The sequence below is a fragment of the Staurois parvus genome, unplaced genomic scaffold, assembly GCF_062004578.1.
Source record: "Staurois parvus isolate SC_StPar_1 unplaced genomic scaffold, SC_StPar_1.0 ptg000246l, whole genome shotgun sequence".
Taxonomy (NCBI): domain Eukaryota; kingdom Metazoa; phylum Chordata; class Amphibia; order Anura; family Ranidae; genus Staurois; species Staurois parvus.
In genome coordinates this window covers 162900-307078 of record NW_028318042.1, presented here as the reverse complement: position 1 = coordinate 307078, position 144179 = coordinate 162900, and the positions used below count along the sequence as shown (strand labels likewise).

Here is a 144179-nt window from a genome sequence, read left to right as displayed (position 1 = left end):
TTGTACAATGACGGCCGAGCGAGATCCCTATTATACAATGAAGGCAAACAGGGATCCCAATTGTACAATAACTGCCGAGCGGGAACCCTATTGTACAATGAAAGCCATTGCTGTGGTGTTCAGACAGGGTAGTGGTAGTCAAGCAAAGCAAAGTACCCAAGCAAAGCCTGGGGTTTGTTCCGTTACACCTATTGTACAATGAAAGCCGAGCAGGAACCCTATTGTACAATGACAGCCGAGCGGGAACCCTATTGTACAATGACGGCCGTGCGGGAACACTATTGTACAATGATGGCCGAGCGGGAACCCCATTGTAGAATGACAGCCGTGCGGGAACCCTATTGTACAGTGACGGCCGTGAGGGAACCCTATTGTACAGTGACGGTCGAGCGGAATCCCTATTGTACAGTGACAGCTGAGTGGGAACCCTATTGTACAATGACGTCTGAGCGGGATCCCTATTTTACAGTGACGGCCAAGCGGGATCCCTATTGTACAATGACAGCCATTGCTGTGTTGTCTGTTGTCGGTGTTCGGATAGGGTAGTGGTAGTCTAACAGAGGTACCTAAGCGCAGCCTGGGTTGGTTCCATTATACCTATTGTACAGTGTCGGCCGTGCGGGAACCCTGTTGTACAATGACGGTCGTGCGGAAACCCTATTGTAGAATGACGGCAAAGCGGAATCCCTATTGTAGAATGACAGAAAAGCGGGATTCCTATTGTAGAATGAAGGCCGAGCGGGATCCCTATTGCAAAAAGACGGCCGAGCGGGATCCCTATTGTAGAATGACAGCCGCGTGGGATCCCTATTGTAGAATGACGACTGAGCAGGATCCCTATTGTACAATGACGCCAAAGTGGGATCCCTATTGTACAGTGTCGGCCGTTCGGGAACCGTATTGTACAATGACGGCCGTGCGGGAACCCTATTGTACAATGACGGCCGTGCGGGAACCCTATTGTACAATGACGGCCGTGCGGGAACCCTATTGTACAATGACGTCCGTGCGGGATCCCTGTTGTACAATGACGGCCGAGCGAGATCCCTATTGTACAATGAAGGCAAACAGGGATCCCAATTGTACAATAACTGCCGAGCGGTAACCCTATTGTACAATGACAGCCATTGCTGTGGTGTTCAGACAGGGTAGTGGTAGTCAAGCAAAGCAAAGTACACAAGCAAAGCCTGGGGTTTGTTCCGTTACACCTATTGTACAATGAAAGCCGAACGGGATCCCTATTGTACAATGACGGTCGAGCGGGAACCCTATTGTATAATAACGACCGAGCGGGATCCCTATTGTACAATGACAGCCAAGCGGGATCCCTATTGTACAGTGACGGCTATACGGGAACCATATTGTACAGTGACGGCCGAGCGGGATCAATGTTGTACAATGACGGCCGTGCGGCAACCCTATTGTACAATGACGGCCGTGCTGGAACCCTATTGTACAATGACGTCCGTGCGGGATCCCTGTTGTACAATGACGGCCGTGCTGGAACCCTATTGTACAATGACGGCCGTGCTGGAACCCTATTGTACAATGACGTCCGTGCGGGATCCCTGTTGTACAATGACGGCCGAGCGAGATCCCTATTGTACAATGAAGGCAAACAGGGATCCCAATTGTACAATAACTGCTGAGCGGGAACCCTATTGTACAATGAAAGCCATTGCTGTGGTGTTCAGACAGGGTAGTGGTAGTCAAGCAAAGCAAAGTACCCAAGCAAAGCCTGGGGTTTGTTCCGTTACACCTATTGTACAATGACAGCCGAGCGGGATCCCTATTGTACAATGACGGCCGTGCGGGAACCCTATTGTACAATGATGGCCGAGCGGGAACCCTATTGTACAATGATGGCCGAGCGGGAACCCCATTGTAGAATGACAACCGTGCGGGAACCTTATTGTACAGTGACGGCCGTGCGGGAACCCTATTGTACAGTGACGGTCGTGCGGGATCCCTATTGTACAGTGACGGCCGAGCGGAATCCCTATTGTACAATGATAGCCGAGCGGGATCCATACTGTACAGTGACGGCCGAGCGGGATCCCTATTGTACAATGACGGCAGAGCGGGATCCCTATTGTACAGTGACGGCCAAGCGGGATCCCTATTGTACAATGACAGCCATTGCTGTGTTGTCTGTTGTCGGTGTTCGGATAGGGTAGTGGTAGTCTAACAGAGGTACCTAAGCGCAGCCTGGGTTGGTTCCATTATACCTATTGTACAGTGACGGCCGTGCGGGAACCCTGTTGTACAATGACGGCCATACGGGAACCCTATTGTAGAATGACAGAAAAGCGGGATTCCTATTGTAGAATGAAGGCCGAGCGGGATCCCTATTGTAAAAAGACGGCCGAGCGGGATCCCTATTGCAGAATGACAGCCGCGTGGATCCCTATTGTAGAATGATGACTGAGCAGGATCCCTATTGTACAATGACGCCAAAGTGGGATTCCTATTGTACAGTGTCGGCCGTTCGGGAACCGTATTGTACAATGACGGCAGTGCGGGAACCCTATTGTACAGTGACGGCCGTGCGGGAACCCTATTGTACAATGACGGCCGTGCGGGAACCCTATTGTACAATGACGGCCGTGCGGGAACCCTATTGTACAATGACGGCCGTGCGGGAACCCTTTTGTACAATGACGGCCGTGCGGGAACCCTTTTGTACAATGACGGCAAAGCGGGAACCCTATTGTACAATGAGGGCCGCGCGGGAACCCGTCATTGTACAATAGGGATCCCACTCGGCCCTCACTGTATAATAGGGTTCCCGCAGGGCCGTCACTGTACAACAGGGTTCCCGCTCGGTAGTCATTCTACAATAGGGTTCCCACTCGGCCGTCATTGTACAATAGGGTTCCCGCTCGGACGTCATTGTACAATAGGGTTCCCGCTCGGGCCGTCATTCTACAATAGGGTTCCCACTCGGCCGTTATTTTACAATAGGGTTCCCCTTCGGCTGTCATTATACAAAAGGCCGGGCGGGAAGGATTTAGGAATACCCCAATTTAAAAACAAATGTAGGACTTATGTATATATATGTGTGAAAGAGACCACAATAACAGCGCTCTTAAATTACAACTAAAATAAAAAAAATGAATGAAATAAATAAATATCTAGAAAATCCACAAGCACAAAATAAAATGAAAATTTGTGACACAAAAATTATATAAAAAATGATATAGTGAAAATCAAATAACTGATCCTAAAGCGCTGAGCAAACTCTTGGCGCTCTATAAATCCTGTATAATATTAATAACAAAGTCCATCAAATAAAGTCCATATACTGTACATATCATATGATCTTCCTTCAATGAAGATATGGAATCTTTCTTTCACACATAATCAATCCTCCACCAATGTGAATGATCCAGTGCTCAACACCCCATCAAAGTGCAAACTCACCAGATACGGGTGATAAACCAGCATATCTTATAGATCAATGGATGTGAGATAAATCAGCAGCATATCGTTAGTAATCATTCATCAGATGTTCTCAGTAATCTCCATCATATTGAGCATGAGCCACGTGTGAAGAAATAGAAAACATAGATTATAGATAAAAATAGATATAATAAATAGAACATACCTGTTCCAAGATGGCGACGGAGCAACATGCCATCAGAGGGCTCCGTCACCCCACTGCCTAATCCGCTGCCATCCGGGCGGCAACGGAGACTACGAGGGCCCCGACACACCTGCGGCCCCTAGTGAAGCATCCGGGAGGGGTCCTGAGCAGTTTTGGCCCCCTCCGAAATCGCGGCCTACTAAAACAGGCGAAGCCGCGGCCTCGATTTATTCGCGGGCCGAGTTGCGGCACCGCCGCCGAATCGCAGCGCCGCCGTTCCGTCCCTCGGCTCCTGACACTACCTCCCCTGCGGCACTCTCCCATGGAGGTCTCATCTGGTCCCATTCACCAAGACTGGGCGGTCACAAAGGTGGTGGTGTCGGCCTGCTCCTATCACCACTGAGCACCTTCCAGGTCCTCCCTAACCCCCCCTCCCTAACCTTCTCCTCCTTCGAGGCTCACTGCATCCGGCTCTTCTTACCCACCCCCCTAAGGATCGCAGTGATCTACAGGCCCCCCGGATCCATAGCCCGCTTCCTGGATGACTTCGCCGCCTGGCTTCCCTTCTTCCTCTCCTCTGAGCTACCGACCATCATCCTCAGGGACTTCAACATCCCCATCAACAACAACACCCCAGCTACCTCCCAACTCCTCCACCTAACCTCCTCCTTCGCGCTCACACAATACACTCAATCCTCCACCCACATCAATGGGAACACCCTGGACCTCGTCTTCTCCCACCTCTGTACCCTTAACCACTTCACTAACACCCCCTTCCCTCTCTCCGACCACCACCTCCTCACGTTCTCCATCTCCCCTTCCCCTAACTCCCCCCCCCCCAGTGCGCCAAACCATCACCAGCCGCAACCTTCGGAACCTGCACCCGGCCCCCCTCCACTCGGCTGCCGACCGCTTACACGACAGCATCCTTTCACTGTCATGTCCTGACCTAGCCACCACCGCGTACAACGACTCACTATCAGCTACCCTAGACTCTCTGGCACCCCTAACCACACGCAACATCAAACCCAGACCGCTACAACCATGGCAGAACGACCATACTAAATGCCTCAAACGTCGCAGTCGTGTGCTGGAGAGACTATGGCGCAAAACCAGGTCCCCTCATGCATTCTCCCTCTACAAATCTGCCTTCCTCACCTACACCTCCTCCCTCCACGCCACCTAGCAGGCCTACTTCGTTGACCTGATCAACACCCTCTCCACCTACCCTCGCCGACTCTTCTCCACCTTCAACTCCCTGCTCTCCCCCCCCCCTCCTCCACACAGTACCTCACTTACCGCCCACGAGATTGCCACTCATCTCCACAACAAGATTGACGCAATCCGCAAGGACATAGTCAACTTGCAATCTACCTCCCCATCTAGCCTCCCCCCTTCCATCACCCCCTCATCTCTCCCCTCCTCTGACCTCGCAACGGCACTGCCCACCACCACACCCAAGGCCCTGCCTACCGTAACCCCCCCATTACTGCACTCCTTCAGCCCTACTACCACTGAGGAAGTCACCAGAGTCTTCTCAGAAGCCCGCCTCACTACCTGCCCCCTGGACCCTATCCCCTCTCAACTCCTCCGGTCACCCCCCTCTTCCCTCATCCGCTCCCTTACCCACATCTTCAATCTCTCCCTCTCTACTGGCGTCTTCCCCTCCCCCCTAAAACATGCGCACATCACCCCCATACTCAAAAAGCCCTCCCTGGACCCCACTGACCTCAACAACCTCAGACCAATTTCCCTGCTGCCACTCACGTCCAAGCTCCTTGAGCGCTTGGTCTACGATCGTCTAAGCGCCCACCTAACTGACAGCAACCTCCTTGACCCACTACAGTCCGGCTTCCGTCCCCTACACTCCACCGAAACTGCCCTCCTCAAAATCACCAACGATCTACTAACCGCCAAAGCCAAAGGCGACTACTCTGTCCTCCTTCTCCTAGACCTCTCCGTGGCCTTTGACACAGTCGACCACCCCCTCCTCCTTAATAAACTACTCTCCCTTGGCATCAGAGACACCGCTCTCTCCTGGTTCTCATCCTATCTATCCCAACGCTCCTTCAGCGTTTCCTACAACGGTGCCACCTCCTCTTCCCTCCCCCTCTCTGTTGGGGTCTCCCAGGGCTCTGTCCTTGGACCCCTTCTCTTCTCCATCTACACCTCCTCCCTTGGCAAACTCATACACTCCCACGGCTTCAGCTACCACCTCTACGCTGATGATACTCAAATCTACCTATCCACCCCTCACCTCACCCCCACATTCTCCGCCCGCATCACTCACCTCCTAAACGACATCTCTGACTGGATGTCGCTCCATTTCCTCAAGCTCAACCTCTCCAAAACCGAGCTTCTCGTCTTTCCCCCTTCCCGCGCCCCCCCCCCATCCTTTCCATCACTACCAACAACACCACCATCAATCCTGTCCAGCAAGCCAAGGTCCTTAGCGTCATTCTGGACTCAAACCTTTCCTTTCAACCTCATGTCAAATCACTTACAAATACATGCAGGCTCCACCTCCGGAACATCGCCAAGATACGCTCCTTCCTTACCCCAGACACCACTAAACTACTCGTACACTCCCTGATTATCTCACGCCTTGACTACTGCAACTCCCTCCTCACCGACCTACCCCAGTGCAAACTCTCCCCGCTTCAGACCATCCTGAACTCAGCTGCCAGACTCATCCACCTCACCAGCAGCTCCACCTCTGCCTCCCCCCTCTGCCTCTCCCTCCACTGGCTCCCCATTGCCCAACGCATTAAATTCAAACTGCTCACTCTGACCTACAAGGCCATTCACAACACTGCCCCTAACTACCTCACCGACCTGATTCCCAGGTACCACCCTACCCGTACCCTTCGCTCTTCACAGGACCTCCTTCTATCTTGCTCCCTGGTCTCCTCCTCCCACGCACGACTGCAAGACTTCTCCAGGTCCTCCCCCATCCTCTGGAACTCACTACCCCAATCCATCAGACTGTCACCTTCCCTCCTCACCTTCAGGCGCTCCCTGAAAACCCACCTCTTCAGGGAAGCCTACCCCACCCTCACCTAACAGCCGCTGCCCTTCCCTCCTCCTACCACTCCATCCCCCACAGCCATTTCCTCCTGTACCTCTACCCCCTCCCTCCTAGATTGTAAGCTCGAAAGAGTAGGGCCCTCTTACCCCTTATGTGCTGTTTGATGTTACTGTACTGTTTCATGTATTGTCCCCCCCTCTATTGTACAGCGCTGAGCAAACCCTTTGGCGCTATATAAACTCGATAAATAAATAAATAAATAAAACTCTCTACAGTGTAAAAACGTTTCAGAAATTTTATTCCAACAAATTCCCAATTAAAACTGCACTCACATTAAGCAAATATAAAGCCTTTTAATTTAAAAATCGGTCCCAGCCTGCAGCGCTTAGTACACGGCTTCCAACACACACAGTGACGTCTCACCTGCCTGCAACAGATGACGCGATTGCAGTCATGTGGATCAGACACGTGATAATGGCGTACGTGATGACTTCACTGCTGGATCACCTGCTAACGCGTTTCGTCACACGACTTCGCCCGAGGGTGTGATTAGCAGTGGATTAAGCTAGCTCTTATAGAGCCACACAGTCTCCCACTGGTTGGCATAGATTTACATAGCAACACCTTCTGACAATTGAACACAGGATGACCCAAACTACGCTGATTGCCTCATTTAGACACCTTATCAGAGGAGAATATGAAACTACTCATTAGTGTATAGTAGCAGCTCCAATATAATCAACTATTCTAAATACTATATTCATGATGTGCGATGATATAGGCTTTAGGATACATTGATTCTATATCAATTTTTTTTTATCTATATTTTTCTAAATGTAGGACTTGGGTTTAGTGTTGTTTAGGATAGTCCTACACTTAAAAAAAAAATCCTCTAGTCAGAGGCATGACTAGAACATTTAGGGCCCCGGTGCAAGAAACCTTGAAGGGCCTCCCTGAACTCTGGCCAGGGCTCTTGCCACCAATACCGGGGCCCTTTACTTCCATCAAAGGGGTCCTTTATTACACATATCTTCCAAATATCAAACTTGCGAATGAAGGACACTTGAGGGAGGCAGAGGCAGATATTTTGTAGGTAAAAAATGTGCATTATTTATGTCCAAAGGAGCCTGGAAAGCATTGCACCAGGGATCAGTAGATGGCTGATGCCTTGCAGGTCTGCAGACCTGTCAGAATATCTGCTTGCCGTATGGGATGCATGGGGTGTACGGGATGTACTGGATGTAAGGGGTGTACGGGATGTAAGGGGTGTACGGGATGTAAGGGGTGTAGGGGATGTACGGGGTGTACAGGATGTACTGGGTGTACAGGATGTACGGGGTGTAAGGGTTGTAAGGGATGTAAGGGGTGTACGGGATGTACGGGGTGTACAGGATGTAAGGGGTGTACGGGATGTACTGGGTGTACAGGATGTACGGGGTGTAAGGGTTGTAAGGGATGTAAGGGGTGTAAGGGTTGTAAGGGATGTAAGGGGTGTACGGGATTTACGGGATGTACTGGATGAAAGGGGTGTAGTTCATTGAAAACTACAAACCAACAGCCACTAAGGCTGCCAGGACTTGCAGTTCATTCATGGAAGTCTGTGAATGAATAGCCCGGCCATGTGGGTGGAGCCCCACACAGCTGCGCTGTTTTCAAATTTTGCAGATATTAGGTGTGGGGGGGGCTGGCGATGCTGCAGCTCTGGGATCATGTGACATGATTTTGATTTTTTATCTCTTGCATATCGGCACCCCAGCTGTAGTTGTCAGATCTCGGCTCGGTGGGGGAAAGCAATCCCTTCCTTTAATTACTTGCTGCTCTGGGCAATTTTTTTAATTTTTCACATATGTGTAAATATCAGTATTTTTTGCTAGAAAACTCTCATTCATTATATACTTTCTGAAAGCAGAGGCCCTGGAGAATAAAGTGGTGGCTGTGACAATTTTTTTATGTCACATGATATTTGTGCAGCTTTTCATTTAACACAAATTTTCAGGAAAAAATATACACTAAAATGAATATTACTTGTTTTGTATGGGTTTGATGGTCAGCCGGGTGTTCACCAGCCATTTTATTTATGGTCATTTTGGAATCTCCTTTTATAGAGATACCGTATTTTCCGCTGTATAAGACGACTTTTTACCCCTTGAAAATCTTCTCAAAAGTCGGGGGTCGTCTTATACGCTGGTATACGGCATACTGACACTTTTTAGGCGGGTGGCGCGGTGCCGCCGCCGCACCCCCCCCTTCCAACGGAAGGGACACTAAGTACAGGGGTGGGCAGGGGCTGTTTCTTACCTGGCTCCGGTCCCACGACGATCCGGTCCAGGAAGCGCGGCTGCTCCTTCAGTTCGGCCACTGGATGTTCGTGCGGCTGCTCGGCTGCGCCTCCTCAGGAGCAGCAGGTAAGTGTTCAGTGTAGAGGTGCTGCTGCAACCACATATGCTGGCTGCAGCATCACCATACTAGAACAGGGTCAGCAAGTGTAATTGGTGTCAGTGGGAGGAATAGTGCCCCATCATTGGTGTCACTGATACCAATGATGGAGCACTATTCCTCCCACTGACACCAATGTTGGGGCACTAGTCCTCCCACTGACACCAACAATGGGGCACTATTCCTCCCCCCACTGACACCAATGATGGGGCACTATTCCCCCCCCCACTGACACCAATCATGGGGCACTATTCCACCCCCCACTGACACCAATGATGGGACACCATTCCTCCCACTGACACCAATGTTGGGACACCATTCCTCCCACTGACACCAATGATGGGGCACTATTCCTCCCACTGACACCAATGTTGGGACACCATTCCTCCCACTGACACCAATGATGGGGCACTATTCCTCCCACTGACACCAATGTTGGGACACTATTCCCCCCACTGATACTAATGATGGGGCACTATTTCTGCCACTAATACCAATGATGGGGCACTAGTCCTCCCACTGACACCGATGATGGGGCACTATTCCTCCCACTGACACCAATGATGGGGTACTATTTCTGCCACTAATACCAATGATGGGGCACTATTCCTCCCACTGATACTAATGATGGAGCACTATTTCTGCCACTAATACCAATGATGGGGCACTAGTCCTCCCACTGACACCGATGATGGGGCACTATTCCTCCCACTGACACCAATGATGGGGCACTAGTCCTCCCACTGACACCGATGATGGGGCACTAGTCCTCCCACTGGTGTGCATTGGAAGAGGGGTAGTCTTATACGGCGAGTATAGCCCAAACACTACATTTTAGCAGGAAAAGTAGGGGGTCGTCTTATACGCCGGCAAATACTGTATATTGGAATTTGTAAATTCACCCACATTTAATTTTTTATACATCCCCTATTGGTGCGGCTTCACTGACTCGAACGGGTGAGTTTGACTGGAGGTGCCACCTGTCAGCTCCACAAGCCGAGTTAAGTTTGCTGCGGCTGTGATGCAAAGTCTCGCAGCGACCACATTTGTACAATCTCCCTATGGCTGTATGATAGATTTTAGATGGCCATGAAAACCACGGCTTAATTGCCCGTTTTTGCCACAGCCCCCTTTCGTGGCTGCCTATGTGAAAGAGGCCTTGGGCTGAAGATACTACTTACCTGGCAGTAAGCAGATAAGGAATATGACTTCTCTGGCTGTTCTTGGCCCTTCAGAATACACTGGATTAAGAGGCTGAACAAGACAGCCAGGCAGCTAACCTTTTTACAATAACACCCCCCCCCCCCTTAGTTCTCAGACTATGCAAGAAGAAGTAGGAGGATTACACCAATGGTCAGAAAGTCCAAAGTGGTATTTTAACCACTTCCCGTCCGGCCGCTGTTTATAAACGGCAGGACGGGACACCTCTAGGAGCGGGTTGCCGTTTCTAAACGGCACCTTGTATCTGAGGCTCGTGCGCGACTCCTAGAGCGCGCACCCGCGAGCCCGATGATCGCCGAGTCCGACGGACACGGTGGATTACGTGACATGGTATGGGACCAATTAAATCGGTCCCATACCATGTGATCAGCTGTGTCCAATAAGGACACAGCTTAAGTGTAAACAAAAGCCGCATGGTGCTGCTTCCGCCTCCTTCTCCTCACACGGAGTTGTCTGTGAGAGGAGAAACAGCGAACAATAGGTAGTAGCTAACTGCCTTCCAGCTCAGTGACACCTGATCGCCCCTAAAGTGTCCCTGATCGCCCCTAAAGTGTCCCTGATCGCCCCAATAAGTGGCCCTGATCGCCCCAATAAGTGGCCCTGATCGCCCCAATAAGTGGCCCTGATTGCCCCCACAAGTGTCCCTGATCGCCCACAAGTGTCCCTGATCGCCCCTAAAGTGTCCCTGATCGCCCCTAAAGTGTCCCTGATCGCCCCTAAAGTGTCCCTGATTGCCCCTAAAGTGGCCCTGATCGCCCCAATAAGTGGCCCTGATTGCCCCCACAAGTGTCCCTGATTGCCCCCACAAGTGTCCCTGATCGCCCACAAGTGTCCCTGATTGCCCCAAGTGGCCCTGATCGACCAAAAGTGGCCTTGATTGCCCACAAGTGGTCCTGATTGCCAACAAGTGGCCCTGATCGCCCAACAAGTGGCCCAGCAGTGTCCCTGATTGTCAGTGTCCCTGATCGCCACATAGTGGCCCAGCAGTGTTCCTGATCGCCACAGTGTCCCTGATCGTCACAGTGTTCCTGATCGCCACACAAGTGGCCAAGCAGTGTCCCTGATCGCCGCAGTGGCCAAGCAGTGTCCCTGATTGCCACACAAGTGGCCCAGCAGTGTCCCTGATGCCGCAGTGGCCCAGCAGTGTCCCTGATCACCGCAGTGTCCCTGATTGCCGCACAAGTGGTCCAGCAGTGTTCCTGATTGCCACAGTGTCCCTGATTGCCGCACAAGTGGTCCAGCAGTGTCCCTGATCGCCGCAGTGGCCCAGCAGTGTCCCTGATTGCCGCAGTGGCCCAGCAGTGTCCCTGATTGCCGCAGTGGCCCAGCAGTGTCCCTGATTGCCGCAGTGGCCCAGCAGTGTCCCTGATTGCCGCAGTGGCCCAGCAGTGTCCCTGATCGCCACACAAGTGGCCCAGCAGTGTCCCTGATTGCCGCACAAGTGGCCCAGCAGTGTCCCTGATTGCCGCACAAGTGGCCCAGCAGTGTCCCTGATCACCGCAGTGGCCCAGCAGTGTCCCTGATCACCGAAGTGTCTCTGATTGCTGCACAAGTGTTCCAGCAGTGTCCCTGATCGCCGCAGTGTCCCTGATAGCCGCACAAGTGGTCCAGCAGTGTCCCTGATTGCCGCAGTGGCCCAGCAGTGTCCCTGATTGCCACACAAGTGGCCCAGCAGTGTCCCTGATTGCCGCACAAGTGGCCCAGCAGTGTCCCTGATTGCCGCACAAGTGGCCCAGCAGTGTCCCTGATCACCGCAGTGGCCCAGCAGTGTCCCTGATCACCGCAGTGTCCCTGATTGCCGCACAAGTGGTCCAGCAGTGTCCCTGATCGCCGCAGTGGCCCTGATTGCCGCAGTGGCCCAGCAGTGTCCCTGACCACCACACAAGTGGCCCAGCAGTGTCCCTGATCACCGCAGTGGCCCATCAGTGTCCCTGATTACCGCAGTGTCCCTGATTGCTGCACAAGTGGTCCAGCAGTGTCCCTGATCGCCGCAGTGTCCCTGATTGCCGCACAAGTGGTCCAGCAGTGTCCCTGATTGCCGCAGTGGCCCAGCAGTGTCCCTGATTGCCGCAGTGGCCCAGCAGTGTCCCTGATTGCCACACAAGTGGCCCAGCAGTGTCCCTGATTGCCGCACAAGTGGCCCAGCTTGTCCCTGATTGCCGCACAAGTGGTCCAGCAGTGTCCCTGATCACCGCAGTGGCCCAGCAGTGTCCCTGATCACCGCAGTGTCCCTGATTGCCGCACAAGTGGTCCAGCAGTGTCCCTGATCGCCGCAGTGGCCCTGATTACCGCAGTGGCCCAGCAGTGTCCCTGACCACCACACAAGTGGCCCAGCAGTGTCCCTGATCACCGCATTGGCCCAGCAGTGTTCCTGATCACCACACAAGTGGCCCAGCAGTGTCCCTGATCACCGCATTGGCCCAGCAGTGTTCCTGATCACCACACAATTGGCCCAGCAGTGTCCCTGATCCCCGCATTGGCCCAGCAGTGTTCATGATCACCACACAAGTGGCCCAGCAGTGTCCCTGATCGCCAGACAAGTGGTCCAGCAGTGCTCCTGATCACTGAAGTGTCCCTGATCACCGCAGTAGTCCAGCAGTGTTTCTGATTGCCACACAAGTGGCCAAGCAGTGTCCTGATCATCGCAGTGGCCCAGCAGTGGCCCTGATCGCCGCAGAAGTTGTCCAGCAGTGTCCCTGATCGCCGCAGTGTCCCAGCAGTGTCCCTGATCACCGCAGTGTCCCCGATTGCTGCACAAGTGGTCCAGCAGTGTCCCTGATCACCGCAGTATCCCTGATTGCCGCAGTGGCCCAGATCACCACACAAGTGGCCCAGCAGTGTCCCTGATCACAACACAAGTGGCCAGCAGTGTCCCTGATCACCGCAGTGTCCCTGATCACCGCAGTTGCCCAGCAGTGTTTCTGATCGCCACACAAGTGGCCCAGCAGTGTCCTGATCATCGCAGTGGCCCAGCAGTGTCCATGGTCGCCGCACAAGTGGTCCAGCAGTGTCCCTGATTGCTACAGTGTCCCTGATCGACACACAAGTGGCCCAGCAGTGTCCCTGATCACCGCAGTGGCCCAGCAGTGTCCCTGATCACCATGCAGTGTCCCTGATCACCATACAGTGGCCCAATCAGTGTCCCTGATCACCTTACAGTGTGCCTGTTCATAAAGTGTCCCTGATCTCTGCCACAACAGTGGATCCTGTTCACTGCCATCGTCTGTGAGGAGAGAGATCCAGTACAGCTAACTGTGAGTAATTTTCAGCCTTTGCACAGAGTTTACACACACTCAAAAAACATTGCCAGCCAGCTCACTGTATCTCTGATTTTTGCCCAACAGTGACTAGTGTGAACCAACTGCAGCCAGATATCTGTCCCTCACTGCAACACCATCATCCTGATCACTGCCATACCAGTGGGTCCTGATCAGTGTTAAAAATATGGCCAAAAGATCATATACAAGCCAAGAGGCATTTCAAATTCTGAGTATGACAGATGAGAGTGACGGAGAACTCTCACTGTCAAACTCTGATTCTGTATATGAACCAGTACACAGCAGCAGTTCACTCTCTGAATCAGAAGAAGGTGTTCCAACAAAAAGAATGAGGAACTCCAAGGAGCAGCAAGCAACCACCAGCAGCTCAATACGTTCTTCTGATATGGCTACTACCAGCACTGTAAGTGCAAGTTCTAGTATTCAGGTGTCACATCAGCCACCAAGGATTAGGGCCCATACTGCTGTCCCAGATGCTCTTTTAAACCCTGTGTGGCTACCTTCAGGATCAGGAGCACCTATAATTCCCCCATTCATAGCCCAACCAGGCATTCAGGCAGAAACCCAAAATTTTACAGCCATTGATTATTTCCATTTATTTTTCACTGAAGAGTTTTTGAATTCAGTTGTGCACCAATGCAATATTTTCACCCAGCAATTTATCACTCAAAATCCCAACTCCTGTTATGCTCGAACATTTGAGTGGAAATGCCTCACAGTTGAAGAATTTAAAGTGTTTCTTGGCCTTACATTTAATATGGGACTAAAAAAATAAAATGAACTGCATGCTTATTGGTCGACAAATCCCATTCAACACATGCCGCTGTTTTCTGCCACTATGTCCAGGACCCGCTATAAAACAATTATGCACTTTCTACATTTCAACGATAATTCCCTGTTCCCCCCCAGAGATCACCCCGAGTACGACAAACTTTATAAAATTTGTCCACTAATCAATTATTTCAACCAAAAATTTTCAGAAATATATTGTCCTGAAAAAAACATCTGTGTCGATGAATCCCTAATCCATTTCACTGGGAGGCTGATCATAAAACAGTACATTCCAAGTAAACGGGCCAGATACGGGGTGAAGATGAACAAACTCTGCGAAAGGGCCACAGGGTATGTGTACAAGTTCCGTATCTACGAGGGAAAGGACAGTCAGCTAGAGCCCCCTGAATGCCCAGCCTATATGGGGATTAGTGGAAAAATTGTCTGGGACCTGGTATACCCCCTCTTCAATCAGGGGTACCACCTTTACGTGGACAATTTCTACACAAGCCTGCCCCTTTTCCGCCACCTTTATCTCAAGGACACTGTAGCCTGTGGCACAGTTCGACCCAATCGGAAGGGATTTCCACAACAATTGGTTGCCACCAAGCTAAACAGGGGGGAGTCAGCTAGCTTGAGAAATGAAGAGATCCTGGCCCTTAAGTGGCGAGACAAACGGGATGTGTATGTCCTTTCATCTATCCATAACAGCAGCTCATTGGAAATTCAAGGAAGTCGCGGTCCCATCCGAAAACCCCAATGCATACACGAATACAACCTGTTCATGGGGGGAGTGGATTTAAATGATCAAATGTTACAGCCCTACATACCCAACAGAAGATCAATCTACTGGCATAAAAAAGTATCCTTCTACCTTTTCCATATGGCCCTGTACAATTCCTACATCGTTTTCCAGAAGTCCACACAAAGACCTGTCACCTTCTTACAATATCAGGAAGAGATTATCACATCCCTCATCTATCAAGTAAGACCCGTACCTGAACAAATTCGGTCTGATGCAGTGAGCCGATTGCATGAAAGACATTTCCCCAATATCGTCCCCCCTACCGAAACAGACCGCAATCCTCAAAAGAGATGTCGGGTATGCTCCAAACAGAGAATTCGATCTGACACCCGATACTACTGTCCCCAGTGTCCCTCAAAGCCTGGTCTCTGTATAGAAGAGTGCTTCCGTATCTACCATACCGCACTACATTATTAGTGAAGTACGGTGAAGATATATCTCTTTGTCCTCTGTTTGCTATTTCCCTGCCACGTTTCTGCCTGTTGCCTGAATTCATCTTCCTGCCTTCCATCTGAACTGACCTCGGCCTGTTTATTGACTATGCCTCTGCTTGCTGCCTGAACTGACCTCGGCATGTTAATGGACCATGCCTCTGCCTGCTGCATGAACTGACCTCGGCCTGTTAATCGACCATGCCTCTGCCTGCTGCCTGAACTGACCTCGGCCTGTTAATCGACCATGCCTCTGCCTGCTGCCTGAACTGACCTCGGCCTGTTAATCGACCATGCCTCTGCCTGCCTCCTGGACTGATCTTTTGCCCTCCCACTTTAGTAGTGGGATTCAAGACAACACAGGGGTCTCACATATGTGAGGGGATCCAGAGTAGTGTTTCCGAGCAGAGAAAACCTTTTTGTTTTCTTTGGGTTTTTTAATTCCCGGATCAGGGTCTGGAGACCAGAGGCTTCAAAGAGATTTGGGTGGGATGAAGCCTCTACCCCTTTGTCCAGTCTTACCTAACCAAGGCCCTAAGCTTAATGTTTCTGCCTGGACCAATCCTTTTACCACGTCTTTGCTTGCTGTCTGTATTGACTGTGGCCTTTTTATGGACCATGTTCCTGTCTTCTTCCTGGACCACTACTTTGCCTGTTTGCTCACCACGTCTATGCATGACACCGGTACTGACCCATCTGCACATCCCACTGGGGCTACCTTCCTGCAAGACACTGGTGCCACCCATCCTCTGCACTGAAACCACAGGTACTCTTTGGTTTATCTTTTGTTCACCTTCTTGGTGAATGAACATAGTGCTATGTGGACAGCCACGTACTAGTAGGTTAAGCTTTTAGGAACAGGCCGTAGGTGAAGCTACACTATGCTTTATTGATATATAATGTTTGCTAATTTTTGTGATAAACAGGTTGCAATGACCAGTAATCAGTCCAAACACTGAAAATGTCTTACACATGTGGTATCCCCATACTCAGGAAAAGTAGCAGAATGTGTTTAAAGTGTTATTCTAAGAATACCTATGCAGTGTGTTAGAAATATGTTATTATTGGTAACATTGCATTAAAAAAAAAATAACTACTTTTTTTCACATTTTCTAAAAATCTGTGTAAAAAATTAAGTCTTCAGAAGACTTTGCTGCTCCAGGACCTCCAAAATTGTGATACGTAGTCAATAAATTAGATGTGTAATTTTTGCCCTTAGTATGCCTAACGGTGCTTATTGCATGTGGGGCCCCTCCATTTGGTTAGGCTGTGAAAAAGTCTTGCATGTGTGGTATCGTTATACTCAGGAAGAGTTAGAGAATGTGTTTTGGGGTGTAATTTTAAGTATGCCTATGCAGTGTATTAGAAATATCTTCTATATTGACAACTTTGCGTAAAAAAAAATGCATTTTCATTTTCTTTTAACATATTCCAAAAACTTTTGGCAAAAAATGAAGTCTTCAGAAGACTCCCCATGCCTCTTAAAACATACCTTGGGGTATTTGCTTTCCAAAATGGGGTCATTTTGTGGATAATTCCATTGTCCTGATGCTCCAGGACCTCCAAAACGGCAATAGGTAGTCAAGAAATTAGATGTGCGATTTTTCCCCTTAGAACGCTAACAGGTGCTTATTGGATGTGGAACCCCTCTATGTGGCCAGACTGTGAAAAAGTCTCACACATTTGGTATCACCATATTCAGGAAGAGTTAGAGAATGTGTTTTGGGGTGTAATTTTAAGTATGCCTATGCAGTGTATTAGAAATATCTCATAGATTGACAACTTTGTGTAGAAAAAAATACATTTTCTTTTCGCATTTTCCAAAAACTTGTGGCAAAAAATGAAGTCTTCAGAAGACTCCGCATGCCTCTTAAAACATACCTTGGGGTGTTTGCTTTCCAAAATGGGGTCATTTTGTGGATAATTCCATTGTCCTGATGCTCCAGGACCTGCAAAACAGCAATAGGTAGTTAAGAAATTAGATGTGTGATTATTCCCCTTAGAACGCTAACAGGTGCTTATTGGATGTGGAACCCCTCTATGTGGCCAGACTGTGAATAAGTCTCACACATTTGGTATCGCCATATTCAGCAGGAGTTAAAGAATGCATTTTGAGGTATCATTTTAAGTATGCCTATGCTGTGTAATAGAAATATCTCATAGATTGACAACTTTGCGTAAAAAAAAATACATTTTCATTTTCTTTTCACATTTTCCAAAAACATGTGGCAAAAAATGAAGTCTTCAGAGGACTCACCATGCCTCTTAAAACATACCTTGAGGTGTTTTCTTTCGAAAATGGGGTCATTTTGTGGGTAATTCAATTGTCCTGGTGCTCCAGGACCTCCAAAACTGTGATAGACAGTCAAGAAATTAGATGTGTAATTTTTGCCCCTAGAACGCCTAAGGGTGCTTATTGGATGTGGGGCCCTTCTATGTGGTTAGGCTGTGAAAAAGTTTTACACATGTGGTATCGCCATACTCAGGATGAGTAGCAAAATGTGTTTTGGGGTGTAATTGCAAGTATGCCTATGCCGTGTGAGAGAAAGAACTTGTTAAATGACAACTTTGTTGGAAAAAAAAAAAGAATTTTTTTTACTTTCATCATTTCCTTAAAAAATTGGCAAAAAATGACAACTTCAAAAAACTCCCCATGCCTCTCATTAAATACCTCAGACTGTCTACTTTCCAAAAAGGGTTCGTTTGGGGGGGTATTTGTACTGTCCTGGCATTTTAGGGCCCCAAGAAATTATATAGGTAGTCCGTACATCAGGATTGATACATTTTCAAATATATCAAATATATATACCGTGGTCTGTGGACTCTATAACTTTCACAAAGACTAAATAATACACACTGATTTGGGTTATGTCTACCAACAAAATGTAGCACAATGGATTTTGGCCTAAATTTATGAAGAAAGTATATTTATTTGCAAAATTTAGTATCAAATACTAATAAAAACATGTTTTTTTCAAAATTTTAAGTCTTTTTTCATTTTTCTAGCAAAAAAAAAAAACCCCAGTGATGATTAAATACCACCAAATTAAAGCTCTATTTGTTTGAAAAAAATGATAATAATTTCATTTAGATACAGTGTTGTATGACTGAGTAATTGTCATTCACAATGTGAGAGCGCCGAAAGCTGAAAATTGGCCTGGACAGGAAGGGGGTAAAAGTGTCCGGACAGGAAGTGGTTAATAAAGAATAAATTCCATGAAAGCCGGTGTGTATCGGGGTGGGGGGGTCTGGATACCCCCTTTTATGAGGACTACAGCACAAGCAAAAAGTGCATATAAAAGTTCACATACGCCCTCCTAACCCTCTTGTATTGAACTGTATTGTTGCTGTATTGTCTCCCTTTATATTGTAAAGTGCTGAGCAAACTGTTGGCTATATAAATCTTGGCGTGGGCATGTATGGCTGCCAATGGAACTGCTTCTCTTGTATTTATTGATGATGTGACTGCTGACAGAAGCAGCCGGATGAATTCTGAAGTGTTTCGGGAATATTATCGGCTCATATTCAGCCAAATGCTTCACAACTCATCGGACGCTTCACAGTGCAGATGGACAATGACCCAAAGCAGACTGCAAAAGCAACCAAAGAGTTTTTGAAGGGAAAGAAGTGGAATGTTATGCAATGGCCAAGTCAATCACCTGACCTGAATCCGATTGAGCATTTCACTTGCTGAAGACAAAACTGAAGGGAAAATGCCCCAAGAACAAGCAGGAACTGAAGACAGTTGCAGTAGAGGCCTGGCAGAGCATCACCAGGGATGAAACCCAGCGTCTGGTGATGTCTATGCGTTCCACACTTCAGGCTGTAATTGACTGCAAAGGATTTGAAACCAAGTATTAAAAAGTGAAAGTTTGATTTATGATTATTCTGTCCCTTTACTTTTGGTTCCTTAACAAGTGGGAGGCACATATGCAAACTGTTGTAATTCCCACACCGTTCACCTGATTTGGACGTAAATACCCTAAAATTAAAGCTCACAGTGTGCAGTTAAAAAAAAACAACCGAACCGGATATCGTATGTACTCTCCAGCGCCTCAGGATATGCACAGCCAAAAGGGAAGCCAAGGGTACCAGGACAGTGACAACCAAAGGAAATGCTTCAGGGGTGCAGCCCTCCTCAGACGGGGAGATCAGCCACTGGATATAGAGAAATCAGGTGGCGCACACACCTAGTGCATTATCCAAGGGTTATTGTAAGGAGTGAAAAATAAAAACATACTCACAGACGAAGCATGTATCTAAAAAGCATAGAAAAAAGACGATGGCCACAACGGCAGGCAAGGTGTTCTCACTGTCAGTGCGGTCAAATGGATGACGCGTTTCGGGGACGAATCACTTTCCTAAGAGCTAATGACCAGCCTCTGATGCTGATGTGTAATGAATGGATAGTGGGAGACGAAATGCGTCAGCCATTTGACCGCACTGACAGTGAGAACACCTTGCCTGCCGTTGTGGCCATCGTCATTTCTCTATGCTTTTTAGATACATGCTTCGTCTGTGAGTATGTTTTTATTTTTCACTCCTTACAATAAACCTTCGATAATGCACTAGGTGTGTGCGCCACCTGATTTCTCTATATCCAGTCTGCAGTTAAAGCACATCTTGTTCATTTCAAATCCATTGTGGTGGTGTATAGAGCCAAAAATGTTAGAATTGTGTCGATGTCCCAATATTTATGGACCTGACTGTACATCTGTTACATAACATACTCTCTGATATGGACCACCTGGTGTATTCTAGCAGTCCACAGGACAGGATTCCCCAGGGCGCGGAGTCTAAGCCCCAGTCCGCTTGTTCACCAGAGCCCCTGATGGTGGGGATGGGCTTGGAGCAGACAGTGACCAGGTCGCGGCCCCTGAGTACACCCACCTGAGGTAGGGGAATCACCAGAGCTAATGACAGATAGAGAGCCTGACGTGAAGAGGCAAACAGGTCTGCAGAAAAGCAGCTAATCCGTGCGGGTCGGATGGATGGCTGAGCAATAGCATGGTCAAACGGGCCAGGTCGGTAACAGAGGGGTCAGCGTAGTACAAGGCAGCAGGAAGAAGAATAGTCAGGTCAATCGCCGGGGTCGGTACCAGTAGTTCAGATCAGGTAGGGATATCCAAAAGAGAGGTCGAACTTAGCCAGGGGTCAGAGCAAAAGAAGTCAGCAGGGGTCAGGTCCAGGCAGGTCAGCAACGAATCTCAAACAACGGCAATACAGGAACACAGGAACAAGATCAGACCATATGGCAACTTGTGTCTGTGCAGGGCTGGTTTAAGTAGACCGCCCTGCACCTGACAGGCGCAGCCTAGGTCCTAGTGCCTGCCCAACATCGTCATAGGCGACGGGTGCGCCTGGGTCCTAGTGCCCTGCTGCCTGCATGTCTTGACAGACACCTACGTATGTGCAGACCCATGCATCTCCATGGTCCCTGACACTCTCCCATACCGCCCATGGTGAGAGACAAAAGATCCTCCACAGTGTAGTAATTAGAGTAATAAAGTCTTTATGTTAAATAACAAATGCCCACTCACTTGTATAACATCACAAAATCGCATATAAACCTCATGCTTGGGTGTACTGCATGGCTTAGGGAAATTGGGTGTCCTAAGATGGCGTCCACGCCGGATGTGCATCACCACTTGCCGGAAGCTGCGTCACTGCGTACCAACGCGTTGCGTCACTGAAATCACTCAGGGTAAGTCATGTGATTTCAGTGACGCACTGAGGATATGTGTGTAGACACCATCACAAGTTTCACAAAGTTTTCACTCTGCATGGATGTTTTTTTGAAGCACAATTAATTTGGAAGATTTATGGACTATTAGAGACTTTATCTGTTACATATATATTTATTTATATACATTTTTTATTTATGATTACATTTTGTATTTAATAATTAGTTTGGTCACTGTATGGTATTTATATATTTTGCACAAGTCACTTTGTGTGTTATTTCCCCATTCTTAGGAGTTTCATGATATACCTACTTAAGTAGGAGGTGTTGGGGGGTTTATTGTTTCCCAATCATTTGTGTGGTATTGATGACACCTTATAGAGGCCGTGTAGATGACCTCAGGATGCACTTTGTGAGCACTTTAGTTACTATGTACACCATATACATCTATGATGATCTTATCACTAATTATTGTTTTGTGTGTGACAATTGCATGATTTATTGATTTGAATAATATTTATGTTTTTTTTTTAGCGCTGCACTATTTTATTATTTGATAATTATCAATCAGCTGCTGCACCTGCAGGGCTCTAATGAGGAAAGTGGCAGTGATTTCCCTTTGGGAGTATCTCACCAAAAATGACATTTTTGTTGCCGAGCATGCCCAATATCCGACTTGTATCTTAGTGCAGACTTCTGGGAAATCAGTCAACCAATCACACAAGCAGGAAATGACATTTGTGGGGGGCGCTCTGTACACCATCTGTGTGTAGAACACCTCCAGGCTGCCATGTTGTATATTACAGAAGATCACAGCGCTGATGACTGAACAGGAAAGGTCATTTCTAATAACATTCAATTACAATATGACTTGTGTCACAATTCTATACACTAGAGATTTTTATTTGCCAATTTTTTTCCCCACGAACTACAGAACACGCAGATTAAAAAAAATAAATCTGTATTTATTGAGTTACAAAGAGAACAAGAAAAAGGTTCAATATAGAGAGCACTTCGTGTAATCCAGAATACAACCACATATGTTCCAATACAGGCAGTAAATAAGGGGGGTGGTAAATACAGGCAGTAAACAAGGGGGGTGGTAAATACAGGCAGAAGAGAAGAGGGCGTTATATACAGGCAGTAAAGAGGGGGGGGGGTTATATACAGGCAGTAGAAAAGGGGAAGTTGTATATACAGGCAGTGGGAGGAGGGTGGTGGTATATACAGGCAGTAGAGAATGGGGGGTATTTACAAACAGTGGGGAAAGGGAGGTATAGATTGGCAGTAAAGAAGGGGGGGGGGTTATATAGAGGCTCAGTATATACTATAAATGCAAAGTGAGGGATAAGTGGTAAATTTTTTAAGGGGGGGAGGTAATATTTCGGTATATATGAGCGGTGGGAATGTATAAAGGAAGTGTGAGGTGTATATACAGGATCAGTGCTCAGTATACAGTGGGGGAGGGGTGTGGTGAATATACAGAGGAGGGGGGAGGGGTGAGGTGTATATACAGAGGGGGGAGGGGTTTGGTGTATATACAGAGGAGGAGGAGGGGTGCGGTGTATATACAGAGGAGGGGGGAGGGGTGCGGTGTATATACAGAGGAAGGGTAGGGGTGCGGTGTATATACAGAGAAGGGGGGAGGTGTATATACAGAGGGGGGGAGGGGTGAGGTGTATATACAGAGGAGGGGGGAGGTGTATATACAGAGGGGGGGAGGTGCATATAAAGAGGAGGGGGGAGGGGTGTGGTGTATATACAGAGGAGGGGGGAGGGGTGTGGTGTATATACAGAGGAGGGGGGAGGGGTGTGGTGTATATACAGAGGAGGGGGGAGGGGTGCGGTGTATATACAGAGAAGGGGGGAGGTGTATATACAGAGGGGGGGAGGGGTGAGGTGTATATACAGAGGAGGGGGGAGTTGTATATACAGAGGGGGGGAGGGGTTAGGTGTATATACAGAGGAGGGGTGAGGTGTATATACAGAGGAGGGGGGAGGGATGTGGTGTATATACAGAGGAGGGGTGTGGTGTATATACAGAGGGGGGGAGGGGTGAGGTGTATATACAGAGGGGGGTGTATACACGGCGGTGTCCGGGCTCAGTGATAATATATATACAGGGAGGGGGAGGAGGACTCACCGGGAAGTCTATGAAGGGATTGGCCGGCCGGGGGTGGCTCTCTCCTCCCGCTGGGCTCCGGCCTTCCTCCGTTCCATCTCCTCCCGCCCTCTGTATGCCTCGGCTGGTTGTCCGGACTACCAGGAAGTCGTTGGGGGGAGGAGCCGGACTATGTTTACCTTTCGGCCCTGCCTCCTGTCTCTGATTGGTTGCGGTCATGCTCCCCGGCAGACCCGCCTTCTAGGCGGTGCCCAGATTGTGCGAAAGGAAATTATGAAGGCAGAAACATCTGTAACTGTCCACCAATCAGCTTCATTCTTCCAAGTTTAAAGCTTAACTAAATCAGGTGAATAGTGTTGTGGGCTTTTGAATCATGTCAAAAATATGACTTTTATCAAGACATAATATTATATGGCAAACAGCTCAGCATAACCGGATGTTAAGAGTTAATTTTGTCTTGGTTGAACCACCAAGAATTCTAGTTAAAGAACTGGAGAGAATGGGGGAAGTAAGACTTTTCCAAGACAATGGGACTGTTAGAACTGTCAACAAGGACTATTTGTATATGGAGGTTGAGAAGAATGCACCTACAGAAAGTCAAACACATAGGACTTTGACTTGTAAACATTTCAACAATAATGAGACAGGAACTCAACTGGTTGAAAGCTTAACCAAAACCTGTAGAGTGTGATGAACCAACAGACCTCTGAAACTATTACTATATACTATTGTTCACCAAGGGTGAAAGCATTAACAGTTGTTTACCATGAGTCCAATACAAGGGCCAGGCAAATAGAGAATTTTTTTTCCCTACACAGAGGAAATGTTGATTCTGAAACAAAGGGGTGAAATTCAGGACATTTAAGTCTAAAAGTTCACTGTATATCATGACAAAAATATACTACAAAAACAGATTATAAATAAGATGTCATAGACTTTAAACACCACTAAATACTCAGCAATGGGAACTATATATCACTAACTTGAGTATTGAGATGATGGGAAGTAAGATGTATTATAAACTAGCATTAGTTACATGTCTTATCAGGAAACAAACAGGATGGTACTTCAAGGAGGAATAACCGAATATACACCTATATTCCATGGTCCCTATTTAGAATAATATAGGTATCACTGCTATATCTGGATAGAGCCGTATATTTTATTCCTGAAATTACCTGAAGATTCCACCCAAGGTATGAGTCATCTCAAATACTCACATTGTTCTGTGATACATGACCGCCACCTGGCGGGCAGGTGAGAAATAGCTTATGTACACACATTTCTCAACTAGCCAATCAGGAAGCCTGGTGGGAAGGTATCTTAGAACAATGGACTAGTGGATATAAAAGCCCATGTGCTTTAAGAAAAAAAAGGGACCCTCATAAAGACCTCATGGAAAGACCTGACATCTGAAGAAGATCTCTGCTGAAATAATTACTCTTCCATCTTTTCAAACTTCTTAAAACTTTAAACCTCTAAACTTATAACTTCCTACATTCTCCCCTATTGAATCTATCACTTGCCTATATATCAGTCTAAAGGCGTTCCACTGCCAGCTAAATCCACGGGAGAGTTGCCTAGTCTGACGTCCAGGTGTGGTGAGATGTTTATTTGATTTTGTATTAATTACTTTCTCTGTTGTGTAGAATCATAAAATTACCTTAGTGTATTACAACAATATTGGGTAGTTAGATATCTGTAGTCAGATACTGTGTTACTGTTAAAAAAAAATTGTTTATTGCCATATTATAAATTTTTCCATATTTCATAATTTATTGAATATTAATAACCAGAGTATCACATATCAAGGGCTTACTTCTTGCAATCCTATGGCCACGGCGTGCGAGAATATAACCTTTGAGATATTCGAAATTATTAATTATTAATAAATTTAATAAATCTCATATCATTTAAAATTTGTGATTGATGTAATTAGTTAGAGACATTATTAGTGTGTCTTACATTGGTAGGATATATTTTTGATTGTGTGTACCAATATTCATTTATCACCAGTCTTTTACGTTTTGTGTTAATATATATATAATTTTTGTACATAAATAAATTTTTATATTTATCTATTATAAGGCAAATTTTGTGTGTATGGTACGAAATCATATTGGCTAAAAGAATTCAAGGTATAATAATAAGTGGTGATCAAATTATCAAGGTGTCCAAATTATTGGTTTACTAAATATTTGCCGTATTTTAACGGCTGGAGGCACGGTAATATTTCATCTAAGGGAAAGGGACACGCCCTTTATAAATAATATATATCCTTACATAAACCACCACAACATAAATTTGGAGGCACTGCTGAGATTCATAGAAATCGTACCATAACACAAAACGCACTGGTGATTGTATATTTGTACACTTTATCAAACATATATTTTGTATCAAAATGGCATCCAGTAATCACGGATCCACCTCTTCCAAGCATAACGAGGAAAATATGGCGGCTCAAGGCATTGAGCAGGAAGTTATGAAGCCAGCTCGGAAAGCTGCCGGTGCTTGGCAGAAGTATGTTGAAAATGAAGTAATAAATTATCTCCGCAAGAGATTGAATTTGGGGGATAGTAATAATGAATTTGTGGATGAAGAGAAAGAGCAGGCCATGAGTACCTTTGAGGACCTGTTCAACCAAAAGGGCCAGGTTGTTGGGTTTTTAATAGCATTTGCTGGAGCAGAAAGTGATAGAAGCCGTGACAGACTTCTCCTAGAAGCTTGGCCCATGTTATGGTTCATGACCGCTGGAGCTGCCCAGCGGACCATGACTCTAAGGGAAGAGTTGTCAGAGGCCCGCCTCTTGTTAGAAAGCAAAAATCAGGACATTGAGTCTTTGAAAGGAAAGCTTGGTCATGCCGGTATTCGTTTAGACGAATCCGAGAAACATTATGATAGATTGGTCGGAGACTTTCGAAGTGCTCAGGACCTATATGAAAGAAACTTTCAGGAATTAAAACAACTTCAAAAGAAGTATCAGGACTTAAAAGATGAGGTGGAGTACTTCAGATCAGAGAGGTTATCTCCTGTCAAAATTAAAGTTCACCCAGGGGATAAGCATGACCAGTCAGAACTTACCTTGATAAAATCTGAGCAGAAAACTCTGGAGGAGCAGATTATAAGGTTGACGGCCCAAATAAATTCTGGGGTCCAAAGACGGACCAACCCAGTCAAGCCAGAGGCTGATGAGCGGAGATACCCGCATCACAGCGAAGTATCTGATAGTGAGTCAGGGTCAGAATATAGGTCACCTCCTAGGCTTTCAAGATACACTCCAGAGCGCTCTGAAGAAAAATATGAGGTTTCATATAGGCAGGAAGGGAAATCCCAGGGGTCATTCAGGAGATATGACACCCCAAAGGTTATTAAGTTCCTGAAGGACACTGTTCCTATGTTTTCTAAGAAAGGGTCCCTTGAGATCACCGAACACATGAGAACATATGAACAGACGTTAGAGATTCTGGGCATTAGAGATGACCACACCAAAATAGAATTGCTGCCATGGGTGTTTGAAGAGAAATACCGGCAATTCTTTGAGGCCTTGAGGGCCTATTCCAGTCAGTCCTGGAGAGAGGTTAAACATAAGTGCCACATGGAGTTTGGGCCTTATAAAACTGTAACCTCTGCCAAGGCTGCGGCCTACAATTTAAAGTGTGGTCCTCACCAAAGCCCTGCAGAATTTCTGGCTGTCCTCAGAAATGCCTATTTCCTGGCTGAAAAGGATCCCAATCCTAACCAGCCAGAATTCAAGACCCTATTCTATGAAGCATTACCTGCTTACATAAAATTGGGACTTGCAAAGGATTACAGAAAGGGATGCTCTCTTGATTGGTTGGTGAGAGAGAGTGACTATTTATTCTCGATCCAACAGTCCAGTGAGGGCGGGATAAAAAGAGAACCTAAAAATAGCCCCAAGATAGTAGCAGCCACTACCGTTTCCCCTCCAAATCCAAATTTGCAGGCAGAGAAGAAATCATATGCGGAAGTAGTCCGTGGGGGTAAAACCAATGGTTCCCCTAGATTTGTACCTCAAACCCAGCAAGTGAAGGAGGTCCATAACTTTGCACCCCAAAACCAGTGGGTGAGAAAGGATAGACAAAAGCCAGGGAACTACGGTAGTGGAAGTGAGAAGAATAAAAAGTATGGTAAGGGCCAGTATAGTGATGAGAATCAAAGGAGGCAATGGTATCCTCAGAGGTTCTATTATCCTCGCCAAAACCAACATGGGAATTTTTATGGGAACCCCAATTTCAACAGGCCCCATAATTACAATAAGAATCCCAATTTTAATAAAAACTCCGACTTCCAAAGATTTCCTCCACGCCAAGAACACCCTCAAGCTCAAAGGGGGGATACAGTACCCCAGGCTCCCTTTAATAACAGGGAGACCCCAAAACCTCAGAGAGAACAATGGCGTCGGGATCAGAGCAGTAGTTCTGACTCTGAGTCTCATTACCAGTCTCGTCCAAAATACAAGCGCAAGTATAGGAAAAGGGAGAATCAACAGAATGACTCCTCTGAGCGTATTGGACAAATCGAGGCACAGGTCAGCAAAATGGCTGAACAAATGGACAGGCTTGTCACTCAATTTCCATCCAATCCTTTTTTAGGAGCAGCTCCTGTGACCAACCAAGGGTCACAGAATTAACAGGCAACCAAGCCTTAAACCAACAGGGGAGGACACTGAGTCAAATGACAGGAGATGTGTGCCCCGTCCCTGACACGCCTACTAATAGAGAATCTAGTTCTCAGGCAAAGGGGGACCAGTTGTTGGTTATTAATGATTCTCCTGCTTTTCAGTGTCCATCTATTGCCCCTAATATAGTCGCGGCATCGGAAGTCGTCGGGATTGACAAGCCAGACGGAGCACCAACTTCTAGTTGTGCTTCTGTCTTGAGACAGTCCAAGAATCCCACCAGGGAGGATAAGGGTAATGTGTCCACCACATGCGGTGAGATAAGAGCTAGTCATAGGTTATTGAAGGGCCCACAGATCTTCAACCACACTAATTTCATGTGTGAGCTGACTGAATCTGATGGGAGATATTATGCCACAGTACAGGTGCAGGATGCCAGTGATCTTTCGATTGTCGGTTTAATAGACACTGGATCCCAAGCAACCATCATGTCACAGGAACATTTTGACAAAGTGGCGAATGTCATGCCCACCAAGCCGAGACTTAAAAGTTTTGACAGCTCATTGATTGGTGTAGGTGGAGACCCGTTACAAGTCATGGGTACCGCCTGGCTTAAACTGAAACTGGGTAATAAGGAACTGAGACACCCCATCATCATTGCCAGCATCTCCCAGCACCACATGATAATTGGGATGGACTTCCTAAAAAGGCTGAACACCATAGTTGACTGTGTGAACCAAGTGCTGTGGTCACAGGTAAATACCCCGATTAAATATGGGAAACTTAAAACTCCCCATTCCCGACAACACTGCCACCTGGTGGAAGAAAGGCCTGGATCATTAGAAATCCATTTCAGGAACAGCCAACTTCCTGATGTAACGGTTATCAAACCTGATGACCATAACCCTATCAGAAGAGATGAGGAACACATTTTTAGAATTCCCCAAGATAAAATCAAAGATATTTCCCTCCAAGATGACATCCTTACGATATCTTTTCATCAGGAGGATAAACCAAGAAAAGGGGGAGATCACACCCAATTCTTGACAGGTATTGAAAGGGTTAACAGCGACTTGTTTATCCCCATCCGGATAAATGGTCTTAATAGGTCAAAATATGCCAAACTAGATTTGAGACAGGAACACAGCTTTGTAAGCCATGGGTTGATAAAACACCTGACCGAAATGGAAATGATCCGTTTCTCCACACCTCAGCGTCATTGGATTTCAGACTCCCTTGATGACTCTGATGATCACAATTCAATGGCTAGGTGTCTCTTAAACGTCACTGTAGGAAACAAAACAGCCACCCATGTGTTCCTAGTCTTGGATAATCCCCAAACTAAAATTTATTTTGGCAACGATGTATTACATCGCTTTGCAATGCAAGTCGACCTAATTAATGACTGTTTATGGAGTCGACTAAAGGGGGACCCCGAAAAATACCAAAATCTGGACTTAGCTTTAAAATCCCAGCAACAGATGCCTTATGCTGTTGAAGTCCAGGTAGCCCAAAAGATTACAATTCCTAAGGGCATAAATAATTTCATACTCCCCATCCAAGTTAAAAAGGGACATAGACTGAAGGGGTCAGATGCATTAGTATGCCTCTCCCATAAAATGCAGGGGGAGGGACTGAACATTACACACACGCCCCTAGTCAACACACATCAATCCCCGATGTACATTTACGTACATAATCTGTCCAATCAGGACATCGTCTTACCCAAAGAGACCCTTATTGGTCTAGCGGTAGAGACTGAATATTATACCTTTGGGGTTACTAACCAGGTGATTGGACTCATCCCCGATGAATATTTGTCGGAGGAACAATTAATTGAACAAACATTCCATTCATTACCAGAGGGTATTTTCACCATAGAGTCCATTTATCCATTCGATTCTAAAGATGGCACCTGTCGAATCGAAGAGACATCAATTGTCTTTGATCACCCAATCAAAGAACAAGAGTACCCCAAAGAACCTGGATGGCAGGAGAACACACACACACATCACATACCCAATGACCTCACCACGAAACTTGAAGAGGCATATGAGATAGGTCAGCCGGAAAGCTTTCCTGGATTCAAGGAGTTAGTGGAAGAGATGGTGGCCCTCGCCGACGCGTGTGCCAGTGATCTCGACCGACAATTGCTCCGAGAGCTTCTCCTTGAATTCCAAGAAATCTTTGCCAAGGATTCTTACGATTGTGGGACTACTGACCTACACATCGCTAGGATCCAAACAGATCCAGATGCCCCACCAGTATTCGTAAGACAGTATAGGTTACCATTAGCTTCCTATGAATCTCTAGCTGAGATTATCAGGAAGTTACATGAAAGGGGTATAATTAGGCCCATCCACAGCTCCTACAACCACCCAATCCTGGGTATCTTAAAACCCAATGGACAATGGCGTCTGTGCGCTGACCTCCGTCAGCTAAACAAGCGTGTGTACATGTCAGGATGGCCTGTCCCATACATAGACCAATGTCTAGCCCAGCTCCAAGGATCCCAAGTTTTTACAGCCTTGGATTGTGCACAGGGGTATTGGACCATTAAGGTGAGCGAGGAAGACCAATACAAACTGGCCTTCAGTTTTGGGAATCGACAATATTGTTGGGTGAGAATGCCTTTCGGATTCATAAATTACGGACATGAATTTGCTGTGTTCATGCACAAGGCCATGCCAGACGCCTTCGAAAGGGGGACGTTGGCATATGTGGACGATATCCTGATCAAAAGTACTGATATGGCCAAACACATTACAGAACTTCGGCATGTCCTGGGCCAATTAAAAGCAGCAGGAGTTAAACTGTCCTTACAAAAAGCCCAGTGGTGTCGCACGAAGGTAAACTTCCTAGGCCATGAAGTTACTGCTGAAGGTTTGAACCCACAAAAGAAGAAAGTTGAGGCGGTTCTGAATTGTAAAGTCCCTATTAACCTTAAAGAATTGAGATCATTCCTAGGTATGGTAAACTACTCGCGTAAGTTTATTGATAATTACGCCGAGATAAGCAAGCCACTGCTTCACCTACTGAAGAAGGATGTCGAATGGTCGTGGGGTAAGAAACAGGAGGACGCCATGAAGGAGTTAAAAGAACGTCTTACACAAGCTCCGTGTCTCGGATATCCCGAAGGGGGTAAAAATTTCTATCTAGAGACAGGGTTTACGCAGGTAAGTATGAGTTCTGTTCTTTACCAGAAACGTGATGATGTCAGTAAGGTGATTGCCTATGCCAGTAAAACTTTGTCCCCGGTTGAAGTAAAGTTCAGTGACTGTGAAAAAGCTCTATTGTCCACCGTGTGGGCATTACAGAATTTCCGCAGTTACATTCAGGGAGAGAGAATCATTGTTGAAACGGCACACCAGCCTTTACAGTATTTAAAGAGTGAACGTATCAAGGGAGGAAATGTGTCTAATAGCCGCATCACTGCTTGGACTTTGTCTTTGCAAGGGTGGCCTCTTGAAATTCGGTACAAACAGAACAAGGAAAGTCCAGTAGCCCAGGGCCTAGCCGAGCTCCATGATTGTTCCGCAACTACGCCTGCTATGGAGAGCCCGGACACTGACTTTCTGGAAGAACAACTGTTCTCTCCCTACAAGGTTTACGATGAAGAATACTGTAAACAGCTGCCGTGTGTATATGTGGATGGTTGTGCTTTTCATCACAAGGATGGGGAACAGCTCCAACTAGTGGCAGGTATTGGAATCGTTTGGACCCAAGGTGTCACCCCAATTTCTGTGGGATACAAACTTGGACCAAAAAGCAGTCAGGTTGCTGAACTTACTGCAATCCTTAGAGCAGTTGAGATGGCTATAGAGTTCAACATTAAAGAGTGTGCCATCATAACCGATTCCAATTATGTCAGGAATAGTTTTGTGGAGTATTTCCCTAGGTGGAAGCGAAACAACATGAACAAGAGTAATCACAAACCCGTGAAACATGGTAAGCTCTTTTGTCACATCGATGAACTGGTAAGGTCCAATGATCTCACCCTGCACTTCAAGAAGACCAAAGGCCACTCCAAGGTTCTAGGTGCCGAGAAAGAAGGGAACGATCTGGCCGATTCTCTAGCCAAGGAAGGGGCAATCACCGGTGAACTGTTAGACATTGACCAATTTTTAGGTACCGTACAGATTGAAGCTGTCACCAGGCAACAGGCCAGAACAGCTGGTGATCCGAATGCATTACAGTGGAGTCACGATTCTCCTAGTGAGGATTTAATTACTGCCCAAAAAGAAGACCCAATAATTGGCTTGTTTTATAGTCATATAGAAGATCCCAACCAAAATCCCATAAATAAGGAAGTATATAGTGGGAAGGAGGATTTACGTATCTTAATGAAATCCAAATCCCAATTCTCTTTATACCAGGGATTGTTGATACGAACCTCAAAGGGTGGCGTACAACAATGGGTCGTCCCACTTAAATTTAGAGGTTTGATGCTACAGCATGCCCATGATGCTCCCACTTCCGGTCATCGTGGAGAGAAGATCACGTATGAGATCCTGCGGGATTATGCCTACTGGCCTCATATGTTGCGTGATGTGAAGGAGTACTGCCAAGGTTGCCTAATATGTCCCCAATTTCAACCTACCAAGCCAACTCACAGAGCACCTCTCCAGAAGAGGGGGATATGTATGCCTTGGTCAGACCTTCAGATGGATTTTATTGGGCCAGTAACAAAATCTTCACGAGGAAATCGGTATATGTTAACAGTTACATGTTTATTCACCAAGTATGTCGAATGTATACCAGCACCAAATAACAGCTCCGAGACATGTGCTGCACTGCTAATAAATCATGTATTTTCACGTTTTGGTTTACCTCAGAGGATAGAGTCTGATAGAGGATCGCACTTCACTAGCGAAGTGATGGCCAAATTGTGGAAAATTTTGGGGGTTAAAAGGAAATTGCATATCGCCTATCGGCCAGCCTCTAGTGGTGGTGTAGAACGATACAATCAGACCATCGTTAATGTCCTTAAGAAATTTGTTAAGGAAACAGGCAAAGATTGGGATGTCAAACTGCCACTGGTCATGATGGCGTTGAGGGCTACTCCGAATACAGTTACAAAAATGTCATCTTTTGAACTGATGACAGGTAGACGGATGGTACTGCCCCAGCACTTATTGTATCGCACTACAGATCAAAATTTGATCAATGCTACCACCACACACCAGTACATAGAGGATTTACGTAAACATCTGCAATATGCTTTTGCCTTTGCCCAGCGAAATTTGGAAAGAGCTGCAACTAGTGCTAAGACATACTATGATCTCAAAACCTCCAAGAAGGAATATGAGATTGGTGACAAGGTCTATCTATACAACTTTGCAAGAGACCAGATCAAGGAACGGAAATTCCTTCCATCTTGGAAAGGTCCGTTCTCTATCATTGATAAAATCTCTCCGGTCGCATATAAATTGCAGGTTACCCGGTATGGTGAAATCAGTGATAGATGGGTGCACATCAATCAATTACGTGCTTGCCATCCGAAGTCTCAATTGCAGTTGTTGGAAGACTGAACCCACCAATTCCTATCTGGAGATATTGAGATCATTATTAAATTTCCTTTAAACATATAATTCATCTTTTGCCTTACAGGATCCAGTAACATAATTTTATGTATATCCCATACTTAAACTGTTCATTTTAATAATTTAGAAAGGAAGGCCCAGACTATGACCAGACCGGCGATCGGAGGTGTCAATGACCGGACCCTAGAAGGAAGCTATAATGTCCTGTGGGAAAGGCCAGATGCCAGAGATCGATCCGGAGACGATAACCTGATGTCCCAGGCCACCAAGGGCCAGTCCAGAAGAAAAGACCCGCCTAGGAGACCGTCTAAGAGACCTGTCGTGCGGAGGACCCATGGACCCCAAGGTGGATGTGCCAGGCCAGGCCGGCCTCATCACAAGACCAGGATCGTCATCAGAAGTGTCCATCTAAAGACGCCGAGTCAAGTTGAGGACCAACCAGCATCACCGCTGCCATTTTATTATATAAAAAAAAAAAAAAAAAATTTTTTTATTATTTCATTCCCTTCACCGGAGAAAACGAACGATCACTCTAGCCAAAAGCCCCACTCATGTTTTCCGATACAGACACCCCTCTACGCGTGCCTATACCCCAAAAACAAAGGGGGATTTTGTTGTGGGCTTTTGAATCATGTCAAAAATATGACTTTTATCAAGACATAATATTATATGGCAAACAGCTCAGCATAACCGGATGTTAAGAGTTAATTTTGTCTTGGTTGAACCACCAAGAATTCTAGTTAAAGAACTGGAGAGAATGGGGGAAGTAAGACTTTTCCAAGACAATGGGACTGTTAGAACTGTCAACAAGGACTATTTGTATATGGAGGTTGAGAAGAATGCACCTACAGAAAGTCAAACACATAGGACTTTGACTTGTAAACATTTCAACAATAATGAGACAGGAACTCAACTGGTTGAAAGCTTAACCAAAACCTGTAGAGTGTGATGAACCAACAGACCTCTGAAACTATTACTATATACTATTGTTCACCAAGGGTGAAAGCATTAACAGTTGTTTACCATGAGTCCAATACAAGGGCCAGGCAAATAGAGAATTTTTTTTCCCTACACAGAGGAAATGTTGATTCTGAAACAAAGGGGTGAAATTCAGGACATTTAAGTCTAAAAGTTCACTGTATATCATGACAAAAATATACTACAAAAACAGATTATAAATAAGATGTCATAGACTTTAAACACCACTAAATACTCAGCAATGGGAACTATATATCACTAACTTGAGTATTGAGATGATGGGAAGTAAGATGTATTATAAACTAGCATTAGTTACATGTCTTATCAGGAAACAAACAGGATGGTACTTCAAGGAGGAATAACCGAATATACACCTATATTCCATGGTCCCTATTTAGAATAATATAGGTATCACTGCTATATCTGGATAGAGCCGTATATTTTATTCCTGAAATTACCTGAAGATTCCACCCAAGGTATGAGTCATCTCAAATACTCACATTGTTCTGTGATACATGACCGCCACCTGGCGGGCAGGTGAGAAATAGCTTATGTACACACATTTCTCAACTAGCCAATCAGGAAGCCTGGTGGGAAGGTATCTTAGAACAATGGACTAGTGGATATAAAAGCCCATGTGCTTTAAGAAAAAAAAGGGACCCTCATAAAGACCTCATGGAAAGACCTGACATCTGAAGAAGATCTCTGCTGAAATAATTACTCTTCCATCTTTTCAAACTTCTTAAAACTTTAAACCTCTAAACTTATAACTTCCTACATTCTCCCCTATTGAATCTATCACTTGCCTATATATCAGTCTAAAGGCGTTCCACTGCCAGCTAAATCCACGGGAGAGTTGCCTAGTCTGACCTCCAGGTGTGGTGAGATGTTTATTTGATTTTGTATTAATTACTTTCTCTGTTGTGTAGAATCATAAAATTACCTTAGTGTATTACAACAATATTGGGTAGTTAGATATCTGTAGTCAGATACTGTGTTACTGTTAAAAAAAAATTGTTTATTGCCATATTATAAATTTTTCCATATTTCATAATTTATTGAATATTAATAACCAGAGTATCACATATCAAGGGCTTACTTCTTGCAATCCTATGGCCACGGCGTGCGAGAATATAACCTTTGAGATATTCGAAATTATTAATTATTAATAAATTTAATAAATCTCATATCATTTAAAATTTGTGATTGATGTAATTAGTTAGAGACATTATTAGTGTGTCTTACATTGGTAGGATATATTTTTGATTGTGTGTACCAATATTCATTTATCACCAGTCTTTTACGTTTTGTGTTAATATATATATAATTTTTGTACATAAATAAATTTTTATATTTATCTATTATAAGGCAAATTTTGTGTGTATGGTACGAAATCATATTGGCTAAAAGAATTCAAGGTATAATAATAAGTGGTGATCAAATTATCAAGGTGTCCAAATTATTGGTTTACTAAATATTTGCCGTATTTTAACGGCTGGAGGCACGGTAATATTTCATCTAAGGGAAAGGGACACGCCCTTTATAAATAATATATATCCTTACATAAACCACCACAACAATAGAGAAGCTGATTGGTCGCAATGCACAGCCTCTCCTGTGTTGATAAATTCACCGCACTGTGATTGGCTGAGCGGAATAGAAGCTCAGTACATGTCCCTCCCCCAGCTTTAGTTCAGGTTCTCATCTATTCCGTGCTGGGGGGAGGGGCATAGGAGGTAATAGACCCCAATGTCTGTATAAAGAGGACCTGTCACCCGGCATCATATCACAGATCTATTTTCTGGATTCATATTTTTGTATGTGACACATGTATGGGACGTTATCAATGTTTATAAATGTTGTCAGGGTGGAGTGACTGAGAATCGTTTCAGTTTTGGGTTTTATATATTTTATCATCATCCCGACAATCCTGGTGTTAGAGGCACCGTATTGGTTTCTGGGGGGAATGGGCGGAGCTTGTATGTCCATATATGGTCATGTGACCAGGGTGGATTTGAAAGGTTTTTTAAAAAGTGGGTGGGGCTTGTATGCCCATATATGGTCATGACAGAGGAAGTGATGTCACAGTGAGCAGAGTCTGTAAATAGAAGTCAGCACAGCAGTCAGTCATTTCATTTGAGCGGTGCACAGGAGAGGACGTGGTTTCAGATTTCTCTGAGATTGGAGTTTCAATCTTTGGACTGAAGAGGACGTCATCATGAACGCCTGGAAGAGATTTTATCGTATTACCAACAAGTTGGATGAAATCATGGCAGCGTGCGAGGAGGCCAGAGAGAATATCTGTCTGAGGATTCGTAGAGTCGGCCAATGGTTTCTCCATTGTTTTCAGGGATTCGCGGAATTTGGAAAAACGGCTTGGAAATGCAGTAAGTGTTTATATGGATGTTGTACGGCGTAAGAGGAGGAGATTAGAGGAGGAGGGAGGAGCTTAGTGTTCGCTCCCAATGTTAGTTCTATTCAGACAGAAGAATCCTCTAATAATAGATCCCACACAGGACTTTAGTAATAATAAGAATCCTCCGAGACTAAAAACAACCATCTTGTGATAGGATTATCTTTAGTATTAGTAAGAATCCTCCATGCCAGGACCGAGGATTGCCATCCTGTGCGGGTCGCAGGATTGGTGCAAACCAGAGGGACAGACAGGAGGGAAGAAGGAAGAATCACTACTGGAGGCAGGATCCCCCAGGAGCAAAACAAAGCCAGTACTTCGGGTTAGTGTTAGGAGGAATATTCCTTGCCTTAAAAAACAGGAATCCTCTAGTAACAGAACCCACATAGGACTTTATAGAGGAATCCTCCTAGACTTAAAAAAAGATATCTAGAAAAAATAGCTGCAAGATTTAGCGGGACCTATTACCTGCATAGGATGTGCAGGGATGCTGGGAGGAAGTTGGAGAGCTCCAGGGGAAGGTGGAATCGGCTGGGGCAGAGGCTCCATGCCAGGACCTAGGATTGCCATCCCGGTGCGGGTCGCAGGAGAGGTGCAATCTAGAGGTTCAGATAGGAAGGAAGAAGGAAGAATCACTACTGGAGGCAGGAGCCCCCAGGAGGAAAACAAAGCCAGGACTTAGCATTTATATTCTTAGTCACTTGCCTACCGGGCACCTTTACCCCCTTCCTGCCCGGGACAGTTTTCAACTTTCAGAGCTGATGCACTTTGGTTGAATATTGTGCTGAACTTTGAATGAAGAGTCCTCAAACTATGGTAAATATCTATCTAAAAATTGATCAGTCTGATGTACTGACGGCTGATCTAATTTCTTGAGGACCAAAAACACCAGAACAGTATAAATACCCCAAAATGACTGCTTTTCAGAAAGAAGACAGTCTGAGGTATTTAGTAAGAGGCATGGCGAGTTTTCTGAAGTTTTTTGTAATAATTCACCAGTGCAGTACAGTGTCATCATATGACTGGCAAGGTGGTGATCAGGGACACTGACTGGTGACAGTTTTTTTTTTAGAATTGTTTAAAAAATCTTAATTAACGAATGGCGGCCCAATTCTTGGAGGGTGTCATATGACGTCCTCCCAGGATAATAGGGTTCCCGCTCGGCCGTCATTGTACAACAGGGATCCCGCTTTGCCGTCATTGTACAATAGGGATCCGGCTCAGCCATCATTGTACAATAGGGATCCTGCTCGGCCGTCATTGTATAATAGGGATCCCGCTCGACCGTCATTGTACAATAGGGATCCCGCTCGGCCGTCATTGTACAATAGGGATCCCGCACGGCCGTCATTGTACAATAGGGATCCCGCTTTGCCATCATTGTACAATAGGGATCCCGCACGGCTGTCATTGTACATTAGGATTCCCGCACGGCCGTCATTGTACAATAGGGATCCCGCTCGGCCTTCATTGTACAATAGGGATCCCGCTCGGCCTTCATTGTACAATAGGGATCCCGCTCGGCCTTCATTGTACAATAGGGATCCCGCTCGGCCTTCATTGTACAATAGGGATCCTGCTCGGCCGTCATTGTACAATAGGGATCCCGCTCGGCCGTCATTGTACAATAGGGATCCCGCTCGGCCGTCATTGTACAATAGGGATCCCGCTCGGCCGTCATTGTACAATAGGGATCCCGCTCGATCGTCATTGTACAATAGGGATCCCGCTCGATCGTCATTGTACAATAGGGATCCCGCTCGGCCGTCATTGTACAATAGGGATCCCGCTCGGCCTTCATTGTACAATAGGGATCCCGCTCGGCCTTCATTGTACAATAGGGATCCCGCTCGGCCTTCATTGTACAATAGGGATCCCGCTCGGCCGTCATTGTACAATAGGGATCCCGCTCGGCCGTCATTGTACAATAGGGATCCCGCTCGGCAGTCATTGTACAATAGGGATCCCGCTCGGCCGTCATTGTACAATAGGGATCCCGCTCGATCGTCATTGTACAATAGGGATCCCGCTCGGCCGTCATTGTACAATAGGGATCCCGCACGGCCGTCATTGTACAATAGGGATCCCGCTTTGCCATCATTGTACAATAGGGATCCCGCATGGCTGTCATTGTACATTAGGATTCCCGCACGGCCGTCATTGTACAATAGGGATCCCGCTCGGCCTTCATTGTACAATAGGGATCCCGCTCAGCCTTCATTGTACAATAGGGATCCCGCTCGGCCTTCATTGTACAATAGGGATCCCGCTCGGCCTTCATTGTACAATAGGGATCCCGCTCGGCCGTCATTGTACAATAGGGATCCCACTCGGCCGTCATTGTACAAGAGGGATCCCGCTCGGCCGTCATTGTACAAGAGGGATCCCGCTCGGCCGTCATTGTACAATAGGGATCCCGCACGGCCGTCATTGTACAATAGGGATCCCGCTTTGCCATCATTGTACAATAGGGATCCCGCACAGCCGTCATTGTACATTAGGGTTCCCGCACGGCCATCATTGTACAATAGGGATCCCGCACGACTGTCATTGTACAATAGGGTTCCCGCACGGCCGACTTTGTACAATTGGGATCCCGCACGACTGTCATTGTACAATAGGGTTCCCGCACGGCCGACTTTGTACAATAGGGATCCAGCTCGGCAGTCACTGTACAATAGGGTTCCCGCTCGGCCGTCACTGTACAATAGGGATCCCGCTCGTCCGTCACTGTACAATAGGGATCCTGCTTGGCCGTCACTGTACAATAGGGATCCAGTACGGCCGTCATTGTACAACAGGGATCCCGCACAGCCGTCATTGTACAATAGGGTTCCCGCACGGCCGTCATTGTACAATAGGGATCCGGCTCAGCCATCATTGTACAATAGGGATCCTGCTCGGCCGTAATTGTACAACAGGGTTCCCGCTCTTCTGACATTGTACAATAGGGCTCCCGCACGTACATCACTGTACAATAGGGTTCCTGTAAGGCCGTCATTGAACAATAGGGTTCCCGCTTAGCTGTCATTGTACAATAGGGATCCCGCTTGGCCATCATTGTACAATAGGGTTCCCGCACGGCCGTCATTGCACAACAGGGTTTCTGCAGGGCCGTCATTGTACAATAGGTATAATGGAACCAACCCAGGCTGCGCTGGGGTACTTCCGTTAGACTACCACTTCCCTATCCGAACACCGACAACAGACAACACAGCAATGGCTGTCACTGTACAATAGGGATCCCGCTTGACCGTCACTGTACAATAGGAATCCCGCTCAGACGTAATTGTACAATAGGGTTCCCGCTCGGTCGTCATTGTACAATAGGGATCCCGCACGACTGTCATTGTACAATAGGGATCCCGCACGACTGTCATTGTACAATAGGGTTCCCGCTCGGCCGTCATTGTACAATAGGGATCCCGCACGACTGTCATTGTACAATAGGGATCCCGCACGACTGTCATTGTACAATAGGGTTCCCGCACGGCCGTCACTGTACAATAGGGTTCCCGCTCAGCAGTCACTGTACAATAGGGTTCCCGATCGGCCGTCACTGTACAATAGGGATCCCGCTCGTCTGTCACTGTACAATAGGGATCCCGCACAGCCGTCATTGTACAATAGGGATCCCGCACGGCCGTCATTGTACAACAAGGATCTTCATCGGCCGTCACTGTACAATAGGGTTCCCGCAGAATCGTCACTGTACAATAGGGTTCCCGCACGGCCGTCATTGTACAATAGGGATCCGGCTCAGCCATCATTGTACAATAGGGATCCCGCACGGCCGTCATTGTACAATAGGGATCCCGCTTTGCCATCATTGCACAATAGGGATCCCGCACGGCTGTCATTGTACATTAGGATTCCCGCACGGCCGTCATTGTACAATAGGGATCCCGCTCGGCCTTCATTGTACAATAGGGATCCCGCTCGGCCTTCATTGTACAATAGGGATCCCGCTCGGCCTTCATTGTACAATAGGGATCCCGCTCGGCTGTCATTGTACAATAGGGATCCCGCTCGGCCGTCATTGTACAATAGGGATCCCGCTCGGCCGTCATTGTACAATAGGGATCCCGCTCGGCCGTCATTGTACAATAGGGATCCCGCTCGACCGTCATTGTACAATAGGGATCCCGCTCGGCCGTCATTGTACAATAGGGATCCCGCACGGCCGTCAATGTACAATAGGTATAATGGAACCAACCCAGGCTGCGCTGGGGTACTTCTGTTAGACTACCACTTCCCTATCCGAACACCGACAACAGACAACACAGCAATGGCTGTCACTGTACAATAGGGATCCCGCTTGACCGTCACTGTACAATAGGAATCCCGCTCAGACGTAATTGTACAATAGGGTTCCCGCTCGGCCGTCATTGTACAATAGGTATCCCGCACGACTGTCATTGTACAATAGGGTTCCCGCACGGCCGTCTTTGTACAATAGGGATCCCGCTCGGCCGTCACTGTACAATAGGGTTCCCGCTCAGCAGTCACTGTACAATAGGGTTCCCGCTCGGCCGTCACTGTACAATAGGGATCCCGCTTGGCCGTCACTGTACAATAGGGATCCAGTACGGCCGTCATTGTACAACAGGGATCCCGCACAGCCGTCATTGTACAATAGGGATCCTGCACGCCCGTCATTGTACAACAAGGATCTTCATCGGCCGTCACTGTACAATAGGGTTCCCACAGAATCGTCACTGTACAATAGGGTTCCCGAACGGCCGTCATTGTACAATAGGGATCCGGCTCAGCCATCATTGTACAATAGGGATCCTGCTCGGCTGTCATTGTACAATAGGGATCCCGCTCGGCCGTCATTGTACAATAGGGATCCCGCTCGGCCGTCATTGTACAATAGGGATCCCGCACGGCCGTCATTGTACAATAGGGATCCCGCTTTGCCATCATTGTACAATAGGGATCCCGCACGGCTGTCATTGTACATTAGGATTCCCGCACGGCCGTCATTGTACAATAGGGATCCCGCTCGGCCTTCATTGTACAATAGGGATCCCGCTCGGCCTTCATTGTACAATAGGGATCCCGCTCGGCCTTCATTGTACAATAGGGATCCCGCTCGGCCGTCATTGTACAATAGGGATCCCGCTCGGCCGTCATTGTACAATAGGGATCCCGCTCGGCCGTCATTGTACAATAGGGATCCCGCTCGGCCGTCATTGTACAATAGGGATCCGCTCGACCGTCATTGTACAATAGGGATCCCGCTCGGCCGTCATTGTACAATAGGGATCCCGCACGGCCGTCATTGTACAATAGGAATCCCGCATGGCTGTCATTGTACATTAGGATTCCCGCACGGCCGTCATTGTACAATAGGGATCCCGCTCGGCCTTCATTGTACAATAGGGATCCCGCTCGGCCTTCATTGTACAATAGGGATCCCGCTCGGCCTTCATTGTACAATAGGGATCCCGCTCGGCCGTCATTGTACAATAGGGATCCCGCACGGCCAACATTGTACAATAGGGATCCCGCTCGGCCGTCATTGTACAAGAGGGATCCCGCTTGGCCGTCATTGTACAATAGGGATCCCGCACGGCCGTCATTGTACAATAGGGATCCCGCTTTGCCATCATTGTACAATAGGGATCCCGCACGGCCGTCATTGTACATTAGGGTTCCCGCACGGCCATCATTGTACAATAGGGATCCCGCACGACTATCATTGTACAATAGGGTTCCCGCACGGCCGACTTTGTACAATAGGGATCCCGCACGACTGTCATTGTACAATAGGGTTCCCGCACGGCCGACTTTGTACAATAGGGATCCCGCTCGGCCGTCACTGTACAATAGGGTTCCCGCTCGGCAGTCACTGTACAATAGGGATCCCACTTGGCCGTCACTGTACAATAGGGATCTAGTACGGCCGTCATTGTACAACAGGGATCCCGCACAGCCGTCATTGTACAATAGGGATCCCGCACGGCCGTCATTGTACAACAAGGATCTTCATCGGTCGTCACTGTACAATAGGGTTCCCGCAGAATCTTCACTGTACAATAGGGTTCCCGCACGGCCGTCATTGTACAATAGGGATCTGGCTCAGCCATCATTGTACAATAGGGATCCTGCTCGGCCGTCATTGTACAACAGGGTTCCCGCTCTTCTGACATTGTACAATAGGGTTCCCGCACGTACATCACTGTACAATAGGGTTCCTGTAAGGCCGTCATTGAACAATAGGGTTCCCGCTTGGCCATCATTGTACAATAGGGTTCCCGCACGGCCGTCATTGCACAACAGGGTTTCTGCAGGGCCGTCATTGTACAATAGGTATAATGGAACCAACCCAAGCTGCGCTGGGGTACTTCCGTTAGACTACAACTTCCCTATCCGAACACCGACAACAGACAACACAGCAATGGCTGTCACTGTACAATAGGGATCCCGCTTGACCGTCACTGTACAATAGGAATCCCGCTCAGACGTAATTGTACAATAGGGTTCCCGCTCGGTCGTCATTGTACAATAGGGATCCCGCACGACTGTCATTGTACAATAGGGTTCCCGCTCAGCAGTCACTGTACAATAGGGTTCCCGCTCGGCCGTCACTGTACAATAGGGATCCCGCTCGTCCGTCACTGTACAACAGAGATCCCGCTTGGCCGTCACTGTACAATAGGGATCCAGTACGGCCGTCATTGTATAACAGGGATCCCGCACAGCCGTCATTGTACAATAGGGATCCCGCACGGCCGTCATTGTACAACAAGGATCTTCATCGGCCGTCACTGTACAATAGGGTTCCCGCAGAATCGTCACTGTACAATAGGGTTCCCGCACGGCCGTCATTGTACAATAGGGATCCGGCTCAGCCATCATTGTACAATAGGGATCCCGCACGGCCGTCATTGTACAATAGGGATCCCGCTTTGCCATCATTGCACAATAGGGATCCCGCACGGCTGTCATTGTACATTAGGATTCCCGCACGGCCGTCATTGTACAATAGGGATCCCGCTCGGCCTTCATTGTACAATAGGGATCCCGCTCGGCCTTCATTGTACAATAGGGATCCTGCTCGGCCTTCATTGTACAATAGGGATCCCGCTCGGCCTTCATTGTACAATAGGGATCCGGCTCGGCCGTCATTGTACAATTGGGATCCCGCTCGGCCGTCATTGTACAATAGGGATCCCGCTCGGCCGTCATTGTACAATAGGGATCCCGCTCGGCCGTCATTGTACAATAGGGATCCCGCTCGACCGTCATTGTACAATAGGGATCCCGCTCGGCCGTCATTGTACAATAGGGATCCCGCACGGCTGTCATTGTACAATAGGTATAATGGAACCAACCCAGGCTGCGCTGGGGTACTTCCGTTAGACTACCACTTCCCTATCCGAACACCGACAACAGACAACACAGCAATGGCTGTCACTGTACAATAGGGATCCCGCTTGACCGTCACTGTACAATAGGAATCCCGCTCAGACGTAATTGTACAATAGGGATCCCGCTCGGCCGTCATTGTACAATAGGGATCCCGCACGACTGTCATTGTACAATAGGGTTCCCGCACGGCCGTCTTTGTACAATAGGGATCCCGCTCGGCCGTCACTGTACAATAGGGTTCCCACTCAGCAGTCACTGTACAATAGGGTTCCCGCTCGGCCGTCACTGTACAATAGGGATCCCGCTCGTCCGTCACTGTACAATAGGGATCCCGCTTGGCCGTCACTGTACAATAGGGATCCAGTACGGCCGTCATTGTACAACAGGGATCCCGCACAGCCGTCATTGTACAATAGGGATCCCGCACGGCCGTCATTGTACAACAAGGATCTTCATCGGCCGTCATTGTACAATAGGGATCCCGCACGACTGTCATTGTACAATAGGGTTCCCGCACGGCCGTCTTTGTACAATAGGGATCCCGCTCGGCCGTCATTGTACAATAGGGATCCCGCACGGCCGTCATTGTACAACAAGGATCTTCATCGGCCGTCACTGTACAATAGGGTTCCCGCAGAATCGTCACTGTACAATAGGGTTCCCGCACGGCCGTCATTGTACAATAGGGATCCGGCTCAGCCATCATTGTACAATAGGGATCCCGCACGGCCGTCATTGTACAATAGGGATCCTGCTTTGCCATCATTGCACAATAGGGATCCCGCACGGCTGTCATTGTACATTAGGATTCCCGCACGGCCGTCATTGTACAATAGGGATCCCGCTCGGCCTTCATTGTACAATAGGGATCCTGCTCGGCCTTCATTGTACAATAGGGATCCCGCTCGGCCTTCATTGTACAATAGGGATCCCGCTCAGCCATCATTGTACAATAGGGATCCTGCTCGGCCGTCATTGTACAACAGGGTTCCCGCTCTTCTGACATTGTACAATAGGGTTCCCGCACGTACATCACTGTACAATAGGGTTCCTGTAAGGCCGTCATTGAACAATAGGGTTCCCGCTTGGCCATCATTGTACAATAGGGTTCCCGCACGGCCGTCATTGCACAACAGGGTTTCTGCAGGGCCGTCATTGTACAATAGGTATAATGGAACCAACCCAAGCTGCGCTGGGGTACTTCCGTTAGACTACAACTTCCCTATCCGAACACCGACAACAGACAACACAGCAATGGCTGTCACTGTACAATAGGGATCCCGCTTGACCGTCACTGTACAATAGGAATCCCGCTCAGACGTAATTGTACAATAGGGTTCCCGCTCGGTCGTCACTGTACAATAGGGATCCCGCACGACTGTCATTGTACAATAGGGTTCCCGCACGGCCGTCACTGTACAATACGGTTCCCGCTCAGCAGTCACTGTACAATAGGGTTCCCGCTCGGCCGTCACTGTACAATAGGGATCCCGCTCGTCCGTCACTGTACAACAGAGATCCCGCTTGGCCGTCACTGTACAATAGGGATCCAGTACGGCCGTCATTGTATAACAGGGATCCCGCACAGCCGTCATTGTACAATAGGGATCCCGCACGGCCGTCATTGTACAACAAGGATCTTCATCGGCCGTCACTGTACAATAGGGTTCCCGCAGAATCGTCACTGTACAATAGGGTTCCCGCACGGCCGTCATTGTACAATAGGGATCCGGCTCAGCCATCATTGTACAATAGGGATCCCGCACGGCCGTCATTGTACAATAGGGATCCCGCTTTGCCATCATTGCACAATAGGGATCCCGCACGGCTGTCATTGTACATTAGGATTCCCGCACGGCCGTCATTGTACAATAGGGATCCCGCTCGGCCTTCATTGTACAATAGGGATCCCGCTCGGCCTTCATTGTACAATAGGGATCCTGCTCGGCCTTCATTGTACAATAGGGATCCCGCTCGGCCTTCATTGTACAATAGGGATCCGGCTCGGCCGTCATTGTACAATTGGGATCCCGCTCGGCCGTCATTGTACAATAGGGATCCCGCTCGGCCGTCATTGTACAATAGGGATCCCGCTCGGCCGTCATTGTACAATAGGGATCCCGCTCGACCGTCATTGTACAATAGGGATCCCGCTCGGCCGTCATTGTACAATAGGGATCCCGCACGGCTGTCATTGTACAATAGGTATAATGGAACCAACCCAGGCTGCGCTGGGGTACTTCCGTTAGACTACCACTTCCCTATCCGAACACCGACAACAGACAACACAGCAATGGCTGTCACTGTACAATAGGGATCCCGCTTGACCGTCACTGTACAATAGGAATCCCGCTCAGACGTAATTGTACAATAGGGATCCCGCTCGGCCGTCATTGTACAATAGGGATCCCGCACGACTGTCATTGTACAATAGGGTTCCCGCACGGCCGTCTTTGTACAATAGGGATCCCGCTCGGCCGTCACTGTACAATAGGGTTCCCGCTCAGCAGTCACTGTACAATAGGGTTCCCGCTCGGCCGTCACTGTACAATAGGGATCCCGCTCGTCCGTCACTGTACAATAGGGATCCCGCTTGGCCGTCACTGTACAATAGGGATCCAGTATGGCCGTCATTGTACAACAGGGATCCCGCACAGCCGTCATTGTACAATAGGGATCCCGCACGGCCGTCATTGTACAACAAGGATCTTCATCGGCCGTCATTGTACAATAGGGATCCCGCACGACTGTCATTGTACAATAGGGTTCCCGCACGGCCGTCTTTGTACAATAGGGATCCCGCTCGGCCGTCATTGTACAATAGGGATCCCGCACGGCCGTCATTGTACAACAAGGATCTTCATCGGCCGTCACTGTACAATAGGGTTCCCGCAGAATCGTCACTGTACAATAGGGTTCCCGCACGGCCGTCATTGTACAATAGGGATCCGGCTCAGCCATCATTGTACAATAGGGATCCCGCACGGCCGTCATTGTACAATAGGGATCCTGCTTTGCCATCATTGCACAATAGGGATCCCGCACGGCTGTCATTGTACATTAGGATTCCCGCACGGCCGTCATTGTACAATAGGGATCCCGCTCGGCCTTCATTGTACAATAGGGATCCTGCTCGGCCTTCATTGTACAATAGGGATCCCGCTCGGCCTTCATTGTACAATAGGGATCCCGCTCGGCCGTCATTGTACAATAGGGATCCCGCTCGGCCGTCATTGTACAATAGGGATCCCGCTCGGCCGTCATTGTACAATAGGGATCCCGCTCGGCCGTCATTGTACAATAAGGATCCCGCTCGACCGTCATTGTACAATAGGGATCCCGCTCGGCCGTCATTGTACAATAGGGATCCCGCACGGCCGTCATTGTACAATAGGTATAATGGAACCAACCCAGGCTGCGCTGGGGTACTTCCGTTAGACTACCACTTCCCTATCCGAACACCGACAACAGACAACACAGCAATGGCTGTCACTGTACAATAGGGATCCCGCTTGACCGTCACTGTACAATAGGAATCCCGCTCAGACGTAATTGTACAATAGGGTTCCCGCTCGGCCGTCATTGTACAATAGGGATCCCGCACGACTGTCATTGTACAATAGGGTTCCCGCACGGCCGTCTTTGTACAATAGGGATCCCGCTCGGCCGTCACTGTACAATAGGGTTCCCGCTCAGCAGTCACTGTACAATAGGGTTCCCGCTCGGCCGTCACTGTACAATAGGGATCCCGCTCGTCCGTCACTGTATAATAGGGATCCCGCTTGGCTGTCACTGTACAATAGGGATCCAGAACGGCCGTCATTGTACATCAGGGATCCCGCACAGCCGTCATTGTACAATAGGGATCCTGCACGCCCGTCATTGTACAACAAGGATCTTCATCGGCCGTCACTGTACAATAGGGTTCCCACAGAATCGTCACTGTACAATAGGGTTCCCGAACGGCCGTCATTGTACAATAGGGATCCGGCTCAGCCATCATTGTACAATAGGGATCCCGCTCGGCCTTCATTGTACAATAGGGATCCCGCTCGGCCTTCATTGTACAATAGGGATCCCGCTCGGCCTTCATTGTACAATAGGGATCCCGCTCGGCCGTCATTGTACAATAGGGATCCCGCTCGGCCGTCATTGTACAATAGGGATCCCGCTCGGCCGTCATTGTACAATAGGGATCCCGCTCGGCCGTCATTGTGCAATAGGGATCCCGCTCGACCGTCATTGTACAATAGGGATCCCGCTCGACCGTCATTGTACAATAGGGATCCCGCTCGACCGTCATTGTACAATAGGGATCACGCTCGGCCGTCATTGTACAATAGGGATCCCGCACGGCCGTCATTGTACAATAGGGATCCCGCATGGCTGTCATTGTACATTAGGATTCCCGCACGGCCGTCATTGTACAATAGGGATCCCGCTCGGCCTTCATTGTACAATAGGGATCCCGCTCGGCCTTCATTGTACAATAGGGATCCCGCTCGGCCTTCATTGTACAATAGGGATCCCGCTCGGCCTTCATTGTACAATAGGGATCCCGCTCGGCCTTCATTATACAATAGGGATCCCGCTCGGCCTTCATTGTACAATAGGGATCCCGCTCGGCCGTCATTGTACAATAGGGATCCCGCTCGGCCGTCATTGTACAAGAGGGATCCCGCTCGGCCGTCATTGTACAAGAGGGATCCCGCACGGCCGTCATTGTACAATAGGGATCCCGCTTTGCCATCATTGTACAATAGGGATCCCGCACGGCCGTCATTGTACATTAGGGTTCCCGCACGGCCATCATTGTACAATAGGGATCCCGCATGACTGTCATTGTACAATAGGGTTCCCGCACGGCCGACTTTGTACAATAGGGATCCCGCACGACTGTCATTGTACAATAGGGTTCCCGCACGGCCGACTTTGTACAATAGGGATCCCGCTTGGCCGTCACTGTACAATAGGGATCCAGAACGGCCGTCATTGTACATCAGGGATCCCGCACAGCCGTCATTGTACAATAGGGATCCTGCACGCCCGTCATTGTACAACAAGGATCTTCATCGGCCATCACTGTACAATAGGGTTCCCACAGAATCGTCACTGTACAATAGGGTTCCCGAACGGCCGTCATTGTACAATAGGGATCCGGCTCAGCCATCATTGTACAATAGGGATCCCGCTCGGCCTTCATTGTACAATAGGGATCCCGCTCGGCCTTCATTGTACAATAGGGATCCCGCTCGGCCTTCATTGTACAATAGGGATCCCGCTCGGCCGTCAGTGGACAATAGGGATCCCGCTCGGCCGTCATTGTACAATAGGGATCCCGCTCGGCCGTCATTGTACAATAGGGATCCCGCTCGGCCGTCATTGTACAATAGGGATCCCGCTCGACCGTCATTGTACAATTGGGATCACGCTCGGCCGTCATTGTACAATAGGGATCCCGCACGGCCGTCATTGTACAATAGGGATCCCGCATGGCTGTCATTGTACATTAGGATTCCCGCACGGCCGTCATTGTACAATAGGGATCCCGCTCGGCCTTCATTGTACAATAGGGATCCCGCTCGGCCTTCATTGTACAATAGGGATCCCGCTCGGCCTTCATTGTACAATAGGGATCCCGCTCGGCCTTCATTGTACAATAGGGATCCCGCTCGGCCTTCATTGTACAATAGGGATCCCGCTCGGCCGTCATTGTACAATAGGGATCCCGCTCGGCCGTCATTGTACAATAGGGATCCCGCTCGGCCGTCATTGTACAAGAGGGATCCCGCTCGGCCGTCATTGTACAATAGGGATCCCGCACGGCCGTCATTGTACAATAGGTATCCCGCTTTGCCATCATTGTACAATAGGGATCCCGCACGGCCGTCATTGTACATTAGGGTTCCCGCACGGCCATCATTGTACAATAGGGATCCCGCATGACTGTCATTGTACAATAGGGTTCCCGCACGGCCGACTTTGTACAATAGGGATCCCGCACGACTGTCATTGTACAATAGGGTTCCCGCACGGCCGACTTTGTACAATAGGGATCCCGCTCGGCCGTCACTGTACAATAGGGTTCCCGCTTGGCAGTCACTGTACAATTGGGTTCCCGCTCGGCCGTCACTGTACAATAGGGATCCCGCTTGGCCGTCACTGTACAATAGGGATCTAGTACGGCCGTCATTGTACAACAGGGATACCGCACAGCCGTCATTGTACAATAGGGATCCCGCACGGCCGTCATTGTACAACAAGGATCTTCATCGGTCGTCACTGTACAATAGGGTTCCCGCAGAATCTTCACTGTACAATAGGGTTCCCGCACGGCCGTCATTGTACAATTGGGATCTGGCTCAGCCATCATTGTACAATAGGGATCCTGCTCGGCCGTCATTGTACAATAGGGTTCCCGCACGTACATCACTGTACAATAGGGTTCTTGTAAGGCCGTCATTGAACAATAGGGTTCCCGCTTAGCTGTCATTGCACAACAGGGTTTCTGCAGGGCCGTCATTGTACAATAGGTATAATGGAACCAACTCAGGCTGCGATGGGGTACTTCCGTTAGACTACCACTTCCCTATCCGAACACCGACAACAGACAACACAGCAATGGCTGTCATTGTACAATAGGGATCCCGCTTGACCTTCACTGTACAATAGGAATCCCGCTCAGACGTAATTGTACAATAGGGTTCCCGCTCGGCCGTCATTGTACAATAGGGATCCCGCACGACTGTCATTGTACAATAGGGTTCCCGCACGGCCGTCTTTGTACAATAGGGATCCCGCTCGGCCGTCACTGTACAATAGGGTTCCCGCTCAGCAGTCACTGTACAATAGGGTTCCCGCTCGGCCGTCACTGTACAATAGGGATCCCGCTCGTCCGTCACTGTACAATAGGGATCCCGCTTGGCCGTCACTGTACAATAGGGATCCAGTACGGCCTTCATTGTACAACAGGGATCCCGCACAGCCGTCATTGTACAATAGGGATCCCGCACGGCCGTCATTGTACAACAAGGATCTTCATCGGCCGTCACTGTACAATAGGGTTCCCGCAGAATCGTCACTGTACAATAGGGTTCCCTCACGGCCGTCATTGTACAATAGGGATCCGGCTCAGCCATCATTGTACAATAGGGATCCCGCACGGCCGTCATTGTACAATAGGGATCCCGCTTTGCCATCATTGTACAATAGGGATCCCGAACGGCTGTCATTGTACATTAGGATTCCCGCACGGCCGTCATTGTACAATAGGGATCCCGCTCGGCCTTCATTGTACAATAGGGATCCCGCTCGGCCTTCATTGTACACTAGGGATCCCGCTCGGCCTTCATTGTACACTAGGGATCCCGCTCGGCCTTCATTGTACAATAGGGATCCCGCTCGGCCTTCATTGTACAATAGGGATCCCGCTCGGCCGTCATTGTACAATAGGGATCCAGCTCGGCCGTCATTGTACAATAGGGATCCCGCTCGGCCGTCATTGTACAATAGGGATCCCGCTCGGCCGTCATTGTACAATAGGGATCCCGCTCGACCGTCATTGTACAATAGGGATCCCGCTCGGCTGTCATTGTACAATAGGGATCCCGCACGGCCGTCATTGTACAATAGGGATCCCGCTTTGCCGTCATTGTACAATAGGGATCCCGCACGGCTGTCATTGTACATTAGGATTCCCGCACGGCCGTCATTGTACAATAGGGATCCCGCTCGGCCTTCATTGTACAATAGGGATCCCGCTCAGCCTTCATTGTACAATAGGGATCCCGCTCGGCCTTCATTGTACAATAGGGATCCCGCTCGGCCTTCATTGTACAATAGGGATCCCGCTTGGCCGTCATTGTACAATAGGGATCCCACTCGGCCGTCATTATACAATAGGGATCCCGCTCGGCCGTCATTGTACAAGAGGGATCCCGCTCGGCCGTCATTGTACAATTGGGATCCCGCACGGCCGTCATTGTACAATAGGGATCCCGCACGGCTGTCATTGTACATTAGGATTCCCGCACGGCCGTCATTGTACAATAGGGATCCCGCTCGGCCTTCATTGTACAATAGGGATCCCGCTCGGCCTTCATTGTACAATAGGGATCCCGCTCGGCCTTCATTGTACAATAGGGATCCCGCTCGGCCTTCATTGTACAATAGGGATCCCGCTCGGCCGTCATTGTACAATAGGGATCCCGCTCGGCCGTCATTGTACAATAGGGATCCCGTTCGGCCGTCATTGTACAATAGGGATCCCGCTCGGCCGTCATTGTACAATAGGGATCCCGCTCGACCGTCATTGTACAATAGGGATCCCGCTCGGCCGTCATTGTACAATAGGGATCCCGCACGGCCGTCATTGTACAATAGGGATCCCGCTTTGCCGTCATTGTACATTAGGGTTCCCGCACGGCCGTCATTGTACATTAGGGTTCCCGCACGGCCATCATTGTACAATAGGGATCCCTCTCGGCCTTCATTGTACAATAGGGATCCCGCTCGGCCTTCATTGTACACTAAGGATCCCGCTCGGCCTTCATTGTACAATAGGGATCCCGCTCGGCCTTCATTGTACAATAGGGATCCCGCTCGGCCGTCATTGTACAATAGGGATCCAGCTCGGCCGTCATTGTACAATAGGGATCCCGCTCGGCCGTCATTGTACAATAGGGATCCCGCTCGGCCGTCATTGTACAATAGGGATCCCGCTCGACCGTCATTGTACAATAGGGATCCCGCTCGGCCGTCATTGTACAATAGGGATCCCGCACGGCCGTCATTGTACAATAGGGATCCCGCTTTGCCATCATTGTACAATAGGGATCCCGCACGGCTGTCATTGTACAGTAGGATTCCCGCACGGCCGTCATTGTACAATAGGGATCCCGCTCGGCCTTCATTGTACAATAGGGATCCCGCTCGGCCTTCATTGTACAATAGGGATCCCGCTCGGCCTTCATTGTACAATAGGTATCCCGCTCGGCCTTCATTGTACAATAGGGATCCCGCTCGGCCGTCATTGTACAATAGGGATCCCACTCGGCCGTCATTGTACAATAGGGATCCCGCTCGGCCGTCATTGTACAAGAGGGATCCCGCTCGGCCGTCATTGTACAATTGGGATCCCGCACGGCCGTCATTGTACAACAGGGATCCCGCTTTGCCATCATTGTACAATAGGGATCCCGCACGGCCGTCATTGTACATTAGGGTTCCCGCACGGCGATCATTGTACAATAGGGTTCCCGCACAGCCGTCATTGTACAATAGGGATCCCGCACGACTGTCATTGTACAATAGGGTTCCCGCACGGCCGACTTTGTACAATAGGGATCCCGCTCGGCCGTCACTGTACAATAGGGTTCCCGCTCGGCAGTCACTGTACAATAGGGTTCCCGCTCGGCCGTCACTGTACAATAGGGATCCCGCTCGTCCGTCATTGTACAATAGGGATCCCGCTTGGCCGTCATTGTACAACAGGGATCCCACACAGCCGTCATTGTACAATAGGGATCCCGCACGGCCGTCATTGTACAACAAGGATCTTCATCGGTCGTCACTGTACAATAGGGTTCCCGCAGAATCTTCACTGTACAATAGGGTTCCCGCACGGCCATCATTGTACAATAGGGATCCGGCTCAGCCATCATTGTACAATAGGGATCCTGCTCGGCCGTCATTGTACAATAGGGATCCCGCTCGACCGTCATTGTACAATAGGGATCCCGCTCGGCCGTCATTGTACAATAGGGATCCCGATTTGCCATCATTGTACAATAGGGATCCCGCTCGGCCTTCATTGTACAATAGGGATCCCGCTCGGCCTTCATTGTACAATAGGGATCCCGCTCGGCCTTCATTGTACAATAGGGATCCCGCTCGGCCGTCATTGTACAATAGGGATCCCGCTCGGCCGTCATTGTACAATAGGGATCCTGTTCGGCCGTCATTGTACAATAGGGATCCCGCTCGGCCGTCATTGTACAATAGGGATCCCGCTCGGCCGTCATTGTACAAGAGGGATCCCGCACGGCCGTCATTGTACAATAGGGATCCCGCTCGGCCTTCATTGTACAATAGGGATCCCGCTCGGCCTTCATTGTACAATAGGGATCCCGCTCGGCCTTCATTGTACAATAGGGATCCCGCTCGGCCGTCATTGTACAATAGGGATCCCACTCGGCCGTCATTGTACAATAGGGATCCCGCTCGGCCGTCATTGTACAAGAGGGATCCCGCTCGGCCGTCATTGTACAATTGGGATCCCGCACGGCCGTCACTGTACAATAGGGATCCCGCTTTGCCATCATTGTACAATAGGGATCCCGCACGGCCGTCATTGTACATTAGGGTTCCCGCACGGCCATCATTGTACAATAGGGTTCCCGCACAGCCGTCATTGTACAATAGGGATCCCGCACGACTGTCATTGTACAATAGGGTTCCTTCACGGCCGACTTTGTACAATAGGGATCCCGCTCGTCCGTCACTGTACAATAGGGATCCCGCTTGGCCGTCACTGTACAATAGGGATCCAGTACGGCCGTCATTGTACAACAGGGATCCCGCACAGCCGTCATTGTACAATAGGGATCCCGCACGGCCGTCATTGTACAACAAGGATCTTCATCGGTCGTCACTGTACAATAGGGTTCCCGCAGAATCTTCACTGTACAATAGGGTTCCCGCACGGCCGTCATTGTACAATAGGGATCCGGCTCAGCCATCATTGTACAATAGGGATCCTGCTCGGCCGTCATTGTACAATAGGGATCCCGCTCGACCGTCATTGTACAATAGGGATCCCGCTCGGCCGTCATTGTACAATAGGGATCCCGCTTTGCCATCATTGTACAATAGGGATCCCGCGCGGCTGTCATTGTACATTAGGATTCCCGCACGGCCGTCATTGTACAATAGGGATCCCGCTGGGCCTTTATTGTACAATAGGGATCCTGCTCGGCCTTCATTGTACAATAGGGATCCCGCTCGGCCTTCATTGTACAATAGGGATCCCGCTCGGCCTTCATTGTACAATAGGGATCCCGCTCGGCCGTCATTGTACAATAGGGATCCCGCTCGGCCGTCATTGTACAATAGGGATCCCGCTCGGCCGTCATTGTACAATAGGGATCCCGCTCGGCCGTCATTGTACAATAGGGATCCCACTCGGCCGTCATTGTACAATAGGGATCCCGCTTTGCCATCATTGTACAATAGGGATCCCGCACGGCTGTCATTGTACATTAGGATTCCCGCACGGCCGTCATTGTACAATAGGGATCCCGCTCGGCCTTCATTGTACAATAGGGATCCCGCTCGGCCTTCATTGTACAATAGGGATCCCGCTCGGCCTTCATTGTACAATAGGGATCCCGCTCGGCCTTCATTGTACAATAGGGATCCCGCTCGGCCGTCATTGTACAATAGGGATCCCGCTCGGCCGTCATTGTACAATAGGGATCCCGCTCGGCCGTCATTGTACAATAGGGATCCCGCTCGGCCGTCATTGTACAATAGGGATCCCGCTCGGCCGTCATTGTACAATAGGGATCCCGCACGGCCGTCATTGTACAATAGGGATCCCGCTTTGCCGTCATTGTACATTAGGGTTCCCGCACGGCCGTCATTGTACATTAGGGTTCCCGCACGGCCATCATTGTACAATAGGGTTCCCGCACAGCCGTCATTGTACAATAGGGATCCCGCACGACTGTTATTGTACAATAGGGTTCCCGCACGGCCGTCATTGTACAATAGGGATCCCGCACGGCCGTCATTGTACAATAGGGATCCTGCTTTGCCATCATTGTACAATAGGGATCCCGCACGGCCGTCATTGTACATTAGGGTTCCCGCACGGCCATCATTGTACAATAGGGTTCCCGCACGGCCGTCATTGCACAACAGTGTTCCCGCACGGCCGTCATTGTACAATAGGGATCCCGCTCGGCCTTCATTCTACAATAGGGATCTCGCTCGGCCATTATTGTACAATAGGGATCCCACTCGGCCGTCATTGTACAATAGGGATCCCGCTCGGCCGTCATTGTACAATAGGGATCCCGCTCGGCCGTCATTGTACAATAGGGATCCCGCTTTGCCATCATTGTACAATAGGGATCCCGCACGGCCGTCATTGTACAATAGGGATCCCGGTTTGCCGTCATTGTACAATAGGGTTCCCGCACGGCCATCATTGTACAATAGGGTTCCCGCACAGCCGTCATTGCACAATAGGTATAATGGAACCAACCCAGGCTGCGCTGGGGTACTTCCGTTAGACTACCACTTCCCTATCCGAACATCGACAACAGACAACACAGCGATAGTTGTCACTGTACAATAGGGTTCCCGCACAGCCGTCACTGTACGATAGGGTTTCCGCTCGGACATCACTGTACAATAGGGTTTCCGCTCGGACGTCACTGTACAATAGGGATCCCGCTCGGCCGTCACTGTACAATAGGGATCCCGCACGGCCGTCATTGTACAATAGGGATCCCGCACGGCCGTCATTGTACAATAGGGATCCCGCACGCCCATCATTGTACAAAAGGGATCCCGCTCGGCCGTCATTGTACAATAGGGCTCCCGCTCAGCAGTCATTGTACAATAGGGATCCCGCTTTGCCGTCATTGTACAATAGGGTTCCCGCACGGCCAACATTGTACAATAGGGATCCCGCACGGCCGTCATTGTACAATAGGGATCCGGCACGGCTGTCATTGTACAATAGGGATCCCGCACGGCCTTCATTGTACAATAGGGATCCCGCTTTGCCATCATTGTACAATAGGGATCCCGCACGCCCGTCATTGTACAACAGGATTCCCGCACACCCGTCATTGTACAATAGGTATAATGGAAAAAACCCAGGCTGCGCTGGGGTACTTCCGTTAGACTACCGCTTCCCTATCCGAATACCGACAACAGACACCACAGCAATGGCCATCAATGTACAATAGGGATCCCGCTAGGCCCTCACTGTATAATAGGGATCCCACACGGCTGTCACTGTATAATACGGTTCCCGCACGGCCGTCATTCTACAATAGGGTTCCTGCACGGCCGTCATTCTACAAAAGGGTTCCCGCATGGCCGTCATTCTTCAATAGGGTTCCCGCTCGGCGGTCATTCTACAATAGGTGTAACAGAACCAACCCCAGGCTTTGCTTGACTACCACTACCCTGTCTGAACACCACAGCAATGGCTGTCATTGTACAATAGGGTTCTCGCTCGGCCGTCATTGTACAATAGGGTTCCCACACGGCCGTCATTGTACAATAGGGTTCCCGCACGGCCGTCATTGTACAATAGGGTTCCCGCACGGCTGTCATTGTACAATAGGGTTCCCGCACAGCCGTCATTGTACAACAGGGTTCCCGCACGGCCGTCATTGTACAACAGGGTTCCCGCACGGCCGCCAATGTACAATAGGGATCCCGATCTGTCATCACTGTACAATAAGGTTCCCGCACGGCCGTCACTGTATAGTAGGGTCCCCGCTTGGCTGTCATTGTACAATAGGGTTCCCGCTTGGCTGTCGTACAGTAGGGTTCCCGCACGGCCGTCATTGTACAATAGGTTTAACGGAACCGACCCCAGGCTGCGCTTGGGTACTTCCGTTAGACTACTGTTTCCCTGTCCGAACACCGACAACAAACACCACAGTAGACCACACGAGACTAGACAACACCAGTCTTGAAGTAAACCATGAAGTAGACTACTTTATTAGAACACATATACAAGATATATACACTCAGGGGGCAATCCCCCCTCCCTGCATAATGACACAGGGTGGGGCAATCTACATTTAGTAACAAAACACACAGGTATTCAAATGTCACACCAGCAGACAGTCCCATCAGAAGGAGGGGCTGCTGGAGACACCCCCCCCACTAAGTTATTACACATAAACACATACATCCCATAATAGTTTGCTCCCAAGCAAGACACACAATGGGAAGCAACCACATGGCATTAAACAATCAATAACCCCTCTCCATAATATTAGGACAGATCACCCTGTACCCCTAACAGGTACAGGGTGATTCACACATAAGAGGGATATGGGGAGCTGAAACAGAGGTCTCCCCACGTCTCCAAAGTGAGCTGGGTTCCATTGGCCCCCGACCCAAAGTGAATCCCGTCACAATAGGGTTCCCGCTCGGCCGTCATTCTGCAACAGGTTTCCCACTCGGCCATCATTCTGCAACAGGGTTTCTCGCTCGGCCGTCATTCTGCAACAGGGTTCTTGCCCGGCCGTCATTCTGCAACAGGGTTCCTGCTCGGCCGTCATTCTGCAACAGGGTTCCCGCTCGGCCGTCATTCAGCAACAGGGTTCCCGCTCGGCCGTCATTCTACAACAGGGTTCCCGCTCGGCCGTCATTGTACAGTAGGGTTTCCGCTCGGCCGTCATTGTACAGTAGGGTTCCCGCTCAGCCGTCATTGTACAATAGGGTTCGCGCACGCCCGTCATTATACAGTAGGGTTACCGCACGCCCGTCATTGTACAATAGGGTTCCCGCTCTGCCGTCATTCTACAATAGGGTTCCCGCTTGGTCTTCATTCTACAATAGGGTTTCCGCTCGGCCGTCATTGTACAATAGGGTTCCCGCTCGGCCGTCATTCTACAATAGGGTTCCCGCTTGGCCGTCATTCTACAATAGGGTTCCCGCTCGGCCGTCATTGTATAACAGGGTTCCCGCTTGGCCATCATTGTACAATAGGTATAATGGAACCGACCCCAGGCTGCGCTTGGGTACTTCCGTTAGACAACCGCTTCCCTATCCGAACACCGACAACAGACAACACAGCAATGGCTGTCATTAGTCATAGGGTTCCCGTTCGGCTGTGATTCTACAATAGGGTTCCCACTCGGCAGTCATTCTACAAGAGGGTTCACGCACGACCGTCATTCTACAATAGGGTTCCCGCACGGCTGTCATTGTACAATAGGGTTCCCGCTCGGCTGTCATTGTACAATCGTGAACCCGCACGGCCGTCATTCTACAATAGGGTTCCCGCTCGGCTGTCATTGTACAATCCTGAACCCGCTCGGCTGTCATTGTACAATAGAGTTCCCCTTCGGCTGTCATTATACAATAGGCCGAGCGGGAAGGAACTGGAAATTCCCCAATTTAAAAACAAATGTAGGACTTATGTATATATATGTGTAAAAAAGACCACAATAAAAGGCTCTTAAATAAAATAAATAAATGAATGAAATAAATAAATGTCTAGAAAACCCAGAACCACAAAATAAAATGAAATTGTGTGACACAAAAATTATATAAAAAATGATATAGTGAAAATCAAATAACTGATCCTAAAGCGCTGAGCAAACTGTTGGCGCTCTATAAATCCTGTATAATAATAATAACAAAGTCCATCAAATAAAGTCCATATACTGTACATATCATATGATCTTCCTTCAATGAAGATATGGAATCTTTCTTTCACACATAATCAATCCTCCACCAATGTGAATGATCCAGTGCTCAACACCCCATCAAAGTGCAAACTCACCAGATACGGGTGATAAACCAGCATATCTTATATATCAATGGATGGGAGATAAATCAGCAGCATATCGTTAGTAATCATTCATCAGATGATCTCAGTAATCTCCATCATATTGAGCATGAGCCACATGTGAAGAAATAGAAAACACTCTCTATAGTGTAATAACATTTCAGAAATTTTATTCCAACAAATTCCCCCTTAAAACTGCACTCACATTAAGCAAATATAAAGCCTTTTAATTTAAAAATCGTTCCCAGCCTGCAGCGCTTAGTACACGGCTTCCAACACACACAGTGGCGTCTCACCTGCCTGAAACAGATGACGCGATTGCAGTCATGTGGATCAGACACGTGATAACGGCGTACGTGATGACTTCACTGCTGGATCACCTTCTAATGCGTTTCGTCACACGACTTCATCTGAGGGTGAGATTAGCAGTGGATTAAGCTAGCTCTTATAGAGCCACACAGTCTCCCATTGGTTGGCATAGATTTACATAGCAACACCTTCTGACAATTGAACACAGGATGACCCAAACTACGCTGATTGCCTCATTTAGACACCTTATCAGAGGAGAATATGAAACTACTCATTAGTGTATAGTAGCAGCTCCAATATAATCAACTATTCTAAATACTCTATTCATGATGTGCGATGATATAGGCTTTAGGATACATTTATCAATTTTTTGTTTTGGTCTATATTTTTCTAAATGTAGCACTTGGGTTTAGTGTTGTTTAGGATAGTCCTACACTTAATAAAAAAATCTTCTAGTCAGAGGCATGACTAGAACATTTAGGGCCCTGGTGCAAGAAACCTTGAAGGGCCTCCCTGAATTCTGGCCAAGGCTCTTGCCACCGATACCGGGGCCCTTTACTTTCATCGAAGGGGCCCTTTATTACACATACCTTCCAAATGTCAAATTTGCGAATGAAGGATACTTGAGGGAGGCAGATATTTTGCAGTTAAAAAAATGTGCATTATTTATGTCCAAAGGAGCCTGGAAAGCATTGCACCAGGGATCAGTAGATGGCTGATGCCTTGCAGGTCTGCAGACCTTTCAGAATATCTGCTTGCCATACAGGATGTAAGGGGTGTACAGGATGTACTGGATGTAAGGGGTGTACGGGGTGTACTGGATGTATGGGATGTATTGGATGTATTGGATGTAAGGGGTGTACGGGGTACTGGATGTACGGGATGTATTGGATGTAAGGGGTGTACGAGGTGTACTGGATGTACGGGGTGTAAGGGATGTACTGGATGTAAGGGGTGTACAGGATGTAAGGGATGTACGGGATGTAAGGCCACGCAGATATTCTGACAGGAAGCTTCAATGAACTACCACGGCGCTCCACAGTGTCATGGCAGTTCATTGTAAACTACAAACCAACAGCCGCTAAGGCTGCCAGGACTTGCAGTTCATTCAAGTATCCAAGATGGCGGCGGGAGTGGACACGCTTTAGGAGCTCCTGCGCTCCTAGCCCCAATCCGCTGCCATCCAGGCCGCAGCGGACCCCAGCGGGGCCCCTAAGACACTCCCGGCCCAGCCTGACCACCAGGGACCACTTCTGGACCTTTTCCCGGAGCTCCGGGAATCGCAGCCTACCCGCGCACCAGAAGCCGCGGCCTCGATTTTTGCCGCGGCCGAGCCGCGATCAGACCGGATCGCCGGACATCTACCTGGACCGTCTCCGCTCTGCCCACCGGGTCCCGCCGACCTGCCTGCCTGCCTGCCCAGGGCCCTCCCCATCAGCCCTGGGTCCTCGGTGATTACCCTGGACCACCAGGAACCGGCACGGCCTCACGGTCTCCCTGGAGCCCTCCCTACTAGCTCTGGGACCACCCCAGACTGCCCGCGTCCAGCCGCCGGCATCCAGCCGCCAGCTCGGGGCACCCAAACCCTATCCAATTCGGCGGAGCCAAGCCTACCACGCGGCCTTACCGCTCCCACCGACGCAGGGCCCCTAGCACCCCCAGTCGCTGGCCCACAACATCCACCTGCGCTGCTCACCTCACCCACGGACGCTGAGCCCGACTGCGACTAACCCACTTCACCTCCAGACGTCGGTCCTCACCACCTCCTGCCAACGGCCCTTCTACACCGCCTAACGTCGGGCCCTTCAACACCTCCTGATGCCGGGCCCTTCAGCACCATCAGCACCTCCCGACGCCGAGTCCTCAGCGCCTGGCCCTCAACATCCACCTGCGCCGGCTCACTTCGTTCACGGACGCCGAGCCTACCACAGCTGCCAACGCCTAGCCTACTCCACCTCCAGACGTCGATCCATACCACCTCCTCACAACGACCCTTCCACTCCTCCCGACGCCGGGCCCTTCAGCACCCTCAGAGCCTCCCGACGCCGAGCCATCAGCACCTGGCCTCAACGTCTCCGGTCTCCGAGCCGCCAGCATCACCAGTCGCCGCGCCTACCGCACCCCAGACGTCGCGCCCTACGACCCCTCCGCTCACCGAACCACCGCACCCACTGATGACGTGCCGCCACACCCACAGACACCAACCTACTTCACCCGCAGACTACTACCAACCAGTTGCTATCCCTGCTGCCCTCCACTCTCCCTCTCCCCTCACAGAAGAGCTCAATAGTCTCCTCCACAGCGCTACAGACGCTCTGCTTCACCATCCCGGACCTGCACCCCCTCACCTCCCACGGCGTTTCGGACACTCTGCTTTGCTATCCCTGACCAGCACCCCTTCACCCCCCTAACCTTTTCAGCACCCCGCTCACCCCAACATGCCACCCACACTCCTCCTCCTCTCCTCCATCCCTAAAACCACCTCCCTCCACCCGCCCACCCCCACTAAGCAGCTCTATATCGCCCCCTCGCTTCTCCCCTCTCCCCATTACGGCACCCGCCACCTCCTCCTGCTACTCCACTTCCCCGCTGACCCACTTGCCACCACTTCCAAACCCACATGCTCCTACACCTCCCATTCCCATGCCACCTTCCTCACCCTCCTCCTTCTCATATCAGCTGGGGACATCTCCCCGAACCCTGGCCCCTCACCACCTCACCCCCCCCCCCCTAGAGTCCCCCCTGCTCACGCCAGCCGACGTGACCCCCTCAACCTCATACATGTACCCCTCCTTCCCATACCTATCCCCCGTCTCTCGGTTGCACTCCTGAATGCCCGTTCGGTTTGCAACAAGCTTACCGCCATCCATGACCTCTTCATCTCCCGCTCCCTAAACCTCCTTGCAGTCACCGAAACCTGGGTACAGGCCACGACTCCACTTCCCCTGCGGCACTCACCCATGGAGGTCTCATCTGGACCCATTCGCCAAGACTGAGCAATCGCAGAGGTGGTGGTGTCGGCTTGCTCCTTTCACCGCTGAGTACCTTCCAGGTCCTCCCTAACCCACCCTCTCTATCCTTCCCCTCCTTTGAGGCGCACTGCATCCGACTCTTCTCACCCACCCCCCTAAGGATTGCAGTGATCTACAGACCTCCTGGGTTCATACCCCACTTCCTGGACAACTTCGCCGCCTGGCTCCCCTTCTTCCTCTCCTCTGAGCTACCGACCATCATCCTTGGGGACTTCAATATCCCCATCAATGACAACAACCCGGTCACTTCCCAATTCCTCCACCTAACCTCCTCCTTCACGCTCACACAGCACACGCAATCCTCCACCCACATCGGAGGGAACGCCCTGGACCTCGTCTTCTCCCACCTCTGTACCCTCAACCAGTTCTCTAACACCCCCTTCCCTCTCTCTGACCACCACCTCATCACGTTCTCCATCTCCCCTTCCCCCAACTCCCCCCCCCCAAAAATAACGCCAAACCATCACCATCCGCAATCTCCGCAACCTGAACCCGGCCCCCCTCCACTCAGCCGCCGACCGCCTACACGACAGCATCCTCCCACTATCATGTCCTGACATAGCCACCACCTTGTACAACGACTCACTGTCAGCTGCCCTAGACTCTCTAGCACCCCTAACCACACGCATCTTCAAACCTAGGCTGCTTCAACCATGGCAGAATGACAGCACTAAACGCCTCAAACGTCGCAGTCGCGCACTGGAGAGACTGTGGCGCAAAACCAGGTCCCCTCACGCATTCTCCCTCTACAAATCTGCCTTCCTCACTTACACCTCCTCCCTCCACGCCGCCAAGCAGGCCTACTTTGTTAACCTAATCAACACCCTCTCCTCCTGCCCTCGCCGACTTTTCTCCACCTTCAACTCCCTGCTCTCTCCCCCCCCTCCTCCACTCAGTACCTCACTCACCGCCCACGAGATTGCCACCCATTTCCGTAACAAGATTGACAATATCTGTAAGGACATTGTCAACTCGCAATCTACCTCCCCACCCCCGTCACCCCTTCTTCTCCCCCCTCCTCTGCCCTCACAACCGCACTGCCCTCCACCTCTCCCAAGGCCCCGCCCACCGTAACCCCCCTGCACTGCACTCCCTCAGCCCTGTCACTACTGAGGAAGTCGTCAAGGTCCTCTCAGAAGCCCGCCTCACTACCTGCCCCCTGGACCCTATCCCCTCTCAACTCCTCCGGTCACCCCCCTCTTCCCTCATCCGCTCCCTCTCCCACATCTTCAATCTCTCCCTCTCTACTGGCGCATTCCCCTCCCCCCTAAATCACGCACATATCACCCCCATCCTCAAAAAGCCCTCCCTGGATCCCGCAGACCCCAACAACCTCAGACCCATCTCCCTGCTGCCACTCACCTCCAAGCTCCTTGAGCGCATAGTCTACGATCGCCTAAGCGCCCACCTTATTGACAATAACCTCCTTGACCCATTACAATCTGGCTTCCGTCCCCTACACTCCACCGAAACTGCCCTCCTCAAAATCACTAACGACCTACTAAACGCCAAAGCCAAGGGCGACTACTCTGTCCTCCTTCTACTGGACCTCTCTGCGGCCTTTGACACAGTCGACCACCCCCTCCTCCTTAATAAACTACTCTCCCTTGGCATCAGAGATACCGCTCTCTCCTGGTTCTCATCCTACCTATCCCAACGCTCCTTCAGCGTCACCTACAATGGCGCTACCTCCCCCTCCCTCCCCCTCTCTGTTGGGGTCCCTCAAGGGTCTGTCCTTGGACCCCTTCTCTTCTCCATCTACACCTCCTCCCTGGGCACACTCATACACTCCCATGGCTTAAATTATCACCTCTATGCTGACGACACCCAAATTTACCTCTCCACCCCTCTCCTCACCCCCACTATCTCCGCCCGCATCACTCACCTCCTAAACGACATCTCAGATTGGATGTCGCTCCATTTCCTCAAGCTTAACCTCTCCAAAACCAAACTCCTCGTCTTTCCCCCTGCCCACTCCCCCCCCAGCCTATCCATCACCACCACCAACACCACTATCATTCCCGCCCCGCAAGCTAAAGTCCTTGGCGTCATTCTTGACTCGAACCTCTCCTTCCTGCCTCATGTCAAATCACTTACAAACACCTGCAGGCTCCATCTCCGCAATATTGCCAAGATACGTGCCTTCCTCACCCCAGGCACCACCAAACTTCTTGTACACTCCCTCATCATCTCACCCCTTGACTACTGCAACTCTCTTCTCACTGGCCTACCCAAGTGCAGGCTCTCCCCGCTCCTGACCATCCTGAACTCAGCGGCCAGACTCATCCACCTCACCACCCGCTCCACCTCTGCCACCCCCCTCTGCCTCTCCCTCCACTGGCTCCTGATTGCCCAACGCATCAAATTTAAACTTCTAATCCTGACCTACAAAGCCATTCATAACACTGCACCTGACTACCTCACCAACCTGATCCCCAAGTACCACCCTACCCGTACCCTTCGCTCCTCACAGGACCTCCTTCTATCCTGCTCCCTGGTCTCCTCCTCCCATGCACGACTGCAGGACTTCTCCAGGTCCTCCCCTATCCTCTGGAACTCACTGCCCCAATCCATCCGACTGTCGCCTTCCCTCCCCACATTCAGGCGCTCCCTCAAAACCCATCTCTTCAGGAAAGCCTACCCCACCCTCACCTAACGGCCATTCTCCCTCATTCCTCCCACCACTTCATCCCCCTCAGCCACTTCATTCCCCTCAGCCACTTCCTATTGTTCCACTACCCCCTCCCTCCTAGATTTTAAGCTTGAAAGAGTAGGGCCCTCTAACCCCTTGTACGCTGTCTGTTTTTGTTGTACTGTGCCATGTATTGTCCCCCCTATTGTACAGCGCTGAGCAAACCCTTTGGCGCTATTTAAACTCCATGTAATAATAATAATAATAATAATTAATTCATGAAAGTCTGTGAATGAATGACCGGGCCGTATGGGTGGAGCCCCACACAGCCATGCTGTTTTCAAATTTGGCAAATAATAATTGGGGGGGGGGGGGGTGGCGATGCTGCAGCTCTGGGAACATGTGACATGATTTTGATTTATTATCTCTTGCATATCGGCACCCCAGCTGTAGTTGTCAGATCTCGGCTCGGTGGGGGAAAGCAATCCCTTCCTTTAATTACTTGCTGCTCTGGGCAATTTTTTTAATTTTTCACATATGTGTAAATATCAGTATTTTTTGCTAGAAAACTCTCATTCATTATATACTTTCTGAAAGCAGAGGCCCTGGAGAATAAAGTGGTGGCTGTGGCAATTTTTTTTATGTCGCATGATATTTGTGCAGCTCTTTATTAAACACAAATTTTTAGGAAGAAATATACACTAAAATGAATATTACTTGTTTTGTATGGGTTTGATGGTCAGCCAGGTGTTCACCAGCCATTTTATTTATGGTCATTTTGAAATATCCTGTTATAGAGATATATTGGATTTTGTATATTCACCCACATTTCATTTTTTATACATCCCCTATTGGTGCGGCTTCACTGACTCGAATGGGTGAGTTTGACTGGAGGTGCCACCTGTGAGCTCCACAAGCCGAGTTAAGTTTGCTGCGGCTGTGATGCAAAGTCTCGCAGCGACCACATTTCTACAGTCTCCCTATGGCTGTATGATAGATTTTAGATGGCCATGAAAACCACGGCTTAATTGCCCGTTTTTGCCACAGCCCCCTTTCCTGGCTGCCTATGTGAAAGAGGCCTTGGGCTGAAGATACTACTTACCTGGCAGTAAGCAGATAAGGAATATGACTTCTCTGGCTGTTCTTGGCCCTTCAGAATACACTGGATTAAGAGGCTGAACAAGACAGCCAGGCAGCTAACCTTTTTACAATAACCCCCCCCCCCCCTTAGTTCTCAGACTATGCAAGAAGGAGTAGGAGGATTACACCAATGGTCAGAAAGTCCAAAGTGGTATTTTAATAAAGAATAAATTCCATGAAAGCCGGTGTGTATCGGGGTGGGGGGGTCGGATACTCCCTTTTTATGAGGACTACAGCACAAGCAAAAAGTGCATATAAAAGTTCACATACGCCCTCCTAACCCTCTTGTATTGAACTGTATTGTTGCTGTATTGTCTCCCTTTATATTGTAAAGTGCTGAGCAAACTGTTGGCTATATAAATCCTGTATAATAATAATATACACTCACCGGCCACTTTATTAGGTACACCTACTCAATTGCTTGGTAACACAAATTGCTAATCAGCCAATCACATGGCAGCAAGTCAATGCATTTAGGCATCTAGACGTGGTGAAGACGACTTGCTGAAGTTCAAACTGAGCATCAGAATGGGGAATAAAGGGGATTTAGGTGACTTTGAATGTGGCATGGTTGTTGGTACCAGGCGGGCTGGTCTGAGTATTTCAAAAACTGCTGATCTGTATGGAGTGCATGGGTTGTTACCGACATGTGGGGAAAATTTAATGTCATGACCACCTTTAGAAATATATTTACAGAGAAAAATGGTGACGTGTTCAGTACTTATTTTACCCGCTATAGCTGTTTGTTTGTCTGTGTCCATGTGCAGAGTGAATGTAATGGGAGGGATTTCATAATTGTCAATCAACTGGAAAATTCCTCCTGCGCTTAAAGGAAGTGATATGTAAATAATAAAGCAGCCAACACTCTAAACTGATACCTTAACAGTCAGTGTAATCAAATAATAAAATAGTGCAGCGCTAAAAAACACCATAAATAATATTCAAATCAATAAATCATGCGATTGTCACACACAAAACAATAATTAGTGATAAGATCAATATAGATGTATATGGTGTACATACTAACTAAAGTGCTCACAAAGTGCATCCTGAGGTCATCTACACGGCCTCTATAATTGCATTTTGTATAATTAGTTTGGTCACTGTATGGTATTTATATATTTTGCACAAGTCCCTTTGTGTGTTATTTCCCCATTCTTAGGAGTTTCATGATATACCTACTTAAGTAGGAGGTGTTGGGGGGTTTATTGTTTACCAATCATTTGTGTGGTATTGATGACACCTTATAGAGGCCGTGTAGATGACCTCAGGATGCACTTTGTGAGCACTTTAGTTAGTATGTACACCATATACATCTATATTGATCTTATCACTAATTATTGTTTTGTGTGTGACAATCGCATGATTTATTGATTTGAATATTATTTATCGTGTTTTTTAGCGCTGCACTATTTTATTATTTGATAATTGTCAATCAGCTGCTGCACCTGCAGGACTCTAATGAGGAAAGTGGCAATGTTTTCCCTTTGGGAGTATCTCACCAAAAATGACATTTTTGTTGCAGAGGATGCCCAATATCCGACTTGTATCTTAGTGCAGACTTCTGGGAAATCAGTCAACCAATCACACAAGCAGGAAATGACATTTGTGGGGGGCGCTCTGTACACCATCTGTGTGAAGAACACCTCCAGGCTGCCATGTTGTATATTACAGAAGATCACAGCGCTGATGACTGAACAGGAAAGGTCATTTCTAATAACATTCAATTACAATATGACTTGTGTCACAATTCTATACACTACAGGAGATTTTTATTTGCCAATTTTTTCCCCATGAAACTCGTTGAAATGTTTTATATCACAAAATAAATATCGGGTGCAGACATGACAGGAACTACAGAACACGCAGATTAAAAAAAATAAAATAAAATCTTTATTGAGTTACAAAGAGAACAAAAAAAAGGTAAAATATAGAGAGCACTTCGTGTAATCCAGAATACAACCACATATGTTCCATTACAGGCAGTAGAGAAAGGGGGGGATTATATACAGGCAGTAAATAAGGGGGGGGTGGTAAATACAGGCAGAAGAGAAGAGGGCGTTATATACAGGCAGTAAAGTAGGGGGGGTTATATACAGGCAGCAGAGAAGGGGAAGTTGTATATACAGGCAGTGGGAGGAGGGTGGTGGTATATACAGGCAGTAGAGAATGGGGGGTATTCACAAGCAGTGGGGAAAGGGAGGTATAGATTGGCAGTAAAGAAGGGGGGGTTATATAGAGGCTCAGTATATACTATAAATGCAGAGTGAGGGATAAGTGGTAAAGTTTTTAAGGGGGGAGGTAATATTGCGGTATATATGAGCGGTGGGAATGTATAAAGGAAGTGTGAGGTGTATATACAGGATCAGCGCTCCGTATACAGTGGGGGAGGGGTGTGGTGTATATATAGAGGGGAGGGGAGTAGTGTATCTATAGAGAAGGGGGAGGGGTGCAGTTTATATACTGAGGAGGGGGGAGGGGTGTGGTGAATATACAGAGGAGGGGGGAGGTGTATATACAGAGGAGGGGGGAGGAGTATATACAGAGGAGGGGGGAGGGGTGCGGTGTATATACAGAGGAGGGGTGCGGTGTATATACAGAGGAGGGGGAGGGGTGTGGTGTATATACAGAGGAGGGGGGAGGGCTGTGGTGTATATACAGAGGAGGGGGGAGGGCTGTGGTGCATATACAGAGGAGGGGGGAGGGCTGTGGTGTATATAAAGAGGAGGGGGGTGTATATACAGAGGAGGGGGGAGGGGTGCGGTGTATATACAGAGGAGGGGGGAGGGGTGTGGTGTATATACAGAGGAGGGGGGAGGGGTGTGGTGTATATACAGAGGAGGGGTGTGTATACACGGCGGTGTCCGGGATCAGTGATAATATATATAGGGGGAGGGGGAGTAAATGAAGGGATTGGCCGGCCGGGGGTGGCTCTCTCCTCCTGGGCTCCGGCCTTCCTCCGTTCCATCTCCTCCGCCCTCTGTATGCCTCGGCTGGTTGTCCGGACTAACAGGAAGTCGTTCCCAGCCACCAAGTCAGTAGTGTGTCTATAGAACAAGTTGGCATCAATGTCCATAGTAGTATGTTTAGACCTTTCACGGTTTGTCCCAATGAAATGAATGTCATACATTTCCAAAGACAGGGCCATCGATGGCAAACACTGCGCTCAGTGCTCAACCAGAAGATGCTGAAACCAACCGATGCCGTGCGCTACACTGACACGCTGAACGAGGTGGTCCCCGAACTGCTGGACAAGATCAGGGAGCTGAGAGCAGAGAGTCAGTCGGGACTGGTGGTGACCAATGTGGCTGAACTGATGTATAAGTTTGCCTTTGAAAGTAAGTCAAGGTACTCTTCCCACCCAGAGACACTGTCGCTATAATACACAAAGTCCCTACTAAAGAAATGTGCAAGAGCTGTGACTTGCAGTCATCCATGACAATCATTCAGATTGGATTCAATTAAAGGCATTATATACTGGATATAAGTGTGGTGATTAACGTATACAGGCCACTGGCCAAACTGATGGTTCAGGGGTTTCTTCTCCCACTAGTGTTCAGGGCTGCTCCAGGTCTGAGAACTCCGCTCTACCCAGGTGGAGCCCTGGACACTTGTCAAGTCTCTAACAAAAGCCCTGCACAGTCAGTGTGCTGGATGTCCTCAAAACCTGGACCCAGGATGATACACTTCATCCCTCCCAAGTCTCTACAAAGACTCAAGGCTCCAAGACCCAAAGTGGGGGTTTTCCAGTCTCTGAGAAAACTGAAAATCCTGTTTCCTCTGTTTGACAAGCACCCTGTAGCTCCACGGCTTGCCTGGAAGAGAACTCAGGGTGGCATTTAACTTCTTTTGCAATGTGTGTGTATAATTAATATTACAGTGTGTGTATATACATACACATGCATGGTAATAGGTACAGGTACTCACCCCCCCCCCTTCCAAGTTGCACCTAGTCTCCACACCCTGCCCAGCTCCCAGTAAGGCCTCCAACTTGAGGTGACTGTTGAATCCCCAGTGAACGAGAAAAACTATGAATAAACAGAAAAACTCACTGCGGGTCCTCAGAACCTGATGGCAAGGATTAGATTTGAAAATGGAGAGAGCTCTTGTCTATAATCAACCAATGTCCCTTTTTAAGAACAATATAGTCTTCCATGCGCTAGTTGGGGCCCAGTTGGTGTGAAGATCTAAGATGTAGATCAGGGGTGTCCAAACTATGGCCCTCCAGCTGTTGAAGTACTAAAAGTCCTCTGCCTGTGGATGTCAGTCTTGCAAGGCCTCATGGGACTTGCAGTTCCTCAACACATGAAGGGCCATAGTTTGGACACAGTAAAAAGAAGAGAAAACCAGGGGAAAGAGATCCACTGGCATAGAGGTCCTAATGAGAACAAACATGGTTCTGAGGACACCACCATTGTATTTGGTGAGTCGGCAGCATTTTCATTATGCAGTAATTAAGAATTTTCCTTTTTGGACTCTATTACATAATATTTAATTTTGTGAGACATCCCAATTTCTTTTATGCAATTTTTCCATAGTTTGGACACCCCTGGTGTAGATGATAGTTAATAAGTACTTCTCTTAATGGTAGTGAACTGATGAAAGGTCCCCTTTAAGGCACTAAACAAGGACACATTCGAAGTAGTGAAATGTAACAGTTGGCATTAGTGTCTGTGAGCAAGATCAACTCTGTGTGACAAGGGCCACAGGCAACAGTAGAAGAAATCCTGTTTAGCTGGGAAGGGTAAATTTGTTGTTTCCGTTGGCACTGCTGTATCCTGGCCTGCAGCTTGGTGTCCTGAGGTCAGCTTGGATAGTGAGTGTACGAGACTCTCACCCAATCAATGGTGTCGGCAGGTCTTAGCGGTTTGTCTTTCAGCAGATGGGGGGCGGGCCCACAGAAGATTCTCCAGTCCTGATTTGGCATCCCAGATTGGCTCACTGCGCTGAGTGGCAAGACCGAATCTTTCCACTCCTCCCTCTCTGAATCTGCGGCCTGGTCCAGTTCTCCAGCCATCAACACACTTTCTCCTCTCTCTCCCCTCTCACTTCCTAATCAGTCTCCTGGGCTTTGAGATGTATATGCCCCCGCCCACACGCAAGCTCCTCTGGGAAATGTAGTTTCCAGCTGCAATGCTCATTAGTAAAGTCCTGCAATTCAGCATACAAGTTCCACATGGCTGTTCTTCAACATGTGAATGCTAGTATTCTGCAGGACAGTGAAATCTTGTGTTGGCTTCAACATCCTGCATTAGACATATTATAGCAGGGTGTTACACCAGCAGCAACAAACTGCCATCCCATCGTACCGCAAACTGCCACCCCTCCAGCAGAAGTCGTCCTTTGGTAATACAGGCCCAAGCCTAGCGATACTGTACAATTACCAACTGCTACATTGTGATACTGTACAAATACCAACTGCTGAAATGCCTGAATGCCAGTCTATAGAAATTGTCTTTATTCATTACTGCCAATCGAAATGCATTACACAAGATAATTTTACCATTTTCTTAGTTATTATTATCTGCAATTTTTTAATTGTGTGCGTTGTCATAGGCATCTGTGGTGTAATATTTGAGGCCCGCCTGGGCTGTCTCAGAGGTGAGGTTGCAGATGAAACCCAGAAATTCATCAGCTCGGTTGGAATCATGTTGGAGAACGAGGTAGTGCTTGAACGGCTACCTCACTGGACCAGAAATTGGCTTCCTTACTGGGGACGTTTTGTAGAGGCCTGGGACACCCTCTTTGCTTATGGTAAGTGATGTCTTGATCTGCAAGCAATCAGGTTTGTACAGTGCACAAGCAACTGATTTCCATACCCAGCTTTAGCTACGGCCAACCTGTCCAATCGTACGGCCAACCTGTCCAATCGTACGGCCAACCTGTCCAATCGTACGGCCAACCTGTCCAATCGTATGGCCAACCTGTCCAATCCTACGGCCACAGTCATCAAATATCCATTATCTCCTGCGCTCAAAGACTCAGATCAAACGGGCGTTAGTAACAAGCAGCGTGTTCATCCGCTGGTGATCAGAGGTTGTGCAGCTCTATCATGAAGCTGGGGAAGCTTGATAAAACTGTAGAAGAAAATGAAAGAAAGAGCGCACAAACCTTGCGCATTACCTCAATAAATAGTGACTAATTTTATTATTATGGAAATATACTCTAAAGTGATGGTATAACAGGTATAAGTAACCATAATCCACACAGGGTTACAGGTAAATCCAAAAAGGGGGGGGGGGGGATAAAGGAAAACGTGTTTCGAAGGGTGCTCCCTTCATCAGAGCTGGGTTGAGCAGATAGAGACTTCAGTATGGCAGAGTTCCCATGGCAAGCAGACATTCAGCCACTGAGTGTCAGTATTACAGCAGTTCAGCCTGTTTAGTGACACTAAGCACCATTCGAAACGCGTTTGCCTTCATTCCCCCCCCTTTTTGGATTTACCTGTAACCCTGTGTGGATTATGGTTACTTATGCCTGTTATAACATCACTTTGTGAGTATATTTCCTTAATAATAAAATTAGTCACTATTTATTGAGGTAATGCGCAAGGTTTGTGCGCTCTTTCTTTCATCTTCTTCTACAATCCTACAGCCAACCTGTCCAATTGTACGGCCAACCTGTCCAGTCCTACGGCCAACCTTTCCAATCCTACCGCCAACCTGTCCAATCTTACGGCCAACCTGTCCAATCGTACGGCCAACCTGTCCAATCCTACGGCCAACCTGCTCAATCACACAAGGCACCATCTGGTAAAGAGAACGTAGAGTATTTTCATATATTTTATTTATTATACTGACTAAGAATATCTGATGTTACCAGCGGATAGCAATTTTGAGCCTGCTTTTCACCACCTCTGAGTAATGTTTCTGCTGTGCTGTAAATGGCTGGGATAATGTGATATCCTGCTATGTTCTGCATTGTGTATTTACAACATACATGGTTGAATGAGTCTACTGCTTACTGTGACTACCAGGAGAAAGCTGTCTAGGAATTTGGTTAGACTCGGGTAATCACAAAACTGAGCATGTAGTGCTGGACTTGCTTATTAGAAAGGCCAGAATGCACTGCAAACTCTATATACAGGAAGCAAAGCAGATCCTTGTATAAAGTGTGTAATTTATATAAAATATGCATTTAAAATTCAATTGATTTAAAACCATTTATAGCTTCCCTTTGTTCACTAAATAAAGTGGTTGAAACCCTTACATATAATTAGTGAAGTGGCTGGTCTCGGGTGATACACAGAGATTAAACAAATCCTCCTTCATAAGTTGTACCTGTTTATCTGCAATTTGCCTTTTCTCTTTTCTCTCTTTTCGTTTTCTCCTTTTTTTTTTCTCTTCTCAGAAAGCTTTTTTGAGAGTTCAGAAAAAAGGGGGCGGAGAGGTGAAATTACACTCTGCAGAGCTCCAGTGAGGAGATCTCTGCGCTAATTGGAGGGAAGGGAGACATACCCCTCCACACAGCTCACAGGAACAGAGCTGAGGCTGTCAACCTGTTAGAGCTCCCTCCCCTGTCACCATTTTTCTCTTGGTGTCAGGAAAACCTGTCAGAAGTAGTAGTAGAACAAGGCAGCAGAAAGAAATGGCACTTAGTGCTCTTTACAGAGACGGGTACACACTATAGAGGGATATGCTTAATGCATATTTCATGTCGGACATTTCCAACCATTTTAAAATCCGTTAAGGTATGAGCTTGGGCAGAGTGCCAATGAGCTTTTGTTCACATCAGATTGGATTTGCATTTTGTAATGGAGCCTCAGATAGCAGTAAAACCGGATAGGGGTTCTAATCATTTCCAACTCCCTACAAAACTAGAAAAGGTTTTGGCTATAGATGCATTTTAATAACATCCCACATTTTGTAATAAATGCTGCACTGTTAATGCACTTGCTCTTTGTAGGGACGAAAATGATTGACAAGAAAATGGAAGACATTGAAGGGCGCCTCCAAAGAGGAGAAGATTTGGGAGGAGCCTATCTTACTCATCCGCTGACCAATGGGACGCTGGGCCTGAAGGAGGTGTATGGGATCATGCCGGAGATCCTTCAAGCTGGGGTGGACACGGTGTGTTCTGTAAAGGCTTCCTCATTTCATAATTTCCTTTATTCAGAAATAGTAACAACTTTTTAAAGGAGTATTTGGACGGAGCTTACAGAGTAAAGACCTCTCCCCCTCCTGCACCATATGACATTACTGGCTATGTACTGGTCACTGGGCACGTAGACAAGATGGTGAGAGAGTCACCCGATATAGGGGAGCCTCTAAGTGACCCTGTAACCTGCATGACCAAAGCACATTTTTACTTTAAAGGGAATTTATGCTTTATAAGTTGACTCCTTCTATATTTTATGGGATTTATATTTTTTTTATTTTAAAATGACTAATAAATTGACAAAACTAAAATTGGTGTGTGTAAAAAAACAAAAAAAAAACAAAAAAAAAAAATTTCAAGGCATAATATACATCAATGCATGTAGTAAGTCCATCTCTAAACGCCCAGTGATCTAGGAGAAATGATGAAATATTGTATTGCATTCAATGATCCTTTTAAGTGTCATCAAAGGAGAGTGTCCCTATGAGTAAAACCGCTTCTCGGCTGCCCTATAGCAGAAGTACTGGTACAGGGCAGCAGGAATGTGCAAAATTGTGTGCGTTACATTTCCGGGTAGGGGGCGCGATCCCTACCCACGCCGCCATTGGCTCCTCTGCATGTCAATCACCAGGTTCCGGCCACCGATTCTCAGCCAGGACTTGGTGATTGGCGGCTGAGCTGACAGGGGTGAGGTCTGTGTGTAAACACAGATCTCTCGCCTGTCAGCACAAACAGGCTGCTTTGTATTGCTCTGCACAGCAGAGCAATACAAAGCAGCTTGTCTACATATTAAAACACACAGTTAACCCTTTGATCGCCCCAGATGTAAACCCCTTCCTGCCCAGTGCCATTAGTACAGTGTCAGTGCTTTTTTATTAGCACTTATCACTGTATTAGTGGCCATCAGTGAAGCCTATCAATGCCACCCATCACTGCAGCCTCATTAGCGCACCTCAGTGAAGGAGAAAAATTACTTATTTACAAAATTTTATAGCAGAAACTAAAACTTTTTTTTCACAATTTCCAGTCTTTTCATTTGTTTAGCAAAAAATAAAAATAGTAAAATAAAAAAGCTGTCTCAAAAAATGATAAAAATTTAGTTTGGGTACAGTGTTGCATGACCACACAATAGTCAGTCATTCAAAGTGTGATAGCGCTGAAAGCTAAAAATTTGGCCTGGGCAGGAAGGGAGTGAAAGTTTCCAGTAGGCAAGTAGTTAAAGGATCACTAAATGCAGTACAATATTCCTCATTTATCTTGGTTCACTTGGTGTTTTATATATGGACTTCCATGGACTCTCTACATGCATTGATGTATATTATGCTTTAAAACTTTTGGTGTGGTGTTTTTTTTTATTTTATACACCCTATTTTTCACTTTTGATTTATTATTCATTCAGTAAGTGTGTCTGTTGGTATAGTTACACTGGTCTAATTACAGTGAGGTTGTATTGAGTTGTCAAATATGCCAATTTGTTTGTTGGTTTGCGCTGCACTTTATATGTAAACGGTTTATTGAGCTAAAGTTGTGTATTTTGTGTCATGTCCATTGGTTTACAACCAAGCACATAAGGTGCAAAAATTAGAGGGGGGATTAGAAGATCCATAGTACAAAGTGATAACAACTGGAATGGAAAACTGCCTCGTACAGCTTGTTCAGTAAAAGATCATGGAGTACAATGAACCATCAGAAAACTAGCAGAAATACCTAAGTTATACACTTCTCATAAATATTAAGGGAACACTTTATAATCAGAGTCTAGCATCAAGTCAATGAAACTCCTGGGATATTGATCTGGTCAGTTAAGTAGCAGAGGGGGTTGTTAATCAGTTTCAGCTACTTTGGTGTTAATGAAATTAACAACAGGTGTATTAGATGGGCAACAATGAGACGACCCCCAAAACAGGAATGGTTTTACAGGTGGAGGCCACTGACATTTTTTCCCTACTCCTCTTTTCTGACTGTTTTTCACTCGTTTTGCCTTTGGCTAGGGTCAGTGTCACTACTGGTAGCATGAGGAGGTACCTGTGCTTGCTGCCCAGCACCATAGAGCTGGATTGGCATTTGCCATTGAACACCAGAATTGCAGGTCCACCACTGGCACCCTGTGCTTTTCACAGATGAGAGCAGGTTCACCCTGAGCACATGTGACAGACGTGAAAGGGTGTGGAGAAGGTTATGCTGCCTGTAACATGGTTCAGTATGACCGTTTTGGTGGTGGGTCAGTGATGATCTAAGGAGGAATATCCATGGAGGGACGCACAGACCTCTACAGGCTAGACAATGGCACCCTGACTGCTATTAGGTATCGGGATGAAATCCTTGGACCCATTGTCAGACCCTACACTGGTGCAGGGGGTCCTGGGTTCCTCCTGGTGCACGACATTGCCCGGCCTCATGAGGTGAGAGTATGCAGGCAGTTCCTGGAGGATGAAGGAATTGATACCATTGAATGGCCCCCACAATTGCCTGACCTAAATCCAATAGGTCACCTCTGGGATATCATTTTTCAGTCCAACCAACACTGCCAGGTTGCACCTCAGACTGCCCAGGAGCTCAGTGATGTCCTGGTCCAGATCTGGGAGGAAATTCCCCAGGACACCATCCGTGGTCTCATTAGGAGCCTCCCCCGCCGTTGTCAGGCATGCATACAAGCACGTGGGGGCCATACAAACTACTGAGAACCATTCTGAGTTGCTGCAATTAAATTATTTATGCTCCCTCCCAGCCACCATCTGGGCACCCCCCCATCTTCCCCAGAGGATGGCTGGGATTGCATACATATTCAGCTGCTCATTTGACTCTCCCAGCCCGCTGTCTTCCAGAAACCCGCAGAAAAAGGGGAAAGCAGTCAATCCTGCAGCTAGTGAGACGCAGCACAGACCAAAATAATCACATGCAGCTCAACTGATTACAATAGAGTTAAAAACTGAATTAACCTAACCCAGCACCTGTCTACAAGGTGCTACATAAAAGGTATAACTTATTCTTTAATATACACCTATCATGACAGAAATACCTAGGTAGTCCTTGCTGATCTCTATTGGAAAATGCTATTTACATGGATCTCCTGTTGATTTCTGGTCTAATACTTTGAGTTGCTGACCTTTGAACAATTTCTGTTCTTCATGCTGACTTCTCTGTATACTTGTTATTGGTCTGATATAACAACCAGAGCATTGGCAAGAGAGCCAGGCTACTAGCATTTTCAGAAGAGCCACAACAACAGTTTTTTTTATCTGATTTTCCCGCAGACATCAAATACCATGACATGGGCCCTGTACCTGCTGGCAAAGCACCCAGAGGTCCAAAAGACTCTCTATGAGGAGGTGGTGAGAGTTATCCCCGGAGACAAAGTTCCCTCCCATGAGGATCTTGCTAGAATGCCTCTGCTGAAAGCAGTCTTCAAGGAAACCCTGAGGCAAGAGTCTCTTTTGAACTACCTAATAAAATATATTAGAACGTTTTATTTGTATCCTTTAATAAGGAAACCCAGTTAGTTTTTTTGTGTGGTGTGTGTTTGTTTGTTTGTTTTGTTCTTTTTTTTTTTCTTTTTGTGTTTTGCGATCCAGTTGGAAAAAAATGGCTGTGCGATATTGTGCTAGATCTGTACTATACACTAGTGGATCTGAATGTACGGTTAACCATTGGGTATAAAGGACTGACTTGCATGCTTCCAGCTATTGTCCTGGAAAGGAATAATCTCCTTATATTTGAAATCTGTACAAGAATGAGAAATGTGAAGTCCTTCTTTTCTAAAGATGTACTGTGCTCTGCAGTAGTGAGGCGGATAACTCTTCCTTTATAGTCCCACTTTTACTATAACCTCCAGGGTTATACATTTTTGTGTATTTATTGAAACAATCACATTAATATATTTTTTTAAATTTAGGCTGTATCCGGTGGTTCCACAAAACGGACGTATTATAACAGACAAGGAGATCGTTCTAGAAGGATATGTATTCCCTAAAGATGTAAGTAATTTCCATTATAAGGATGGTATTGCATCCATTTCTTCAGTAATGGGGGGCTGAGGGGTAGGAAGAAGTGACCACCTTGTGGTGCAAGAAAATCAAAAAAAAGAAAAAAGGCCCTGAAACTTTTTTTCAGTTTATAAGTTTATAGTCAACAGGCTCCCTGCCTAATAGTGGAGACCACACACTGAGAAACACTCAATAGAAACCTTTCTTTGTCCTTTTTGAAGCCCTAGTGTGGTTCTCTGGATTTTTGGAAGCTTAGTCCTCTAAACATCATTGGCTGCCAGTTGGGGTGGAAGATGACACAAGAGGTATGCTTGCTTCCTTTCTCTCCAGTGGCAGGACAAGGTCCTTTTTAGCACCTGTTCTGTCTCTCCAATCTAAGCATTGAAAGTGTGATCTCTGTAACTTACAGTTGTGATGAGATAGCGATAACTCCAATCTTAGTTGAATATCACAGACAGTGACTCAATCCAGAAGACATTTTGTAGATCTTGTGAAGTTTATTCCACAAACTGAGAGAATTTTACAACAATGAACATCGGATAGGTCAAAAGATCATAATGTGATCTGCTTCATGACATGAGGCTTGAAGCTGAAATGCCTTACTGGGAAAGGGCTATCTATACAGCATAAACTAAACCAAAGGAAAGGGAGGAGCAGAGACTAAATACAAAGAACACCTAAAGGCATATGACAGTCATGTGAAACATGACAGCACCCAAGGCAAAGAAGTCAGAGCGCCCCCCCCCCCCCCCATGCCTTCCCATTTAGCTGTGAACCTCTTCAGTAGCACAGGTTTCGGGTCTTGCTCTTTTGTGCACCCTCCGACTGACGTTTCCAAGGCAGTTGCCTCTTCTGCCTGCCTCTTTACCCAGCCTGGCTTCTGTTCTAATGAAAAAAGAAATACCGCTCAGGTAAAACAATCAAAATCAAATCCAACACAGGTGCAGACCCTGGCTCGTCACCACGTACACATGGAAAAGAGGGGTTTGGCCAAACAAAGGAGGTATGATGAAAAAGTAAAGATTGTTTGTTTATTGATGCATAAAAGGACACAAAAGGCACCAGGACAATGGTATCTGGTAACACGTTTCACACAGTCACCTGCTTGGTCATAACAAAGAGAGAATCAGAAGTGCTGTCTCTTATAGGTGGTAATCAAAGAACGTGCCTCAATCAGCACTCCTGAGTCCCGGGGATAAACCTACCAATTCCGATGTTACAAAACATGTAAAAACGTTTTAGAAAAGAAAATATAAACAAGAAAATTACATCAAATACACACATATGAATATCCCCAAGAGATGCCACACAGAAAGTGTAAATACACACATAAACATAGATACAATAAATACATATCCATCCACAATAAAGTCCATACATGTTCAGACAGATATGTGTCAAAAAGTTCCTCCAAACATAGAACACCCAATACATGGAAAGGAGTTCTACAAGGGAAATAAGGAGCATATTATAGGGAAAAAGGCTCTCTTCTTGCTAAGCTTGGTCTCTGCTAGGCAGTTACCACCCTGACCCCTGGTACCACTGTACATACTGCAGAATAATTCAAGCATCTACCCAGAGGCTATGCAATGGGAATTGGAAGGGATCCAAATCTTTAGGGAAATATATACTGTATAATGTGAACTGGGAAAAAATGGCTGAGGAGAAGAAATGCATTTTGAAGTTTTCACCTTGGGTGTTTCTGGGCTGATTTGGCAAGCCAACCAGGCAACTAGAAGAAGGGACAGAAACCTTGGGAACTTCAGCAGTCAAGAGGGCAAGACCTGAAACATATTCTGCTGGAGAAGGTGATAGCTAATTGGAAGGGGTGGAGGGTGCCCTCTGACCTTTTTTTTTTTGCCTTGGGTGCTATAGGACCTTGTCCCAGCACAGACTGCAACACGAGACTGTCAAATCATACCCTGACTTCCTTTTTATTGCTGGTACATGAGTCATTTTTGGTTATGCTTTTGTGCTACCAAAAATTGCCAGTCCAATGCCAAAAAAATATTTGTTTTGGACAAAGTGGAGAAAGCGAGAGTCTGTCAGCAGTACAATGGTTTTTAGAATTCAAACTACCCCCCCTGGTATTTGTGCAGGTAGATACCAGGGGCGGACTGACAACTCATGGGACCCCCGGGCAATAGGGGATCATGGGGCCCCTATGTCCTTGCCTACACTCAAAGCCTATAAAAGGTACCAGGGACATTTCATGGGGCCCCCTACTGACCCCGGGCCCTCGGGCAGTGCCCGAGTGCTCGAATGGTCAGTCCGCCCCTGGTAGATACACAATGACTGCAGCTGATGACCTCTTTTTGAAATTGCTACTTGCCTGGCTTTCATTGGTGCAAAGACTAATTTCACCTTTCCAATAAAAATGCATTCAGGCACCCCAATATATTAAAACACACCGTGCAGTGCTTCATTGAAATCATACGTGTGGCCTTTCCCAGGCCTGTCAGAAAAACTCCCAGTGTGAGGAACGCTCCCCATCCTGCCTAAACATGCACTGGGCATTGAATGCAAAGGAACTTGTTGGAAAAGTAAACTTTAGCCTTTAAATACTTTTATCAAAGGGCTTTTATTGCTTCAAGTAAAATATGAGAGGGCCAGAAGTTTTCATGAATCTAGAAAAAAAATGTTCAATTATACATTTCTAAGAACAGTCCGTGTTTCGGGGGGTACAGGGAACCCTTCCTTTTATAGAGTTTGATGCTTTTTGAGGCAATCTGCACTAACGAAGAGATCCTTGAGGGTAAATGGTAAAAAGAGTATCAGCAGACCGCTCACTCTCAATGTACAATTTTTTTTTCAGACCCAATTCGTACTCTCTCACTATGTTCTGTCCCGGGATGAGAACAGCTTCTCTGAACCTGACAAGTTCCTGCCCCAGAGGTGGCTGCGCAGCTTTGAGAGGAAACATCACCCCTTTAGCTCTATCCCCTTTGGGTATGGGGTCAGGGGGTGCCTGGGGCGTCGGGTAGCTGAGCTGGAAATGCACTTAGCTCTGTCTCAGGTGAGTTGTGTGCTACTATCAGATACTGGTGTATGAATGCCATATGTCCATTTAATTTCACTCTCAGAATATTACAGTATAACCTATTGGGAGTAAAGTCCTCACTCCTATAGTACCCTATATGTAAAGTGTAAGCTTCAGAATAAGAAAAGGTGAACTAATGCTCTACATGCGCCCCCCCCCCCCCCCCCCCCCCGTCTCTGCTGCACTTACCTCTGTGGGTAATGAGGTGTCGGTGCCCATGCAGCCAGTGTAGTGGTCTGGGGATTTGAAATCCATTTTCTTCCCCTTCTCCCTGCAAGACTTCGGGGACAGATCAGACCGATTCTAGTCCTGTTCCCAGTGCTGCCCCATCAGAATCAGTCTGATCTGTCCTGGAAGGGCTGCAGAAAGGAGGAGCGGAAAATGCATTTCCAGTCCCCAGACCACTGCACTGGCTGTGTGGGCATAGCTCCCAACTGTCCCTGATTTTGAGGGACTGTCCCTGATTTGGAACATAGTTCCCTCTGTCCTGCTCATTTGTCCCTCATTTTGGTCTGATCTCTATAGTTTGTATATAAAATGCTTTATCTATTGTTATCTTTCATAAAGTGTTTCCCAGTGCTAAACCTTCCATCTAAATTGCTGCATCTGTAAATTTCAAAAATCAGTATAAAGGAATGGTAGTGTATAAAAAAAAAAAAACACTTGTGGGTCTAAGTAATATTTTATTTTGTATAATTCTCTTGAAAGGGGGTGTGTCCTATGCATACATACATTTGATAATAGGTGTCCCTCGTTCTTATCTCAAAAGGTTGGGAGGTATCTGTGTGGGCGCTGACAACTCATTACCCACAGAGCTAAGCAAAGCAGGGCCGTGGGGGGGGGGGGGGGGGGATGTCAAACTGGCTGCCTTCCAGCTATTGCAAAACTGCAAGTCCAATCATGCCTCTACCTTTGGGGGTCATGTGCTTGTAATTGTCAATCTTGCAATGCCTCATGGGAGCAACAGCTGGAGAGCCGCCAGTTTAACACCTGTGGCTTAGAGTGTTTGTTTTACCTTTTTTTTTTTTCTTTTTCATTTTTTCTTAACAGGTGAACTAACCCTTTAAAGCAATGGTCTCCAAACTGCGGCCCAAGGGCCAGATGCAGCCCTTTGCTAGCCTTTATCTGGCCCTTGGGGCATTATTCCTAACACTGGCACCAAAGTGGGGCATAATTCACCCCTTCAGTCTCCGCCCGTATCACCCACCTGCTGAACGACATATCAGACTGGATGTCACTCCATTTCCTCAAATTGAACCTTTCCAAAACCGAGCTCCTAATCTTCCCCCCAGCCCACGCCCCCCCTCCTTCTCTCTCCATCACGACCAACAATGCCACCATCAGTCCCACCCCACAAGCCAAAGTCCTAGGTGTCACTCTAGACTCAAACCTTTCCTTCCAACCCCATGTCCAATCATTGGCAAACTCATGCAGGCTCCACCCCCGCAACATCTCCAAAATACGTTCGTTCCTAACCCCAGACACTACTAAACAACTCGTTCACTCCCTTATTATCTCACGTCTGGACTACTGCAACTCCCTTCTCACCGGCCTACCTCATCACAGTCTATCCCCGCTTCAGTCTATCCTGAACTCAGCGGCCAGACTCATCCACCTTACCAATCGCACCGCTTCTGCCACCCCCCTCTGTCATTCCCTCCACTGGCTTCTGATTGCCCAACGCATTAAATTCAAACTACTAACATACAAAGCCATTCATAACGCTGCCCCAAACTACCTCACCGACCTGATTCCCAAATACCACCCAACACGTACCCTTCGCTCCTCACAAGACCTCCTACTCTCTAGCTCCCTGGTCTCCACCTCCCACGCCCGACTGCAGGACTTCTCCAGGAACTCACTACCCCAATCCATCAGACTGTCACCTACCCTCCTCTCCTTTAGGCGCACCCTGAAAACCCATCTCTTCAGGGAAGCCTACCCCACCCTCACCTAACTGCTGTACTCCTCCACTCCTCCTACCACTCCATCCCCCACAGCCATTTCCTCCTGTACCACTATCCCCTCCCTCCTAGATTGTAAGATCGAAAGAGCAGGGCCCTTGAACCCGTGTTTTGTATTGTTACTGTATTGTCTCATGTACTGTCCCCCACTATAATGTACAGCGCTGAGCTAACCTTTTAGCGCTATATAAATACCGTATAATAATAATAATTCCCCCCAACTGGCACGAGCAATGGGACACTATTCTTTCCACTAATATCAATGATGGGGCCCTATTCCATCCACTAATATCAATGATGGGGCCCTATTCCATCCACTAATATCAATGATGGGGCCCTATTCCATCCACTAACATCAATGATGGACCAATATTCCTTCCAGTGATGGCACTGATAGGGCACTACTCCTCTGCTACTGACCACAGGCACTATGCAACTGAACACCACACCTGAGACCTTGTTTACTCTTCCTGATGTTGGCCCTGAGACTTTTTCTTTCCCCGCTGGCCACAATCTGGCCCCCCTAAGGTCTGAAGGACAGTAAACTGGCCCTTTTTGTTTAGAAAGTTTGGAGAACCCTGCTTTAAAGCGATATTAAAGCCAAATATATAATATATTAAAACCAAATATATAATATATTCCTTAGATGTGGTGGGTGTTAAATTTTTTTTTTCCTTTTTTTTTGCTTTTTCTTCTCTGCTTTTACCTGGTAATCTGGCCAGTAACACACCTCCTATATTAGAGCACCCTCATACTGGATGAAAGAGCAACAGAAACACCTTTGGACAGCAGCAATGTCAGTATTGTGGCTGCTGGTGGGGTCGGTAGCTGCTACCAGGCCTTCTGGCTGGGCCGCTCCTTCCCTGCCTCACAGAACTAGGGGGCCAAGCCCAACCCCTGAAAAACAACCCCACACCATAATCCCCCCTCCACCAAACTTTACACTTGGCACAATGCAGTCAGGCAAGTACCGTTCTCCTGGCCACCACCAAACCCAGACACGGCCATCAGATAGCCAGAGAAGCGTGATTGGTCACTCCAGAGAACACGTCTCCACTGCTCTAGAGTCCAGTGGTGACATGCTTTACACTACGGCATCCGACGCTTTGCACTTGGTGATGTAAGGCTTGGATGCAGCTGCTCGGCCATGGAAACCCATTCCATGAAGCTCTCTACACACTGTTGTTGTGCTAATCTGAAGGCCACACCAAGTTTGGAGGTCTTTAGCTATTGACTCTGCAGACAGTTGGTGACTTCTGTGCTCTTCAGCATGCGCTGACCCCGCTCTGTCATTTTACGTGGCCTTCCACTTGGTGGCTGAGTTGCTGTTGCTTCCACTTATAATCCCACTAATAGTTGAGCGTGGAACATTTAGTAACCAGGAAATGGACTTATTGCACAGGTGGCCACCTATCACGGGACCACGCTTGGAGTCACTGAGCTCCTGAGAGCGACCCATTCTTTCACCAATGTTTGTAGAAGCAGTCTGCATGCCTAGGGGCTTGATTGTATACATTTGTGGCCATGGAGGGGATTGGAACAAACCAATGATCTGGAGGGATGGTCCAATACTTTTGGCAATATAGTGTATGTCTGTAACTCTGTTGTGAAGATTTCCCTCATTTTCTGTCCTGTGTTCCCACTGCAAGTTATAAAAGCCTTATCCAGCTCTATCTGATACAACATTTTTTTGCTGGAGTTCCACTTTCATGTCTCGGTAACAATTTTCTTTGCATCTCCAGATGATCCGGCAATTCCAGGTGCTGCCAGACCCAGAAATGAAGGAACCTAAGGCAAAGAATCGAGTGGTTCTTGTGTCAGACATTCCAATCAATTTGCAGTTCATCGATCGATCGCCACTAATGGATACGGGGCTGAAAAAACCTTTTCAAGGAAACTGAAGTGAAATAGGATGTAAGCATTTTAACTGGAAGAAAATCAGACTGCCCCATCTGTTGTCCTAGCTGATAGTATACATATATATTGTTACATTGTCCGCACTTTCTGGTATATACAGACTGAAATGTATATCTCAGAGCACCCGGGAGAATGAAACATGATAGATCACAGGACATGTGCTTGGCATAACTTTTGCAGAGGCGAGCAGGAGTGTAGAGCTGAATGCTGCGTTCAATGCTTTTAATGGCGGTCAGATGTTCACTAGTTTGCATCACACTACTGCTCAGATTCTACCAAATACACATCTGTCTTATGGAGGTGTAAAAAAAAAATTTTTTTTATCTTGAATACATATGCAAAAAAACAAAAATCATTATACAGATGTAAGGGTCCTAAAAGACAATATTATTATATATTTGATTTTAAGAGCCAGTTCACATTACATGCAGTCCTGTGCGTTTTTTTTTGTTATCTGCATCAAAAATGCATTGACAGGCGGTTACATGGTTTCCAATGGCCTAGTTCACACCTGTGTGGTCTGTTCCAGTAAAACAGTAGAACATGCTGCATTTTTTTTCTGCACTGAACTGTATTGGAACGCAGTAAAATGCACTGGAACACGCCAGAATGCACATGTCCTTATTTAAGTTGAAGGCAAAAGAGAGAGAAAAAAATGAACCGGAACTCATCCAGACTGTTTCTAGAATGTGAACCAGTCCTAAAACGTAACGCCAGGAACTCATCCAGACTGTTTCTAGAATGTGAACCAGTCCTAAAACGTAATGCCAGGAACTCATCCAGACTGTTTCTATGGTGGGAACCAGCCCTAAAAAGGAACTCCAGGAAAAAAAAAAATTTTCATTTCAATATATTTCTCAACAGCCATAAAGGTTATCATTCCATCTTTTATGTGCATTAAATACCTTTACAAAACCAGATATTACCTTGTACAGGTGACTCTGACATCATCACTGTGCTGTACACAACCTGTGCAGAGAGAAGAGCTGTGGGAGGGGCTCAGCAGGACCCACCTACTAAAAGCTGTCTGTAGAAAACTACAGTAGGGGGTGGAGACCAGACCAGTCCTCCTGCACAAGGAGAGAGGGCAGCAGTGAGCGGTCTTTATTACAGGAAGTCTCGCACTGGATTACTGCCCAGATCTGGAAGAAATACACAAAGCTCACGGAGATCCAACGAGAACACATGACTTTTGTATTAGAAAATATGCGTTCATCTCTGAAGTCCAGCTTTAATCTGGGCAATAAACTAAATTCGTCTGCTCTGGTCTTTTTAAACTCCCTCGTTTCTCTGTATGTTTTTCAGTGTTAAAAGGAGGATGCAAATCTAAACGTTTCTAGAGATTCCTTTTTTTCATTTGTTATCCCAATGAGCTAACTAGAAGCAAGCTCGGGTACCATGCAGATCAGGGATGCCACTTGACACTGCTGTATGGAGGAAATGCTGAGCGCTATAGATCAGCAGTACAAGCGAGCAAAAAATAATAGCTGCAGGGTTTACTAATATACCTGATTTGTTGTAATTGACTGGCAAATAATAAAGTGTTTGAAAAAAGTGCAGATTATTTGTGGTTACTGTCTGGTGCTTTGCATTTATTTGGCTAACATAGACTCTCTTCATAAATTAAACTTCAGGTTAAAAAAAGGCAAAGTACTTTCCAGATGCATCGAAACAAAACAGTGTCTTTTACAGTTTTTGTTTTTTTTCTAAAGCAGCCACAGCCTGAGTAGAAAAGCCTGTTGGCTGCTGCAGAGACATGGTCTCATTGCAGAGGTCTGACATGCCTCCAGTGATTTCAACCTATAGCTCTGCAATCAGCAAAGCTCATATCCCAAATGATTGGAGAGCTCAGACTCAGCAGGGATAGGCTGGACCTCTGCAGAAATAAATGGTTCCCCACAGAGAGCAAGGAACCTACTCTACAATATGCTGGCAGGGAACAGGCTTTTTTTTTTACTCACTGTGGCTGATTTTTAAAGGAAACAAACTGTCAGACATTTTGTTTTTATGCATCTAAAATGTATTTGGCTGATTGAAACTAAAAGTTCAGTTGGCTTTAAAGTATTACTAAACCCACAACAGTAAAATCAGTCTGTTTATACAGTACATCATGCTTGTTATACTCACTGTGGAACCTAAGGGGTTAATCCTCCGCATTGTGTAAAAAGGCTGTTTGATCCTGTCTTCTCTGTTCCTCCCCTTTTTTTTCCCTTTTTCAAGTGACCACCTCTTATCTCCTGATTAGATAGACTGAACTGTAGGCATTTTGCACGTGCTCAGTTTGATGTGTATTGCTAGAGAGTTGTTTTTTTCTTGGGAGAGTGCATGTGATCAGCATAGGGCCAATCACCACTGTCCAGACAGAGGTCAGGGGTTCTGCATCTTCCTAGAGCAGAAAGTAAACTCCCCTACAAGCTTTGGGTAGTGCTCTGCTGGACACTGATGGAAGTCACAAGACTGCTCTAACTGCTGATCAGAAAAGGTATTTAGCAATTTATATTTAGTAAAATAATTGCATTTCCATGTCCTGTGTACTGTGAGATTTTTTTTTTCAAATTTTTTTGTTTATAGCACCAAAAATAAAAAGAGCACAAGTGATCACATACCACCAAAAGAAAGCTCTATTTGTGTGGAAAAAAAGGACATAAATTTGATTTATGTACCTTATTGCATGACCGCGCAATTGTCAGGTAAACTAGCGCAGCGCTGTATAGCAAGAAAAAAAAAAGACGTAAATTGCAATATCTCTCCCATAGTTTGTAGACGCTATAACTTCACACAAAACAATCAATATACACTTACTGGGATTTTTTTTTTTCCAAAAACATGGAGCAGAATCCATTTTAGCCTAAATTTATAACTAACTTTGAGTTTACTATATATTTTTTTTTTTTATAGCCGAAAGTAAAAAATATAATTTTTCTTCAAAATTTTCGGTCTTTTTTTTATAGCGTGAAAAATAAAAAGCGCACAGGTGATCAAATACCACCGAAAGAAAGCTCTATTTGTGTGGAAAAAAAGGACGTAAATTTAGTTTGGGTGCAGCATTGCATGACCGCGCAATTACCAGTTGAATTAGTGCAGCGCTGAGTAGCAAAAAGAGGCATGGTCATTAAGGGGGGTAAATCCTCTGGAGGGCAAGTGGTTAATGTCTAAACTGCTGGCAACAAAAGTGAATCCACCCCTACGTGACAAGGTCCAAATTGGGCTCAAAGTGACAATATTTTGTGTGGCCGCCATTATTAAATATTAATAATAAACATGATACTAGAGCTACACAGTTGTTTGTTTTTTTTCTCTTTGTACTGAAGTAGATTTTCCCTTCGGGTTCTCAAGGCTGTGTTTATGTCGGTGTTCATAGTTTTGTCCTTGTAACCTTTCTTATGGAAGGAGTCTGCTAGTGTCCCGAGATGTGTATCTCTGTCTCTTGGATCAGAACATATTCGGTGGTATCTAATGGCCTGACTGTGTATGATGGCACGTTTCGTGTGTTGGGGGTGGAAGCTGGAACTGTGGAGGTAGTTGCATCTGTCAGTGGGTTCCCTATATATTGAGGTGTGAAGCGTATCATCCTTGATGTATACTGTGATGTCTAGGAAGTTGACATGTGTGTTTGAGTATTTCATTTTTAGTTTGATTGATGGATGAAAAGTGTTGACCTTCTGTCCATATGATGAAAATATCATCAATATAGCGATAGTATCTGTATGGTGTTTGTTCCATGCTTTATATATTGATATACAGTTGTGTTCAAAATAATAGCAGTCAGACATCACTAACCGGATCAATCACTGTTTTTGGTAGAAATGATATTTCTACATGGCAAATAATTTCCTAGCAGGTGTAGTAGAGTAATAGAAATCCAACAGACCCAACAGTCATGACATGCATGCTGCTGATTCTGTGTCATTGAATCACTAATTGAAAGGGGCGTGTTCAAAATAATAGCAGTGTGGAGTTCTATTAGTGAGGTCATTCATTCTTTGACAAACAGGTGGCAATTATTGCCCTTATTTAAGGAAGGAAGGCAGCAAATGTTGGACATGCTGGTTACAGTGCATTTCTCTCTGAAATTCTGAGGAAAATGGGTCGTTCCAGACATTGTTCAGAAGAACAGCGTACCTTGATTAAAAAGTTGATTGGAGAGGGGAAAACATATAAAGAAGTGTAGAAAATGATCGGCTGCTCAGCTAAAATGATCACAAATACTTTAAAATGGCAACCAAAACCTGAAAGACGTGGAAGAAAGCGACAAACTACCATTCAAATGGATAGAATAGCCAAAATGGTGCGGACTCAGCCAACAATCAGCTCCAGGAAGATGAAAGAAGGTGTAAAGTTCCCTGTGAGGACTGTTACAATTAGAAGACGCCTATGTGAAGCCAAGCTATCTGCAAGAAGCCCCCGCAAAGTCCCACTGTTGGAAAAAAGACATGTGCTGAAGAGGTTACAAACTGGCCCAAAGAGAAATGACGCAACATTTTGTGGACTGATGGAAGTAAGATTGTTCTTTTTGGGTCTAGTGGGCGGAGACAATTTGTCAGACGACCCCCAAACACTGAATTCAAGCCACAGTACACTGTGAAGACAGTGAAGCATGGTGGTGCAAGCATCATGATATGGGGATGTTTCTCATACTACGGTGTTGGGCCTATTTATCGCATACCAGGGATGATGGATCAGTTTGAATACATCAGAATACTTGAAGAGGTCATGCTGCCTTATGCTGAAGAGTAAATGCCCTTGAAATGGGTGTTCCAACAAGACAACCACCCCAAACACACCAGTAAACGTGCAACATCTTGGTTCCAGACCAACAAGATTGACGTTATGGAGTGGCCAGCCCAATCCCCGGATCTTAATCCAATAGAAAACTTGTGGGGTGACATCAAAAATAACGGTTCTGAGGCAAAACCAAGAAATAGAGAAGAACTGTGGAATGTGGTCCAATCATCCTGGGCTGGAATACCTGATCACAGGGGCCAGAAGTTGGGTGACTCCATGCAACACAGATGTACAGCAGTTCTCAGAAACAGTGCGACTACAACCAAATATTCATGAAGTCATTCAAAGGAAAGCAAAATCTTCAAACATTTTTCAGTTTATATAGTGAATGTTTGAGTTTGTAAAGAAGAATACCAGCACTGCAATTTTTTTGAACCGTCTAATATTCACTTTTCTTCCATTTTTTGAAAGGAACAACACAACTTTGATATATTTTTCTTCACGTTTTGATTTGGAATAGAATGTGTCGTGTTCCCAATGCATTTGTGTGGATGGAAATAAAAGCTATTAGAAGGATTTTGAGCTTTATTCACTTTTTTCAACACACTGCTATTATTTTGAATGCAACTGTATATTGATGATATTTTCATCATATGGACAGAAGGTGAAGAAAACCTAAAACAATTTTAGAGCTTGAGCGGAAGGTGAAGTCAGCTCTGTTAGAAGCTCCTTGTCAAGACCTAGGATTGCCATTCCTGTGCGGGTTGCAGGATTGGTGCAAACCAGAGGGTCAGACAGGAGGGAAGTGTCAATCAAATCTAATGAGAAGAAAGCGGGGGACGCGTGTCTTTGGATGCACATAATCCAGCTCAGGAGCGAGTCTGTACATGAGCAACCATAGTGGCTTTCTATGGTGGCACGCAGAGAAGAGGAGGAATCAGGATTGCCGGTGTGGGACCCAAAAAGAAGGTTCGGGGCCACCCTGTGCGATACTTTTGCACAGAGCACTCATGTATAACATCGTTATTATTTAAAAAAAAAAACAAAAAACAAAGTCTTACAACTGCTTTAAGAAGAACATTAAAATGCTGCTAGGACCAATGGAAGCGCTTCAAGAAGAACCCCAACTATGCATTTATTTCATATGTTTATGCATGTCATAAGTCATATAACAAAGATTTTTAAAAATGTATTCAATATTAGTAGATTGATTTAACATCTTGCAGTGTTCTGCACAGCAGCACCCCAGCTGTAGTTTTCAAACCGCAGCTTGGCGGGGGAAAATCAATCCATGCTGGCTTTAACCACTTCCTGTCTTGGGCAATTTTTTCACACACATTAACATCGGGCATTTTTTGCTAGCAAATGACTTAGAACCCCCAAACGTTATATATTTTTCTGAAAGCAGAGGCCCTGGAGAATAAAATGGTGACTGTTGCAATTATTTTGCGTAGCTGTGTATCAAACACAAATGTTTAGGAAAAAATACTTTAAAATGAATATCAGTGCACACAAAACACAATATAACATCCACATTGTTTTGGTAAAATATAAAAGATGAAGCTGTGCAAAGTGAATAGAGACCACACATGTCAAGATTTAAAAATGCACACGCCTGTGAAATGGCAACAAACTGACCATAATGTCTATAGATGAACCATTCAAAGACTTTTCAGGTTATAAGTTTAGAGTTAATGATATATTATGATCCTAGAATTATTGCTCTCACTCTGACATTGGCAACGATACCTATTATGGTGCAATTGCTATTTTCATTTTGCAGAGTAGAGTAGGGACTGGCCAGAGAGGGATTACTTTGAAGCAGTTGGCCAACTTAAACACATCTTGCAATGCATGTGAACTACAAATCCTTGTTTATATACAAAGTTTGCTAAAAATGTGTAAGGCTGTGTACAGTGTGCAGAGGGTTGATTGAGATTTTCTTGGTATTCATGTGGCACCTGATGGCGTATATATACTGTGTGTGTAAAGCTATTTGGATTTGAGCGCAGACATGTTTTATTTCTATTGTATTTGCGTGTATGTGCACAAATGCTCTATTGGCTTCAATGGAAAGCAGGTGAGGTGCCCCCCTCATATCTCATTAAAGAGAATCTGTCTTTAAAATATTATATCACTTAGGGGACTTGTAATAAGCATAGGATGTGAGCTGCAACATAAACGGGTAAAACCCTGAAAAAGAGTAAAATATTTATGACAGTAGACTTTTTTTTTAACTGGTGAGTGCATAGAGCGCATGGGAAGAGGGGATATTTACAAAATATAAATATATATATACACATACATACATACACATATATACATACATATACAGGGCCAAGAGAATTTTTCAGGAAGTCAATGAAAGGATTAGCTGGATAGGGTCGGCACTCACCTTCCACTGGGCACTGTATGCTAACTGGTACTCGGGCCACGCTGCCCGCTGTTGGCTGCCTCTGGCTGTCCAGACTTTGGAATGTGAGCTGGTGGGAGAGCTGGACACTAATTGCTGGGTCCCATCACCTCGCTCTGATCCCCCCCATACCCTCTACATGTGTCACTTATTCCCCCATCTGCCCAGGGATGTTGACCAAAGTTCTACAAGAAAGTCAATTTAAAAAAAAACACAGGCAAATATCGGACGCTTATTAAACAATTTCATTTATTAGTGTCAGTGCATTTTAAATATTATCTTGTCAGTGTTCTTGTCCACAAATACACAATGCAGGGCCTTGGATAAAACATCAAAAGAAATTTGGATGATCTCAAATTTGGATGATTTTAAAATGCATGAAGTCCATAACAACCAGATTAAAGCAACTAATCCTTTGCTAAGGACAACACGGACACCTTCACTAAATTCACTATTTTCCATGAGGCCCACTGTTAAATAAAATAGAATTATGTCCCTATTCAAAGCACCCGTATCATTATACAAATCCTGAATTAAAAAAAGAGCGAGCTAAAATCTTGAACCCTGAGATCACAGAGGCTTTTGCACCCATGAGTGCTCATGCAGAGTGAGTTGGTTTCTTATGTTTGAAATGCACATCAAATGCAAAGTGGGTCGAGTGCAACCTTTGCTGAGTTTCGCACCCAAACTCCCACATTTGAGCAATGTCACACCCATCTACATGAGCCCTAAACTAGCAGCTCACAGACAGATTCTGTTATAGATATGTAGTGTATGGGCCTACCAACACAATCCATTCAAATAGATCGAATCAGGTAGGCCCTCACAATACACAGAGGTTTTTAAATTATGCTAATCTGACAGATCAAATCTAAGCAAAATCTGATTTTGAGTAGCCTGCAGAAATGTCGTGCCAGGACCTGCACCTTATAGTAGCCTTTCATCATTTTAAAACTAAAGGATGCCCAAAACTTAATTTTTCAGTTTTGTGTGGTTACTGGCAGAGTCATATTTATAGACTTTAGAGATTCCACCACCATTTCCAATCCTTTACAGTGGTTATATACTTTATATAGCCCAAAGTTTGTAGACCCCTAACTATCACACCTTTATGAACTTTTTGGATACCCCATTCCAAAACCATGGGCTACAATATGGAGTCTACTTCCCCCAACTTCTCTGGGAAAGCTTTTAACAAGATTTTGGAGGATGTCTGGGGAAATGTGCGTGCATTCAGCCAAAAAAGCATTTGTAAGGTAAGGTAGTGATGTCGGATGAAAAGACTTGGCTCACTATCAGGGGCGGACTGACAACTCATGGGGCCCCCGGGCAATAGGGGATCATGGGGCCCCTGTGTCCTTGCCCAAACTCAAAAAAGCCTATGAAAAAGGTACCAGGGGCATCTCATGGGGCCCCTACTGACCCCGTGCCCTTGGGCAGTGCCCAAGTTTCCAAATGGTCAGTCCACCCCTGCTCACTATCAGTGTTCCAATTCATCCCAAAGGTCTTCAGTAGGGTTGAGATCAGGGGCCCTATGGAGGCCACTTGAGACCCTTAATTCAAATTCATCAAACCATGTCTTTATGGAGATGTTGGTTGAGAAGACCTGACTCATTCCAATTCATCCCAAAGGTGTTCAGTAGGGTTGAGGTCAGGGCTCTGTGCAGGACACTTTCCTTCACACCAAACTCATCAAACCATATCTAATTGAGCTGACTTTGTACAAAGGGGCATAGCCTTGCTGGAACAGGAAAGGACCTTCCTCAGACTTTTCCCACAAGGTTGAAAGCAGGCAATTGTCTAAAGCAGCCTTTCTCAACCTTTTTTTAACATTCAGGTCTCAGAAAATCCATGTCAGATTATACCTATCATTCAAGGGACATTATCGTGATAAAGTAAAAGAAAACAAAAAAAAAACGGAATGAGGTGTGTTTCGTATATTTGAAAGTCAAGGCTGTTCTGAGCATTATTTTTGGTAATAGTAATTAAATGAATAATAGTAATAGCTAGAAATGAAACACTGACTGTGGAAATTGTAGTTCTCCCTTGGTGGTCTGTAAAGTGCTCCCTAACACTGGTGGTCAGCAAAGTGTGCCAATACATTGATGGTGAGTGGAGAAGGGTCCCATTAGATTGGTGGTCTGTAAAGGAAATACCTATTTGCATTGATGGTCAGTGGAGAAGGGCCCCTTAAGAAGAATGAAGAATGCCTCTTACAGATATTGGAAAGGACCACTGGTGTCAGTGATAACTTATCTAAGATGCACCTTGTTTAAGGAACCACTAGCTACCTCTAAGGGAAACCTTGGGTTCCAGGAAGCCCTGGTTGAGAAAGACTAGTCTAAAATGTTGTAGTATGCTGTAACATTAACAATAACCTTCACTGGAAATACCTGACAGCAATCACTTTCAGGGATATCCACATACATTTGGCCATATAGTAGTAGTGATGGCCAGGTATCCACAAACTTTGGCCAAGTAGCGTACAATATATAAAATTGAACATGTGCTTTGAATACACTGAGTAACAGGTCTGCCTAAATACCCGTTCTCACCTTCTTCATAAAAATATTTGCCTTCCCTTCGCTATCCTGCAACTTTGCTCAGTTACCTGGAGCAAAAAGAAATTTCAGTACTGCTGAGCATTGGAGAGCATGTGACTGACCCGTTCCTCCCCTGATGCAGTGCTGGCTGTTTAGGGGATGGGTAGAGAGTCCTCAGGGGCAGGGTGAGAGCCTTTAGTCCTAAGTAAGCTACAACTAGATTGACTTAAAGATTACAAAGGGTTTCCTCTCTTCTCTCCACTCTGCACATATAGCAGTGGGACAGTGAAGGGAAAGTGGGTATAAGCAACTGGGGTTGGTTGGGCATTTAAGTGATCCTGTTGCTTTGCCCTGTAGCACATGTTCACTTTAAGCCAGTTGATGGTCAAGTTCTTCGATGGATGTACTTAAAGATACACATATCAATGCAAGGAAATGTCACTACTGGAATCTCTGACAGACAAGAGAATCTGCAAGCCAATGTCTTCCAAAAACTGAAATATCAGTTCCCTGTGCAGCCTAAGTCACTACAATGGGTCAAGGAGCACAAGGGTGGCAGTGTTTGGGCTGAGCTGCAGGTCCTAGCAGGAAGAGTCGTAAGAGCTACACCAATTTCATGTTTGGCAAACCCGCAAGATGCTAAATGTGAAATAATGGTTACTGCAGTGTTTTCCCAACACAAGTTCTGTGAAAACCAAAGCTTTGCTCCAGCACAGCCCTTTCCTGCCTCTGATAATAGTAGGAGATGTGATCACTGCCATTAATCTACTCACTCCATACAGAATGCTGAGGAGGACCATGTTTTCTCTACCCAACATTGTCCTCAGCTGCCATGCAGCACAAAGTGGCATTACGCTGCTGTCTAGTGAGGTTTCCTTAGAGCCGGCTTGGGCTGTTGCAGTTTCTCTGAGGTTTTGTCTTTCCTCTCGGTATCGGAGTCAGAGGAGGACTCATTGCTGCTCTGCTGCTTCTGCCACATTCCTGCGTAGATGCCTCCTTTAGCGAGGAGCTCCTCATGTCTACAAGCAAGAAGAACACAGTTTATTAGCTATAGTGACCACAGGAAAGCAAAGGTTGTCATTTACATATTTCAGCCAATCACATCCTACCACTCCTACATATGGACACAAATAATCATTTATTTGACCACTCGCTGTCCAGGGCAGTTTTTTAAAATTTTTTACAAATATGTTAAAAAAAAACCCCAAAATGATATATTTTCTGAAAGCTGAGACCCTGGAGAATAAAATGGTGGTTATTGCAATTTCTTTTTATATTTTCAGAACAAAAACACACTAAAATGAATTTTACTGCATACAAACAAAACAACAATTTTTTTGCAAAATGTAAAAGATGAGACTGCTTTAAGTAAATAGATGGATGCCAAACATGTCAAGAAGACTTTTTCATGGGTGACGCGGTGGTGCTTTTAATTTTTTTTATTAACCACTTCCCATCCGTATATAAACGGCCTCCCCGCCCCATGCTTGTGCGCGCTCCCTGCATCCCCCTCAATATATAATTATATGATCGGGACCTCACACAGAGGTCCCGTAGAACAATCGGTGTTCCACTGTGTCCGGAGGACACAGTAGGCACCGGATCGCGGTGCTGTACGCTCCCAGGGAGCACGCACAAGCAGGGGGCGGGGAGGCCGTTTATAAATGGCCACCCGTCCCTGCACTGCCGCCCTCTGTCCGTTTATATACATGGGCCGGACAGGAAGTGGTTAATAAATGCTTCTATTATCATTAGCCAGAGTGCTGCCCTTACCTTCCTCTTTCTATAATTTGTCCTTCTTTCAGAACCAGGATCTGATCTGCATTGATCACGGTGGAGAGTCTGGAAATAAAAGAGTAAAAATAATCAGAACTGAAAACCGCAATCCAACCACAAACAGCAGACTACAAAGCTGTTCTATAAACTCCCATCTACAAATGTCACAGATATAGGAACAGATCACGTCTCACCTATGAGCGACAACAATTGTAGTGCGATTGGCGCAGACTTTGGCCAGAGATGCTTGGATGTTGCGTTCGGTTTCAGTATCTAGTGCTGACGTGGCCTAAAAAACAGGCGGGTGAAAATCAGCGTTAGTAAATCGAGGAAGAGCACAGTACAGAGCGCACTGGGTGTTACTGCCAATATGGACGACTGGTCAGCAGCTGCTGTCACAACATATAACATGGCAGTTGCCTGGACAACTGCCACTTTTGGGGTGTCCTCTGAAAAATGTGTTTTTAAATTGTAAGGCAGCCCATAGATGATTACATTTTCTTTTCTACCACTACAGCCAGTGTTGATGGGGAAATGCCCACATGAAAGAAAAATATATTTGAAATGCTACAATTTTGGCCGTATTCAATATATTTAAAAAAAAAATATATATATATTTATAAAAATACATTTCAAATATACTGTATGTCTTTAATAATACAGATCTACATTTTTGGAATGCATTTACAAATATATGTAAAACATATGTTAAAATGACTTTTTATACATAAAAAAAAAAAAATCTGAAGAATATATTTTAAAAATATATATTTTTAGAAATAGATTTTTTTTAAATATATTCTTCAGACTTTTTTTTAACATATAAAAAAGTAATTCTAACATATATTTTTACGTAAAGTTGTAAATGCATTTCAAAAATGTAGATTTGTATTTTTAAAAACATACAGTATATTTGAAATGTATGTTAAAAAATATTTTTCATATATTTTGTAATAAAGACGCATTGCAACACACAGTGTATATATATATATATAATATTTATTTATTTAAATATATTGAATGTGGCCAAAATTGTAGCATTTCAAATATATGGCAATATATTTGGGAAGAATATTATTAAAATATATTTCAAATATATTTTTCTTCCATATGGGTGCCTCCGGCAGCTTTTGTGTTGACAGCGGGGGGGGGGCGGGGGCGTATGTAGCCTTCCCAGTGGGCAGAACACAATGATTACAGCTAGCGGCTATAGCCACAGGCAATAATCACATGTAGAATAATCTGATAGGCTGGTTGTGCCCAAATCGACCAATGGATTGACTTGGGTACAATTCACCTGCCCATACATGCATGGAATTTCATCTGCTCCCTGCTGAATTGGCTGAATTTTGATCCATGTATGGCCGGATTAACTCATGTACAGATAGCTCCATATATATTTGGACACAGCCACATTTTTACTTTTTTTCAGGTATTTACCAAAACATATTCCAGCTATAGTTATATAATGGATATGGGCTGAAAGTGCACAATCTCAGGTTTAATTAGAGGGTATGTACATCCAAATTGGAGGAAGGGTTTAGGAATTACAGCTCTTAAGAGTAGCCAACCCCCCTTTTTGAACGGACCAAAAGTAATTGGACAATTGAATCAAAAACTGTTTCATGGCCAGGTGTGGGCTACTCCTTCGTTATTTAATCATCAATTAAGCAGGTAAAAGGTCTGGAGTTGATTCTAAGTGTGGTATTTGCATTTGGAATCTATTGCTGTGAACCTACATCATGTGTTCAAAGGAGCTGTCCATGCAAGTGAGACAGGCCATTGTAATGCTTCCAAAACAAAACAAATCCATCAGAGCAGGGGCAGACTGACCATTTGGAAACTCGGGCACTGCCTGAGGGCCCGGGTCAGTAGGGGGCCCCATGAGATGCCCCTGGTACCTATTTAATAGGCTTTTTTGAGTTTGGGCAAGGACACAGGGGTCCCATGATCCCCTATTGCCCGGGGGCCCCATGAGTTGCCAGTCAGACAGATCGCAGCAATATTAGGAGTGGCCAAATCAACAGTTTGGTCCATTTTGAGGAAAGAAGAATGCATTGGTGCGCTCAGCAACATAAAAAGGCATGGACGTCTACGGAAGACAACAGTGGTGGATGATTGCAGGATCCTCTCTATGGTAAAGAAAAACCCATTCACAACATCCAGACAAGTGAAGGACACCCTCCAGGAGGTGGGCGTATGATTGTCAAAGTCAACAATCAAGAGAAGACTTCACGAGAGCAAATACAGAGGGTTCACCACAAGGTGCAAACCATTCATAAGCCTGAGAGGAAGGCTGCTAAATGTGACAAATTTACCAGGCCCTTCCCCACCCTCCATCCTGACGGATCTGATTATGCGCTTGCAGCTGTTGGTGGGAAGGAGAGGAGGGAAGCCGGCAGCACGGAGAAATGTATGGTGCACAGGGAGGGTGATGGGTGCAGCGGGAGGGCAACTACTGGATCCAATCCCCTGTATGACTTTCTCTGCAGCATCTAAAAGCCGGTGGGAGGGAGAGAAGAAGAAACCAGCACACAATAGGATCCTTCAGGATGGAGAGTGGGGGAAGGGCCCAGTAAATATTTATTTATTACAGGTACTTATATAGCGCCATCAATTTATGCAGCACTTTACATATATATTATACATTCACATCAGTCCCTGACCCTCAAGGGGTGTACAATCTAAGGTCCCTAACTTACATTCATACATACACATACTAGGGACAATTTAGAAAGGAACCAATTAACCTACCAATATGTTTTTCGGAGTGTGGGAGGAAACCGAAGTCCCCGGAGGAAACCCACGCAGTCACAGGGAGAACATGCAAACTCCAGGCAGGAACCAGCGACCCAAGTACTGCCAGGCGGAAGTGCTAACCATTTAGCCACTGTGCTGCCCATAAATATGTCACATTTATTATCCCCTTCCTTTCCTGAATCTGTACTGATCACTCTCTGTGTTCATTCATAACTGAAGTATAGTAAAGGGGGAGAGCTCTGCAAGGTTGGCTGTATGGGGCCCTGTGGTTTCTAACAGCAGCCCTGAGGGCAGGTTAGTCCTACAATCCTTGGGTGAAAAATGGATGATGATAGCCCAGAATCACCTCATCTAGAAGGACAATTTGTGGCCCCTTTAGAATGGTTCGTGCAATGGCGACTCGTTGCTTCTCCACCACTTAACTTCAGACCCCGTTCCCCGACTTGTGTGTCGTATCCTGCAGACAGAAAAAGGAAGATATAAAACAAACACGTCCCCGGAATCTGCACCCGTCTCTTGGGATACTAAAACTGAATCCGTTAGTGAGTGTGGTCCAAAGGAGAGGAACACTACAGGGCCCCTCAGGTCCTATATTCTGTCGCTGGCTGGCATGATTCTCCAGCGTTTCAGCCAGTGATGTGATCAGAGTAGGTGAGAGGTGTATTTAGTGATCCTGGTGCCTGTGATTTGCCCCCCCAGTGATAGAATTGCTAGTGTACATACAACTCCTCCCCTGCACCACTGCTACCTGATACTTCCATCGAGTGCTTTGTCCATGCTGGGATTTGTGGTTCCTCCTGCCAACCAATACACCATTACTGTGCCCTGTAATGACATAGCAGCTTGCAGGAAAAACCTGCTGGAAGCTCTACTGCTTTACTAACCCCCCCGATCACATCAAGCCCGGCTTTGAAATTGTGCGACTAATGCAGGCCATACATGGTTTGAATTCCAAACGATGTTTCGTCCGAAAGAAACGTCGTTCGTTCTGTAATCCGATGGTGCCACCAATGATTTCGAAAATCGGTCGTTTTTCACAAATTTTCCAGCATGCCCGATAAACGAAACAGGGAGGAACCACAAAAATCGGCCGATGCCATCGCCCCACTAACAGAGCGAAAATCGTCCGATTATTCTTAGGTCCGATTTTCGTAAGAAAATCGTTCGGAATTCGAACCATGTATGGCTCACATTACAGTGCAATCATACGATGTCAAATTTGGGGACATGCCGATTTCAGGTGCGATTTGCAAGACATCTGACGCAGATGTCTATGCAAATCGCACCAAAAGAAGTGCATGTACTACTTCAGAAATTGGTGCGGCTCCGACCAAGTCGGAACATCACCGATCTTGTCTCTAAATATCACCAAAACCGTCCTCTCCGCTCCTCGCAAGACCTCCTGCTCTCTAGCTCCCTTGTCTCCTCCTCCCATGCTCGTCTCCAGAGCTTCCCCCATCCTCTGGAACTCTCTACCCCAATTTATGAGACTATCGCCTACTCTGCTGACTTTTAGGCGATCTCTGAAAACCTCTCTCTTCAGGGAAGCCTATCCTGCCCTCAGCTAATACTGGAATCTTCTACTCTTCCAAGCAGTCCATCCCCCACAGTTACTACCTTTTGTACCACTAGCCCCTCCCTCTTAGATTGTAAGCTCCCAGGATCAGGGCCCTCCTAACCCTCTTGTATTGAACTGTATTGTTGCTGTATTGTCTTCTGTTATATTGTGAAGCGCTGAGCAAACTGTTGGCGCTATATAAATCCTGTATAATAATAACCGTGCCGATATGACCGCTGTAATTGCGGACAACAGGGTGCGACTTGACATGCGATTTGCAAATCGCATAGCATGCAAATCGCACGTCAAGTCACATCCGTATTATTGATTCTTTCAGCTTCTGTTATTATAACCTCTCCTCCCAGTTCTATGCATTTTAAAAACACGCAGAGCCCTTCCTAAACCTGTAAACGATTACCGTCATTCACCCACCATCACGGAAGGAGAGTATCCGTTCGTGAATATCGGCCGCAATTGCTGCTTGCTCCACCTCCTCGTCGCTGGCGCTGACACGCCCATAGCGGATATTATTCCGAATAGTATCATTAAACAGCACTGTGTCCTGAGGCACCACCCCAATGTGGGAGCGAAGAGAGGCTTGCAGAACCTAGGGGAGAGAACGATAACTTCTTGTTCAAATATTTAAAAGATTGAGAATTTCTAAACAAATCGTGTGACATTCATCAATTCCAGGAACATCAGAGAAAGAGTCTCTGCTTACTAAAGTCAATATTTAAAAAAATATAAACCCCTAAGTTATCAATGGTGAAGGTACCCTGTAGTGTTTTAAAAGTGGTGGCGCCACTCTAAGTGTAGGAGTTGCATAAAACCAAGAAATTTAACACCTTCCCGCCTGGCCTATAGCAGATGGATGGCCGGGCAGGACACTCGCCATTGTGACTAGTCATCATATGATGCCTCCCGGCCCTTTTAGGGGTTTGTTACGTCGGGAGATGGGGCTCTGGGAAATGTGACCGCCGTGATTGGTTGTCACAGCGGTAACATGATTTGAAAGGTCCCGATCACAAGTAGTGATCTGGACTTTTCTGTAAGGTGCAGGTAAATAATCCGGGAGCACACAGGGTGCATGCTCGGCACATGTTTGTTAACTTTTAACCACTTCAAGTCTGGACACTTTCACCCCCTTCCTGTCTAAGCCAATTTTCAGCTTTCAGCGCTATCACACTTTGCATGACAATTGTGCGGTCATGCAACACATGAACATATGAATTTTTTAGCAATTTGTTTGAGACAGATAAAGATTTATTTTGGTGGTATTTATTCACCACTGGGATTTTTATTTTTTTTGCTATATAAATGAAAAAGTCCAAAAATGTAGAATAAAAGTGTTTTGCAAATAAATATTATTTCATAATAAAACTTATCCAGTTGTCTATTTAGTACAAAAAAAAAAAAATAAAATTTTTTTTTACATTTTATTTTTTTCTATGATTATGTTTTTTTTACATACTGTCACACTAGCAGTACAGTGTCACCATGGTGACACTGTACTACTTGTGGGGTGATGAAGATTTTTTTTTTATACTGATTGCTTTTACACTTATAAAGGCTGTAAAAGCAATCATTTCTCCTTCTCTCTGGCTGCATTCTTGCAGCCATTGAGATATACTGTGTGAGCTGTGATTGGTCACAGCTTGTCACATGGTACAAGGCTGTTGTGAATAGCCTTGTACCATGTGACCTCTGTGATCATTCACAGATTTCACATGTAGTAAGCAATGATGTCAGAAGTGACATCTTGCTTACTAATCTGCATGTGATCACTGATTGGCCAATCAGTGATCACATGATCGGGACCTCGTACAGAGGTCCCGTCCGAGGATCGGTGTTCCACTGTGTCCGGAGGACACAGCGGGCACCGGATCGCGGTGCTGCGCGCTCCCAGGGAGGCCGTTTCTATACAACTACCCTGCAGTGCCACCGTCCGGCCGTTTATATACAATGGCCAGTCGGGAAGTGGTTAAAACAGAAACATATAGGAGAAGTTGTTGGTCTTCAAAAGCACCAAACCAAAACCGATATTCTCCTGTGGAACCTATATTATAACTAGGCCTCCAGCCGCAACGCACCGGAACGGAGAGAAAACATACCATCCGCAGTGCAGAACCACCACCTTCCAGTTAAACCTTGGTTAACTGGAATGCCCCCGGACACACCATACTGCCGATGGGTCCCAAACCATTATCTTTAGCTTCAAAATAAGTGCCGCCTCCAAAGACCAACAACCACCCCCGGAACCCGAACAAACACACACAGCGGGCACCAGATCGCGGTGCTGCGCACTCCCAGGGAGAACGCACAAGCAGGGTGCGGGGAGGCCGTTTATAAACCGCCACCCGCCCCTGCACTGCCACCGTCTGGTCGTTTAAATACACGGGCCGGACGGGAAGTGGTTAAGTAAAGCATGTGGCCGCTCGGCGTCAAGGCCCAGCTGCTGAGAGGCCGCATATTTACGTACTGCCGGTGTCAATCGGTTAAGGACAATTAATAGTTCTAGACATCCCTTATAACAAAGCAAAACTTCCATTTTTGAGTTCAGCGCCACTTTGATAAAAAATTGCTGGGATGTAACAACTCTTCTGTCAAACAAACCTCTTCTATTTGCTCCTATCAGTTTGATTTATGTATACTGCCTTCGGCACAAGCACAGCGCACATTATAGAGAAGGCGCTAGGGGTCCAGTTCTGCTTGGCGTGCTTACCGTGGAAATATCCTGCCCATCAACCCGGATGCTGCCTCCTTTCACATCATAAAAGCGGAAGAGAAGACGTATAATTGTGCTTTTTCCTGAGCCTGAAGGCCCCACCTGGAAGAAGAAGAAGAAAGTTTGAATTTATATTCTACATGTGGCCAAGTGCTGGTCGCCTACAACCCTTGTTGTTCTGGGGAGGTTAGATTCCTGAAGCTTTCAGGAAATGCTGAGACTTGTAGTTTGCAGACAACTGAACACAGAGGTAGACGCTTGGTTTGTATAACAGTTTATAAAATAAAACTCACCAGCGCCACAGTCTGCCCCGGCATCACGGTGAAAGAGACATCTCGCAGGATCTCACGACTGCAAGAGGCAGAAAGAAACAGTTAAACAGTTTATTGTTTTTTTTATATTTAATTGCATACAGCAACCAACCGAATACAAAATATCATCCCATCAGAACATGGATTTTATGTCAGGTTCACCAGAAGGCTTTGAGAATTGGAGGATAAAAATCAAGACTCATGATATAGAGAAGCGTTCTGTCTTTACAATCGGTCACTCCCAGTGGAGTACCCAATTCACAAATAGAACATTGGGGAACTGGAGAAAGTACAGAGAAGGGCAACCAAACTGATACGAGGCATGGAGGAGATCAGCTATGAGGAAAGATTAGAGGAACTGAATTTATTCTCTACTGAGAAGAGGAGATTAAAGGGGGGATATGATCTCCATGTATAATACATAGGGGGGGATATGATCTCCATGTATAATACATAAGGGGGGGATATGATCTCCATGTATAATACATAAGGGGGGATATGATCTCCATGTATAATACATAAGGGGGGATATGATCACCATGTATAATACATAAGGGGGGGATATGATCTCCATGTATAATACATAAGGGGGGGATATGATCACCATGTATAATACATAAGGGGGGATATGATCTCCATGTATAATACATAAGGGGGATATGATCTCCATGTATAATACATAAGGGGGGATATGATCTCCATGTATAATACATAAGGGGGGATATGATCTCCATGTATAATACATAAGGGGGATATGATCTCCATGTATAATACATAAGGGGGGATATGATCTCCATGTATAATACATACGGGGGGGATATGATCACCATGTATAATACATAAGGGGGGATATGATCTCCATGTATAATACATAAGGGGGGATATGATCTCCATGTATAATACATAAGGGGGGATATGATCTCCATGTATAATACATAAGGGGGGATATGATCTCCATATAGAATACAAAAAAAGATCATCAGGTGAAAATTAAGGGAAAAAAATCTGCAAAAAAAACCAAACTAATGCAGCCATTACAACTGAGAACTGGTAAGCTGCAGTATATTACATTTTTGGGTCTAGAGGTACTCTTTATTTCCCTGACAGGTCCACTTTAATAGTGCAAGGACAGTAAGCCAGGTCCCTACAGAATGTTGAACAAATGAAGTGTGTAAAAAACAATTCCTTCTCCTATTATACACAGTGTACTACAGAAAGATTTATGCTTTTTCCCCCCATGCTGGAATATGTTCTACCCGTACCCGTCTGTATAGCTGAAATGGATATTTTCAAACTCAATTTTTCCATGGCGGAACCTCAGGTGGTCAGCATTCACCAAATCCTTCACCTGTGGAGTACAGACAATACAAGACAGCGATTAGCCGGGGCGATCAACCATCTCCAGATTAAATTGTAAGAGTCAATTCACATCTGTGTTCTGTAAAATGTGATGTGCGTTTTTTGAAAATGCGTTGTATTAAAATCAAAATGCAACGCATATGCGTCTTTCTTCCCTGGTCATCTGAGAAAAATGACGATTTAAAAAAAAAACAAAAAAAAAAAAACACATTTTGTGTTTTTGGTGCAGTACCATTGACTATAATGAAAGGTGTGTTTTTGGTGCATTTTTCACAAAATGCACTGAAAGGGCAGCAAGCAGGACTTTTCAAAGTCACAGCACATAGCATTTATAGCAGAATTCCGGTAAAAAAAATGTTCGCCTGTGTAGTGGGGCTGCGCCTACAATGGATGGGATAACTGTCTATCTGAATGCTGCTGCCAGACTCATCCACCTTACTAACCGTTCCATGTCTGCCACCCCTCTCTGCCAATCCCTCCACTGGCCTCACTCAGTGTCCTCCATCCCTCTCTGCCAATCCCTCCACTGGCCTCCACTCAGTGTCCTCCACCCCTCTCTGCCAATCCCTCCACTGGCCTCACTCAGTGTCCTCCACCCCTCTCTGCCAATCCCTCCACTGGCCTCCACTCAGTGTCCTCCACCCCTCTCTGCCAATCCCTCCACCAGTGTCCTCCACCCCTCTCTGCCAATCCCTCCACTGGTCTCCACTCAGTGTCCTCCACCCCTCTCTGCCAATCCCTCCACTGGTCTCCACTCAGTGTCCTCCACCCCTCTCTGCCAATCCCTCCACTGGTCTCCACTCAGTGTCCTCCATCCCTCTCTGCCAATCCCTCCACTGGCCTCCACTCAGTGTCCTCCATCCCTCTCTACCAATCCCTCCACTGGGCTCCACTCAGTGTCCTCCACCCCTCTTTGCCAATCCCTCCACTGGCCTCCACTCAGTGTCCTCCACCCCTCTCTGCCAATCCCTCCACTGGCCTCCACCCCTCTCTGCCAATCCCTCTACTGGCCTCCACTCAGTGTCCTCCACCCCTCTCTGCCAATCCCTCCACTGGCCTCCACTCAGTGTCTTCCATTCCTCTCTGCCAATCCCTCCACTGGCCTCCACTCAGTGTCCTCCATCCCTCTCTGCCAATCCCTCCACTGGCTTCCCATTGCCCAACAAATAAAATTCAAAACATTAACAATAACATATAAAGCCATTTATAACTCTGCCCCAAATTACATCACCGATCTTGTCTCCAAATACCACCCAAACCTTACTCTCTGCTCCTCGCAAGACCTCCTACTCGCTAGCTCCCTTGTCTCCTCCTCCCATGCTCATCTCCAGGACTTCTCCAGAGCTTCCCCATCCTCTGGAACTCTCTACCCCAATTTATCACACTATCGCCTACTCTGCTCACTTTTAGGCGATCTCTGAAAACCTATCTTTTCAGGGAAGCCTATCCTGCCCTCAGCTAATAATGGAATCTTCTATTCCTCCTACCAGTCCATCCCCCACAGTTACTACCTTTTGTACCACTAGCCCCTCCCTCCTAGATTGTAAGCTCCCAGGATCAGGGCCCTCCTATCCCTCTTGTATTGAACTGTATTGTTGCTGTATTGTCTCCCGTTATATTGTAAAGTGCTGAGCAAACTGTTAGTGCTATATAAATCCTGTATTATAATAATAACTGCCCGTTTCACTCTCTGGGAGAGAACGGAGATATACCCAGCTGACCCACCGATCCTCCCCGCACAAAACCGGTCCTTTCAGTTCCTGCACCCCCCCCCCAGCAGCAATCTTGTAAATGGACTGTTCCTGACATCAGCACGCTCCAAGGACAGGAATAGTCCACCGTTGGACCAGGAAGGGGGAGTGCGGTTTTCCGGAGGAACGGCGGGTCAGGTGAGTTTGAGCTTTGTGCTCACCCCTAGAAAAAAAAATGAGCAGCTGATCCATGTGGTGGGGGCACTGTCCCACTGCATGGTGAACAACTATTTTTGACCGGAATTCTGCTCTAAAGGGGATATTTTACATGCACTTTTGAAGCGCAAGGAAGGTGAGTTTTAGCGCAGTAAAAGAGCACTGATGTGAACCGGCACTAACAGTTCTATCACATTAGTTGCGTTGATCTGCATAGATCAACACAGGTTCAACATAAAGGCATAAACTTTGTTCTATATGTGCCTCAATCACATGTATGGTGATGTGAAATGCGAAAAAATGCAGCATGTCGGCATTTTTTTATGCAGCACAACTCAGAGCACCACAGCACTTCGCAATGCATAGAGCTGAATTGAAAAAAAAAAGGCAAACAGTGCAATATATTATAACAACGTACTGCCCTGGCCCTACACAAGGCACACCGGCATATGTGTTATATGGAGCATAGTGCTTCCCAGCTCTTATGATGAGCCCTAATGATGGCCATACACATTACAATCCATTTGTACAAACTCCCTTGGATTTATTAAAACTCCATTCAATTCATATCCAATCCGACAGGCCCTGGCCCTACATAGGTATTGGTGGATCTATAGGAGATTGTACAACACATGCATAAAAGCTGCTCACCTCCTGATCTTCACTGAAGAGTTCAAACATGTTCTCCATGTCGATGAATGAATTCTGAATCATTCTGTAACACACAGATAAACATTTTCAGCAATGCTGACACTCACATGGAATCTCTGCTATGCTTGCAAACACCTTTCTTAATCCCGGGACCCTCATCTGACCAGCTCCCAACTTCCGGACTTCTCTCATGCTGCTTCCTCTCTTTGCAACTCTATTCTGCATACCATCAGGCATTCACCAACACTCCAAGGACACTTATAATGAAAGAAATACTCAGGATGCTAGCATTCAACACACTTTTTCTGGGTCAGTGACTGGAAGTATTGAATCCATTAGACCCGAAAAACATTAGGGACTTATCAGTGCAGACTTCATCAGAGTTCACGAGAATGAACAATGGCACTGTCTATGTGGACTTAAAGGGTTATGCCACTTTCGTGGGGAAAAAAATAAAAATAAATAAATAATAATAATAATAATAAAAAAAAAAAAAAAAAAAAATATATATATATATATATATATAATTGCTACACAAGTCATGTTGTGAATGAATGTTATTAAACATGACTTTTCCTTTTCAGTCTGCAGTTCTGTAATTTTCTGTGAAATGCAATGTAATATGGCTGCCTGGTGGCATTCTGTACACAGATGGTGACAGCAAAGACAGGCCCTCTTTATTGAGACATCTGAGGTCTATTAGACCCCAGACCTGAACAGCATTAGATCAGACCAAGATAGATATGATCTGATACTTGTACAACCAAGAAATAGCTTGTAAACAAATGATATACATATACAGGTCGCTTCCACTTTCTAATATCATAGAGGTGATCAGAGACAAATCAGGTTTCTAAACATCTCTATGGTAAGCCAGTGCAACTGCTGACTGAACACTTTTGTCTATTTACTCACTCAATTTATAACATTTGTATCGTGTGTTTTTTCTGGATTTTTGGTTGATATTCAGTCTCCATCATTTAAGATACACCTATGATAACATTTATAGACCCTTTATGTAAGTGGGCAAATTTACAAAATCTGCAGGGGATCAAATAATTATTTTCCCCACTGTATATTCTCCAAGAGATGTCAAATGGTTTATTGCTCTTTAAGCTTTCAAAAAAATATAATATCAGATTTGGATGGACTGACCCTTTTAACTCTTGTATCTTTACCATGCCCTCATTTTTAATCCTTATGTCCTAGCTCAGTGGTCTTCAAACTGTGGCCCAGGAGCCATATGTGTCCCTTTTTTTGCCTGTATCTGGCCCTTGGGGCACCATTCATCCCAATGACACCAATGATGGGACACTATTCCTCCCACTGAAACCAATGATGGGGAACCATTCATCCCAATGACACCAACGTTGCGGCACTATTCCTCCCACTGATACCAATGATGGGGCACTATTCCTCCCACTATTACCAATGATGGGGCACTATTCCTCCCACTGACACCAATGATGGGACACTATTCCTCCCACTATTACCAATGATGGGGCACTATTAATCTCACTGATACCAATGATGGGGCACTATTCCTCCCACTGACACCAATGATGGGACACTATTCCTCCCACTATTACCAATGATGGGGCACTATTCCTCCCACTATTACCAATGATGGGGCACTATTCCTCCCACTATTACCAATGATGGGGCACTATTCCTCCCACTGATACCAATGATGGGGCACTATTCCTCCCACTGACACCAATGATGGGACACTATTCCTCCCACTATTACCAATGATGGGGCACTATTAATCCCAATCACACCAACGTTGCGGCACTCTTCCTCCCACTAAAACCAATGATGGAGCATTGCTTACTCCCATTGGCATCAAGGCTTTTTCTACTCCCACTGGCTATGGGCTGGCTAAAACCTAAAGGACAGTAAACTGGCCCTTTGTTTGGAAAGTTTGGAGGCCCTGTCCTAAGCTGGACAGTTCTGCATCTCGGATCTCAGTGGACTATAAATGGGTTACACCAGTAGCTGGAGGGTCCATGCATTCTCTGGGCAGGCCTTAAGTGGACTGTAGAAGGGTTACATGTGTACTAGGGACTGGGACTGAAATGTTGGTAAGTATGCTAATGTACATTTATCTTTTCAGCCATGCAGAAGATTGCTCGTCTATAAACAGATGCCACTAATGAAATAAATTATTTGATCCCTATATTATCTCAAGGCCTCTCAGTACCAATTTGAGAGCACAATCCATCACTGAATAGACTGGCAGCAGGCAATATTTTTCCCTCGGGACAGATACATGGTCCATGCTTTTCTAAAGCACAACTTACCTGTAGTAGGTACCAAACCAGTTGAGTGGTGTGTAAAGTTGGATGATATAGGTACCAAAAAGCACATAGTCACCAACCTGTATATGCAAGAAAGCAGCAAATCAGAGAAAGGATATCCATCTGTATACAAAGGTGCAGCACAGGAATATGGCCGGTTATTGTAACTTACTTTAAACTTGTTTTCAGTGACAAAGTAGGCGCACAGCAATGAGCCAGCCAATAGCCCCAGCCCAATGATAAGGTTCTGGGTCTGATTTAAAAATGCCAACGTAGCATTAACCTTCCACTCTGACACCTAAAAGGAGACAAAACACTGAAGAACATACAGTCCAATGAAGAAAGCATCACAGACTGACAAATCAAACTAAAGCAATCAATAGATGATTTGATTTACTTTCCTGCAACCAGTGGTTGCTCGATTCCCTGTCTGTGTTAATAGGGGAATCCCTCTGGCAGAGCTATTGTGTTCTGCTAGCAGTGAGATTTTCCGACTGGCAGAACACAATGATTACTGCTAGCGGCTATAGCCATCGGCAGTAATCGCATGTAGAAAAAAATCCAACTGGCTGGTTGTACCCATGTTGATCGATGGGGATTCTCTATTGTCCCAGTGTCTGTTTTTCGGTATTCCATCAATAACCATAAATCTAAAGTTGGGGGCAACAGAGAATTATCCTTGAGAAAACGGAAAGTCCAGTGGATTCACCACTTGAATACATTATCCCCTAAGAGATTGATCTCTGATTTTGATTTGTATTTATTTCTGTGATTTTTCTATGAGTTGAATCCTTCTTTATGGTGCATATCTATCTATCTATCTATCTATACACACACACAGTTGTGTTCAAAATAATAGCAGTCAGACATCACTAACCTGATCAATCACTGTTTTTGGTAGAAATGATATTTCTACATGGCAAATAATTTACTAGCAGGTGTAGTAGAGTAATAGAAATCCAACAGACCCAACAGTCATGACATGCATGCTGCTGATTCTGTGTAATTGAATCATTAATTGAAAGGGGCATGTTCAAAATAATAGCAGTGTGGAGTTCTATTAGTGAGGTCATTCATTCTTTGAAAAACAGGTGACAATTGCCCCTAATTATTGCCCTTATTTAAGGAAGGAAGGCAGCAAATGTTGTACATGCTGGTTACAGTGCATTTCTCTCTGAAATTCTGAGGAAAATGGGTCGTTCCAGACATTGTTCAGAAGAACAGCGTACCTTGATTAAAAAGTTGATTGGAGAGGGGAAAACATATAAAGAAGTGCAGAAAATGATCGGCTGCTCAGCTAAAATGATCGCAAATGCTTTAAAATGGCGACCAAAACCTGAAAGACGTGGAAGAAAGCGGAAAACTACCATTGGAATGGATAGAAGAATAGCCAAAATGGCGCGGACTCAGCCAACAATCAGCTCCAGGAAGATGAAAGAAGGTGTGACGTTCCCTGTGAGGACTGTTACAATTAGAAGACGCCTATGTGAAGCCAAGCTATCTGCAAGAAGCCCCCGCAAAGTCCCACTGTTGGAAAAAAGACACGTGCTGAAGAGGTTACAATTTGCCAAAGAGCACATTGACTGGCCTAAAGAGAAATGGCGCAACATTTTGTGGACTGATGAAAGTAAGATTGTTCTTTTTGGGTCTAGTGGCCGGAGACAGTTTGTCAGACGACCCCCAAACACTGAATTCAAGCCACAGTACACTGTGAAGACAGTGAAGCATGGTGGTGCAAGCATCATGATATGGGGATGTTTCTCATACTACGCTGTTGGGCCTATTTATCGCATACCAGGGATCATGGATCAGTTTGAATACATCAGAATACTTGAAGAGGTCATGCTGCCTTATGCTGAAGTGGAAATGCCCTTGAAATGGGTGTTCCAACAAGACAACGACCCCAAACACACCAGTAAACGTGCAACATCTTGGTTCCAGACCAACAAGATGGACGTTATGGAGTGGCCAGCCCAATCCCCGGATCTTAATCCAAATAGAAAACTTGTGGGGTGACATCAAAAATGCAGTTTCTGAGGCAAATCAAAGAAATAGAGAAGAACTGTGGAATGTGGTCCAATCATCCTGGGCTGGAATACCTGATCACAGCTGCCAGAAGTTGGGTGACTCCATACAACACAGATGTACAGCAGTTCTCAGAAACAGTGCGACTACAACCAAATATTCATGAAGTCATTCAAAGGTAAGCAAAATCTTCAAACATTTCTCAGTTTATATAGTGAATGTTTGAGTTTGTAAAGAAGAATACAAACACTGCGATTTTTTTTGAACCGTCTAATATTCACTTTTCTTCATTTATTTTAGAGGAACAACACAAATTTGATCTATTTTTCTTCATGTTGTGATTTGGAATAGAATGTGTCGTGTTCCCAATGCATTTGTGTGGATGGAAATAAAAGCTATTAGAAGGATTTTCAGCTTTATTCACTTTTTCCAACACACTGCTATTATTTTGAACACAACTGTATATGAGAAAATACAAATAAGAATAAAGATGAAACTGAAGTAAAAAAAAAAAAAAAGTCTAAAAAAAATCACATGTAGTAAAATCAATGTTAATGTGAATACCCCACATAATAAATAGCACATATAATTAGAACTATAGTCTCAAACGATGAAATAACAGACTTAAATGATAAAGCAAAACCCACTTTAAGTGAACAACAGCATCTTGACACAGCCCCTTAGAAATCCCAACTTCAGCATACAAAATAATCCGGAACATACTGTATGTGCACTTACCTGGTATTTCAGTATGGCATCATTGAATCGGTTCACCTCATAGTCTTCAGCATTATAATATTTCACCTGAAATGCATCAGACAGGAATACATTAGCATTAAGCCCTGTAGAGAGTTACCCCGGGTTCACACATATGCGGTGCGGTACATCGCATGTGATTCACACAGGAACCGCACCGCATTCCTCTGCGAATCACATGCGATTTGTGTGCGGTGCGATTGGAGACGTACATTATGTATGGCTCTAATTGCACCGCACCCGCACCAAAAACGTGCCGGACCCTTTTTTGGGTTCGCACTAGAAACGGATCGCATGGGTATTCACACCTATGCGATCCGATTCTACACACTGCAGACCAATTTTGGAGTGTAGTTAACTTAACATACACACCCGCATTGGTTCGCATGAACGGGGTGCGATTCTGATCCGGTGCAGAATTCACACAGAAAACGCTGTGAATTCTGGACCACATCCAGGGCCTAAGAGCCATTTACTTACTTTTCTCTGCTATCGTGGAGCTGTGCGCAGCCGGCCTATAGAGGTGAATGGGAACACATCAAACGTAAAGACTCCCCCGTACAGCCGAGTTTGACAGGTATGCAAAGATGGGTGCACAGCAGGGGCGGACTGACAACTCATGGGGCCCCCGGGCAATAGGGGATCATGGGGCCCCTGTGTCCTTGCCCAAACTCAAAAAAGCCTATGAAAAAGGTACCAGGGGCATCTCATGGTGCCCCCTACCGACCATGCACAGCTGCACCAGATTCTGGGGTTGATTTACTAAAGGAGAATAGACTGTGCACTTTGCAAAGTGCAGTTGCTCCAGCGTTTAGTAAATGAGCAGAAACTCTGCTGACTTCCATCATCCAATCACGTGCAAACAAAAATGCTGTTTTTATTTTCCTTGCATTGCGATTGGGTATTCTTTGCAAAGTGAAGCGTCACCTCTGGAGTAACTGCACATGCAGAGAGTGACTGAACTTTGCAAAGTGCACAGTCTATTTGCCTTTTAGTAAATCAACCCCTCTGAGTGCTCCAGCTTTAATAAATCACCCCTACAGACTGGTTGAGTTCATCCAGGGCTCCACGATGAGTTCCTGGAACCAGAAGATTGCCGCTTTCCAGGTACGGCTGATTAGAATTTGCAGACCTCTGGACTGGAAGGATGCAGGATTTATCTAGGTTATCATTTGCATTAGATCTTTAACCCAAGCCAATACATTTATTTTATTATTACACTTTGTACAAGTTGTGGAATTATTGCACCGCACCCAACTGTCTGAAAGGTTACACAGAATAACCCGTTATCAGCCAAATGAAAAGAAGTAATAAAGATGGAGCCTTTATTATGTATTGCTATGCACCACACCCTGGATATACAGTGGGGCAAAAAAGTATTTAGTCAGCCACCAATTGTGCAAGTTCTCCCACTTAAAAAGATGAGAGAGGCCTGTAATTGGCATCATAGGTAGACCTCAACTATGAGAGACAAAATGAGAAAAAAAATCCAGACAATCACATTGGCTGATTTGGAAAGAATTTATTTGCAAATTATGGTGGAAAATAAGTATTTGGTCAATATGAAAAGTTCATCTCAATACTTTGTTATATATCCTTTGTTGGCAATGACAGAGGTCAGACGTTTCCTGTAAGTCTTCACAAGGTTGGCACACACTGTTGCTGGTATGTTGGCCCATCCTCCATGCAGATCTCCTCTAGAGCAGTGATGTTTTTGGGCTGTCGCTGGGCAACACGGACTTTCAACTCCCTCCAAAGGTTTTCTATGGGCTTGAGATCTGGAGACTGGCTAGGCCACTCCAGGACCTTGAAATGCTTCTTACGAATCCACTCCTTTGTTGCCGGGGCGGTATGTTTGGGATCATTGTCATGTTGGAAGACCCAGCCACGTTTCATCTTCAATGCCCTTGCTGATGGAAGGAGGTTTGCACTCACAATCTCACGATACATGGCCCCATTCATTCTGTCCTGTACATGGATCAGTCGTCCTGGTCCCTTTGCAGAGAAACAGCCCCAAAGCATGATGTTGCCACCCCCATGCTTCACAGTAGGTATGGTGTTCTTTGGATGCAACTCGGCATTCTCTCTCCTCCAAACACGACGAGTTGTGTTTCTACCAAACAGTTCTATTTTGGTTTCATCTGACCATATGACATTCTCCCAATCCTCTTCTGGATCATCCAAATGCTCTCTAGCAAACTTCAGACGGGCCCAGACATGTACTGGCTTAAGCAGGGGGACACGTCTAGCACTGCAGGATCTGAGTCCCTGGCGGCGTAGTGTGTTACTGATGGTAGTCTTTGTTACGTTGGTCCCAGCTCTCTGCAGGTCATTCACTAGGTCCCCCCGTGTGGTCCTGGGATTTTTGCTCACTGTTCTTGTGATCATTTTGACCCCATGGGGTGAGATCTTGCGTGGAGCCCCAGATCGAGGGAGATTATCAGTGGTCTTGTATGTCTTCCATTTGTTTTGTCTTGATTTGTTCACACCAAGCTGCTTGCCTATTGCAGATTCAGTCTTCCCAGCCTGGTGCAGGTCTACAATTTTGTTTCTGGTGTCCTTTGACAGCTCTTTGGTCTTCACCATAGTGGAGTTTGGAGTGTGACTGTTTGAGGTTGTGGACAGGTGTCTTTTATACTGATAACAAGTTCAAACAGGTGCCATTGATACAGGTAATGAGTGCAGGACAGAGGAGCCTCTTAACCATTAGCCGCCCGGCCAATGGCCGTTTGGCGGCTTCAAATGTGCTCCTGTATGCTGGGTGCACGCCATTTGGCGTGCTCCCGCACATGCGCAGTTTGCGCTAATGCAGAGCGGCGCAGCAGCGCGATCTGTCACCGGCCGCGTACCTCGGACACGGCCGATGACAGATCTGAGTACCGGCCCCCGTTGCAGGTACCATGTGACCTGCTGTGACCAATCACAGCAGGTCACATGACAGTTGTATACAATGGATGGCTTCATTCATGCCATCCATTGTATACTAGTGCCTAGCTGTGAATGGTCACAGCTAATCACATGCACATGTCAGCTAAGCACAAAAAAAAAAAAAAAAAAAAAAAAAAAAAGCTGAATGAATCGATTTCATTCAGGTAAATGCTTGCTTATAGCAAAGTAATTCTTTGCTATAAGCAAATTGTAAAATAATAAAAAAAAAAAAATACTGATCACTGCCCCAAAGTAGTACAATGTTACTATGGTAACATTGTACTACTGTGGTCATATTAAAATATGAAAAAAAAAATCTTAAAAAAAAAAAAAAAAAATGTAATAAAAAATTAAAAAAAAAAAAATATATATATATATATTTTTTTTTTCATACTGTCACCAGTCAGTGTCCCTGTTCACCGCCATGCCAGTTATATGATGACGCTGTACTGCACTGGTGACAGTATGTAAAAAAAAAAATAGTGAAAATAATTTTTTTCATTTTTTCATTTTCCAAAAAATTGTGACAAAAAAAATACAACTTCAAAAAACTCGCCATGCCTCTTATGAAGTACGTCGGACTGTCTACTCTGCAAAAAGGGGTCATTTGGGGATATCTGTACTGTTCTGACATTCTTGGACCTTAAGAAATTAGATTGGCTGTCAGTACTTCAGGATTGATCAATAATCAGATCTATACCATAGTCTGTGAACTCTATAACTTTCCTACAAACTAAATAATACATCCTAATTTGGGTTATTTTCACCAAAGACATGTAGCAGAATACATCTCGGCCTAAATTTATGAAGAACAATTATTAATTTGTAAACTTTTATAACAGAAACAAAGAAAAACGTGTTTTTTTTTTCAAAATTTTTGGTATTTTTTTTGTTAATTTAGCAAAAAATAAAAACCCCAGCGGTGATTAAATACCACCAAAAGAAAGCTCTAGTTGTGTGAAGAAAATGATAAAATTTTAGTTTGGGTACAATGTTGTATGACCGCGCAATTGTCATTCAAAGTGTGAGAGCGCTGAAACGTGAAAAATGGCTTGGACAGGAAGGGGGAAAATTGCCCGGTATTGAAATGGTTAAAGAAGAAGGTACAGGTCTGTGAGAGCCAGAAATCTTGCTTGTTTGTAGGTGACCAAATACTTATTTTTCACCATAATTTGCAAATAAATTCTTTCCAAATCAGCCAAAGTGATTGTCTGGATTTGTTTCCTCATTTTGTCTCTCATAATTGAGGTCTACCTATGATGCCAATTACAGGCCTCTCTCCTCTTTTTAAGTGGGAGAACTTGCACAATTGGTGGCTGACTAAATACTTTTTTGCCCCACTGTAACAGGGAATCAATCTTGGCTGAAAAGAAAATTCATAACCAAAGTAAACACACAAATCATATAAATGTCACACATCGGGTCCATCAGTCAGTACAATTTACAATGCAGAATAAAAAAAAAAGTCACCGTTTCAAAGTTCAGCAGAGAGTCTACAGCCCGGGATTTGGCTTCATTGTCTCTGGTGTTCATATCCCGGCGGTATTTCGTTCTCCATTCTGTGATAATGATGGTGAGAGCTGCAAAGCAGGAAAAAGACTGTTATGGGACTTTCACCCACACAGCAGATGACATGCCAATCACAGAGAGGGCCTAACAGAATCTAAACTGAGAGATTATAGCTAATTTACTAAAGGAGTTGAGAATCTTCACTGAAAAATTGTGAGAACTTTCATTTTATTTAACCAATCATGTGAAAAGCTAATTCCTGATCACTTTGAATACTTAAAGGGGCTGTAAACCTCAGACATGAAATATGAACAAAACATATCCCTCTACAGTATGTACTTACAGTGGATATAAAAAGTCTACACACCCGTTAAAATATCAGGTTTCTGTGATGTAAAAAAATGAGACAAAGATAAATCATTTCAGAACTTTTTCTACCTGTAATGTGACCTATAAACTGTACAACTCAATTGAAAAACAAACTGAAATCTTTTAGGGGGGGGGGGGTAACCATTAAAAACAAAAATAATGTGGTTGCATAAGTGTGCACACCCTCTAATAACTGGGGATGTAGCTGTGTTCAGAATTAAGCAATCACATTCACAATCATGTTAAATAGGAGTCAGTACACACCTGCCATCATTTAAAGTGCCTCTGATTAACCCCAAATAAAGTTCAGCTGTTCTAGTCGGTCTTTCCTGACATTTTTTTAGTCGCATCCTACAGCAAAAGCCATGGTCCGCAGAGAGCTTTCGATGCATCAGAGGAATCTCATTGTTAAAAGGTGTCAGTCAGGAGAAGGGTACAAAAGAATTTCCAAGGCTTTAGATATACCATGGAACATAGTGAAGACAGTCATCATCAAGTGGAGAAAATATGGTGCAACAGTGACATTACCAAGAACTGGACGTCCCTCCAAAATGGATGAAAAGATGAGAAGAAAACTGGTCTGGGAGGCTGCCAAGAGCCCTACAGCAACATGAAAGGAGCAGCAGGAATATCTGGCAAGTCCTGGCTGTGTGGTACATGTGACAACAATCTCCCGTATTCTTCATATGTCTGGGCTATGGGGTAGAGTGGAAGACGGAAGCCTTTTCTTATGAAGAAAAATCAAACCCAGCTAAATTTTGCAAAAACGCATCTGAAGCCTCCCAAAAACATGTGGGAAATGTGTTATGGTCTGATGAAACCAAGGTTGAACTTTTTGGCCATAATTCCAAAAGATATGTTTGGCGCAAAAACAACACTGCACATCACCAAAAGAACACCATACCCACCGTGAAGCATGGTGGTGGCAGCATCATGTTTTGGAGCTGTTTTTCTTCAGCTGGAACTGGAGCCTTAGTCAAGGTAGAGGGAATTATGAACAGTTCCAAATACCAGTCAATATTGACACAAAACCTTCAGGCTTCTGCTAGATGAAGAGGAACTGCATCTTTCAGCAGGACAACAACCCAAAGCATACATCCAAATCAACAAAGGAACGGCTTCACCAGAAGAAGATGAAAGGTTTGGAATGGCCCAGCCAGAGCCCAGACCTGAATCCGCTGGAAAATCTGTTGGGCGATCTGAAGAGGGCTGTGCACAGGAGATGCCTTCGCAATCTGACAGATTTGGGGTGTTTTTGCAAGGAAGAGCGGGCAAATATTGCCAAGTCAGGATGTGCCGAGCTGATAGACTCCTCCCCAACAAGACTGAGTGCTGGAATCACATCAAAAGGGGCTTCAACAAAGGATTAGTTTAAGGGTGTGCACACTTATGCAACCAGATTATTTTAGTTTTTTATTTTTACTTCCCTCCACCTAAAAGATTTCAGTTTTTTGTTCAACTGAGTTGTACAGTTTATTTAAATATAATCACTATATTTTGAACTGTCTTAAAAGCCCTACTACGTAGTCTCCCATTCCACAGGGGAACCTAAAAATGCAGCCAGCAGGTCCGCTGGCTAATAGAGCTGATCGGAGACTGGAATGCCTCCAATCATCTCTGTGGTCTAAGAGAACAGAAGCTATGAGATTTCATAATTTCCATTTCGTCAGATATAAACAAAGCCATTTTAAAATTGGGACAGGATCTGATCACACCGATCTTGGTGTGATCATATGCTTTAAGGGCGAAGAGGAGAGATCTAGAGTCTAATAGACCCCAGATTTCTCAGAAAAGAGTACCTGTCATTGCCTAATGCTATCACAGGGGATATTTACATTCCCTGTGATAACAATAAATGTGATAAAAAAAATAAAATAAAAATGAAAGGGATAGTGTAAAAATAATTAAAAAAAGCAATAATTAAAAAAAAAAAAGAAATCACTACCACTCCCACCCTTGCGCTTGCGCGCAAAGGCAAACCCAAGCGACGGTCCCATGGCGGTATGTAAACAGAGACTGCACCATGCATGTGAGGTATCACAGCGAACGTCAGATCAAGAGCTGTAATTCCAGTACTAGAACTCCTGTGTAAATTTAAAGTGGTGACCTGTACAGGCTTTTAAAACGCCGCCTATGGATATTAAAAATGTACGGAATTTGTCGCTGTTGCACGGGCGTGCACAATTTTAAAGCATGTTACGGCGTAACTTCGTCTTTTATATTTTGTAAAACAAAAAAAAAATTTGAATTCTAAAAAGTGTATTCTTTCCAAAAAGTTTGCATTTAAAAAATTTCTGCGCAAATACTGTGTGACATAAAAAATGTCAACACCCACTCTAGGGAAAAAAATATATAATGTTTGGGGGCTCAAAGTCATTTTCTAGCAAAAAAAACGTTTTTTTCAAGTAAACAAAAAGTGTCAGAAAAGGCTCGGTCTTCAAGAGGTTAGAAAAGTGGGTGATGTGTGGCATAAGTTTCTAATGTTGGCCATTTCAGGGAGAATAAAACGGTGGGTGGTGAAATGTTTTATGTCACACAGTGTTTTCACAGCGATTTTTCACATTTTTTGGAAAGAATACACTTTTTAGAACTTAATTTTTTTTTTGTTTGACAAAATATAATGACCCCCAAAATAAATGACCCCTTTTTGGAAAGTAGACACTCCAATGGTATTTGCTAAGAGGCATGGTGAGTATTTTGCAGATCTCATTTGTTGCCACAAGTTTTTGGAAAATGAAGAAAGAAAAGGAAAATGTATTTTTTCTTTTCCTTTCTTCTTTTTCAAAACCCTATGACAAAATTCTCACCATGCCGCTTTTCAAATTCCTTGGGGTGTCTATTTCCAAAAAGGGGTCATTTGGGGAGGTGTTTGTACTATCCTGGCATTTTAGGGCTTCTGAAACTGTGATAGGTATTGGGGAAGTGATATGAGGAAATATGCCCTTCGAAAGCCTGGAGGTGGTCATTGGATTTCAGGCTCCTGTATGTGGCTAGGCTGCTAAAGAGTCTCTCACATGTGGTATCCCCATACTCAGGAGAAGTAGCAGAATGTGTTTTGGGGTGTAATTCCACATATATCCACGGTATGCGTGAGCAATATATCATTTAAGTGACAACTTTGTGTAAAAAAAAAAAAAAAGTCATTTTCCAAAAATTTGTGGTAAAAAATAAAATGTTCCATGGACTCAACATGCATCTCTGCAAATTCCTTGAGGTGTCTACTTTGCAAAAAAAGGGTCATTTGGGATTGTACTGTCCTGGCATTTTAGCACCTCAAGAAATGTGATAGGCAGTCAGAAAATAAAAGCTGTGTAAATTCCAATACATATACCATTTTTTGTAGACGCTATAACTTTCACACAAACCAGTTAATATACTTGTATTGGATTTTTTTTTTTTCTAAAGACATGCAGCAGAATACATTTTAGCCTAAATTCATGACTAACTGGATATTTTTTATAACTGAAAGTAACAAATATTGTTTTTGTTTTTTTTTTAATTTTCGGTCTTTTTTCATTTATATCATAAAAAATAAAAAACCCATTGGTGATCAAATACCACCGGAAGAAAGCTCTATTTGTGTGTGGGTACAGCATTGCATGACCGTGCAATTACCAATTGAAATAGCGCAGTGCCGAATAGCAATGGAGGTGCAGCGGGAATCAGAAGATTCCTGCTGGTACAATTTGTCGCAGCCCCTATTACTAGTATTAATGTAACCTAAACGTGCTAGAGACATTCCCTGTGCCATGACACCAGAACAGGGGCGGACTGACAACTCATGGGGCCCCCGGGCAATAGGGGATCATGGGGCCCTGTGTCCTTGTCCAAACTCAAAAAAGCCTATGAAAAAGGTACCAGGGGCATCTCATGGGGCCCCCTACTGACCCCGGGCCCTCGGGCAGTGCCCGAGTTTCCAAATGGTCAGTCCGCCCCTGCACCAGAATTCCAGCCTTGTGATAAAATATGTCAGGCAGCCCTCTCTGTACAATGCTTACACATGACATTACAGCTCCATCCGGGCACAGCCAGCCTGCTGACCCCCCCTCATCCCAGGGCCGTGGATAAGGGGGTATCACCAGTCCTCCTGTACGGGGCCCAGGAAGCTGGGTGAATCGGATGTGGGCAGGGAGGGCGATTGGCACAGAGGGTGGGGGAGGGGGCAATACTGGAACCAATCCCCTGTATGGCTCTCTCTGCAGCAGCTGAAAGCTGGCTTCTTCTCCTTTCCCCCCTCCGCTGGCTTTCAGCTGCTGCAGAAAGAGGCATACAGGGGATCGGTTCCACTAATTTACCAGCCCATTCCTTTCCTGAATGAACAAAATGAACGATCAGTTCCAATCACTCACGGTGTTCATTCATAACTGAAGCATAATAAACTGTGTTTTGGTTGGCTGTATGGGGCCCAGTGGTTTGGAGGGCCCTGTTAGGTTGGCTGTATGGGGCCCGGTGGTTTGGAGGGACCTATCAGGTTGGCTGTAAGGGGCCCCATGGTTTCTAACAGCAGCCCTGCCTCATCCCCCCACTAGTCTCTGAGTATTCCCCTGAGAACCCGAGCTAACTTACTGGGTTTAGCTGCCTTCCTGTGTCACCCCTCCGACATACCCATGGCCTGGCACCCCGTAGGTTGCAGGTGTGAGCCCCGCACATTTTCAGCCAGTCACTCCTCTAACTCACCATGTTGATGCCCTGCAGCTCTGCCTCCTGGTAAGTGGCGATCTCACATCTCACGCACTCTCTGCGATCTGGAGTATATGCAATAAGAATGCAGCGGTTGCGGCAGGAATGGGGAGAGCAGGGGGTCAGTTTCACTCATTTACCAGCCCTTCCTTTCCTAAGTGAACACAACGAGCGATCTGTACCGATCACTCACTGTGCTCATTCATAAAGAAGCAAAATAAACTGTGTTTTTTGTGGGGATGGGGGGGGGGGAGGGGGGCTGTTAGGTTGGCTGTATGGGGCCCAGTGGTTTGGAGGGCCCTGTTAGGTTGGCTGTATGGGGCCCGGTGGTTTGGGGGGCCCTGTCAGGTTGGCTGTAAGGGGCCCCATGGTTTCTAACAGCAGCCCTGCCTCATCCCCCCACTAGTCTCTGAGTATTCCCCTGAGAACCCGAGCTAACTTACTGGGTTTAGCTGCCTTCCTGTGTCACCCCTCCGACAAAGCCATGGCCTGGCACCCCGTAGGTTGCAGGTGTGAGCCCCGCACATTTTCAGCCAGTCACTCCTCTAACTCACCATGTGGATGCCCTGCAGCTCCGCCTCCCGGTAAGTGGCGATCTCACGCACTCTCTGCGATCCGGAGTATATGCAATAGGAATGCAGCGGTTGTGGCAGGAATGGGGAGAGAAGGGCCGGCATAGGCAGCAAATCTGGCTGGGGGAATGACACACAGTTAGGACTGAGGGGGAGGAGAGTCGGCCAGGGGTCCTGAAACGCAGACTGGCACGGGGCCTCCTGCACCGTTGTGGAATTGAGCACTATACTGCTGCCTGTGAGGACCTGGAGCTCTGGGCACCTGGTGTCACCCGGGGGCGGTCTGCACCCCCTTGCACCCCCATAGGGACGCCACTGCTCCTGTCTGGAGCTTAAATCATAAAATTAATCTCCAGTCAGGAGTGAAATGCATTAAAATTGGTTGCACCTGCTGGACTTGTCTGTAATAATTTGAGTCAATGAACTTAATTTCGTCATTTACACTGGGTTCACATATATGTGGTGCGGTATATCGCATGTGACTCGCACAGGAACCGTACTGCATTCATATGCAAATCACATACGATTTGTGTGCGGTGCGATTGGAGCCATACATATTGTAAGGCTGAAATCGCACCGCACCAAAAAGGTGCAGGTCCCTTTTTTGGTCCGCACTAGAATCGGATCGCATAGGTGTTCATACCTATGCAATCCAATTCTGCACACTACACCGCGTTTTGCAGGTCGCTTTCGGAGTGTTGTTAACTTAACATACACACCCGCAGCGGTTTGCATGAATGGGGTGCGATTCTGATGCGGTGCGGAATTCGCACAGAAAACGCTGCAAATTCCGCACCGCATCAGTGTGAACCCAGGCTTAAGGTGAGGGTCTTTTCCCTCTTTCCTCTGGAGGACAGAAACGGTAGGCAGAGTTTAAGCCTTGGTTCACACTGATGCGGTCTGGAATTCACAGCGGCTTCTGTGTGAATTCCACACCGCATCATAATCGTACCCCGTTCATGCGAACCGCTGCGGGTGTGTATGTTAAGTTAACAACACCCCGAAATTGGTCCGCTAAACGCGGTGCGATGTGAAGAATCGGATCGCATAGGCGTGGATACGCATGCGATCCGATTCTAATACAGACCAAAAAAAGGGTCCTGCACCTTTTTGATGCAGATGCTGTGCGGTTTGAGCCATACAAAATGAATGGCTCAAATCGCACCGCACAGAATTCACATGTGATTTGCACTGGAATGCGGTGCGGTTCCTGTGCGAATCACATGCGATATAACGCGCCGCACAAGTGTGAACCCGGGCTTACACGGTTACTGCTGCAAAGTATATTGTGACCCAACCATAACATGCGCTCTTACAGCACCTTTTTAATTATGCCATTTCATTGCAGTATATTGCAACATAGTCAACAGCGGCCTCTACAAATAAAACATCCTGCGTCTTCTCCTGTCTTCGTACTTACTCAGATATAAAGTCATACAGACGAAAATGATCAACCCAAACCAGGCGTTGAAGGAAGACGTGAAATAGACGATCCCAATGACAATATCGGCAATGGTTGGAAGTATACTGAACACTATGTAACTGGAAGAGAAAAAACAGATTAATCAGTGCCAGGGGCGGACTAACAACTCATGGGGCCCCCGGGCAATAGGGGATCATGGGGCCCCTGTGTCCTTGCCCAAACTCAAAAAAGCCTATGAAAAAGGTACCAGGGGCATCTCATGGGGCCCCCTACTGACCCCGGGCCCTCGGGCAGTGCCCGATTTTCCAAATGGTCAGTCCGCCCCTGATCAGTGCTAAGCAGTGCCAGTAATATGATCAGTACATCATCAATAAGAACCTTTACCCACCTCCCTTCTCTCACCTGTACACCCCCTATGGACCAGAGAAGTGTTTACATTTCTGCTACGGGCCTGTTTATTCAGCAATAACTTTCCCTTTACCCCGAGGTTCACACCTAAGCGCTTTCCGTTGTGTTTTTCAGAAACGCAGTACAGTCTATTTAACATGATTTCCTATGGGACACGCTCACATCTTCACGTTTTCACCCGGTGCGTTTTTTTGGTAAGGGTCAGGGACTTTTTTAAAAAGCAAAAAGTTGCATTTTTGGTTTTATAGTCTTCAATGGAAACGATGCAAAAAACCATGTAGTGCGTTTTGGCAGCATTTTTGCTGTGTTTTTGATGCGCTTTAATCTGCCTAGTAACAAGAGGCAGAAGGACTGGACATGCTATACACATCCTGTGCGTGTAGAATGTGAATTGTCCTCAACTGGCTAACAATAGTACTACATGGACACAATGGACTTACGGGACTGTTACTAATAATAAAGCTGGATGCAAAGGTAACAACAGTAAAGTGCACAGTGACTAAATGGTTAGCACTTCCGCCTGGCAGTACTAGGAACGCTGGTTCAAATCCCAACCATGGCACCACCTGCCTGGAGTTTGCATGCTCTCCCTGTGCCTGCATGGGTTTCCTCCAGGTACTCCGGTTTCCTCCCACACATGCTGGTAGGTTGATTGGCTCCAGTCTAAATTGTCCCTAGTATGTGTATGTATGAATGTGAGTTAGGGACCTTAGATGGTACGCCCCGTGAGGGTTAGGGACTGATGTGAATGTACTGTATACATAAGTAGATTAGGTGGTGTAGCGCTAATACCATGTGATACTTGACATAAAAAATCAATAAAAGGACTCGATAGTAAATAGGTGAATACATAAATTTTATGAACAAATATATAGGTGTACAGTGGTGCACCTAATGTGTCCCTGGAGAAGTCACGTGTTATTGTGACGCAACATGTAAGACTAGAGCAGGGGCGGACTGACAACTCATGGGGCCCCCGGGCAATAGGGGATCATGGGGCCCCTGTGTCCTTGCCCAAACTCAAAAAAGCCTATGAAAAAGGTACCAGGGGCATCTCATGGGGCCCCCTACTGACCCCGGGCCCTCGGGCAGTGCCCGAGTTTCCAAATGGTCAGTCCGCCCCTGGACTAGAGCGTGGTGATGCAAATATGCGCGGATGACAGCCATCTTTGGACTCCCTATGCAAACACCCTGACTGTGGGTTATACAGTTCATCCACCCCTAAGTGACAAGGTCCAAATTGGGCCCAATTACCCATTTTCTCTCCCTGGTTTCATGTGACTCGTTAGTGTTGCAAGGTCTCAGGTGTGAATGGGGAGCGGGTGTGTTAAATTTGGTGTTATCGCTCTCACTCTCTCATACTGGTCACTGGAAGTTCAACATGGCACCTCATGGCAAAGAACTCTCTGAGGATCTGAAAAAAATAATTGTTGCTCTACATAAAGATGGCCTAGGCTATAAGAAGATTGCCAAGACCCTGAAACTGAGCTGCGGCATGGTGGGCAAGACCATACAGCGGTTTAACAGGACAGGTTTCACTCAGAACAGGTCAGTAATGCCCATCATGGAAATGGGCCAACAGTACAATGCAATGAAGGTGGTGGGCATAGCCAGTGTCCAGGTTGCAGGGTCCTCAATTGTTCTACCAGAGAGTCGGTAGAAGCATATGGTCAGTCATGACCTGTTAGGCCATTAGAGCTAGAGTGTGCCATAAAACGTATATTCCACATGAGTCATTCTTCATACAAACTCATAAACTTCAGCAGGAACTGGGCACATTAATATGAAGTATATATCTGGATAGGTCATTTTAATATGAGTCAAACGAGACTTTGCATGACTATATCAGTACCTACAACAGAGAAGAAAGCAGTCTCTTATCCTGAGTAGTAAAGATACGCTATGTTTGCTATCTTTGCATTTGGAATATAATTCTAAATATTAATCTCCCAGTTGCTAGGATGCTCCCTGTACCTATTGAAGGTTATTGACCTTAGTATGAAATTGTAAGGGACTTAGGCGGTAACCAAAGTTATGACCAACACCCATCCCCAAACGGGATGATTGGCCATTTGTTCTCAGGAGACACCCCTTTGAGATAATAGTAAAAGACTTCCAGCCCGGAGAAAGGGAGCTCTCCTTTTAACTTCGATCAGGAACCACCTAAGAGACTTGAGAGCCAAGGCAACCTTTTGTTTGGACGACTGGACTCAAACCAAGTATTCTGCCTTTTGAACTTCTTTATTTTATTTCTCTGTTGCTTTATTACTCTCTCTCTCTCTCTATATATATATACACAGTGGGGAAAAAAGTATTTAGTCAGCCACCAATTTTGCAAGTTCTCCCACTTAAAAAGATGAGAGAGGCCTGTAATTGGCATCATAGGTAGACCTCAACTATGAGAGACAAAATGAGAAAAAACATCCAGACAATCACATTGGCTGATTTGGAAAGAATTTATTTGTAAATTATGGTGGAAAATAAGTATTTGGTCACCTACAAACAAGCAAGATTTCTGGCTCTCACAGACCTGTACCTTCTTCTTTAAGAGGCTCCTCTGTCCTGCACTCATTACCTGTATCAATGGCACCTGTTTGAACTTGTTATCAGTATAAAAGACACCTGTCCACAACCTCAAACAGTCACACTCCAAACTCCACTATGGTGAAGACCAAAGAGCTGTCAAAGGACACCAGAAACAAAATTGTAGACCTGCACCAGGCTGGGAAGACTGAATCTGCAATAGGCAAGCAGCTTGGTGTGAACAAATCAACTGTGGGAGCAATAATTAGAAAATGGAAGACATACAAGACCACTGATAGTCTCCCTCGATCTGGGGCTCCACGCAAGATCTCACCCCGTGGGGTCAAAATGATCACAAGAACGGTGAGCAAAAAACCCGGGACCACACGGGGGGACCTAGTGAATGACCTGCAGAGAGCTGGGACCAACGTAACAAAGGCTACCATCAGTAACACACTACCCCGCCAGGGACTCAGATCCTGCAGTGCCAGACGTGTCCCCCTGCTTAAGCCAGTACATGTCTGGGCCCGTCTGAAGTGTACTAGAGAGCATTTGGATGATCTAGAAGAGGATTGGGAGAATGTCATATGCTCAGATGAAACCAAAATAGAACTGTTTGGTAGAAACACAACTCGTCGTGTTTGGAGGAGAGAGAATGCTGAGTTGCATCCAAAGAACACCATACCTACTGTGAAGCATGGGGGTGGCAACATCATGCTTTGGGGCTGTTTCTCCGCAAAGGGACCAGGACGACTGATCCATGTACAGGACAGAATGAATGGGGCCATGTATCGTGAGATTTTGAGTGCAAACCTCCTTCCATCAGCAAGGGCATTGAAGATGAAACATGGCTGGGTCTTCAAACATGACAATGATCCCAAACATACCGCCCGGGCAACGAAGGAGTGGCTTCGTAAGAAGCATTTCAAGGTCCTGGAGTGGCCTAGCCAGTCTCCAGATCTCAACCCCATAGAAAACCTTTGGAGGGAGTTGAAAGTCCGTGTTGCCCAGCGACAGACCCAAAACATCACTGCTCTAGAGGAGATCTGCATGGAGGATGGGCCAACATACCAGCAACAGTGTGTGCCAACCTTGTGAAGACTTACAGGAAATGTTTGACCTCTGTCATTGCCAACAAAGGATATATAACAAAGTATTGAGATGAACTTTTGATATTGACCAAATACTTATTTTCCACCATAATTTGCAAATAAATTCTTTCCAAATCAGCCAATGTGATTGTCTGGATTTTTTTTCTCATTTTGTCTCTCATAGTTGAGGTCTACCTATGATGCCAATTACAGGCCTCGCTCATCTTTTTAAGTGTGAGAACTTGCACAATTGGTGGCTGACTAAATACTTTTTTGCCCCACTGTATATATATGTTACATCTTTTTCTGTAAATACTTTAATTGCACCACTTTGACCTTTTTAGTAATAAATCCTATTTTCTGAAAAGTGTTGAAACTGTCTCTAAAGATTTTAATGCAAACTACTACTGTATGTAATAATCCTCTGAATATACCTGTCTGTGGTGGCAGTGTGTATTACAGACGCTGAGATTTGAGATTTTCCTCCCCTGCAAAAAGGCGGTGGTGGCAGTGTGAAGGGTTAATTGTGTAATTAACCTGACCCAGTAACAATCACTCTCAGGCTGCTGGCACATAGACTGTGGTCCCGCGAGCTGGAAAATCTTTGTGCAGGGCGCAGCTGAGAGTGGCATTGTTACGCAAGTGACAGCGTGGTGTGAGATGGGCTGGCCCTTCGTTCACGAGAAGGGCTGGGGTCTGACGCCGCGTACCGTCACAAGCGTTTCTGGAAAAAGCACTAAAAAACGCATTGCGGTGAACCAAGCCTTAGGTGGATACACTCACATTCTTCGAAGGGTATAATAATGATTCTGTTGTTGGCCTGCAATGTCAGTTGTACCTCAGTAGACTGTTGATGCTGCTGGTCCCTCTGTCCACACTACGGAGTACCTCCCCTGTCTTACGTCCAAGATGCCAGCGTAACGACAGCGAGTGCAGGTGGGCAAACAGGCGGATCTGTACCTCGCGGTTTGTAAACTGCTGGACCCGGATCCATAGGAAGGTTCTTAAGTTACTTACAAACCCTGTTGCACCTGATAGACACAGAAAAAAAAAGAAAGAAAAAAAAATGTAAAAAAAACAAAAAATAAAAAAAGTTAAAAAAAACAACAAAAAAAATAAAAAGTAAAAAACCAACAAAAATTAAAAAAAAGTAAAAAAACAACAAAAATTAAAAAAAGCAAAAAAATTTAAAAAAACATTTTTTAAAAAAAAGTAAAAAAAAAAAATTAAAAAAAAAAAAAAAATCACAAATAACAGCAAACAGCTACATGGCACAGACAGAACATGCTCTAATGATGGCGTCCCTCCTGCAGTTACCTGCTCCTCCTCCTTGCAGCAGCTTGAGCAGGACATATAGGCAGACGGTGAGCGCCAACACGTGCCAGGTAGATCCATCCGTCAGCTGGTCCACTGTGATGGAGATAACACATAGTCAGATGACAAGCAAGGCCACAATGGATTGTAAGCTCTTGGGAAAAACATCATTTACCTTGCAGGAACTGAACGCACCTCTGTATCTCCATGAAAACGGTTGTCTGTATTCCTGTTGCTCGGCGCTCTTTTTGAATACACGCCAATTTACTGTACCCTGCTAATATGTATGAAGCAACACCATGGGGGTTATTTACTAAAACTTTATGGTGCAAAATCTGGTGCAGCTCTGCATACAAACCAATCGGCTTCCAGGTTTTATTGTCAAAGCTTAGAAGATGATTGGCTACCATGCATGTTTTAGTAAATCTCCCCCCTGTGTTAGCAGCAGGAAGTGCATAGAGAACAGCCAAACTGGTGTATGTATTGGGCTGTGATGGGCAGCCTTGCCCAATGCAGTCCCAACACACAGATCAGGGGTCCCCAAACTGCAGCCAAATCCGGCCCTTTGATATCCTTTATCCGGCCCTTGGGACACTATTGCTCCCACTGACACCAACAAGAGGGCACTATTCCTCCCACTGACACCAATGATGGGGCACTATTCCTCCCACTGACACCAATGATGAGGCACTATTCCTCCCACTGACACCAATGATGGAGCACTATTCCTCCCACTGATACCAATGATGGGGCACTATTCCTCCCACTGACACCAATGATGAGGCACTATTCCTCCACTGACACCAATGATGGGGCACTATTCCTCCCACTAACACCAATGATGGAGCACTATTCCTCCCACTGATACCAATGATGGGGCACTATTCCTCCCACTGACACCAATGATGAGGCACTATTCCTCCCACTGACACCAATGATGGGGCACTATTCCTCCCACTGATACCAATGATGGGGCACTATTCCTCCCACTGACACCAATGATGGGGCGCTATTCCTCCCACTGACACCAATGATGGGGCACTATTCCTCCCACTGACACCAATGATGGGGCACTATTCCTCCCACTGATACCAATGATGGTTCACTATTCCTCCCACTGATACCAATGATGGGGCACTATTCCTCCCACTAATACCAATGATGGGGCACTATTCCTCCCACTGATACCAATGATGGGGCACTATTCCTCCCACTGATACCAATGATGGGGCACTATTCCTCCCACTGACACCAATGATGGGGCACTATTCCTCCCACTGATACCAATGATGGGACACTATTCCTCCCACTGACACCAATGATGGGACACTATTCCTCCCACTGATACCAATGATGGGGCACTATTCCTCCCACTGATACCAATGATGGGACACTATTCCTCGCACTGACACCAATGATGGGACACTATTCCTCCCACTGATACCAATGATGGGGCACTATTCCTGCCACTGATACCAATGATGGGGCACTATTCTTCCCACTGACACCAATGATGGGACACTATTCCTCCCACTGATACCAATGACGGGACACTATTCCTCCCACTGATACCAATGATGGGACACTATTCCTCCCACTGACACCAATGACGGGACACTATTCCTCCCACTGATACCAATGATGGGGCGCTATTCCTCCCACTGACACCAATGATGGGACACTATTCCTCCCACTGATACCAATGATGGGGCACTATTCCTCCCACTGACACCAATGATGGGGCACTATTCCTGCCACTGATACCAATGATGGGGCACTATTCCTGCCACTGATACCAATGATGGGGCACTATTCCTCCCACTGACACCAACAAGAGGGCACTATTCCTCCCACTGACACCAATGGTATGGAACTATTCCTCCCACTGACACCAATGATGGGGCACTATTCCTCCCACTGACACCAATGATGGAGCACTATTCCTCCCACTGACACCAATGATGAATGATTAAAGAGCGCTGTACAGCAGAGCGATGTGCTACGCTGTCATGCAGTGGTATGCAATTCTCTATGGTGCACTGCAATAAAATGCAGCATGTCTACATTTTATTGCGGCACCCTGCAGAACAGCTCTGAGGTGCATTGCAATGTGAATGAGACATACAGGAACATACATGTTTTCTGTGTGTCCATGCGTTAACCTGTGTTTTAACAGTGCGCTAAAATGAAGGTCAATGCACGGGACACAGCCGACAAATCACTACACCGGCCCGTTGCCAGTGTCATGTGACCACTGTGACCAATCACAGCCGATCACAAGTCAATTGTATAAAATGGAAGGCTTCCAGTCATGCCATCCATTGTATACAATTGCGTTGTTAGCTATGATTGGTCAAAGCAGTCACATGATACAGACAGGGCCAATCACAGCCCATCTGTATCATGTGATCAGCTTTGCCTAATCCCAGCTAATCACAACAAAAGGCTGAATTAATTTGTTTCATTCAGTAACAATGATTGCAAATATCAATGAAATACATCGGTATTAGCAATCATAATGTGTTAAAAAAAAATCCTGATTACTTTCCCAGAGTAGTTCAATGTTACTATGGTAACATTGTATTGCTTTGGTCACAGTATGCTGAAAAAAAAAATAGTAAAAAAAAAAAGAAAAAAGAAATCATGTAATAAAAAAATAAAAAAAAAAATAGAAAAATTTGAAAAAACCCCCCACTAAATTATTATTATTATTTTTATTATTTTCACCAAAGAAATGTAGCAGAATACATTTTGACCTAAATTTATGAAGAAATGTTATTTATTTGCAAAATTTCATAACAGAAACAAAGAAAAGTGCGGCTTTTTTTTTTTTCTTTCAAAAGTCTCAGGTGTTTTTTGTTTTATTTAGCAAAAAATAAAACACCCAGCAGCAATTAAATACCACCAAAAGAAAGCTCTATTTGTGTGAAAAAAACGATAAAAATTTCATATGGGAACAGCGTTGCATAACCGCGCAATTGGCCTGGGCAGGAAAGGGGTATAAGTGCCCAATATTGAAGTGGATACACAAATTTTTTACCTTTCATTTCTATTTTAACCCCTCGCCTACAGGGCACTTACACCCCCTTCCTGCCCAGGCCAATTTTCAGCTTTCAGCGCTGTCACATTTTGAATGACAATTGTGCGGTCATGCAACACTGTACTCATATGAATTTTTGTATCATTTTTTTTACACAGATAGAGCTTTCTTTTGGTGGTATTTAATCACCTCGGGGTTTTTTATTTTTTGCTAAACAAACCAAAAACAACTGAAAATTTTGAAAAGAAAAAGTTTTTTCTTAGTTTTCGTTATACAATTTTGTAAATATGTGATTTTTCTCCTTGATGATGTGCGCTAATGAGGCTGCACTGATGGGCACTGATAGGTGGCACTGATGGGCACTGATGAGGAGGCACTGGTAGGTGGCACTGATGGGCATTGACAGGCATCACTGATGGGCACTGAAAAGCAGCACTCATATATGGCACTGATAGACAGCACTGACTGGCACTGTTAGGATGCACTGATATGTAGCACTGACAGGCACTGATAGGCGGCACTGATTGTAGAACTGATAGGCGGCACTGACTGGCATTGATAGGTGGCACTGACTGGCACTGATAGGTGGCACTGAAAGGCAGCTCATCATTGATGTGCACTGGTAGGCACTGATATGTGGCATTGATGTGGCACTGATGGACACTGACAGGTGGCACTGCTGGGGCTACACTGATCATCAGGGTACAATGACCATCAGTGCCCTGATGATCAGTGTAGATGTCCCCTCTGAAGGATGCCGATTACCGGCTCTCCTCTCCTCTGTCAGCGTGACAGCTCGTGAGGAGAGAAATGCCGATAACCAGCATTTCCCTATTTACATGCGATCAGCTGTGAATGGACACAGCTGATCACATGACCGAGCCAACATCTTTGGCTCTTTCCATTGATCGGTGATCCGCTGTGTCCGAGGGACATAGGGCACCACCAATCGCCGCGCTGTGCGCTCCAAGAGCCGCGCACGCGCGGTCAGAGTGGGAGGACATCATGTGACGTCCTACCAGAACAAGAGAACAGCCTTGCGCCCGTCATTTCCGTATATGGCAGGCGGGATGCGGTTAAACTGAATGGGTTGTTATACAAGGTGAGGGTCACAAGGTGAGGACATCTACCGAAACAAAATGCAATAAAACTGACCAAAACACTGTAATCTGTACCGATAGATTCAGGGGCGGACTGACAACTCATTGGGCCCCCGGGCAATAGGGGATCATGGGGCCCCTGTGTCCTTGCCCAAACTCAAAAAAGCCTATGAAAAAGGTACCAGGGGCATCTCATGGGGCCCCCTACTGACCCCGGGCCCTCGGGCAGTGCCCAGGTTTCCAAATGGTCAGTCCGCCCCTGGATAGATTTTATTCTGTCATGTAAAATTTTTAAACTGTTAATTAAATCAGGTGATCCAAAAACTGATCCAAATCAATCATGTTCACTTTTACAGAGAAAGTAAAGCTTGAAGGCCGGTCTCACCTATTTTCTTGTAATAGATGGGGACGAAGACATTGATAGCTCGTTCCAGACCCATCAACCCCATGCAGAGGAGAACCAGAAGCTGCAGAAATATACTCCCCCGCGGCCACATATACGGAACGAGGAGCCGCACCTTCTTCCAGAAACCCTGCCATGTCGACTGGTTCTGATCCCTCAAAAGAGGCTAAGAGAATAGAAAAAGGAGCAATAAATCTGTAAACAATATGCCTATGGAGGGGGATGACAACTTGGACAATCCATGGAGAACATTCATGAAAAGAAACGTATTCTTGGCCGCTCTGCCGAAAAAAAACCCCTGCCCTCTGCCCCGCACCTTCTCTGGATGTTGTCAATCAGGGCAGCACAGTGGCTAAATGGTTACCACTTCTGCCTGGCAGTACTCGGGTTGCAGGTTCAAATCCCAACCACAGCACCACCTGCCTGGAGTTTGCATGTTCTCCCTGTGCCTGTGTGGGTTTCCTCCGGTTTCCTCCCACACTCTAAAGACATGCTGGTAGGTTAATTGGCTCCTATCTAAATTGTCCCTAGTATGTGTATGTATGAATGTGAGTTAGGCACCTTAGATTGTACGCCCCTTGAGGGTTAGGGACCTTAGATTGTACGCCCCTTGAGGGTTAGGGACCTTAGATTGTACGCCCCTTGAAGGTTAGGGACCTTAGATTGTACGCCCCTTGAGGGTTAGGGACCTTAGATTGTATGCCCCTTGAGGGTTAGGGACCTTAGATTGTACGCCCCTTGAGGGTTAGGGACCTTAGATTGTACGCCCCTTGAGGGTTAGGGACCTTAGATTGTACGCCCCTTGAGGGTTAGGGACCTTAGATTGTACGCCCCTTGAGGGTTAGGGACCTTAGATTGTACGCCCCTTGAGGGTTAGGGACTGATGTGAATGTACAATATATATGTAAAGCGCTGAGTACATTGATGGGGATATATAAGTACCTGAAATTAATAAATAAATAAGAGACAGAGAGTCTGATGGGAAACAGATTCTGCAGTTTGTTTCTTATTAAGTGAAAACTTTTAGAGGGGTTTTCCTGGTATTCAACCCCAAAACAAAAAATTATTATATTGCAGCTTACCGATCCTTAGATGTGGTGGCTGCATTAGTCTTTTTTTTAGGTGTTTTCCCTTTATTTCACCTGGTGATCTGGCCAGTAAGCCTGTTATTTTTCAACACCATTTACCAGACCAAGCTGTCCAATAAAAGAGACAAACCATTTACCACTGACAGGGTTAATACAATGATCAGCTTTTATTTACTTTATGTGAAACCTTTATCCCAAAAGGAAAAACCTTTGCTGTGACTGCTTAACCCCTTCACGCCGGCACCTCCCGGCCCTTTAAGAGTTTCAGAAGCCGGGAGGCGGGACGGGGTTTAGGTTTATGTGACCGCCGTCACGGCGGTCACATGATCGGGAAAGGTCCCGATCGAAAGAGGAGATCGGGACCTTTCCGTGAGTACCGGACACGTGTGCTGGGAGCATGCAGGGCGCGCGCTCTCGGCACATATGTCCATTTTTATTAGAATGCAAATGTGCGGCCGCTCGACATCTAGGCCCAGACGCCGGAGGCCGCACATTTGCGTTCGGCCGGCGTGAAGAGGTTAAGTCCTCATGCACACGGGATGTTTTTACAGCGGCTGTTTTTGGCTTTTGACGTATTTTTCTACAGTCAGTAAACCCCCCAGCATGTTCTCCTATGTGTCCATACACACATAGACTGGAATCAACGTTTTTTGGCTGGAAAAAATACCCAGAATTAGTGAGTTTCTAGGGGAGTTTTTTAGCTGTAAAAAAAGCTCTAAAAAATGTGACAAAAGCCGTAAACCGCTGCAAACTGGTGTTTTTGGACTTTAATTGGGCAAAAAAAATTGTAAAAAAAAAAAAACGTAAAAACTGTAAACGCGGAAAAACGCTGCAGACCACAGCTAAACGCTAAAAAAACTTACATTTTTTTAACCACTTCCAGTCCGGACACTTTTACCCCCTTCCTGTCCAGGCCAATTTTCAGCTTTCAGTGCTATTACACTTTGAATGACAATTGCGCGGTCATGCAACACTGTACCCATATGAATTTTTTTGAGACAGATAAAGCTTTATTTTGGTGGTATTTATTTTATTTTTTTTTGCTATATAAATGAAAAAGTTAAAAAATTTTGAAAAAAAGTGTTTTTCTTATAAAATGTTGCAAATAAATAATCTTTCTTCATAAATCTTGGCCAAAATGTATTCAGTTATCTTTTTAGTAAAAAAAAAAAAAATAACCCAAATTAGTTCATAACCAAAAATTATAAATTTTTCTAAATTTTTTTTACATTTTTATTTTTTATACTATTATTTATGGGGTTTTTTTTTAACATACTGTCACCCTAGCAGTACAGTGTCACCATGGTGACACTGTACTAGTTGTGGGGGGTGATGAAGACTTTTTTTTTTTTACACTGATTGCTTTTACACCCATAAATAGCTGTAATAGCAATCATTTCTCCTTCTCTCTGTCTGCATTCTTGCAGCCACTGAGAAATACTGTGTGAGCTGTGATTGGCCACAGCTTGTCACATGGTACAAGGCTGTTGTGAATAGCCTTGTACCATGTGACCTCTGATTTTTCACAGATTTCAGACGTAGTAAGCAATGATGTCAGAAGTGACATTTTGCTTACTACTCTTCATGTCTTGGACTAGGTCACTTACAGACCATTTACCGTGATCTACCAGTGAGCCAAATTAATATGAGAATACGTGCACGTGGAGGTAAGACACTGACACTTCGCAGTTTGCCAACTTCCTAAAATTCTGTTTTATTGAGGAACTAACAGTATCATTTATAGGGCTTATGATGCAGGCAAAGCATATACATTGATTGGATGAAAAGTCCACTGGGTTTCTGCGTGTTCTTCCATCCGTGTTGATATCTTCCAATCATTGTCCCCAAAGAGACTCATTCCCTTTTATGGGGGTTGTTTACATTAAAAAAATACTTTTCTCCTAATGAGTCACCAAGGGTGAGACTCCAGATGAAGGCGCCATCTTAATTATCATCATTGTTCTGTCAACCTATATCTGATTGTTTACTTAAGAGAGTAAGGAATTTAAAGAGCAAGAAACAGACAGTAGCAAGACTATAAAATTGTCATTTTACTGATCATCTAATAAAACGTGGACTGTTTATCACAATCCACTACAATCCCCCCTTAAAATGGCTATTTTATTCCTGACTGTCCCTATGTCTTCTGATGTCCTAACTGCCTGGTGGCCCTCCCTCTGGAACTCTTTTAAGACGCATATAGAGCCCCTGAGTGGCTAATCCATCCCTAGAGTCTCGATACGTCCTGAGAAGGCCACAGTCAGGCACTGTCTTTCCCTGCTTATAGTTGTCTGTTGGGGGGGGGGGGAAATTTGTAGCATTCCCTTTTTTTTTATAAGTCTGAAATATGATGATCAGGGGCCATGGTCTGTAAGGGAGTATAGGATTCCCTTTCTTCACGGGGGAGTTCAACATTGTTATAGTTCAGGAAAGTAGGGGAGATCTCATTCACAGCTTTCCCTATTAGCCTCTTAATGCAAGGGATCACACAGCAGGCGACTACTGCCATTAGAATGATAATACCCAGGATAACCACCCCTGCTTGGGCGAGGGCTTTCTGCCAGCCACTCAGCCATCCAAACCACTGATCCCAGGGATGTGTAACACCAGAGTTTTCCTTAAGTTCATTTGACAGGTCCTCCAACCTCTTGATGGCCAGTGTCACCTTCCCATTTGGGCCTGTGTTATCTGGGATATACGTACAGCAGGTCATGGTCTTTGGTATCATTTTACAAACCCCCCCTTTTTCAGCTAATAACATATCGAGTGTCATACGATTTTGAAAGACCATGTTAGAAGTAGCCTCCAACTGCTCTGCTATCCCCTTTAAGGCATCTCGTGTGTAGTTTGCAAACCGTTGTTGATTATAGTAGATGTAGTTTATCCAATCTACATTCTTTTTCTCAGTGATGAAGAGGAATAGGGATTCAAATCCTGCGGCCACCTGGTCTCTGGCCTTGAATTCATCGGGTACCCCCCTTGGGACTCCTATCGCATATATATAGACATGGGGGTCAAAACTCCCTTGTGGGGCACTTTGTTTCTGCTTGGTTGCACGGGGGGGGGTTTGGGAGGCACCTTAAGTAATGGATCTGAGAGGATGTGCAATGGCATTATGGCATGGAGGCGTGGGGATTGGGAGAAGGGAGAGAATGATTAAGGGGGGCCAACCACTCTTTTGAAAGGTATATATCTTTCAGTTGGAACTCACAATGGTGGATTGTGCCACCTCTGGGGTATAACACCCCTAGAAGGTAAGTTCCCTGATCTCCCGGACTCTCTATGGTCAGAGTAAGGGGGATGGCTACAGTGAATTGCTTGTTCATTTTTGTGGATCACCTATCTACCTTAGGGGTGGTAAGTGAGTGTCATTCGGGAAATTAGAGATTTTCCATACCGGTCTTTCCGCTCTACTGCACTTTGTGGCTTATACCCCCAAACCGGTCTCGTGTTCCATCCCACTGATCCCCAGTAGCCACAATCTGCTCCCCAATAATTATCTGTAACACATATATATATTGTGGAGGCAATGGGGACAGGTGTGTTCTTGCACAGGCTATGATTGAAGAAAAATGTTGCTACTTGTGTGTTGGATGAATTATACTAAAAGTGGGTGGAGTCACCCTTGTGAGTGATGGCCACCTGTTGGCCCCCTCCCATTTCCACCAAAAAAGGATATGCAACACAATCATTGTGGTGTGGGTGACACGGACAGGGCCTCGTCCTCTGGAGCTGGAACCTTCTTGCAATGTGAGGCGTGTATCCAGGTGGACTTTCCCTCCAACTTCACTGAAGTGGCAGTCACCAGGAGCACCTGGAAAGGACCGTCATATCTGGGTTCCAATGTATGTTTTCGCAGAAACTTTTTGACCAAGACCCAGTCTCCAGGTTGTAAAGTGTGTGTTCCTATGTCCGCCTCAGGATCTGGAATGGAGAATACTTGCACATGGATATTAGTCAACACACGTGTCAAAGATATCACATACTTTGTCAATGAGTCAGACTGCAATTGTAATTGTTGAGGATAATAGGTACCCAGTCTAGGGGCGGACCCAAACAAAATCTCATAGGGAGACAACCCATGACTTCCCCTTGGTGTGTATCTAATGCTGAAAAGAGCAATAGGCAAGCTGTCCGGCCATCCCATGCCTACCTCTTGGTCCATTTTTAACATTCTTGACTTCAGGACCCCATTTAGGCGCTCTACCTTCCCACTACTCTGGGGATGATAGGGTGTGTGAAACACAAGTGTGACCCCCAGAGCCCCCCAGATCTCTTTTGTGACATTGGCAGTAAAAGCCGGTCCCTGATCGCTTTCAACCACCTCGGGCACTCCATATCTGCAGACTATCTCCGTGAGCAGCTTCTTGGCAGTGGTTCTTGCCGTCTGGTTGGTTACTGCGAACGCCTCTGGCCATCCTGAGAACATATCCACCACCACTAGGGCATATTCAAATCGTCCACTTTTTGGCATCTGGATATGATCTATCTGGATCCTCTGAAATGGATATAGTGCCCTGGCCAGATGTTTGCTTGGAGGTTTCTCAGGTCTTCCAGGATTGCACTTGGCACATACAACACAAGACTTACAGAATCTGTCTGTGTAAGCCGTAATTCCGGGTGCCACATAGTATTTACTGATCAAAGAGTTCATTAGCATCTTGGACAGATATGACGCTCCATGTGCCTACTGCACTGTTGCCGGATATAAGGATCTGGGAAGCAAAACCTTCTTCCCCACCACCCACAATCCTTTGTGCTCAACTGCTCCTTTCTGTATCCATTCCTTCCTTTCTTCTTCTGAAGCGTTATCCTGGGCTTCTTGGAGTTGGTTGTCCTTGGGCTGATGAATTAACACAGGCATCACCTCACTGCACATCTCTTCATCCTCTTCCTTCTCCCTGACCGCAGCTTGCTTAGCAGCCATGTCTGCCAGATGATTTCCTTTTGCTTCCATAGTGGTCAATTTACCGTGGGCCTTCACCTTCAATATGGCCACTTGGGCTGGTAGTGAGAGTGCTTCTATAAGGCGGTTGATCGCCTTTCCATGCTTTACAGGAGTCTCAGCTGCCGTGAGAAAGACCCTCATTTTCCAGATTAGGCCAAAATCAAGTGCAACCCCCAGTGCATATCTGGAGTCCGTGTAAATGTTAGCTGTCTGTCCTTTTGTTAATTCACAGGCTTTGGTGAGGGCCCTTAGTTCAGCCTCTTGTGCAGACATAAAAGGTGGAAGAGGTCTAGCTTGCAGTACCATTGTGTCGGTAGTCACAGCATATCCAGTGTGGTAGGTGCCAGCATTATCTGCAAAGCGGAATCCATCCACAAAGAGTATTAGGTCAGGATTTGATAGGGGCGTATCATGGACTGTTGGTAGGTGTGTAGTTTCTGCCTGCATAAGTTCCAAACAGTCATGTACCACATCCTCTGGTGCCATGTCTTTGTTGTCTTCTTCTGCTTCGTCTACCCCCCCCCCCCCTGGAAGAGGGAGAAGAGTTGCAGGGTTTATCTGGGTGCATCTTTCCAGGGTAACATGATCAGGCAGGAGGAGGGAGCCTTGTAGTCGCAGATGTCTGGCAGCAGATAGATGTTTTGGTTGGGTTTGGTTCAGTATTGCGGTAATGTCATGGGGGGCCAGAAGTGTGAGTGGATGTCGTAAGACCAAATCTGCCGTTTTATCCAGAAGAAGATGAGCAGCAAAAACAGCCCTCAGACAGGAGGGACCACCTTGTGCAACCGGGTCTAGCCTGTAGGAGTAATAACCCAGAGGCGACCCCCATGGCGTTGTGCCAGAACTCCTGTTGCATGACCCTGTCTCTCAGCCACAAAAAGTTTGAAGGGCTCATCATAATCTGGTAGACCTAATGCAGGTGCAGTGGAGATGGCTTTTTTCAGGCGATGGAAATCAAGTACAGCTTCTTCTGTCAGGGAAAAGGGTTCAGATTTCAGGGCATCATAAAAGGATTGCATCAAGATGGAGGCTTCTGGGATCAAGGAACGACAATAGGAAACCAACCCTAGAAAAGCATGCAGGGTTTTTGGTCCCTGAGGTATTGGGACATTCTGGATAGCCCGTACTCTATCCGGCGTGAGGTGACAAGTGGCTTGGGAAATGCAATGTCCCAAGAAAATGACAGAAGTTTGGCACCACTGTAACTTGTCCTTAGAAACCTTGCAGCCCTGTTCAGCCAGGTGGTGGCATTGCAGACTCTTCCCACCCTTCTGAAATGTCTTGGTTTTTCACAGTTGAAACAAACAAGTGGGTTTCTTCTGGGGACCTGCTCTCTAGCTGACAACATGAATGGTGTCGGCTTCCGGGCCACCTGGGCGGTCTCCAGACCTTTTGCCACTAATAGCAGTATATCCAGGTGGAGGGTACGGTACTCTGGACGGGCAGTGATCAAGCCCTTGCGAACAGACTCCTTTAGTCCTGATACAAATGCAGAGGCCAGCATTTGAGTATGTACCTTGTTATGGACACTGAATCCCAGCTCTGTAAACACCTGTGTTAGTCTGGTATGGAACTTTTCCACCGACTCAGTCTTGTCTGGGCGCCAAATGTCTTGGGTAATGTCCTGCAATGTGGTGGCCTGGTCCGCCAGTCTCTCTCTGGCCCACTGATGCAACTGGTCACAGAAAGAAATTCCCGAGGCATAAGTGGTGTCCTTATTTGGCTTTACTCTGGTGAGATCCTTTTCCATTATAGGCCAATATGCATCCCCAGCCTTGATCTCACACAGACTGACCAAATCCCTCCAGGCTGTGGAATAGGTCTTGTGGATCTGAGCTATGCGCCGGTAAAAAGGCATCGGGTGTTTCTCCGGGTCCGGGAGAGTTGTGACTAGTGCGGAGGCTTGGGATGGAGTGAAAGCCACATACATGATAGGAGCATCAGGTAGGTTGGGCACCGGGCGGGGATGGTCTTCTTCAGATCCTTGGGGGCGATAGACAGGATTGTGGTAAGTGGAAGAAAAGGGATGAGGTGCTGAGTCTGCTCCCATTCCAGACTCATACATAGATAATTTTTGACGATGGGGTTGTGTGGTTGGGGGAAGTTGAACGAGTGGTTTGCTTTCTGGACCATGGCCTTCTGAGAACGGATCATTCTGTTGGGAACAAATGGAAACAGCATCATCCTCTTGGGTACCCTGGCGGACTGCCGCAGCCACTGTCTTTTCTTGAGCCCATCCTCTTCTGTCTGGCAGAGAGGTAGGGGTTACCACATCTGTAAAATTCCAGCCCGGCCATTCTGTGGGTGTCTTCAGTTCAACTTGGTCTGAAGCCTCTGTTTGTTTTGGTGGTGGTGGTACTACAGGCATTAGGGGTGTATGGAGGGCCGAAGGTGGTTGGGAGCCAGAGACAGTAAGCACTGGGCAAAGGGGGGCAGCTGGCATGAGGTGTGTATGGTGTATCGGTGTACTAAGCCCAGAGTCAACATGGCTTCCGGTGGCTTCACTGGGCGCCACCATCTTTGATGAGGGCGGAAGCGGCGGGGCCGGAGGCGGAAATGGAGGTGACTGAGTTAGAAGCATCGGATGTTGCATAGTCAGCTTCCGGTCACATCCCTTGCAAATCTCCTCCCACCCCGGATTCTTAATTGAACACCCCTTACATATCTGGAGGTTCTGACTACACGGTATGCAAAAATCTGGACTCTCGGGGTGGGGCCTTCCTGTATTTCCACATGCTTCGCACCTCCAGGACGGCCATCATCATGGGGGGCGGCACCTTACCAGGCGCATCTCCTTTCCTGTAATATACATATACAACTCCCCCGTCCTGATTCAGTTTTTGCTCCACCCACCCCTCCTGATGTAGGGCGCGGGCCACATTAAACCAAGTTTCTGCTGTCTTTAACATGTCATGTTTCATTAGAAGCCCTCTTTCTCTTCTCTTTACACAGCTTTCTCAACTTTTTTACATACTCTGGTCCCTCTCTCTCCT

At 46.2% G+C, this 144179-nt stretch overlaps 1 protein-coding gene and 1 pseudogene across 2 annotated transcripts; one reads left to right on the top strand and one right to left on the bottom strand.

Moving 5' to 3' along the window:
* The first annotated feature begins 68399 nt into the window (after positions 1–68399).
* On the top strand, positions 68400–87540 carry LOC149459811 (sterol 26-hydroxylase, mitochondrial-like). 2 transcript variants are annotated; one of them, XM_089680593.1, is made up of 9 exons: positions 68400–68686; positions 70119–70318; positions 72537–72734; positions 74886–75049; positions 78332–78498; positions 78970–79051; positions 81876–82076; positions 85807–85978; positions 86917–87540. In XM_089680593.1, the coding sequence occupies exons 1-8, from the start codon at positions 68442–68444 to the stop codon at positions 85963–85965; spliced, it is 1416 nt and encodes a 471-aa protein (XP_089536719.1). In that variant the 5' UTR covers positions 68400–68441; the 3' UTR covers positions 85966–85978; positions 86917–87540. The 2 variants fall into 2 exon arrangements, with proteins under 2 accessions (XP_089536719.1, XP_089536718.1); XM_089680592.1 differs by having other exon boundaries at positions 85807–87540.
* A 5803-nt stretch (positions 87541–93343) lies between these two features.
* Positions 93344–135860, bottom strand: LOC149459810 (ATP-binding cassette sub-family B member 6-like; annotated as a pseudogene).
* Positions 135861–144179: the final 8319 nt, after the last annotated feature.

What these genes read in the sequence shown, in the direction of transcription:
- LOC149459811 (XM_089680593.1), top strand. Translation starts at nt 68,442, where the DNA reads ATGAGGAAAGTGGCAATGTTTTCCCTTTGGGAGTATCTCACCAAAAAT. An exon ending in CTGATGACTGAACAGGAAAG is followed by an intron (nt 68,687 to 70,118) that starts GTCATTTCTAAT and finishes ACATTTCCAAAG; the next exon opens with ACAGGGCCATCGATGGCAAA. An exon ending in GTATAAGTTTGCCTTTGAAA is followed by an intron (nt 70,319 to 72,536) that starts GTAAGTCAAGGT and finishes GCGTTGTCATAG; the next exon opens with GCATCTGTGGTGTAATATTT.